At 39.4% G+C, this 113,527-nt stretch overlaps 4 protein-coding genes, 2 long non-coding RNA genes and 1 pseudogene across 6 annotated transcripts; 2 read left to right on the top strand and 5 right to left on the bottom strand.

Annotated features, from left to right (window-relative positions):
* Nucleotides 1–12,134: 12,134 nt before the first annotated feature.
* Nucleotides 12,135–23,697, bottom strand: LOC113076617 (myosin heavy chain, fast skeletal muscle-like). Its single transcript, XM_026249308.1, has 39 exons — nt 23,485–23,697; nt 23,205–23,348; nt 22,974–23,130; nt 22,800–22,827; nt 22,168–22,279; nt 21,987–22,079; nt 21,828–21,891; nt 21,630–21,728; nt 21,443–21,546; nt 21,126–21,264; nt 20,925–21,043; nt 20,010–20,159; nt 19,730–19,900; nt 19,348–19,654; nt 19,124–19,197; nt 18,956–19,043; nt 18,760–18,877; nt 18,518–18,641; nt 18,281–18,417; nt 17,932–18,187; nt 17,403–17,645; nt 17,144–17,320; nt 16,897–17,042; nt 16,715–16,805; nt 16,213–16,602; nt 15,470–15,596; nt 15,236–15,354; nt 14,936–15,132; nt 14,662–14,845; nt 14,415–14,580; nt 14,204–14,328; nt 13,792–14,100; nt 13,477–13,680; nt 13,260–13,385; nt 12,949–13,119; nt 12,761–12,865; nt 12,579–12,674; nt 12,325–12,456; nt 12,135–12,246 (listed from the first exon to the last, which is right to left on the bottom strand). The coding sequence occupies exons 1-39, from the start codon at nt 23,683–23,685 to the stop codon at nt 12,229–12,231; spliced, it is 5,811 nt and encodes a 1,936-aa protein (XP_026105093.1). The 5' UTR covers nt 23,686–23,697; the 3' UTR covers nt 12,135–12,228.
* Nucleotides 23,524–49,627, top strand: LOC113076620 (uncharacterized). The gene is made up of 5 exons (XR_003281212.1): nt 23,524–23,640; nt 23,877–23,904; nt 26,600–26,712; nt 41,112–41,163; nt 49,518–49,627. It is a non-coding gene; the product is annotated as an uncharacterized LOC113076620 (long non-coding RNA).
* LOC113076615 (myosin heavy chain, fast skeletal muscle-like) lies at nt 42,034–53,996 on the bottom strand. Its single transcript, XM_026249306.1, has 40 exons — nt 53,939–53,996; nt 53,470–53,683; nt 53,199–53,342; nt 52,967–53,123; nt 51,283–51,310; nt 51,065–51,179; nt 50,881–50,973; nt 50,716–50,779; nt 50,524–50,622; nt 50,337–50,440; nt 50,020–50,158; nt 49,811–49,929; nt 49,541–49,690; nt 49,282–49,452; nt 48,897–49,203; nt 48,591–48,661; nt 48,422–48,509; nt 48,226–48,343; nt 47,983–48,106; nt 47,469–47,605; nt 47,110–47,365; nt 46,782–47,024; nt 46,523–46,699; nt 46,288–46,433; nt 46,114–46,204; nt 45,581–45,970; nt 45,379–45,505; nt 45,162–45,280; nt 44,853–45,049; nt 44,584–44,767; nt 44,336–44,501; nt 44,122–44,246; nt 43,701–44,009; nt 43,386–43,589; nt 43,169–43,294; nt 42,869–43,039; nt 42,681–42,785; nt 42,499–42,594; nt 42,245–42,376; nt 42,034–42,150 (listed from the first exon to the last, which is right to left on the bottom strand). Exons 2-40 carry the CDS (start codon nt 53,668–53,670, stop codon nt 42,133–42,135), a joined length of 5,811 nt encoding a protein of 1,936 aa, XP_026105091.1. The 5' UTR covers nt 53,671–53,683; nt 53,939–53,996; the 3' UTR covers nt 42,034–42,132.
* A 978-nt stretch (nt 53,997–54,974) lies between these two features.
* LOC113076621 (uncharacterized) lies at nt 54,975–79,417 on the top strand. Its single transcript, XR_003281213.1, has 3 exons — nt 54,975–55,394; nt 55,521–55,578; nt 79,308–79,417. It is a non-coding gene; the product is annotated as an uncharacterized LOC113076621 (long non-coding RNA).
* LOC113076616 (myosin heavy chain, fast skeletal muscle-like) lies at nt 70,872–82,115 on the bottom strand. Its single transcript, XM_026249307.1, has 39 exons — nt 81,882–82,115; nt 81,606–81,749; nt 81,374–81,530; nt 81,065–81,092; nt 80,852–80,966; nt 80,668–80,760; nt 80,503–80,566; nt 80,310–80,408; nt 80,123–80,226; nt 79,809–79,947; nt 79,608–79,726; nt 79,331–79,480; nt 79,072–79,242; nt 78,690–78,996; nt 78,373–78,443; nt 78,209–78,296; nt 78,013–78,130; nt 77,786–77,909; nt 76,248–76,384; nt 75,904–76,159; nt 75,576–75,818; nt 75,316–75,492; nt 75,064–75,209; nt 74,882–74,972; nt 74,379–74,768; nt 74,177–74,303; nt 73,958–74,076; nt 73,650–73,846; nt 73,375–73,558; nt 73,127–73,292; nt 72,909–73,033; nt 72,481–72,789; nt 72,166–72,369; nt 71,949–72,074; nt 71,649–71,819; nt 71,461–71,565; nt 71,279–71,374; nt 71,025–71,156; nt 70,872–70,895 (listed from the first exon to the last, which is right to left on the bottom strand). Exons 1-39 carry the CDS (start codon nt 82,080–82,082, stop codon nt 70,878–70,880), a joined length of 5,811 nt encoding a protein of 1,936 aa, XP_026105092.1. The 5' UTR covers nt 82,083–82,115; the 3' UTR covers nt 70,872–70,877.
* A 2,233-nt stretch (nt 82,116–84,348) lies between these two features.
* On the bottom strand, nt 84,349–95,315 carry LOC113076613 (myosin heavy chain, fast skeletal muscle-like; annotated as a pseudogene).
* A 1,377-nt stretch (nt 95,316–96,692) lies between these two features.
* LOC113076612 (myosin heavy chain, fast skeletal muscle-like) lies at nt 96,693–107,599 on the bottom strand. Its single transcript, XM_026249304.1, has 38 exons — nt 107,399–107,599; nt 107,131–107,274; nt 106,900–107,056; nt 106,079–106,106; nt 105,862–105,976; nt 105,647–105,739; nt 105,484–105,547; nt 105,288–105,386; nt 105,101–105,204; nt 104,809–104,947; nt 104,608–104,726; nt 104,256–104,405; nt 103,997–104,167; nt 103,615–103,921; nt 103,397–103,470; nt 103,229–103,316; nt 103,032–103,149; nt 102,779–102,902; nt 101,885–102,021; nt 101,540–101,795; nt 101,212–101,454; nt 100,943–101,119; nt 100,722–100,867; nt 100,547–100,637; nt 100,053–100,442; nt 99,851–99,977; nt 99,622–99,740; nt 99,321–99,517; nt 99,052–99,235; nt 98,808–98,973; nt 98,595–98,719; nt 98,183–98,491; nt 97,863–98,066; nt 97,646–97,771; nt 97,335–97,505; nt 97,147–97,251; nt 96,965–97,060; nt 96,693–96,842 (listed from the first exon to the last, which is right to left on the bottom strand). Exons 1-38 carry the CDS (start codon nt 107,597–107,599, stop codon nt 96,693–96,695), a joined length of 5,814 nt encoding a protein of 1,937 aa, XP_026105089.1.
* Between the last annotated feature and the right edge of the window lie 5,928 nt (nt 107,600–113,527).

The following is a 113,527-nucleotide window of genomic DNA, read 5'->3' as shown; positions in this document are numbered from 1 at the left end:
CAGATGTCTGCTGGCGAGGTGCCATGCCAAGCCTGATAAGCCAGGACAATAGCATCCACTATCCAGTGGGATAACCTCTGCTTGGAGACAGCCTTTCCCTTCTGCTGGCCTCCGTAACAGACAAAGAGCTGGTCTGAGGTCCTAAGGCACCGAGTTCTGTCCATGTAGGTGCGGAGCGCATGTACTGGACAGAGCAGCGCCAGGGCTGGGTCTGCCTCCTCTAGGAGCAGCACTTGCAAGTTCACCACCTGATCCCTAAAAGGAGTGGTGGGAACTTTGGGCACGTACCCAGGTCGGGGTCTCAAGATAACGTGAGAGTTAGCTGGCCCGAATTCCAGGCATGCTTGGTCAACTGAAAATGCCTGCAGGTCCCCGACCCTCTTTACTGAAGCAAAAGCCATCAGGAGCCCAGTTTTCAAAGATAAAAACTTTAGCTCTACTGAGAGCAAGGGTTCGAAGGGAGCTCTCTGCAGTGCTGATAGAACCACTGCGAGGTCCCAAGAGGAGACTTGCTCAGGGCGAGGCGGATTGAGCCTCCTTGCTCCTCTCAGGAACCTGATGATCAGATCATGCCTCCCAAGAGACTTACCTTCAACAGGGTCATGGTGTGCCGAAACGGCGGCCAACTTCGTTCCAACCCCTCCTGAAGAAAGGAAAGCATTGACCCAATCGGACATTTCCAGGGGTCCTCACGCCGTGAAGAACACCAAGTGACGAAGAGGTTCCACTTCAAAGAATTGGCATGTCTGGTGGACATAAACACACAAAATTCAGAAATGCACACACAAAATTTAAAAAGCACAGAAGATTCACAAATGCATACAAAATTCAGATATTCACACACAATTCAGAAATGCAAACAACATTTACAAATGCACTCAAGATTCACAAATGCACAGGACAAGATTCAGAAATGTATTTCTGATGCACAGACACATATATCTTGATTTACAAACTGCTTGCAGTCTGTGAACTTCACTGCATTTGTGTGGCAATTTTGAGACTCCTCTGACTTGGCTCGACACACAAATGCCTTTTTTTAAACAGGGAATGATCTGCAACCAATCAGATATCTCCCTTGTTTGAGCCAATCACAAGAATGCACCCCACGTGGGGGATTGTTTACCTATAAGCCAATCAGCGAACGACTGACTTTCCTCAGCGAACGACTTCCTTTCCTTAGCGAACGATTCTCGTTACTCCGCGAACGACTCACTTACCTCACGCAGCCGGCTACCCACTTTGCGCAGCAGGAGACTCACTTTCCGCAGCCGGAGAGTCACTTTCCTCTCACAGCGAACGACTCACTTTCCTCAGCGAACATTTCACTTTCCTCACGAGTCACGCAGCGAACGACTCACTTTCCTCAGCTAATGACTCCCATTCCTCACGCAGCCGGCGACTCACTTTCCTCAGCGAACGACTCACTTTCCTCATGCAGCCGGCGACTCACTTTGCGCAGCCGGAGAGTCACTTTCCTCTCGCAGCGGATCACTGACTCTCTCTTCATGTAGGGACCGAATATTATAATTAAAGTGACTTCTATATTGCATCCAAAATAATATTTAAATATATTTAAATATTCAAAAAGGTGTACTTTTTTTTTTTTACTTTCATTAAAATATTTCAATAAAATTAAATAATTGCCTATTGCAAATTTATGAATCCATGGTTAACTTTTTTTCTGCAGTCACAGTCTGGGCTATATGTACATTTTTAAATTTATATTTTGTAAAAAATAATAAAAAATGAACCTGAATTGTAATCTAAACATGTGTATTTTCATACAGTTTCATAAATAAGTAGGCTATAATATGCCGCACCACAGGCATATCGCGCTGTGTGAACGCGTTCATGTGATTGGCTTATAAGTAAACAATCCCCCACGTGAAGTGCGTTCTTGTGATTGGCTAAAAGAAGGGAGATATCTGATTGGTTGCTGATCATTCCATGCATTTGTGTGTCGAGCCAAGTCAGAGGAGTCTCAAAATTCACACACAAATGCAGTGAAGTTCACAGACCGCAAGCAGTTTGTAAATCAAGATATATGTGTGTGTGCATCAGAAATATATTTCTGAATCTTGTCCTGTGCATTTGTGAATCTTGAGTGCATTTGTAAATGTTGTTTGCATTTCTGAATTTTGTGTGCATTTCTGAATTTTGTATGCATTTGTGAATCTTCTGTGCTTTTTAAATTTTGTGTGTGCATTTTTAAATTTTGTGCACATTTGTGTATCCTGTGTGTGTATTTATGAATTATGTGTGTGCATGTTTGAATCCTGTGTGTGCATATGTGAATGTAGTGTGTGCATTTATCTTTATTGAGACTCTTTTGGCTCCATACAAGAGGAGATGGCGAGCGAGTTGCGACATGCGGCATGAGCGTAGACCACCCTGACGGTTGATGTACGCTACGGTCGCAGTGTTGTCCGTATGGACCAGAACGTGCTTGTCCTTCAGCAGGGCCCTAAAGCGGTGCAGAGCAAGACGTACTGCTAGCAACTCGAGGCAATTGACATGCCACTGAAGTCGGGGTCCTGTCCAGGAGCCCGACGCAGCATGAACGTTGCACATGGCACCCGTGGCAGAGGCATCTGTTGACACAACAACATGTCTGGACACCGGTTCTAGGGGCACACCGGCCCATAGAAATGAGGGGTCCAACCACTGGGTGAAGTAACGATGGCAGGCCGGAGTGATGGTCACTCGGAGCATGCCCTGTTGCAATGCCCATCTCGGGACTCAGTCGTGAAGCCAGTGCTGAAGCGGTCTCATATGGAGTAGCCCGAGCGGTATGAGTGCCACTGTGGATGCCATATGCCCCAGGAGCCTCTGAAACCGTTTCAGTGGAACCGCTCTCTTGCCCTCGAATTGTCTCCAGGCAATTCAGCAGTGACTGTGCGCGCTCATTTATAAGCTGCGCGAACATGGCGACCGAGTCTATGGTCCATACCGTGAAAAGAGATCCTCTGCACAAGGGAGAGCTTGCTCTTTTCCCAGTTGACCTGAAGACCCAGTTGGGTGAGGTGTCTGAGCAACAGATCCCTGTGCTCACACAACCACTCTCGAGAGTGAGCTAGGATCAGCCAGTCATCGAGGTAGTTGAGGATACGGACACCTTGTTCCCTGAGAGGAGCCAGGGCTCCCTCCGCGACCTTCGTAAAGAAGCGGGGAGACCGGGCCAACCCGAATGGGAGAACCTTGTACTGATATGCCTGCCCCTCGAAAGCAAACTGAAGAAACTGTCTGTGTCGAGGAAGAATGGAGACATGAAAGTTTGCATCCTTCAGGTTGATCGCTGCAAACCAATCCATCAGATGAATGCATTCGAAAATGCGCTTGGGCGTTAGCATCTTGAATGGGAGTCTGTGCAGAGCTCGGTTCAAGGCATGCAAGTCTAGGATTGGCCGTAACCCACCTGTCTTCTTGGGTACTATGAAGTAAGGGCTGTAAAAGCCGGCCTTCATGTTGGCTGAAGGAACGGCTCTATCGCGCCCTTTGCCAGCAGGGTCGCGACCTCAGGAACGCCGCTTGGCCTGGCGTTTGACAGGCTTAGGGGCAGAGACGGGTTGCGCCGCCCTTCTGCAGCCAGGGGGGTGCCCTCGGCGACGAGCTGGCTGAGGCGGCTGCGCGGGCGGTGGGGTGGAAGCAGCAGTGGGCTGACGGGGCAGGATGTGTCTGATGGCCTCAGACTGCTTCTGAGCAGAGAACTGCTGGGCAAAGCTCTCTACCGCATCGCCGAAGAGGCCATCCTGGGAAACCGGGGAGTTGAGGAGCTGAGCCCGATCAGACTCCCTCATGTCTGCCAGGTTGAAGCGCTCAGGGGAACGCGGAAGCTGTTGCAGGAAACCCAGACGAACTGCTGAAACGCGCCGTCACACACACACCAGCTCTTGCTTGTAACACTCCGGTGATTGCAGCAAGTGATGTGCTTGGCTCCGAAGCGAAAGCAACTCGCATTACTCCTTTATATACCCGCTATGCAGGGCGGAGCTCGCGATGCAAATCCCACAGACCAAGGTACTTTGTGTACCATTTATTCATTTTGTACCACTTGAAGGTGATTGGTAATGTGACCGACTGAAAGGGAAGTGTATTTATGCACCTGCTGCCTTTGGATGGTGGTGATAAGTATAGACTAAACAAAAGTATGTGGATTTAAACACGTGCATGCCATCGTGCTGGTCACTTAATGGTCAGAAGAGCAGCAAGCAACATGAGAAAGGGCTTGACTTGTACTGAAGTTTTAGAAATTATTATGCAGCTTAACCCCCCCCCCCCAGCGAGCTGCAGCTTATTTGAATTTATTTGCATTTTGGTTCATAATACATTGTTCATAAATTTGATGCAAAGTAGATTTTTTTTTACAGGATTTTAAGGTTTTAAACTGGCTTTACCATCAAGAAAAGACGAGCATATCACACATAGACCATCCGTACTTTTCACCATCAAAAGGCAACAGGTGCATAAACACACTTCTTTTTTTTGTTTACTCCATGTAGTTCTGAGAGCATGAGGTGCATATTTGTATTTTTTCAGATACATCAAGGTAAGTGCACAAAGGTCTCACACACCCTCTCTTTCTCTCTCTCTCTCTCTCTCTCTCTCTCATTTACTCACACACACACACACACACACACAGACACACACACACACACACACTATAATTTGCTGTCATACTCCATTTATCTCCATATACAAGCCAGAAACTAAGCCTTTTGCACAGACCTATTTAAAGGGTTAAAGGGTTAAACTACATATTTACAGACTGTGAACAGCATCATACAGCCTGCTGTACAGGCTACAGTATCACATCAGACAGTGCACTATAGACCCCATGAGGAACAGTTCCACTCATTCTCTACCATAGGAGAGGAAGAATTGTATAAACTTGTTAAATAATCTAAACCAACAACATGTATGTTAGATCCTATATCATCTAAGCTCTTAAAAGAGGTGCTTCCAGAAGTCATAGATCCTCTTCTGACTATTATTAATTCCTCATTGTCATTAGGATATGTCCCCAAAACCTTCAAACTGGCTGTTATTAAGCCTCTCATCAAAAAACCACAACTTGACCCCAAAGAACTAGTTAATTATAGACCAATCTCGATTCTCCCTTTTCTGTCCAAGATACTAGAAACGGTGGTATCCTCACAATTATATTCCTTCTTAGAGAAAAAATTTATATGTGAGGATTTCCAGTCAGGATTTAGACCATATCATAGTACTGAGACTGCTCTCCTTAGAGTTACAAATGACCTGCTCTTATCATCTGATCGTGGGTGTATCTCTCTATTAGTTTTATTGGATCTTAGTGCTGCGTTTGACACAATTGACCACAACATTCTTTTGCATAGACTTGAACACTTTGTTGGCATCAATGGAAGTGCATTAGCATGGTTTAAATCATACTTATATGACCGCCATCAGTTCGTAGCAGTGAATGAAGGTGTATCATATCGATCACAAGTGCAGTATGGAGTACCTCAAGGCTCAGTACTAAGGCCGCTACTCTTCACGCTTTATATGTTACCCTTGGAAGATATCATCAGAAAACATGGTGTTAGCTTTCACTGTTATGCTGATGATACTCAGCTCTATATTTCTTCACGGCCCGGTGAAACACACCAATTTGAACAACTAATGGAATGCATAGTCGATATAAAAAACTGGATGACGCGGTTGCATACGCACTGCAGACGGATTATATGTGAAACAGGCGTAAGATGGGAAAGAGAGTTACCGGAGTGTGGCTGTTGCTGCTGCTGCCAATTACAGCCACCTATTGTACCCGCTTACGAAATGATGTCACCATACCCACCGAAGGAAATGAGCGGACGTTTCGGGAGTACGGCAGGGACTGGCTGTTGTCCTTGAGGAAGAAAGTAACACCAGAACCTGGCTTGTTAGATCATGTTCTGGAGGAGCTGTTATGACAGCGCGGAGGTAACCGGCCGCGGAAGCGAGGGAGAAGGGGTGGCATTAAACTGCGCCTTCACCGGAGGGCCACAAGGCCGTCGCTGCAGTCTATACTCTTTGGCAATGTTTGCTCCTTAAGGAATAAGATGGTGGAGTTGAGGCTTAATACAAAGGCCTGTAACGAATATAGCGAATCATGCTTAATGATTTACACAGAGACCTGGTTACAAGAGGATTGTCCAGACTCATTGGTGCAGGTACGAGGCTTTTCATGTGTGCACTCCTGAGCTTGAACTTATTTGTATTAGTTTGAGACCTTTTTATTTACCTAGAGACTATGGGAACATCTTTTTATGCTCGATATATGTCCTGCCCAATGGGAATGCATTTAAAGCAGCTTCATGTGTGGTGGACTGTGCTCATCAGCAGCTAAGGGATAAGCCAGATTCCCCTATATTTGTTCTCGGAGACTTCAACCATTGTAGATTGGAGATGTCTCTTCCTGGATTCCAGCAATATGCTAAAAACAGTAAGAATAGGATGCTAGATAAATGCTATGGCAACATTAAAGATATGCTGCCAAAATTAAACCTCCCCTCCCCTCAAACTCAGATCATAACATTATCCACCTGATCCCCACTTTTAAGTGTGCCATTAAAAAAAGCAAACCCGTCACAAAAATTGTCAGTGTGTTCCAGGATGAGAGTAAGGAGAAGCTGAGTGGATGCTTTCTGGCCACAGATTGGGATGTCTTTTATCGCAATATAAATTTTATCGCAACGATATCGACAATATTGCGGAAACAATAACGTGGTACATCCATTTTTGTGTTGATACTGTTGTGCCGAAAAAGATGATTATTATATATCCTAATAACAAAGACTACATAACACCTGAAATTAAACATCTCATCAAGAGGAAAAAGCAAGCATTTTGGAATAATGATTTGATGGAACTGAGATCAATACAAAAAGTCCTGAGGAGTGAACTGAAGAGGGCACGAGAGGAACACAGTAAACGAGTAAGGGAAGCCTTTTTAACGAATAACCCCAAAAAATTGTCTAATATGAAATCTAGTATGAGGGAATTAAATATGGAGAATGACTTGAATAAGGCTAATGATCTTAACATATTTTATAAACGTTTTGACTTGAATTGTGAAACAAATGTGACCTGCTGCAAAGAGCTATCTATGTCAATACCATGTGACCCAACAAAGGATAGAATAATAATTAACCCGAAAGATGTCACTGCAGTTTTTAAAAAGCTGAATTGTTATAAGTCTAGTGGACATGATGGAATTTCATCTTTTATTTTGAAAACATTCTCGGATGAACTAACTCTGGCTTGGTGCCCCTTAGTTCAATTTTCTGTGGATACATGTAATATTCCAACTATAAGGAAGACATCAATTGTCATTCCGTTGCCCAAAAAATCATGCCCACACAAAATGCGTTGACATCTATAGTGATGAAGTCATTAGAGCGAATAATGGTTAGTAAATTAAGGAGTGAGGTACAGCATCTTTTGGACCTGTACCAATTTGCCTATAATAATGGCAGGGGTACTGATGATGCTTTAATTACAACTGTACATTCCATCTTAAAGCACTTGGAAAATCCATCAGGTTATGTTCGTTTATTATTTATAGGTTTTAGTTCTGCATTTAAATGTATTCTTCCGCAGATAATGTTAAATAGACTACAGCAGATGGAAGTGAACCCCTTTATTGGTATGGTTCTTTCTTGATAGAAAGGAAGCAGCAGGTGAGAGTTAACTCCACTCTTTCTGATATGATTAGTGTAAGTACAGGTGCAAGTTCGCCCTTACTTTTTATATTATATACAAATGAATGCAGAACTATCGGTAGGAATAATTTTATTATTACATTTTCAGATGATACGGCCATACTTAGCTTACTCTACAACAAATCAGACATTGGTGTTTACATACAGGAGATAGAGGAGATGGTTAAGTGGTGCAATAAGCATAACTTGCTCCTTAATGTTAATAAAACCAAAGAAATTATTTTTGACCCTAGGTCTATAGGCGATCAAAGCCCTATTATAATTGAAGGAGTACCGATTGAACAAGTAACAACATATACATATTTAGGAATTCAATTAGACAAACAGTTACAGTGGTCAAATCAAGTGGAGTATGTATTTTTTTAAGGAAACTAAGAGTTCATGGTGTTGACAATGATATTATGTTACTATTTTATAAGGCAGCAATTGAGTCTATTGTCCGATATGGTATGGTAGCTTGGTTTGGAACCTGTCAGTTAAACTAAAATCACAGCTCCAAACATTGATTAAAAGGGTGGGAAAAATAATTGGACGAGTGCCACCGACTACTCTTAATGAGCTTTTTGAGGAGGCGGTGAGGAAACAAAATTTAAAAATTACTAACGATCCAAATCATGTCCTTTACAGTGAGTATGAGATGATGCCCTCAGGTAGAAGGTACAGGTTACCAAACTGTAGACTGAATAGGTTAAAATTTTCATTTGTACCACTTTCTATTAAAATATTGAATAAGAATAAATAAGGGGTGTGGGTTAGTGGTAAATTATGTGTAGGGGATGTATGTTGTGTTATATGTAATTTGTGTGTATCTGTTATCCCGAATGCCCAAGACAAATTTCTCCGTCAGGAGACAATAAAGGCAAATCAAATAAAATTATACATTTTGTATCTTAAAGGGTAATTATTCAGTATTTTATGGTTTATTAATATAAATGTGTGATTACTTGACTAATCACTTAGAATGAATGACTATTAGTCTATCAAAAATCTTTAGTTAACTAAACTATATATAGTCACAATCATTATTCATATGCCGCAGGTTTTTGTTGCATCAGCAGCCAATGAGCTTGCTGCTCAACAGTAATATACTCGGCCAATGTCAGAAACCAGTGTCAGAAACCCTCCACCCTTGAATAAAAAGTAGCCAATTATATTTAGAAATTTTATTTTCACACAATGTTAACTGCATTTGGTTAATTGAAATGCTGTTCCCTTTCTGTTACTTACTATGATGTTGTGCCGAAGGACTCCTAGTGGGCACTTGGAAGTAAAAGTTGTAAGCACACTCTTCTAAAGTAAGTGAATGAGTAATTTTAACCCACCTTTATATACCTATACGTACGAGTTGCTGGAATGCAAATTTCCTTTTCTGAAACATCATAAGTGTTTGGGGCTCCCAGTTGTGACCCTTAGATGCCTGGTTAGATGTTACAATAGTAACAAAGGCAATGCCATCCTATTTTAGCCATTGAACTTTCATTGGCATAATCATGGACTCCATAAAGACGGCATTTTCAACACCTTTCACCTTTATTTATATACTGCTTTAAACAAAATACATTGCTTCAAAGCACTGAACAACATTCATTTGGAAAACAGTGTCTCAATAATGCAAAATGATAGTTAAAGGCAGTTCATCATTGAATTCAGTTATGTCATCTCTGTTCAGTTTAAACAGTGTCTGTGCATTTATTTGCAATCAAGTCAATGATATCGCTGTAGATGAAGTGACCCCAACTAAGCAAGCCAGAAGCGACAGCGGCAAGGAACCGAAACTCCATCGGTGACAGAATGGAGAAAAAAACCTTGGGAAAAAACAGGCTCAGTTGGGGTCAGTTCTCCTCTGACCAGACGAAACCAGTAGTTCAATTCCAGGCTGCAGCAAAGTCAGATTGTGCAGAAGAATCATATGTTTCCTGTGGTCTTGTCCTGGTGGTCCTCTGAGACAAGGTCTTTACAGGGGATCTGTATCTGGGGCTCTAGTTGTCCTGGTCTCCGCTGTCTTTCAGGGCAGTAGAGGTCCTTTCTAGGTGCTGATCCACCATCTGGTCTGGATACGTACTGGATCCGGGTGACTGCAGTGACCCTCTGATCTGGATACAGACTGGATCTGGTGGCCACGGTGACCTCGGAACAAGAGAGAAACAGACAAATATTAGCGTAGATGCCATTCTTCTAATGATGTAGAAAGTACGGTGTTATGTGAAGTGTTTCCGGTTCCGGTTTACCTAATTAATGCAGCCTAAAAATCCTTTAACGGATTTGGATATTAAAAGCATATTAGTATGTTATGTGTATGCTAGGTTAAAGAGATGGGTCTTTAATCTAGATTTAAAATGCAAAAGTGTGTCTGCCTCCCGAACAATGTTAGGTAGGTTATTCCAAAGTTTAGGCGCCAAATAGGAAAAGGATCTGCCGCCCGCAGTTGATTTTGATATTCTAGGTATTATCAAATTGCCTGAGTTTTGAGAACGTAGCGGATGTAGAGGAGTATAATGTAAAAGGAGCTCATTCAAATACTGAGGTGCTAAACCATTCAGGGCTTTATAAGTAATAAGCAATATTTTAAAATCTATACAATGTTTGATAGGGAGCCAGTGCAGTGTGGACAGGACCGGGCTAATATGGTCATACTTCCTGGTTCTAGTAAGAACTCTTGCTGCTGCATTTTGGACTAGCTGTAGTTTGTTTACCAAGCGTGCAGAACAACCACCCAATAAAGCATTACAATAGTCTAACCTTGAAGTCATAAATTCATGGATGAACATTTCTGCATTTGACATTGAGAGCATAGGCCGTAATTTAGATATATTTTTGAGATGGAAAAATGCAGTTTTACAAATGCTAGAAACGTGGCTTTCTAAGGAAAGATTGCGATCAAGTAGCACACCTAGGTTCCTAACTGATGACGAAGAATTGACAGAGCAACCATCAAGTCGTAGACAGTGTTCTAGGTTATTACAAGCAGAGTTTTTAGGCCCTATGATTAACACCTCTGTTTTTTCTGAATTTAGCAGTAAGAAATTACTCGTCATCCAATTTTTTATATCGACTGCATTCCATTAGTTTTTCAAATTGGTGTGTTTCACCGGGCTGCGAGGAAATATAGAGCTGAGTATCATCAGCATAACAGTGAAAGCTAACACCATGTTTCCTGATGATATCTCCCAAGGGTAACATATAAAGAGTGAAGAGTAGCGGCCCTAGTACTGAGCCTTGATGTACTCCATACTGCACTTGTGATCGATATGATACATCTTCATTCACTGCTACGAACTGATGGCGGTCATATAAGTACGATTTAAACCATGCTAATGCACTTCCACTGATGCCAACAAAGTGTTCAAGTCTATGCAAAAGAATGTTGTGGTCAATTGTGTCAAACGCAGCACTAAGATCCAATAAAACTAATAGAGAGATACACCCACGATCAGATGATAAGAGCAGATCATTTGTAACTCTAAGGAGAGCAGTCTCAGTACTATGATACGGTCTAAATCCTGACTGGAAATCCTCACATATACCATTTTTCTCTAAGAAGGAATATAATTGTGAGGATACCACCTTTTCTAGTATCTTGGACAGAAAAGGGAGATTCGAGATTGGTCTATAATTATCAAGTTCTCTGGGGTCAAGTTGTGGTTTTGAGAGGCTTAATAACAGCCAGTTTGAAGGTTTTGGGGACATATCCTAATGACAATGAGGAATTAATAATAGTCAGAAGAGGACCTATGACTTCTGGAAGCACCTCTTTTAGGAGCTTTGATGGTATAGGGTCTAACATACATGTTGTTGGTTTAGATGATTTAACAAGTTTATACAATTCTTCCTCTCCTATAGTAGAGAATGAGTGGAACTGTTCCTCAGGGGGTCTATAGTGCACTGTCTGATGTGATACTGTAGCTGACGGCTGAATGGTTGCAATTTTATCTCTAATAGTATCGATTTTAGAAGTAAAGTAGTTCATAAAGTCATTACTGTTGTGGTGTTGGGAAATGTCAACACTTGTTGAGGCTTTATTTTTCGTTAATTTAGCCACTGTATTGAATAAATACCTGGGGTTATGTTTGTTTTCTTCTAAAAGAGAAGAAAAGTAATCAGATCTAGCTGTTTTTAATGCTTTTCTATATGCAACACAATAACTTTCACTGGTTACTGAAAATGATAAGCTGGAATTGTAATACTATTCTGTATTATGTGTAGCAGATTAATTTATAATGGCTATTTTTTATTTACGTTTTTTATTTAAAATTGTAACTTTTTTAAAGTATTAGTGTGAAAGTATGTTTACATCTGTACAATTTAAAGTTTATTTTTTTTCTTTTAGTTTAAGCATCACCTGATGGTTTTAGCATTGTTGGCTCTGTGATCTACCAGTTTGGCAAAAATTACATAAACAGGGAGTGCCTTGAGAAAATATATTTAATGAACATTTAAGACACAGCACAAGTAAGTCATATTATATGCTTGCTTGTAGATTTGGTGTGATGTGTCATCTTCATTCTTCATCCTTGCTCTTTAGTAACAGAAAAGAAAAATTAAGTTAAATGCAATGTATATGATGACCCCCCCCACCTCAACAGCTTTACAATACCTTCCCAGCATCACGGCTCTTGGCTCTCAGCTTGTTGACCTGGGACTCAGCGATGTCAGCGCGCTCCTGAGCCTCCTCCAGCTCATGCTGCACCTTCCTGTACCTGGACAGGTGAGTGTTGGCCTGCTCCTCCTGTAAGGATGACACCAGATAACCAACCCCTTTCAGAGCATTGCACTCATGGCACTGAATGTATTGTCTATTGAATATAGAATATCAAAACCTCACACTTAAGACATGTGACATAGACTTACAGCTTCTTCAGCCTGGCGCTTGTAGGCCTTCACTTTCAGCTGCAGCTTGTCTACCAGATCCTGGAGTCGGATCACGTTCTTCTTGTCTTCCTCAGTCTTTGGGTAAAAGTATTGTTGATGGTCTTAGTTTACCTATGTAAATTATAATGAAATGTAAGTTTCTAAATCCTGTGTAGTTTTACCTGGTAGGTGAGCTCCTTCACTCTCCTTTCATATTTGCGCACTCCTTTCACAGCATCTGCACCACGTCTCTGTTCAGCTTCAACTTCAGCCTCCAACTCACGCACCTTCAGTAGAGAGAGATTGATGTCACCTGTCAAATCTCTACCATAGCCAGTTCATCTAAGACTGTGTTCAGCTTGTAATTTACCCTGGACTCCAGTTTCTGGAGCTGTTTCTTTCCACCCTTCATGGCCAGACTCTCAGCTTCATCCAGACGGTGCTGCAGGTCTTTGACAGTCACCTCCATGTTCTTCTTCATCCTCTCCAGGTGAGCACTGGTGTCCTGCTCCTTCTTCAGCTCCTCAGCCATCATGGCAGCCTGAAATAAAAAACAATTCAAAAGAACTAGCCAATATAGACTGAAATGCCATCCATGAAGTTTCCCATGGCATCATATGTAGCTAAATCATAAAAAAAACTTTTTAATTTAAAGCAGAGCAACAGAATGTAAGCGCTCACATCAGTGATGGCCTTCTTGGCTTTCTCTTCTGCATTTCTGGCCTCCTGGACTGTATCATCCACCTCACCTTGAACCTGGACCAGATCAGCCTCAAGCTTCTTCTTGGTGTTAATAAGACTTGTATTCTGTGGGATTAAAGGAGGTAGTTAGTGTACATTTAACTAAAACTCTGTTATCATGTAACCTGAATGTGCTTCAAGTATAGTTTTTCTGTACTTGTGAATGCAGCAGTCCCACACGCTCGCTGGCATCCACCAGCTCCTGCTCTGCCACTTTGCGGCCTCTCTCTGTTTGCTCCAGGCCAGCTCTCAGCTCCTCAATCTCTGCTTGCATCAGGTTATTCCTGCGCTCCACCATGGCCACCTGCTCCTTCATGTCCTCCTGTCCTCTGACAGCTTCATCAAGGTGCAGTTGGGCATCCTGTGGAAATTTTCTTTCTTTGTTAGTTGCATGTCATGTTTAGTTTAATTTGTGTATCATATTATTAAACATGTTATATATGTTGCAGTTCCTCATTCTACAGAACTATACCTTGAGTTGTCCTTGGACATTCCTGAGCTGTTTCTGGGCCTCAGCAGCCTGGCGGTTGGCATGACTCAGCTGGACCTCCATCTCATTCAGATCTCCCTCCATCTTCTTTTTGACTCTCAGGGCATCATTTCTGCTCCTGATCTCAGAGTCCAGAGTGCTCTGCATGGAATCAATCACTCTTTGGCTGTTCCTCTTGATCTGTTCCATCTCCTCATCCTTCTCAGCAAGCTTCCTGTCAATCTCACTCTTCACCTGGTTCAGCTCCAGCTGTACACGAAGTATCTTGGACTCTTCATGCTCCAGGGTGCCCTGATGGATAGAAGTTAAAATAAGAATTGTATCAAGCTCACAGGAAAATGATGAAATGCCTTGTTAAGAAATTAATTGATATGACAATTTTAAGCAACAGTACTTCAGCCTCTTCAAGCGCAGCCTGGATCTCTGTTTTCTCAGACTCCACTGTCTTCTTGGCTTTCTCCAACTCATGAATGCTCTTTCCAGTCTCTCCAAGCTGCTCAGTGAGGTCAGAAATCTCCTCTAAAGGGTTTTTAAAAGTGTAAATGTCAAACTTGCTACTTTAATGCAACGTTTAAAAATTATTTTTGAACAAAAATGTTATTTACGTTGCAGATTCTTGTTCTCCCTCTTCAGGGTCTCGAGGTGGTCAAGAGCTTCCTCATAGGAGTTCTTCATTTTGAAAAGCTCAGTGCTGAGGGAGCGAGCTTCTTTCTGAGCACCTTCTAGTTCAGCCTGGCTTTCCTCATACTTCTGCTTCCACTCTGCTAGGACCTGGAAAAAATGAAATCATTGTAAATTATCCAAGTCCATGGCGCAAGCTTTGGATTTGAAGATCATTTACATCCTTCTCACTTTGTCAAAGTTTCTCTGTTTCTTGTCAAGGTTGGCAGCCAATGCATTTGCTCTCTCAACATCAATCATGAGGTCCTCTACTTCACCCTGCAGTCTCTGTTTGGTCTTTTCCAAAGAGGCACACTTGGAGTTCACCGCTTCAATGGATTCTTCAGCATCCTGCAGACGCTGGGCAAGCTTTTTCCTGAAGAAAGTTGTATGAAGTTATAAAATCTTATTCATGTTTTTGATATAAAATATAGGTTGCCAAAAAAAAATTTTCTTTGCTATTTACTTGGATTCCTCAAGCTCCTCAGTCCGCTGGATGGCATCAGTCTCATATTTGGTTCTCCATTGAGCCACCTCACTGTTGGCCTTAGACATTCCCCGCTGGAGTTCAGCTTTGGCCTCTTGCTCCTCCTCATACTGCTCTCTGAGCAAGTCGCAGTCATGACGGGCAGACTGAACCGCATGGGCCAGAGCATTCTTGGCCTTCAATTCAGATAAACAGTAAAAGAAAAATATTTTCATTCCTGTTGTATACATCTATATTATTAGCTCTATATAGTACTTGATAAGGCAATCCTTAACACACCTTAACTTCTTCCTCAATATGTCTTTTGAGTTCCTCAATCTGCTGAGTGTAAGCCTGTTTGCCTCTTGTCAGTTGAGAAACAAGAGCTTCTTTCTCTTCCAGTTGACGGCCAAATTCACCTAGTATGAGACAATTTATAATTTATTAAAGAGTAACTGAAGAGTTGTACGATGTCATTACTGGGTTTTTCATTCCCTTTTTTGCACAGCTTGTGTATATTTAGTATTTACATACCATTTTCAGTTTGGAGCCTTGCCTTCTGGGCATTTATGTCATTAAGTTGGCGGACAAGCTCATCATTCTTCGTTTTTAGCTCACTTCCTTGGTCTTCTAATGTACGGCATATCTTTTCAAGGTTTGCCTATATCATTTAAGAAATATCAACATTCTTGAACTCATTGCGATTCTACTATTAATTATTCATATTACATGCTTCTAAGTAAGAAGTAGTGCTAAAGTTAAAATATGAATGAATGAGGCATTTTATATTGCTTTGTGTATTGTTGTACACCCATAGTGCTTTATAATTATATGGGGGATCTCTCCTCAACCACCACCAGTGTGCAGCATCCACCTGGATGAGGCGATGACAACCACAGTACAACGGCGCTAGTGCGCTAACTACCAAACACCAGCTACATTTATCCAGGACACCGGGCATAAAACCCTACTCATAATGAAAAGTGCCATGGTATTTTTAATGACCAGAGAGTCAGGAATTCAGTTTAACCTCTCATTTGAAGGCTGGTGCTTTTTACAGTATAGTGTCTCCGTTACTATACTGGGGCATTAGGACCCACACAGACCATAGGTTGAGCACCCCCTGCTGGCTTCACTAACACCTCTTCCAACAGCAACTATACCATCCAGGTACTAACCAAGCTAAACCCTGCTTGGGGTTGATATGGCTATGGCACTAGTAGTTTTTTGAAACTACAATTGAACATTCTGTTTAAGATTTTTTTTCAAGATTGTACCTTTGCTTTAGCCACAGCCTCCATGTTGCTTGTCAAGTCATCAATCTCCATCTTGTATTCACTCTTCTCCTTCTCCAGCTTCTGCTTGACCCGCTGGAGGTTGTCGATCTGTTCTCCGAGTTCAGCTACACTGTCTGCCTGTTTCTTTCGGAGAGCTGCAGCTGTAGCTTCATGCTGCAAGGTGGACTCCTCCAGATCACGACGCAACTTCTGGAATTCAGCTTCACGCTTCTTGTTCATCTCAATCTGGGCAGCAGTAGCACCACCAGCTTCCTCAAGCCTCTCGCTGATCTCTTCAAGTTCCCTGGAGAGATCAGCTCTCTGCTTCTCCACTTTAGCACGAGCAGCTCGCTCTGCCTCTATTTCTTCTTCCAGCTCCTCGATACGGGCCTAAATAATAATGCAAAATCATTGATCCAGTGATTTTGGTCATGCGGGTTTTCACAGCTATGCATCTACGTACATCACAATTTTACATAGAAAATGTTAGGTTTAGCATTACCTGAAGCTCTTTGATCTTCTTCTGAAGCTGTGCTCCCAAAGACTGTTCATCCTCAATCTTGCTGAGAAGCTGACTTATCTCAAAGTCTTTCCTGTTTTTAATGCAGTATTGTTGTTTTTTTAATGTTCAGGATAGTTATTTTGTACAGTTTTGTAAACTTCTAACATCTGATGTCCACTCACTTTTTGATCTTCTCATCTGATTGCTGTTTGTCATTCTCCAGGTCCATTATGGACTCCTGGGCCAGTTTCAGATCACCCTCAAGCTTTCTCTTGGCTCTCTCAAGGTCCATACGGAGCTTCTTTTCTTGTTCCAGTGAGCCCTCAAGCTATTGTTACAGAAACCAGAGCAATAAAATATTAACAACAGTATTAATTTCTCAATGATTCCCATTGATTGATGGTCTCATTCTCATGCCAAACATCTTACATCGTCTACTTGCTGCTCAAGCTTTGTCTTAGCTTTAGTCAGAGTGTTGACTTTGTCTTCCTCTGCCTGAAGGTCATCAAGAGTCTGCTGGTGTGCCTCTTGGAGGGCTTTCTTCTCTTTGGTCAGCTTGGCAATGCTCTCATCCTGAGAGGCCATCTCCTCTGTCAGGTTTTTCACCTAGATGGAATCATTGGTTATTGGTTTCATTCTCAGGAGCCTGAACACAGATGTGTAAACAAAATTTGACAAGAATATTGACCTTATTTTCTGTAGCATGTTTCTCCTTCTCCACTTTTGCCAAGGTGAGCTCCAGGTCATCTATGTCTTTCTTTAGTTCTGAGCATTCATCCTCCAGTTTCCTCTTCTTGGCAGTCAGTTCAGCATTGATTTCCTCCTCATCCTCCAGTCTCTCGGTTGTCTCTTTGAGTTTGGCCTCAAGCTGGATCTTGCTTTTGATGAGACCTTCACATCTCTCCTCAGCATCAGAGAGGTTTTCAGATTCCTGTTCATTGACATGGATGAAGTTAATGACTTATGTTCATATCTGTAGGATTCATATTAGAATCAGTAAGAGCGGAAATGGTGGTGTTAGCACAGTGGATAAGACACACGTCTGTGGTGTGGGAGACCTGGGTTCGAATCCACTGTGAGACACCAATGTGTCCCTGAGCAAGACACTTAACCCCTAGTTGCTCCAGAGGCGTGCGACCTCTAACATATATAGGAATTGTAAGTCGCTTTGGATAAAAGCGTCAGCTAAATGAATAAATGTAAATGTAAATACTCACAGATGCTACTTGGAGTTGAAGGTCATTTTTCTCTTGAAGAAGTGACACCATTTTCTCCTCAAGCTCCTTCTTCTTAGCTAATGCTTTTGTTAAATCTTCTTTCATCTTCTCAAAGTTCTCCTTCATGGCTGCCATTTCTTTCTCAGTCTCTGCACTCTTCAGAAGAGGCTTGATCTTGAAGTAGAGCTTCATCCATGGCCAATGTTTGACATTCATGAATGAGCGGATGTTGTATTGGATTGCAAAAATAGACTCTCTGTGTGAAGGAAATTAGTTTTTTTTTTTTTTTTACCAAAACCCATAATTGTATTGTTTTCCTTGCAAATCAAATAATGCCAATTTCACTCACCTCCTCTCCATCATTTTTACAAACTCTCTCCTCATGAGGAAGCCACGACAAACAGCTTGAGTCATGGTAACCAGCGTTGCTAGTTTGTCATCTCTCATCTCCTCAAGAGTTCCCAACAGACCAGCTTTAAAAAACACCTGTATAGATATAATAATTTACAAATATATGATATTTATTGATATGTTATAGAAGCCATTCTATGTAAAGTTAAGCTTAGTCACTTGTTGAGTAACTCACTTTTGTGTGTCCAAACTTGTATTGGGTGTGGTCAACATCAATAGAGCCCAAGAGTTTCTCTGAAGCCTTTTTGTTGTCAATGAACTGTCCCTCAGGGATGACACTAGCATTTAATACTTTGTATCTACAGGACATTCAGGCAAGTGTCATGTTCTCGTAAAGCCACAAAAACGTATTTATAAGATAATAAAAAATTAGATGGTACATCATCTCCAGTTAGGAAGTTGCAAAAAGTCTTTTACCTCTGCTTGAAGTCACCATATAGAATTCTGCTGGGGAAACCCTTCCTGCAGATTCTGATACCCTCCAGCACACCATTACACCTGAGCTGGTGGATAACCAGGAAGTTCTCCATCAGACCTGCAATGCAATTTTTTTAAGGTTCCAGACATATTTTCAAAATTGTGATGGATTTCAGTTTTTGGGGATCAAGCTTACCTGGAGTCTTTGACTCATTTGGAATCAAGCAGCGCACAAAGTGAGGGTGAGTACTCCTCAGGTTAGTCATCAGCTTACCCAAGTTCTCCTGTGGAAATTTTTATGAGGCTAGTACAGTTTTTAATGGTGATGTTTACATCTTTCATTAAAAGAGAGAATCATGTTTACCCTGAAAAGTGCAGACACAGTTTGGAAGGAACCACCCTTCTTCTTGCCTTTCTTTCCACCTCCGCCTCCTTCAGCTGTTTTATTTTAATACGTTTTAATAAGTAATGATTTGTTATTATTGATGTCATGTTGCTTTCCATTAACCTCTTCAGTAAATCACTATGTCGTTATGTCTTGCACATAATTAAAGCACAAAGAATTTCAGAAAATGCAGATGTTCATACCTTCAGCACCTGCATGCGCAGCATACAGGAAGGCCAGCAGTTTCATCGATGACTTTTGGTAAAGTTGCACGACAGAGTCGTTCAGTGGATCCTTGTTCTTGTCCAGCCAGCCAACAATGTTGTAGTCCACAGTGCCGGCGTAGTGCACCAGAGAGAAGTGGGCCTCGGCCTTACCTTTGGCAGGCTTGGGCTTCTGGAAGGCTGAACTTTTGCCCAGATGTTGATCATGCAGCTTGTTTTTGAAGCTTGTGTCTGTTGCCTTGGGGAACATGCACTCCTCTTCAAGGATGGAGAAGATGCCCATTGGCTGTTGAAGAAACGTTCACTCTCATGTACAGTCACGGTGTGAATAGTAAATTTAATTTACATAATATCCTCTTACCTTTTCAATAAGCTCAATGCAGGCAGCCAAGTCCATTCCAAAGTCAATGAACTCCCATTCAATGCCTTCTTTCTTGTACTCCTCTTGCTCCAGAACAAACATGTGGTGGTTAAAGAACTGTTGCAGTTTTTCATTTGTGAAGTTGATGCAAAGCTGCTCCAAGCTGTTGAACTGATAATCATACAGAAGCAAGTTCTTACTGCTGACTGATCTTTCATATCTTGATTCCTATTCTTGATATCTTATAATAATTTATCATTAATTAAAAACTGATGCTCACATCAAAGATCTCAAATCCAGCGATGTCCAGCACACCAATGAAAAACTGTCTGGGCTGCTTTGTATCCAGCATCTCATTGATACGGACGACCATCCACAGGAACATTTTCTCATAGACAGACTTGCAAAGAGCTGAGACTGCATTGTTCACCTGAGAAATTCAGAGGTCCGCATAAGTGATGTTAGACTTTTACTTTCTGAAGGATGAATTTCTCTTCTGAATGTTTACTGGATGTAGACTGGACAGCAGCCTATATCTTGGGACTACTTTTGTTGGCAAATGTGAAAAGGTGGCCACTAGCTCATTTGAGAATGGTGCTCTGCACTACTGCAGAGATGCAGCAGATCTTTCCTGATCGGCCATTAAAAACGTGCTGGGAGCATTAATGTTTCATGTTGGCAGTGACTGCGGAGAAGAGGCCGGAGAGTAGGTGAATGACAATGGCTACAGAAAAGAGGAAATTGACCGCCACTGCTACCCATGATCCTGAGTAATGTATGGTCACTCAGGAATAAGATTCAAACTCCAACAACGAGATGCTTTCAGTATGGCGAGTCTGTGATGTTAACCAGAAAGTGTTGTCTTCTCTTCTTTCTCTTAACAAAACAATCCTCAGACAGGCCCAAAAATTACCTCAAACCCCAATTATGTCCTTAACCTGTCCATGTATTTATTTCACATTTTTAAAGGTGTGTTGTATGATGGACAAGGTGTAATTGGTTGGTTGATGGGGCAGTAGTCTGTGTTTGTATGTATGTACTGTAGGTTATGTGTGTGCATGTGTGTATGTGACAGCCTGTCTATGTACTATATGTATGTATAGATTACTTGTATTTAAACAGCAGATAATGTACTGTATGGGTCCAAGAAAATTTTACTTCAGGACAATAAAGTCTTAAAATCTTATCTTATCACCTGTGGCACTGTCTGGCCTTTGGTCACCATCTCATTCCCGACCTTCACTCTGGGGTAGCACAGAGCTTTCAGCATATCAGCGGAGTTGAGCCCCATAAGGTAAGCGATTTTATCAGCCACTAAGGAAGAACGTTTTTTGGAAATTATTGTCACTAACAAAGGGAATGTTTAAATATAAATATGTGCTGATAGAACATTTACCCTCAGTGCCGTCAGGTTCAGCTTGCTCCTCTCTCTGCTTCTGTTTGAACTTCATGTTCCCATGATGCATCACAGCACCTGTCAGCTTGTAGATGCTGATTTTCTCATCAGCACTGAAGCCCAGAATGTCAATGGCAGTCTTTTTTTTACACAGACCAAATAAAACATAATGCATTAATATGCAGTTTATATTTCATGCATGCAGTATTTACACCAGTTCATGCTATTGTTCTTCTTTTTGATTTCATACCAGATACATTGCTTGTAATCTGAAAATACCTCTACTACTACTAATAGAAACAGAGCTGTCCACATACATCTGTAGCAATGAACTCCTCCACATCATTGATGCTCTTGACAGTGATTTCCCCCTGGCTGATCATTGGATAGTCATAAGGGTTGGTGGTGATGAGCAAGGCCTCTATAAAGAGTTGATGTGCAGCATGTTAACAGTGATCTCAAACTAGGAAATAACTGAAACACACAATCCTGTAGATTTCTCACCGAGCAGCTCTGGCTTGTGTCCAGTCATGAGCTGGTAGAAGATGTGATAACTCCTCTCAGCTGACAGCTGGAATGTCACTCTCGACTTTTCCAGCAGATCTGTAAAAAAAAAAAAGAATAAAAAAAAACTCATTTTTGAGTTCAACTGATGAATCCACCTTTCATCTAAATATTTGGCTTAAAACAATGATGTCTCACAAGTTTCAATATCAGCTGAGGCCAGTTTTCCAGTGGTCGCAAAGTGAATCCTGATGAATTTACCCTTCAAAGATGGAAATAATTAGAACAGTTTAAAATTTCCCAGATTTGTAATGCTAACTGAATTTGTATAATGCACTTCTGACCTCAGCAACTTACAAAACGAGAAGAGTTGTCATTCCTTACAGTCTTGGCATTACCATAAGCTTCCAGCAGAGGGTTGGCTGCAATGATTTGGTCCTCTAGTGACCCCTGGTGAGTATTTAAGTAATTTCATCATGTAGAATATTTCTGTTACTGTACTTAGGGTTAGGGATATTTGATTGTTTTGTTTAGTTACCTGCATTTTGCCAGGGACAGGTTCTACCTTCTTTGCTCCAGACACAGCGATTGTTGCAAAGTACTGGATTACACGTTTGGTGTTGACAGTCTTTCCTGCACCAGATTCTCCACTGAGTGTATGTGTTAAAGATGGAAAAGAACATTTTTCAGTATATTCAAAATTACTTCTTGGGAAATTAGTTTTTGTGTACGTGCTTCTTTAAAAACCATAATTGTCAGGTACTACATTCACATGCACACATTCTTCTGCTGAAAACATGAAACCTGCATTCACATCTACATGCATTGTTTTAGTGCTGTTGTCTTACCCTAGTAAACATGCAACACCACCAGTAATCCGCTCCCTCCCCACCTCTCTGTTACCTTGGTTTTCATTTTTTTGTAGTACATGCCAATTAGAACAATGCTTATGTATTTAGATGTCCATGTAACCCACGCTTTACAGTAGAAAAGCAAGGTGTTAAACCGCTTTCTCTCAGTTGATTAAACAGCCTTCACTTTTACATTTCAGAGTTTTGCTTTCTACAAAAACCCTAGAACAAGCAGTGTAATGATATTCTTAATTGCATGCAATGATATTCACTCATTAATCTTATTGTTCAAAATTTTTAGTTATCATATTCTACTTACGTAATCAGGATAGACTGATTCTCCCTGTCTGAAACAAGATAATTTTTTTCATTTTAAATGTCAGGCGAAATTAAGGCAGACTGAGGTTTGCACAAAATAAGCATTCTTCTAAAATAATCTTATTTTTTCCTTATTGTTTTGCAAATTGGAATGAAAATGTATATCCCCACTTACCAGTGAGCATGAACTGGTAGGCGTTGTCAGAGATGGAGAAGATGTGAGGTGGGGCTTCAATCCTCTTTTTGCCTCTGTATCCAGACACAACAACTGAGTCGTACACCGGCAGCCACTTGTAGGGATTGACAGTGACGCAAAACAAGCCAGAGTAGGTCTAAAACAGAGATGGATAATTTTACAATGCTTCCATTCTATCCTAGGAATAAAACAAGATTTACTTAGACTTACATAGATCATCCATGCTGCGTAACGCTCTTTGAGGTTATACAGCACAGCAGGCTCATTGAGGTGGGTCATCATGGCCATGTCCTCAATTTTGTCAAACTTGGGAGGATTCATGGGGAAGATTTCAGCTTCTTTTACCGTGAGTGTCTAAAAAGGTTTCAGCATGGGCAAGGCAATTACTAAATATGACATTGTTTGATTCATGTGACATCTAGTTTTAAAGTCTGTAGCATTATCTAAAATTGATTTGCATAAGATTGATACATTTTCTAATTGTACTTACTTTCCCACACAGAGTTTTGACGGTAGCTTTGCCACCCTCTTTACTAACAAGAGTACCCTTCAGGTACATCTCATCTGGCTCTACCACAAAAAATGCTGTTTTGGCATCAAAGGGGGTGTTCTGAGCCTCGATTCTCTCTCTTTCTGGCTTCCGGAGGTAAATGGCCGCCGGGCCGAAACACTCCATTTCACCATCTCCCATGATTGCAGTTTACTGTAACAAATGAAAAGCAGGGAATGTACTGAGGGTCGTACACTCTTGTTCTATAGAGTAATTTCACATTCATTGTAGTGAAGAAATTTAAGTAAAATAGTTTGTCGATAATGCAAAAGACATTTCATGAGTTGTAATTTTATTCCAAATATATAATTTCAGTTGTGTTTCTCTTACAGTTATGATTGAAGATTGGAAAGCTAATTGGTAAGTCTTGAGAATTTATTCAGCTTGCTTTTATATTCAATAGTTTTCTAGCATGCTTCTAAACCCAGTGAGATTTTCTTTAAATAATAAACAAGTGTGTAAAGATGCTGCTCCACATGATTGTTTCTAGCTTCACTCATTAACCATCAAATATATACAGTAGTCAACTTTTGAAGTGGATCAAAGAAGTTCATCAAAGTTGTCCTAAGACAAGAAGACATTTTGGGTTTGAGGACAACTTTGATGGAAACTTTTGATCGACTTGATATGTTGATATGCATTTTAATACAATTTCGTACTATATTCAACCAAATGTTTGCTTGGTTACACTTTATTTTAAGGTCCAGTTCTCACTATTAACAAACAGTTAACTATGACTTTTGCCTCAGTAAACTCCTAATTTGCTGCCGATTACTAGTTAGTAAAGTAGGTATTAAATTTAAGTATTTGGTAGGATAAATAAACATAAGTACTAATAAACAGCTAATGAGCAACTAGTTAATAATGAGAATATCTGTGTAATCACAATGTAATAACTGCTGTCGTTTCCAGAGAGAATGTGTCTGATGTATCTTGAGGTAGGAGATGCTAAGAGAAGGGCAAAACAATTTGTCAATCTCATGCAGCAAATATGTGCTTACTCCCAGTAATTCAGTCAGATAAGTTTCAAAATCATGTTTAATATACAGTCCATAATGTAAAATCTTAAATATGCTAACTAACTGCCATGTGTCAGGGTTAGCTATGTTAAAATGATTATATTAGGTTAATAGTAGAAGGAGATGAGCAACTCACCCACCTTTGAGTTCCAGTCAGTCCTTAAAGTAGCCTGAAGCATCGTCTTATATAGGCAGAATAATGTTCACTCAGCAGAATGCACTCACTGTATTTGGTCATGTATTCTGAGCTCCATCTTATGTTCATCAATATCATGACACTGACCACAGATATCTTATATATAATATTGTAATTAACTGCCCAGTCTTAATTAGGTTTAGTTTAGTATAGTTTAGTTTATGGTAAATACTGTTAGAGAACATCTTGTAGAAGAGATAATGGGTTGAGATAATGACAGTGAAAGCTTCGGTAAGATGAGGTGAACTGACACCTTGATGAATTAAATTAATATTTTGAAAATAAACCACCAATGCTGTAATTAAAAATTATACTTGATGTATTTATGGGCATGATCAAGCGCCTTAACCTTGAGAAAGGGTTGTTATGTGACGGTATCAGTTACTGGAGTTCAGACATTGTTTGGGTCTTATGTTGAGCACAATCTTCTTCAAGTGCCTTGGCACTAGATTAGAGCCCAGTTTAGCTGTGGAGAAGCTCTCAAATGTCACTGGGATACTGTTCCTAGAGGCCTTGGAAGCTTTTCGTGTGACAAAGCAGCAAATCTGGGCACAGCAGTTGTCATTCATGTCTTTGACACTTATGCTGAAGGCCAGCCACGATCCGGCAGAATAATGTTGCATTGCTGTAAAGACAAAACTATGAAAATATTATATTATAACATGAGATATGTTTCCTGAAATTAGCACATTGTCAGGTCATATTCCAAATTAATACCATAACACAGTTACATGTAATGCTTTACAAAGATTTTAATATTCCTTAAGTGATCTTTGTAATGTTGCTTGCATCCTAATACACTATAAGACATGTAGAAATTAAACACATTAAAGCGTTTGATTTCGTCTGGCTCTTGTTTGGACTTAATGCCAAATAAAAGCTTTGCTTTTAGACATGCATTTCATTTTTCTTCTCCTGACTTGGCTCATTTGCAGGTTTTTCTTTTTTGTGTGCGTGTGTTGTGTACTGTTTTAATGGTTGTGCTAGTTTGTTGGGCTTCAGCTGTCTGTTAATTTGTCAATTTTGTTGATCTCAGAATCAGAGACATATTACAGTCAATCAGAGTTTATTGCGCTTTCACAATACGCATGGTTTCAAAGTAGCTTTACAGAGAGTCATACTTCTAGGTCTATAATGCCAGGACAGTATGACAATATATAACAATGCTACAAGTCATCCTCCATGTTTTGATCTAGCGATACTGCATTTATAGCGTAGTTTACCACATATATCAGTGCCGCAGTTAAATGCATTTATGATTATTGGATGACTAAATGCATGATCAGTGAGTCTTGTGTGATGTTTTTGAGCAGTAATGCATGAACGTTCCCCTGATTACTAAATGGGTCTTTAGGATTGTGTGTCATGTGCCTGACTTTGGACCATGCCCTTGTCCTTTCTCTTTGCCTTTCAAGGACAATGCAATGTGTCCAACCATCTTTCCTAGACCATTTGAGAAGATGGCATGAGGCTGTGGAATAAATTCTAAGGTGTTGACACCTTATAAGATGGGAACATGTGGACAATAAAATTCTAAGGCATCTCTTTCCTAAGGGAGGACATATTAGGACTTTACACAAATATAGCTGGTCGGTCAGCTATGCCATCAGGGCTTTTCCATTTGTCAGCATAGGTCACACAAGTTATTGTGGTGTCAGGTTGTAAGCTTTGATATCAGATGGTCATTCGCTTTAATCCACCCTGTCTCTGAACCTTATTTAAAAGAATATTGTAGGAAGCTATTGATTCAATTTGTCTTTAATTATTGGTCATTCATTTATTTGGTAACTATAAAGGAAAATTTTACATTAGCATTTATCATTATTTTTTCATTTATCAGGTGCTTTTATTCAGCAACTTCAGCAACGGGTACACAGGCATGCTGTTCATGCATTGATTGTTCAACTTTCCTGTTGCTGACATTCAATAGTGGAATTCAACTGAACTTGCCAGGTAACGTTTCTTTAAAAATTTATGATTTTTAGCATGTGTAATTATTTTTGCAGACATTGTCTGGCCATTTGGATGCTTTGTTGTTAAATGCTTTACGTAGGACAATTCACAAGCAAGAGTTAAATCTTTAGACACAAGCGGTGTGGTTGAAGCCTGAATATAGTGTTGCTAATTCATGTCATGAGAATGCATCTTTTTTTTTAAATTCAGGATTATTTGTCCATCTTTGAGGGATAGATAGGGTCTTGTGATTTAAGCATTTGTTACTGGCAGCAGGTACAGACTATATTCTGCCCAGTTCAGTCTAAATTTATATTTACTATTTAGTTTTTTATGGAATTTGAGAATTAGGTATTTATCTTTTTTTTTTTGATTGAATTTGAGAATTAGGTATTTGTTATTTATAAAAAATTTTGGGAGGACTCACTGGAAAATGATAATGCATTTGAGTGCTTTTGGGAGGGCTGGTAGCCAACCAGATTGGCAGTTTATTTCTTTGGTAACAACCTGATATTGTGAAATGAAATGAAATTTTAGCTAAAATTTGAATATTGAGTAATGATTTAATCATTTATGTTTTGTGGGAAACGCTTTCCAATTTTTTTAAAGGTTGGTTATCTATGTTATTTAACAAAAACTAACACTGAACACTTATTAATCAAAAATTTTAAATAGCATTTTTTTTAAATGCACTAGTTAAAAAGAGCTTTAGTTAATGCAGGGGGTTTCAACCTGTGGGGCATGCCACAAACATCTGTCAATTCAGAGGCATAACCTCCAGTAGCCTATTTATGAATACAATTCATCTACAGCGATATCGTTGACTTGATTGCAAATTATTGCACAGACACTATTTAACTGAACAGAGATGACATCACTGAATTCAATGATGAACTGCCTTTAACTATCATTTTGCATTATTGACACACTGTTTTCCTAATGAATGTTGTTCAGTTGCTTTGACGCAATGTATTTTGTTTAAAGCGCTATATAAATAAAGGTGACTTTGACTTTACAAGCCAGCACATCTTTAGCCATCCACTAGGGGGCAATCTGAGTAGTCTATTAGTCTGTTAATCATTTGACAGTTAGAGCAGAGTTGGCTTTGAGTATCTTTGAGTGTTATCAGAAACAGGCTCAGCCATCAAATTGAATCAGGTAATATATTTATTATCAGGTTATATATTTGTTTCATTACAGTTACACACACTGCACCAGGGGCAGTCTGAAACCCTTTTTAGACTTCAGCCTCATTATGTGTCATCTTAGCCCCCAAAACTGTCTGAACAATCGGGCCAGTGCTGCTTCCTCAAGAATGTTTTATCATTCTCACATGTTTTAAGTCTTATCAGTTTAAACACTAAAGTAATTTTAAGCCATTTAAGGGTAAGACATCTCAATGAGGCACTCACATGCTGTAATAACATTACATAGTTTCTGTGCTCACTGTGCACACAACTGAAGCCCACAAACAAAGCAGTCTCAGTTCCCTGAGATCCGTGCATTTCTTATGTTGATAATGTTAATCAAAAAGAACAAAAGAAAGAAATCATTCAAAGCTCTCACATAAATAAGGTCTGTAGTTTTAATGGATATTTTGGGTTTATGTTAATGTTAAAGAAATTCGGTCTGAATACAGTAATAGGGGTGGGTGCTTGGGGTGGAGGACGTGAGTGAAATTAGACCAACTTGTCTGGAGCGCACGTGCCTGAAATGATTGAAAAGCCCTGAGTTAATGTAATGTGAACTAACATGAAAACAATGACAATGAAAACATTATGTAGTAACTAATATTAAGTATTCTGTACAAATGAACTGTGAGTGTCTTCAATCTAACAGCTGCAGTTACTGATGTCACTTATAGATTTTTTTTTTCCATCAACGATCCATCATGATGATTAATGTAACAGTCAATTTACCAAACATGCAGATAGCTCTGTCAAAGTTCAATTTAAGTGCATGGATTAAATGGATATAATCAGGAATGAATATGACATTTGTGCAACATGTCCTCCAACCAATATGCCTGTATAGGTCGTTTGGCCAAATCCCTGAAATATGACCCATCAGAGCATATACTACAATTTGCCTATCGGCAACAGGACTCTTTTGTCTGTACTATAATTTGGGTTTTGTATACCTCCATTCTTAGAGCATCTCGTTATGCGATAATATGCAATCATGTGATCATCGGTTCAATCCCAGAGAACCCACATACTCATAAAATGTATATGCACTGTAAATCGTGATTTTGCATGATTTAGGGTAGGTTTAGTGGAGGGTTTAGGTGTGGTCATTCGTATGAATTCTAATGAAATAGCAATCTAGTAAAATATGTCCAAACTGCCATGAGATTGGGTTGAACCATGTTAAAAGTCCACAAATTGCATTTAAATTAGTGGTTGGCATTTTTTTATCTAGATTAATCTCACTGTATTCTTGGAATTAATCTAGATTAAAATGGCTTATTTGAATTCTGCCGAAGGCATTCAGAATATGTGTGCTACCCAAATAAAATAATGACTAAAAGTAACATTAAGTTTTTGAAAACGGGTTTCTCAAGCCAGGTGGTGCATTAGACCAGGGGCTCATCTCCTGTTTCCAAAATGCATCACAAACTGCTTGGGAAAGCTGTAAACTAGTTCCACATTGCACAAGGTGCAAACAACCTTAGCCTATTTCACACATACTCCGTCTGCAGTGCGTATGCGTTTTGTATTCTTTTATGCACCCATGTAAACGGATTCCAGCGTTCATGCGGTTGCGGTTCGTCAGTGTATTCCAGGAGCGGTGCGTTGTAACGACTGTGTAAGGAGTGGCAGGAAACAAGTGCGATGTTAATGATATTTAATGAGAATAATGAGACAATACAAAACTGAGACACAAATAACGCTGGGAGGAATGCACAGTCCAAGATGGTGAGGAATGATGAATCCGGAAGGCGGAGGTGAGTTGGCAGCAGGAGAGGGTGACACAGTAACTGCGGGGAAGAGAGCCGAAGGTAAGTGGTGTTGCTTGATGGTTGTTGCGTAGAGTGCACGGACACGGACATCCAACGCAGAAACGCACAAGAAAGCAAGCCACGGGTTACAAACATGAAACGAACACAAGACGCTAGACAAGCCATTATATAGGGATGAGAAATGAGTGACAGCTGTTGCTGATGACAATTAACGGAGACGCCCACAAACTAATCAGTGCTGATGCGTAACACACAGATTTCACCCAAAAAGTGCAAAACCCAGAGATCACAGTAGTGCACAGTAGTGCAGCGATCATTCGTACCGAGTAGCGGACTGCAAACATGTCCTGTGTGAAAGCACAATGAGTACGAGTCCATGCTGCTTCTGAACCGCATACGTAATGCACAAGGACTGCATACGCACTGCAGACAGAGTATGTGTGAAACAGGCGTGAGTCTTGTCGAGGTTTCCATTGGGAAGCTTCTTTAAAAAAAAAACCCGGCCGCATCTTCACTGCATCCATGTTAGCACGTCACCTTTGATATGGTAATTTTACAGTAGGCATACACACCATAGACCGTAAAAGAAATGGACACAGCGACCCCATTGAATTCAATGTGTGAAGTCAATTAGAAGCATGCACTTCCTGTGGGTCGAGCGTACTGCGCAGATTCAAACTGAACTTGATGACGTAAATGTCACATGAGCAGCCTATAAGTCTTCTAACTGCTGTGAGAAGAGAAATCTGAATCACCCACCGCATCTTCCAGACGTTGTTGAATAATTTTGTCCCATTGCTTTTATGGACTCTCTATGGGCTTCTCCCTTGACTTTATGCCTCCACGTCCCCCTGATTGCCTCATAGACAGTAAAAGATTGCCTGCGAGCTTCTCCTCCTGTCCATATGGTAATTTCTCTACTGTGCGACAGGTTATGACGCAATCGTTAGCCTTTTTTTTTACAAATACAAAAACTGCTTCTACGGGGCCACAATGTAAGATACAAGGTAATTGGGGCCTTTTATACATTTTCGTGTATCTTTAGAAATGATTAAAGGACAAATGGAGTCTTTAAACGCCTCAGATGTAAAGTTATTTGCTTTCGAAGTGACGCCAAAATGAATGGGAGTCAATGGAATGCTAACAGCAGGTGGGGGTCCGCTAGCCAATGGCGGTTCCCAGGGTTGCTTCAATAAAATATGAAACCCTGCCCCCTGATACACACAGGTTTAAAGACTTGTTCTCGCCCCCTAAAGATACGTCTAGGTATACATCCGCGCTAAAATATCAAATGTGAAAGTCATCATAGCTCGTGTAGTATAGACCCAGCTCCCAATCCAATTTTGAGAATAGATTAACAAAAATATATTTTTTAATCGCCCAATAAGAGTCTCATGTTAACGCAGCACATTAATGCCAATAACGGCCCACCACTAATTTAAATAAACACAAATTTTGATTGGTAATTACAGACATGCGTCATTTCATGACGGCGGACACAACATGACACTGTCATTATTTTACTAAACTTTTAAACGTAAATATAGGTCATAATAAGGTGCTTGCACAAATGTCCTATAGGGTTGTTTTTTATTGGAGGACAGTCTGCGTTTGTTACATGCTCTGTCAATGCCTTGGACATTTTCGAATTCCAAAAATGTATATATTTTTTATCACTTTTTAAATTATGCCATTTTATCACAAAATGTAAATAATACAAGTCACTTTTATTTATATAGCGCTTTAAACAAAATACATTGTGTCAAAGCAACTGAACAACATTCATTAGGAAAACAGTGTGTCAATAATGCAAATGACATTTAAAGGCAGTTCATCACTGAATTCAGTGATGTCATCTCTGTCCAGTTTAAATAGTGTCTGTGCATTTATTTGCCATCAAGTCAATGATATCGCTGTAGATGAAGTGACCCCACCTAAGCAAGCCAGAGGCGACAGCGGCAAGGAACCGAAACTCCATCGGTGACAGAACGGAGAAAAAAACCTTGGGAGAAACCAGGCTCAGTTGGGGGTCAGTTCTCCTCTGACCAGACGAAACCAGTAGTTCAATTCCAGACTGCAGCAAAGTCAGATTGTGCAGAAGAATCATCTGTTTCCTGTGGTCTTGTCCTGTTGGTCCTCTGAGACCAGGTCTTTACAGGGGATCTGTATATAGATGTCCTGGTCTCCGCTGTTTTTCAGGGATGGTCTTTTCTAGATCCTTTTTCTAGGTTTTTTAGGTCCTTTCTAGGTGCCGATCCACCATTTGGTCTGGATACGTACTGGATCCGGGGTGACTGTAGTGACCCTCTGATCTGGACACAGACTGGATCTGGTGGCTACGGTGACCTCGGAATAAGAGAGAAACAGACTAATATTAGCGTAGATGCCATTCTTCTAATGATGTAGAAGGTACATAGGGTGTTATGGGAAGTGTTCCTGGTTCCGGTTTACCTAGTTAATGCAGCCTAAAATTCCTTTAACTGATTTGGATATTAAAAGCATATTAGTATGTTATGTGTAAACCAGGTTAAAGAGATGGGTCTTTAATCTAGATTTAAACTGCAAGAGTGTGTCTGCCTCCCGAACAATGTTAGATAGGTTATTCCAGAGTTTAGGCGCCAAATAGGAAAAGGATCTGCCGCCTGCAGTTGATTTTGATATTCTAGGTACTATCAAATTGCCTGAGTTTTGAGAACGTAGCGGATGTAGAGGATTATGCTAAACCATTCAGGGCTTTAAAAGTAATAAGCAATATTTTAAAGGTCCCCTTCTAGACCTCCGGTTATGGTGTGGAGATAAGCGGTAACGTTATCTTGCGTCGCTTCCACTTTCATCTAATTTCATCAATAATCGCTCTTGCATTACTAATAGAAAGTATTTACTGATATTTCATATATTCTTAACAAATATGGCACCTAAACTGTCGAAAAATAAAGGAGGAAAAACGTCTAAATCAGATGAAGGGCTTTCCGCCTCCGAAGACCACGAGGAGGTGAAGTTAGCGGGTGTTACACAAAGTTCGGAGGCCGAGTCTGCAGACGCAGTAATCCCGAAAGTAATCCCGCTAACTTGGATAATATTTTTCAAGCAATCATCTCATTAAAATCTGAGTTTTCTGCTAAATTTGAATCGGTGTTAACCATCTTGACGGACGTTAAGAATCAAATAGGTGACTGCTCCGCTAGACTGATAGAAGCAGAGGAGAGAATATCTCAGACCGAGGACAACGTTAACAAGCTACAATCTACAGCTAAAACGTTGGAAGACAAAATAAAGTCGCTGTCTGCTAAAACAGAAGATCTGGAAAATCGCGTTCCAACTTACGGTTGGTGGGGCTGCTGGAGAAAGCTGAAGGCAGGGACGCGTGTGGCTTTCTGGAAAATTGGCTTCCTGACGCACTGGGGATGGAACCTCTTCGCTCTCCGCTGATCATTGAACGAGCTCACAGAATCGCAAGTGTCAGATCAGACGACAAAGCACCGCCGAGGGCATTAATAATGAAGTTCCTCAATTACAAAGACAAAGTCCGGGTATTGAATGCGGCCAGAGAAAAAAAAGAGGCTCTGTACAAAGGCAAGCGAGTGATGCTCTTTCCTGATTTTTCAGCCGAGGTCAGCAAGAAACGCCAACGCTACAACGAGGTCAAGAAAAAGCTTAGAGCAAAAGGTTTGGATTACAGATTCCTCTTCCCCTCACGGCTACAGGTGTCTTTCAATGGAACATTATATACTTTTGAGAACCCTGGAGAAGTTGAAACCTTTTTGGACAATCCACCAGAGTAGAGTTCAATAAAAATAGGGTGAGTCACTGATGTAATAAACTGGATTAAAAATATAATGCCAGAGACTTTAGACTTTGATAATGCCCACTTTATACACTTGTTTTGATCATTTTTATTATTACTATTAGTCGACCATTCATTTATTTATTTAATTTTTGCATGGGCGTGGGTTTGAGACTGAAAGAGTGCAAACGTAATTGGACAATGTTCACCGACCTGTGTGGGGAAATTTGTATTTTGCCCCCCATCCTGTAATTTAATGTATTTATTTGTGTATTTTATTTTATTTTTTACTGACTTTTTACGGAAGTGATGGCGCAATTTGACATAAGGAATACGGTTCCTCGGGAAGAGAGAGTCGGTGGACTCGTGTTGTTTCTAGTGAAGTTACATTTAGGGAATAAGGGTGGTCGAAAAGACCTGGGAAATGTGTTCATTTAGTTTAATTCGTATTTTTTTTCTTCTTTTTTATGTCTAATTGTTCAACTAGGGGCTGCTTTTTATTTTTGGTCTATAATTTTACGAATCTGTTCATTTTGGTGTATTTTGGAGACATTCAAGTGTTAAATAGAAGAAAAGGGTGCATTGCATACATAATTAATAACAATGTCTAGAGAAGTAAAGCTTAAAATTACATCCTGGAACTGTAGGGGACTTAACAGTATTACAAAACTCAAGCAGGTCATGCTCCGACTCAAACAATTGCAGTGCAAAATTGTGTTCCTTCAAGAAACACATCTAAGATCTGAAGATATAATAAGGGTTAGAAGGAGATGGCCTGGACAAGTTTTTTCTGGATCTTATAGTAGCCAAGCACGAGGGGTAATTATCCTGATTCATAAATCTATACCATTTCAGGTGTCTGAGGTAAAACACAATACTATGGGGAGGTATGTCATTATAAAGGGAACCCTTTTGTCAGAAACACTAAACTTAATTAGCGTATACGGTCCCAATATAGATAATGCAGCATTCTTTACTAACCTATTCTTAACTATTTCCTCACTTCAGGGTCATTATATAATGGGAGGTGACTTTAATTGCACCCTAGATCCGGGTAAAGATCGATCTTCTGGAGTCGATCAGTCACACAATCAAACAAGAAAAGTACTAAAATCTTTTATAAATGACTTAAATTTAATTGATATATGGAGAAACCAAAAGCCCACAGATATCCAATTTTCATGTTACTCAAGTACGCACAAGACTCACTCAAGAATTGACTATTTTCTTATATCAGCACCTCTCCTGTCGAAGATTCAGGACTGTTGGTATGATAGTATGGTACTATCAGATCATGCTTCCATATCTCTGATATACATGGATGCCAATTTAAGAAGTGACCCACCAAATTGGAGATTACATCCAAAGTGGCTAGGAAATTCAAAGTTTATTGAATATATGGAACAACAGATTGACCTATATACATCAATAACACACTGCATATCCCTATATGCAGATGATGTTTTATTATTTCTTACTGAGCTCAGCCAATCTATTCCAGCTTTACTCAATCTCATAAAAAGATTCGGGAAATTTTCTGGCTATAAGACAAAACAGTCTAAATCCTCTATTTTATTTCTCAATCAAGAGGAAAAGTCAAAATTATCATACTTAACTTCCAATCTTAATGTTACAGATTCATTTACATACTTGGGACTCCAGATTGTGGCAGATATAGAAAAAATAACCTACTTGAACTACAATGCACTAACAAATTCAATTACTAAGTCTGTAGATAGATGGTCAGGTTTACCAATCTCATTAATCGGTCGCATTAATATATTAAAAATGAATACACTACCCAAAATAATTTACTATTTCAAAAATATCCCTTTGCCCCCAACTACCTCATTTTTCACCATTCTATGAAGAATGTTTATCCAGTTTATTTGGAATAATAAACACCAAAGAGTCCGGACATCTTTGCTTTACCTACCATATGATAGGGGAGGATTGAAACTCCCAAATATTCAAGCATACTATTGGGCATCCCAGTTAAGAGCGATAATGTTTCATTTTTCGGCAAGTGCTCCTCCTAAATGGCTAGAAATAGAAAATTTATTTGTGAAATCGAAGATTCCTTTTAACCTTTATCTTTATTCAGCCAATATAAAAATTCTACAGAAAAATTTGAGTGCAATATCATTTAATCCAATAGTACTGAACATGATTAATGTCTGGGGGACAGTACGAATTCATCTAAAGGAAAAAGAGTCTCTATCTGTTTTTAGCCCAATATGGGGGAATGATAATTTTATACCTGGTCGAAAGGATTTAGGCTTTCGACTCTGGGCTCAGAATGGTGTGTGCAAAGTTAAAGATCTATACAAAGATGGCGTTCTAATGTCATTTACTGATATTACTGATAAGTTCAAAATCCCTAAAAAACATTATTATAAATATTTGCAAATTAGGAATTTTATACGTACTGCCCGGGGACAAGGACTTGCTGAGCCAGAGCTAACTAATCTAGAAAAATGTGTATCTAAACCAAGCCTTGGAGGAGGACACATATCTTGTTTATACAACATGTTATTGTTAGCCTCTCAGGAGTCATCTACTTCCAGATTAGCCATGTGGGAACAAGACCTTGGATTAAAGATAGATAAGAAAAAATGGTAGCAAACATGTACAAAAGCTCAAACTCAGACAGTAAACAGCAGACTAAAACTGTTACAGTACAATTGGCTTATGCATACTTATATAACTCCTGTAAAACTAAATAAAATTTATAGCAACATACCAGATACTTGTTTTAAATGTAACAGTGCAAAAGGCACGTTGATTCATTGTATGTGGGAATGTGATCAAGTAAAAGAGTTTTGGAAAGAAATTAATAATATGATATGGCATATAGTCTCAGTGAGATTGCCACTGGATCCTGAGCTTTTCATTATTGGTATTCATCCAGATAACTGGAAAAATAAAAAGGACACTCAAATATCGATAGATATGTGTATTCTACATGCTAAACGGTTAATTGCCATTTATTGGAAAAAGATAGAAAGGCCTACTATAAATCAACGGTTAAGAGAAATATCTTCATGCATTGCAGTGGAAAAGATAACATATATTCTTAAGGATAAAGAAGACCAATTTAAGAGGATTTGGAGTCCCTTTTCATTATTTATTGAGCAAGGGGATATAAACAATATAATAGAGGAGGAACAAAATGCTTGATTAGGTATTATATTCATTTGAAAATACATTTTAATTTGCACTAGTCCTATTTTATTTTATTTATCTTATCTGTGGCTATTATTGATTGCAGTGTACTGTTAACTCTGTCTTCCAAAGTACATACTTTATCCAATGTTGGTTTGTGCTATTGCATTTTTCAAGTATTATGAGCCCCGGTGTTTATTTGTTTGTCTTTTTTTTGTTATGTTTTTGTACATTATATGTGATGTTACAGACATGTACATTGTTGTGTAAGTGTTTAAGAAAATGCAATAAAAACAGTATTACGCAAAAAAAAAAAGGTCCCCTTCTTTGTGATTCCATGTTTTAAACTTTAGTTAGTGTGTAATGTTGTTGTTATAGTATAAATAATATCTGTAAAATTCTAAAGCTCAAAGTTCAATGCCAAACGAAATATTTTATTTAACAGAATTCACCTACAAAAAACGACCCGTTTGGACTACAGCCCTCTAGTTCCTGCAGTAATAACGTCACTAAAACAGTTTTTTTGACTAACCACCGCCCACATGAATTCACAAACAGGGGGCGTGGCCTTGTTGCGCTCCGACTGAGAAGAAGGAAGAGCTGTTTGTGTTTGTCGCCATGTTGTTGAAACGCTGTTTTTTTCATCTCTGAGTCCAATCATCTTTGTTTGGGCTTCCCAGGAACGCTGTACTTTGAGATTAATGGTTACAATTTATGTTTAACTCGGTTCCCGAAAATTATAATGCACAAAGTGTATTTGTAAGTGTAAGTGTATTTTATTATTTAAGTTGGTGCGTTTAACAGTTTCTGTAACTTATTACACAAAGGGCAACGCTGTTTAGCTTTGTTAACTAGATGTTAGGGCTGTGCAAAAAAACGAATGCGGTTTTCATGCGCATCTCGTCAGTAAAAACGCTCCTGTGACTATAAATACATCTCCAGCACGTGTGTTCTAGCCCAATCGCGTTTCCAGGAGGGCAGCCTGCTCTCAACTGCTGACGAATCACAACACAGGTACCACTGGCCCAATCAGAACTCGTCACGTATTTCTGAAGGAGAGGCTTCATAGAACAAGGAAGTCATCAGCCTGTTTTTGTGACAGTGAAAACAGCAGTATACAGATAAGTGAATAGTGTGAAAAATACTGTGTTTTTTTACACGCGAAACATGAACACATGTTATATTGCACATTGTAAACACAATCAAAGCTTCAAAAAAGCGCGTAAAACGGGACCTTTAAAATCTATACGATGTTTGATAAGGAGCCAGTGCAGTGTTGACAGGACCGGGCTAATATGGTCATACTTCCTGGTTTTAGTAAGAACTCTTGCTGCTGCATTTTGGACTAGCTGGAGTTTGTTTTCTAAGCATGCAGAAAAACCACCCAATAAAGCATTACAATAATCTAACCTTGAGGTCATGAATGCATGGATTAACATTTCTGCATTTGACATTGAGAGCATAGGCCATAATTTAGATATATTTTTGAGATGGAAGAATGCAGTTTTATAAATGCTAGAAACATGGCTTTCTAAGGAAAGATTGCGATCAAGTAGCACACCTAGGTTCCTAACTGATGACGAAGAATTGACAGAGCAGCCATCAAGTCTTAGACAGTGTTCTAGGTTATTACAAGCAGAGTTTTTAGGCCCTATGATTAACACCTCTGTTTTTTCTGAATTTAGCAGTAAGAAATTACTCGTCATCCAGTTTTTTATATCGACTATGCATTCCATTAGTTTTTCAAATTGGTCTGTGTCACCAGGCCGCAAAGAAATATAGAGCTGAGTATCGGAGAGCAGTCCCAGTACTATGATACGGTCTAAATCCCGAAAGAAAAGGCAGATTCGAAAATTGGTCTATAATTAACTAGTTCTTTGGGGTCAAGTTGTGTTTTTTTTTGATGAGAGGCTTAATAACAGCCAGTTTGAAGGTTTTGGGGACATATCCTAATGACAATGAGGAATTATTAATAGTCAGAAGAGGATCTATGACTTCTTGAAGCACCTCTTTTAGGAGCTTAGATGGTATAGGGTCTAACATACATGTTGTTGGTTTAGATGATTTAACAAGTTTATAAAATTTTTCTTCTCCTATAGTAGAGAATGAGTGGAATTGTTCCTCAGGGGGTCTATAGTGCACTGTCTGATGTGATACTGTAGCTGACGGCTGAATGGTTGCAATTTTATCTCTAATAGTATTGATTTTAGAAGTAAAATAGTTCATAAAGTCATTACTGCTGTGATGTTGGGAAATGTCAACACTTGTTGAGGCTTTTTTCCCCCGTTAATTTAGCCACTGTATTGAATAAATACCTGGGGTTATGTTCGTTTTCTTCTAAAAGAGAAGAAAAGTAATCGGATATAGCAGTTTTTAATGATTTTCTGTAGGATAGGTTACTTTCCCGCCAAGCAATAGGAAATACCTCTAGTTTGGTTTTCGTCCAGCTGCGCTCCATTTTTCGGCTGCTCTCTTTAGGGTGCGAGTAATGCTCATTATACCATGGTGTCATACTGGTTTCCTTAACCTTCCTTAAGTGTAAAGGAGCAACTGTATTTAAAATGCTAGAAAAGAGAGAGTCCATAGTTTCTGTTACATCATCAAGTTGTTCTGAGGTTTTGGATATACTAAGGAATTTGGATACATCAGGAAGATAACTTAAAAAGCAGTCTTTTGTGGTAGAAGTGATGGTTCTACCATACTTGTAACAAAACGTAGAATTTACAATTTTGGCTATATAAAGCTTGCACAAAACTAAATAACGATCTGAGATATCATCACTTGGCTGCATAATTTTCAACCCTATCAAAATCAATTCCATGTGTCAGTATTAAATCTAGAGTATGATTTTGACAATGAGTTGGTCCTGAAACGTGTTGTCTAACCCCAATAGAGTTCAGAGTGTCTATAAATGCTGATCCCAATGCATCTTTTTCATTATCAACATGGATGGTAAAATCACCAACTATTAAAACTTGATCTGCAGCCAGAACTAACTCGGAGGTAAAATAACCGAACTCTTTAAAGGGGGGGTGAAATGCTATTTCATGCATACTGAGTTTTTTACACTGTTAAAGAGTTGGATTCCCATGCTAAACATGGACAAAGTTTCAAAAATTAAGTTGTACGTTTGAAGGAATATTTTTGTTCCCAAAATACTCCTTCCGGTTTGTCACAAGTTTTGGAAAGTTTTTTTCGAGTATGGCTCTGTGTGACGTTAGATGGAAGGGAATTTCCTTATATGGGTCCTAAGGGCACTTCTGCCGGAAGAGCGCGCGCTCCCGTATAGCGAGGCTGAGCACAGACATTTCACTGATCAGAGCGATTCACTGATCAGAGCGAGAGCGTCGCGAAAAGTCACAAAAGAAGTGTGTTTTTGGTTGCCAGGGCAAGACAACCCTGCACAGATTACAAAAAAAAAAAAACAGCATTAAGGGACCAGTGGATGGAGTTTATTTTTACAGAGCATCAACGGAGTTGTGCAAGTGTTTTTGTTTGTTCCCTGCATTTCGAAGATGCTTGTTTTACAAACAATTTGACGACGGATTTGCGTATCGTTTATTTCTTAAGGATGATGCAATCCCAACGAAAAAGGGTCACGATCGTGTGTTGGAACCTCAGGCGGTGAGTAAAATGCTTAAAATATCTCTGCCTCCTTGTTAGTGCGTCCCCTCCCATGCCGGAGACCCGGGTCCGAGCCCCGCTCGGAGCGAGTCGTTGCTGCTGCTGCTCTCATTCAGTTTCAGCCTCGGGATCTGATTCTGGATCATAAATAAACGGCTGAATCTGACTGTAAGCCATGGTTTGTTTTGGATGTTTTTTCCTCATGGTAATGTCACAGACGCTCTCAACGCAAAAGCCTACTGGCGCTCGTGATTCTTTAGCTCCGCCCACACGTCACGCCTCCAGCCGGTCGTGTTTTTCCGGGAAAAATCGGTACAGACTATCTTTCTCTTATGAATATAATAAAACTAAAGACTTTTTGGAGTTATGAAGGATGCAGTACTACTCTATAGGTACTCAAGATTAACAGGATATTGAGTGAAAACGAGGATTTCACCCCCCCTTTAATAAAGTCTTTATGGTGCCCTGGTGGCCTGTATACAGTAGCCAATACAAACATCACAGGGGATTTATCATTAACATTTGTTTCTCTGGATAATGTTATATGAAGCACCATCAGTGATCATATTATTTACAAAAAGTGTTTCGTAGAAAGGGAACTGATATTCAATAAGCCAAGCTTTCTCATTTGTTTATCCGTATTGCATCTATTTTTTTTGTTGAACCTCAATTAAATTGTTACTCTTAACAGACAGTCTCTATAGTGAGATATCTAGGATTAAAGAGTCTCTATGTGCTGAGAATTAACTGACCTCTGTGACGGAAGGCAGCTAGCAGATGGTCGGTTAAGACAGTCTGTCTGCTTCCTGACCTGGGCCCCAGTTAGTCAAGTATAAACACTAAGACTATGTGCCATATTTCTAGAGAGAAGAGTGGCGCCACCCCAGGAGGGATGAAGACCATCTCTTTTCAACAGGTCAGTTCTGCCCCAAAAGCTCGTCCAATTGTCTATGAAATGTCTATGAAATGTTATACAGACCTAAAGATTGTCTAAATGGATTGGAAAATGGTAAAACTCAACTGTTTAACTCTAAGGGAGTTGGAAAATGAGCCTATTTTATTATTTTTTTTAAAGTGAAGTGTTCCTTTTAAGGTAAAAATAAATTGTAACTGTTTACACACACCACACGTCAAAGTAAGAATTTGTGAATTGTGAACCAACATTAAAACAAACAAAAAAAATATTTACGGTAATATGGTTTGATTTAGGGTGTTAGAATGGAGAAAATATACATCTTTTTTACAGATCATTTCAAAATTCATAAAGTTCTTCCCGATTTGTTGAAAGACAGATATTGCTAGTGTGTACTATGCAATGAGCCATGGCTTTTACCATTGCAAGATTTGTAACTTTATCATACACAGTTCATATTCTTGGTTGATGCAAGGGGAGAAAGATGAATGAAAGCAGCCAATGAAATTATAATTCATGCCTTTCACACAAAATTATGTGTGTTAGGTAGTTTAAATACTGATAATGTCCTGTACATATAATTTCTGAATGTTGTTATTTGTCAATAAAGTGAAAAGATATGAATGTGTATGTTGTATTACAGCATGTATAACAGAATTACTTTTAATGTCTGTTTTGTATTTTAACAGAATTGTTATATTGAGGTATTTGTTTGAAAATATATTAACACCTGTACATTGATTACAAACTTAGACCTACTTTACATGAATGGAATTTATTATTAGTTCATGCATTCACTGATAATTAAACCTGTGATCATGGCATTATTGGCTCCATGATCTGCCAGTTGAACTACAATAACAAAAACAGAGAGCGACTTGAATACATATATTTAATGGACATTTAAGACACCGCACAAGTAAGTCATATTATATGCTTGCTTGTAGTGTGATGTGGTGTGATACTTCATTTTCATTCTTCATCCTTGGTCTTCAGTAACAGAAAAGAAAAATGAAATGTGCTGTTTTACTTTTAATCCAAAACATTAATTATAGATGTATACATATATTAAGCTTTATAATACCTTCCCAGCGTCGCGGCTCTTGGCTCTCAGCTTGTTGACCTGGGACTCAGAGATATCAGCCCGCTCCTGAGCCTCCTCAAGCTCATGCTGCACCTTCCTGTACCTGGACAGGTGAGTGTTGGCCTGCTCCTCCTGTTAGGATGACACCAGATAACCAACCCCTTTCAGAGCATTGCACTCATGACACTGAATGTATTGTCTATTGAATATAGAATATCAAAACCTCACACTTAAGACATGTGACATAGACTTACAGCTTCTTCAGCCTGGCGCTTGTAGGCCTTCACTTTCAGCTGCAGTTTGTCTACCAGATCCTGGAGTCGGATCACGTTCTTCTTGTCTTCCTCAGTCTTTGGGTAAAAGTATTGTTGATGGTCTTAGTTTACCTATGTAAATTATAATGAAATGTAAGTTTCTAAATCCTGTGTAATTTTACCTGGTAGGTGAGCTCCTTTACTCTCCTTTCATATTTGCGCACTCCTTTCACAGCATCTGCACCACGTCTCTGTTCAGCTTCAACTTCAGCCTCCAACTCACGCACCTTCAGTAGAGAGAGATTGATGTCACCTGTCAAATCTCTACCATAGCCAGTTCATCTAAGACTGTGTTCAGCTTGTAATTTACCCTGGACTCCAGTTTCTGGAGCTGTTTCTTTCCACCCTTCATGGCCAGACTCTCAGCTTCATCCAGACGGTGCTGCAGGTCTTTGACAGTCACCTCCAGGTTCTTCTTCATCCTCTCCAGGTGAGCACTGGTGTCCTGCTCCTTCTTCAGCTCCTCAGCCATCATGGCAGCCTGAAATATAAGCCAATTGAAATTAACTAGCCAATATAGACAGAAATGAAGGTTCCCTTTGTGACCACATGCAGACAAAGTTAAATAACTGTTTAATTTAGTACAGAGCAACAGAATGCAAGCACTCACATCAGTGATGGCCTTCTTGGCTTTCTCCTCTGCATTTCTGGCCTCCTGAACTGCATCGTCCACCTCACCTTGAACCTGGACCAGATCAGCCTCAAGCTTCTTCTTGGTGTTAATAAGACTTGTATTCTGTGGGATTAAAGGAGGTAGTTAGTGTACACTTAACTAAAACTCTGTTATCATGTAACCTGAATGTGCTTCAAGTATAGTTTTTCTGTACTTGTGAGTGCAGCAGTCCCACACGCTCGCTGGCATCCACCAGCTCCTGCTCTGCCACTTTGCGGCCTCTCTCTGTTTGCTCCAGGCCAGCTCTCAGCTCCTCAATCTCTGCTTGCATCAGGTTATTCCTGCGCTCCACCATGGCCACCTGCTCCTTCATGTCCTCCTGTCCTCTGACAGCTTCATCAAGGTGCAGTTGGGCATCCTGTGGAAATTGTCTTTCTTTGTTAGTTGCATGTCATGTTTAGTTTAATTTGTGTATCATATTATTAAACATGTTATATATGTTGCAGTTCCTCATTCTACAGAACTATACCTTGAGTTGTCCTTGGACATTCCTGAGCTGTTTCTGGGCCTCAGCAGCCTGGCGGTTGGCATGACTCAGCTGGACCTCCATTTCATTCAGATCTCCCTCCATCTTCTTTTTGACTCTCAGGGCATCATTTCTGCTCCTGACCTCAGAGTCCAGAGTGCTCTGCATGGAGTCGATCACTCTTTGGCTGTTCCTCTTGATCTGTTCCATCTCCTCATCCTTCTCAGCAAGCTTCCTGTCAATCTCACTCTTCACCTGGTTCAGCTCCAGCTGTACACGAAGAATCTTGGACTCTTCATGCTCCAGCGTGCCCTATAAGGAAAAAGGACAACATTTATTAGGGATGGACCATTACATGTTCAATATCTAATGTTATTCAAAGCAATAGTATAACAATTTGAATATTGTAGAGAAGGAATAGCACCTCGGCTTCTTCTAGTGCAGTCTGGATCTCTGATTTCTCAGACTCCACTGTCTTCTTGGCTTTCTCCAACTCATGAATGCTCTTTCCAGTCTCTCCAAGCTGCTCAGTGAGGTCAGAAATCTCCTCTAAAGGGTTTAAAAAAGGGGAATAGTAAAACTTTCTATTTAAACACATGTTTTATGAATGCTTTGTGAACTATAAAATTGGCATTTACGTTGTAGATTCTTGTTCTCCCTCTTCAGGGTCTCAAGATGGTCAAGAGCTTCCTCATAGGAGTTCTTCATTTTGAAAAGCTCAGTGCTGAGGGAACGAGCTTCTTTTTGAGCTCCTTCAAGTTCAGCCTGACTTTCCTCATACTTCTGCTTCCACTCTGCTAGGACCTGAAGAAAAAGTAAGTCATTGTTAATTAGCCAAGTCCATGGCGCAAGCTTTAGATATAAAGTTTATTCACATCCTTCTCACCTTGTCAAAGTTTCTCTGTTTCTTGTCAAGGTTGGCAGCCAATGAATTTGCCCTTTCAACATCAATCATGAGGTCCTCTACTTCACCCTGCAGTCTCTGTTTGGTCTTTTCCAGAGAGGCACACTTGGAGTTCACTGCTTCAATGGATTCTTCAGCATCCTGCAGACGCTGAGCAAGCTTTTTCCTGAAAAAAGTGGTATAAAACGATGAAATCTTACCAACATTTGTGACAAATGTAGGGTCCTGAAGACATTGTTAATTGTATTTACTTGGATTCCTCAAGCTCCTCAGTCCGCTGGATGGCATCAGTCTCATATTTGGTTCTCCACTGAGCCACCTCACTGTTGGCCTTAGACATTCCCCGTTGGAGTTCAGCTTTGGCCTCTTGCTCCTCCTCATACTGCTCTCTGAGCAAGTCGCAGTCATGACGGGCAGACTGAACCGCATGGGCCAGAGCATTCTTGGCCTGTAAAGCAGCATATTTTTGGATTTCCAATAGTTCAGTCTTAACAATTATTTAGATTGTTGAAACTTAATTTTTCAAATTTATCAACTCATTAATTTTTGTATTACTCTACCTTGACTTCTTCCTCAATATGCCTTTTGAGTTCCTCAATTTGCTGTGTATAAGCCTGTTTTCCTCTAGTTAGCTGTGAAACAAGTGCTTCTTTCTCTTCCAGTTGGCGGCTAAATTCACCTTGAAATCACGTTAGAAATATTACTATGAAATTTAATAACAGATAAATTTTTTAAAGCATTAAGGTTTTGATGTGTACCTTATTTGCCATGCCTTACCATTTTCAGTCTGAAGTCTTGCACGTTGTGCATTCATGTCATTCAGCTGACGAACATTTTCATCACTCTTGGTCTTGATTTCACTCAGCTGGTCTTCCAGAGTACGGCACATCTTCTCTAAATTCGCCTTAAAAGGTACAGGATTTAAAAACAGATGTTTGTAAAGATGCTTTAATATTTAATGATTCTCTAATGACATTACCTTTGCTTTAGCCACAGCCTCCATGTTGCTTGTCAAGTCATCAATCTCCATCTTGTATTCACTCTTCTCCTTCTCCAGCTTCTGCTTGACCCGCTGGAGGTTGTCGATCTGTTCTCCGAGTTCAGCTACACTGTCTGCCTGTTTCTTTCGGAGAGCTGCAGCTGTAGCTTCATGCTGCAAGGTGGACTCCTCCAGATCACGACGCAACTTCTGGAATTCAGCTTCACGCTTCTTGTTCATCTCAATCTGGGCAGCAGTAGCACCACCAGCTTCCTCAAGCCTCTCGCTGATCTCTTCAAGTTCCCTGGAGAGATCAGCTCTCTGCTTCTCCACTTTAGCATGAGCAGCTCGCTCTGCCTCTATTTCCTCTTCCAGCTCCTCGATACGGGCCTAGTTGAGGGAAAGAAATCCACTTTGCGAAATTTATAATTGTACTGTAATGTAATTTAATGAAATGTATAATGCCCAGCTATCCAACAACTTACAGTTGGAAACCTACAGTTTCACATATAAAAGATTATGGTCAGCATTACCTGAAGTTCTTTGATCTTCTTCTGAAGCTGTGCTCCCAAAGACTGTTCATTCTCAATCTTGCTGAGAAGTTGACTTATCTCAAAGTCCTTCCTGTTTTGAAAGTAATGTTTTGCAGAACTTGCCAAATATTATTTTGTATAATTTTGTAAAGTTCAAATATTTTGTCTGCTCACTTTTTGATCTTCTCATCTGATTGCTGTTTTTCATTCTCCAGGTCCATTATGGACTCCTGGGCCAGTTTCAGATCACCCTCAAGCTTCCTCTTGGCTCTCTCAAGGTCCATACGGAGCTTCTTCTCTTGTTCCAGTGAGCCCTCAAGCTATTGTGACCAGAACAATACAATCTGGTATATAATAACAATTAATTCTGCTTTGATTGATGGCCTTATTCCTATGCCAAACATCTTACATCGTCTACTTGCTGCTCAAGCTTTGTCTTAGCTTTAGTCAGAGTGTTGACTTTGTCTTCCTCTGCCTGAAGGTCATCAAGAGTCTGCTGGTGTGCCTCTTGAAGGGCTTTCTTCTCTTTGGTCAGCTTGGCGATGCTCTCATCCTGAGAGGCCATCTCCTCTGTCAGGTTTTTCACCTAGATGGATGCATTGTTTATTGGCTTCTTTTTCTGCAGTCTTAACTCAGAAGTGTGAACAAAATTTGACAAGAGTATTGACCTTATTTTCTGTAGCATGTTTCTCCTTCTCCACTTTTGCCAAGGTGAGCTCCAGGTCATCGATGTCTTTCTTCAGCTCGGAGCATTCATCCTCCAGTTTCCTCTTCTTGGCAGTCAGTTCAGCATTGATTTCTTCCTCATCCTCCAGTCTCTCATTTGTATCTTTGAGTTTGGCCTCAAGCTGGATCTTGCTTTTGATGAGACCTTCACATCTCTCCTCAGCATCAGAGAGGTTTTCAGATTCCTGTTCATTGACATGGATGTAGTTAATGATTTATGTTCATTGCCATAGGATCCATATTAGGATGAGTAAGAGCTGAAATACTCACAGCTGTTACTTGCAGTTGAAGGTCGTTTTTCTCTTGAATAAGTGACACCATTTTCTCCTCAAGCTCCTTCTTTTTAGCTAACGCCTTTGCCAGATCCTCCTTCATTTTTTCATAGTTCTCCTTCATTGCTGCCATTTCTTTCTCAGTCTCTGCACTCTTCAGAAGAGGCTTGATCTTGAAGTAGAGCTTCATCCATGGCCAATGTTTGACATTCATGAATGAGCGGATGTTGTATTGGATGGAATAAATTGATTCTCTGTGTAAATTATAATACGTAAATCAGTCATTATCATTGTTGTGTTTTAATCGTTGTATTACAAACAGTTTTGTAAGTTCATCTTCCTCCCCTCTCCTCCTACCTTCTCTGCATCATTTTGACAAACTCCTTCCTCATGACATATCCACGGCACAAAGCTTGAGTCATGGTAACCAGCTCTGCTAGTTTCTCATCTCTCATCTCCTCAAGAGTGCCCAACAGACCAGCTTTGAAGAACACCTACAAGAATAATAAAAAGATATTAGTGGTACAGTGACAGAGATCTCGGTTACATTATATCACCCATTATAATAAAGTTTGAATTAAATTGTATAGAACAGACAGTTAAGGGAATTCTTTGCTTTCAGTTTGAGGAGGCATAATAATTTCCCAAGGGGTTCCATATAGAATTGTTTTGCTGACTGGTGTGGAATAACATGACCTGAACCCCTACTGAATAGCTTCAGGAAGATTTGTCTACACCAGATTGTTTATATATGATGTGTAGTACAGCATTAAGATTTAATTTAAATGGAATTATGGAAATTTTCATGCCTTTAATTATGATTAGAGTCCTCTTGGTTTTGGCCATGTAATAAATTAACTGAGGAGCTCACCTTGGTGTGTCCAAACTTGTATTGGGTGTGGTCAACATCAATAGAGCCCAAGAGTTTCTCTGAAGCCTTTTTGTTGTCAATGAACTGTCCCTCAGGGATGACACTAGCATTTAATACTTTGTACCTAGAGGACATTAAGGTAAGATTAATTTTTTTTTGGTGAGGCCAAAAATGTTTATATATGGTTAAGATTAGGTGGTGTAATATCTCTAATTAATAGATTCAAAAAGGTGTGATTAAAACCTCTGCTTGAAGTCACCATATAGAATTCTGCTGGGGAAACCCTTCCTGCAGATTCTGATACCCTCCAGCACACCATTACATCTGAGCTGGTGGATAACCAGGAAGTTCTCCATCAGACCTGCAATGCAAATGTTCTTAATGTTTTAGAAGTATTTTAAAACTGGGATGCATTTGATTCTTTGGGGATCAAGTTTACCTGGAGTCTTTGACTCATTTGGAATCAAGCAGCGCACAAAGTGAGGGTGAGTGCTCCTTAGGTTAGTCATCAGCTTACCCAAGTTCTCCTGTGGAAATGTTTGAGAATAATTCAGTCTTTAATGGAGAAGATGTTAACGTCATTCATTAAAAGAGAGAATTATGTTTACCCTAAAAAGTGCAGACACAGTTTGGAAGGAACCACCCTTCTTCTTGCCTTTCTTTCCACCACCGCCCTCAGCTGTTTTATGTCAAATAAATAAATTATTAATGTTTTAATGTATTCAAATTAATATTTATGTTGCTTTATATTGACCTGTTCAATAGATTGATATCTGATATTGAAAGATATTAACTACTCTGCCATCATCTTGCATAGATATACTTAATGTTTTTATAAAGTTAAGAATATTTTCTCTGTTTTGCATGTTATTAAAATTTATATGGAATAATTCAAGAAATACAGATGTTCATACCTTCAGCAGCTCCATGAGCAACATACAGGAAGGCCAGTACTTTGAGCGATGACTTTTGGTAAAGTTGCACGACAGAGTCGTTCAGTGGATCCTTGTTCTTGTCCAGCCAGCCAGCAATGTTGTAGTCCACAGTGCCGGCGTAGTGCACCAGAGAGAAGTGGGCCTCGGCCTTACCTTTGGCAGGCTTGGGCTTCTGGAAGGCTGCAGTTTTGCCCAGATGCTGATCATGGAGCTTGTTCTTGAAGCTTGTGTCTGTTGCCTTGGGGAACATGCACTCCTCTTCAAGGATGGAGAAGATGCCCATTGGCTGTTGAATAAATGTTTACACTGAAGTACAGTCCCAATTGGAGTAAAAAAAAAAAATATTTACCGAATATCCTCTTACCTTCTCAATGAGCTCAATGCAGGCAGCCAAGTCCATACCAAAGTCAATGAACTCCCAATCAATACCTTCTTTCTTGTACTCCTCTTGCTCCAGAACAAACATGTGGTGGTTAAAGAACTGTTGCAGTTTTTCATTTGTGAAGTTGATGCAAAGCTGCTCCAAGCTGTTGAACTGATAATCATACAGAAGGAAGTTCTTACTGCTGACTGCTATCTTTTGTATTGTGATTCTTACAGAGACATTAATAACTGATGCTCACATCAAAGATCTCAAATCCAGCAATGTCCAGCACACCAATGAAGAACTGTCTAGGCTGCTTTGTGTCCAGCATCTCATTGATACGGACGACCATCCACAAGAACATTTTCTCATAGATAGACTTGCAAAGAGCCGAGACTGCGTTGTTCACCTGAGAAATTCGAAGGTCAGTGTAATTAATATTAGACTTTTTTTTTTTGGAATAAATGTATTCTGAATGTCTATGGGACATTTCTATGTTTTTTCATCTATTGAGAAGATAAGTGATCACCTGTGGTACTGTCTGGCCTTTGGTCACCATCTCATTCCCAACCTTTACTCTGGGGAAGCACAGAGCTTTCAGCATGTCAGCGGAGTTGATGCCCAAGAGGTAAGCAATTTTATCGGCCACTAAGGTAGAACAGTTTTATGAATTACTTTCACTAATGAAGTCACTGATTATGTCATTGTTTGCATGCTTGTATTATTGATACCCCCTACCCTCAGTGCCGTCAGGTTCAGCTTGCTCCTCTCTCTGCTTCTGTTTGAACTTCATGTTCCCATGATGCATCACAGCACCTGTCAGCTTGTAGATGCTGATTTTCTCATCAGCACTGAAGCCCAGAATGTCAATGGCAGTCTTTTTTTTACACAGACCAAATAAAACATAATGCATTAATATGCAGTTTATATTTCATGCATGCAGTATTTACACCAGTTCATGCTATTGTTCTTCTTTTTGATTTCATACCAGATACATTGCTTGTAATCTGAAAATACCTCTACTACTACTAATAGAAACAGAGCTGTCCACATACATCTGTAGCAATGAACTCCTCCACATCATTGATGCTCTTGACAGTGATTTCCCCCTGGCTGATCATTGGATAGTCGTAAGGGTTGGTGGTGATGAGCAAGGCCTCTATAAAGAGTTGATGTGCAGCATGTTAACAGTGCTCTCAAACTAGGAAATAACTGAAACACACAATCCTGTAGATTTCTCACCGAGCAGCTCTGGCTTGTGTCCAGTCATGAGCTGGTAGAAGATGTGATAACTCCTCTCAGCTGACAGCTGGAATGTCACTCTCGACTTTTCCAGCAGATCTGTAAAAAGTGAGGAAAAAAGACACAGAGTTCAATTGATTAATCCACTTGTCTCCAAATGAAAATATTTGTCTTAAAACAGTGTTGACTCACAAGTTTCTATATCAGCTGAAGCCAGTTTGCCAGTGGTGCCAAAGTGAATCCTGATGAATTTACCCTAAAGAGATTGGAATCATTTACAAAATCTCAACTCTATGGCAGTTTTGAAAGTTTGACTGATGTTTGAAAATGCTGAAATGATTCATAAGTGCAACTTACAAAACGAGAGGAGTTGTCATTCCTCACAGTCTTGGCATTACCATAAGCCTCCAGCAGAGGGTTGGCTGCCACAATCTGGTCCTCCAGTGATCCCTAATGTAATTGTAGGGCAGCAGATAGTAGATGTGAGATGAAGCTCAAATACTGTGATCAATAACTCTGTCTAGAATATGTATTTACTAACCTGCATTTTTCCAGGGACTGGCTCTGGCTTCTTCGGTCCAGACATTGCACCAACAGTTGCAAAGTACTGAATGACACGTTTTGTGTTCACAGTCTTTCCTGCACCAGATTCTCCACTGGAGATTGAAACAAGATCTTCTTTTAGTCATACATTTTCAATTAATTTATGCAAATAATTAAAAAGCTTTAGCTTATTTCATCAGAGCAAAATTCACTCACGTAATCAGGACAGACTGGTTTTCACGATCTGAAATTAGACCGTGGGATGTTAACAGGGTTTGCAGAACAAGCTGCACTCTATTTTAACTTGAAAGTAAGTGTTTGTAAAGTTTTTTTTTTTTTGTCCTGGACTAAATTTTAGGTTTTAGATTTTCCTGGTCAACTAGTAGTCATTCATTTTTAAGCACTAGTTGATTAATCACACATTTATTAATAAACCATTTAAATCATAATAACAAGCCTTTAATTTCTTAAATTGCCTAATAAGCACTCAAGCACACACACAAAGCTTAGCACAGCACACCAGCAGAAGTAATGATCAAGAATGTTCCAGAGAAAAACAGTAAGGAAGCTGCATTAACATTTTAATAATTTACTGATAAACAATTGCTTTCTTTCCTTTCAGTTTAAGGGATGAATTTGGCAACAATGACTTGTCATCTCTGCAGTAGTGGAGGCATGTTTAATATGGATTACATTATCTGGGAATACTTGTTTTCCATTTTAATTATATACAGTTTAATTATATTTAAGTATACACAAAGTTTCTGTTAAAAAAAATAATAATTCTGATGTGCTCAGGTGCACAGAGACCAAGACGGTAGAAAGCGCATCCTGTTTGCTTTCGTTATTTTAGGAAAGTCCAATGTTTTGTTATTTTGAGTGCACACAAATCAGGGTAGAGTCTTTTATCTGTATGACCAAAAATGAAGGAGTATTTTAAGAGCAAATTAATGCACCGGCACCTCCATCTGTCCTGCAGTGAGCACTTTAAAAACGCTAATTTCAATAGTTTAATGTTAGATTGATCGGCCATGTAAAGTTGCTGCGACTAACATATTTCAGATGACAAGCCATATTGGAGGTCAATGAATGATAGGTGAGCATTTGGATGTCCTGCCCAATGTACTAGATTGCCAAATAGACCAGCTGTTAATGAACGGACTGTGTGACCTCACCACCTCCTGTAAATTTTCTTTCTGCAACTAATAAAATATTGGTCAAACAAGCCTCTTCTCATTGACTAACAGTTAATAGACTATTAGGGTGCAGCCCTAATTGTTACTTAACTCATTTATTATTTTAGTTTTCCTTGAATTTGTCTATACATCTATAGGCTATATGCTTAACCTTTTACTTTTTATTTATTCTTGTAAGTTAATATAGAAAAAGTTTGTTACAACTTTTATGCAGTAAGAGCTGTTTTACAGCAGAATTGTAATTGTCTTGATATATTAGCTTGATTAAAATTGATTCTGCATTATTCCTGGTTAACTCTGTCAAGCTACTTTTAAACAATCTGTAATGCATAAAGCACTATAAAAATAAAGGCGTATTTACTCAATAATGCAAAATAATGGTTCCTATAAAGAAATAACTAAATTAATATATTCTGGAAATTTAAGAAAGGATTTGCATCAGTTGAAAACCTGGTTTACTAGCAAAAAATGATGCAGTCCTCTTTTATACAAGCTCAGCTAACATTTTTTGCTCAGTAAATTAAACAAAATGGCATACATACTGTTTGCATTCAACTTACCTGTATGTTAACATTGTCACAATTTATAGACAATGAATTATTCACTACTATTTCATAGTATTTATTTTGAAGTGCATTTTTCTTTTAGTCTAAGGTTTGTCTTTTTAACCCTCATGTATTAACAGACTTTCAGAGTCCACTTACCAGTGAGCATGAACTGGTAGGCGTTGTCGGAGATGGAGAAGATGTGAGGTGGGGCTTCAATCCTCTTTTTACCTCTGTATCCACCCACAACAACTGTGTCGTACACTGGGAGCCACTTGTAGGGATTGACAGTGACGCAGAACAAGCCAGAGTAGGTCTGAAACAGAGATGGTCCAGTTTTACAATGCTGCCGCCCCATACCAGGAATAAAACATGATTGACTTAGACCTACATAAATCATCCATGCTGCGTAACGCTCTTTGAGGTTAAAAAGCACAGCAGGCTCATTGAGGTGGGTCATCATGGCCATGTCCTCAATTTTGTCAAACTTGGGAGGATTCATGGGGAAGATTTCATCTTCTTTTACTGTGACAGTCTGTAATGAACATTGATCAGTAATCATAAGAAGGATGAGACGTTTTTGTACACCTATTTGTACAATATTTTACTGGAGACTAAAACACAGTAACATATAAAAAACATTTTTTATCCATGATGCTTACTTTCCCACTGTGAGTTTTGACAGTAGCTTTGCCACCCTCTTTACTAACAAGAGTACCCTTCAGGTACATCTCATCTGCATCTACCACAAAGAATGCCGTTTTGGCATCAAAGGGGGTGTTCTGAGCCTCAATTCTCTCTCTTTCTGGCTTCCGGAGGTAAATGGCCGCCGGGCCGAAACACTCCATTTCACCATCTCCCATGATGGCACTTCAACTGTGGAGCAGAACTGACATCGCAATGCTGATAGACTTAATTTGATTCACTCGTTAACTTTAATTGAAAGTTTCATTTTATTTTTTGGCCTAACTTTTTACTACCTTTAGCTATGAGTCTAAATTAATTTATTGGGCATGAAAATGTTTATTCATGTATTAATTCCAATTATTAAACTTCCCAAAAGATTACATGCATTTTCATCATCATTTTTTGCAAGTGAAAAACTTTGAATCTTTTGTTAACCTTTTGTACCTGGTACAGTGCTCAGAGAGAAATAACAGCTGTCACGTTCAGGATTCTGAAAATAACAATAGTAAACAAATAAACGACAACAACAAAAAGAGTATTGCATGATGTTTTTCTCTACATGGGTTATACTACGTATGTTAATATATAATTTCAGAAATAGACACAATTTTAGTTTTCTGAAACTACAAACAAGTATCTTACCTACCTTCGATGGGCCACTGTGCTTCAATCAGAGGGTGCCATTTATATAGTGTTGTTACTGAACAGTCAGCAGAACTGTGCAGCTTGATTTGGTCATGTAATTCTGCTTGGTTTATGGTAATGTAACTCTGTCCAAGAGGAAAATAGAAAGACAGCAAGTTGCCATTAATTTTTTTGGCTTGCTATAAGATGCAATGTTTTTGTTGTTATTATTTTTAACTTAATCTAAAAACAATTTTCTACACAATTGTTTTATAATATTGAGCTGTTTTCATGTTAAAGAAATAGCATACTCATAGACTTTTGGATTTTGTACTTACATTGTTTAAACAGTTTTACAATCCATGCTTTATGTAGGCTGTACTGTTGTTTAAATGTAGGTTTTCTTATGTGAACTTGCTTATTTGCAGGTTTTAATTTGATGTCAAGCCTTATTTCAATGTAACATCTTTGAAATTAATGGAACTTGGCACATAGGAGTAACTTGGGTTGGATTTGGAGAAGAAGTCAGCTGTCACTGGTTTTCAGTTTCAGGAGTGACAGCAAGACCAACAAAATCTGAGAACTAAAAGCTTTTACTTTAAAAGAAAGTCATATACAACTTGGGAAACCACTTGATCACCTTATGTCATACACAATAATGACCTTTCCTGTGTTTAGCATGTTTCAGCATTTGTTTTTGGACATACCATTTTCTCTTCAAAGTCAAATAAAGTCATGTACTGTAACAGTGTTATAATGTTATATAACATATTAGTTTAAACCTTTTATAGAATAACAAAAAGCTTACTGTATGTAATATTTTGTTCAAACTCAAGCATGTGAGAAGAGCTTTTCTTAACTAATTTGAGAAATTTGGATATCAGGACCATTAAAACCTAGATTTATTACCAGAGATTTTCCAAATGGAAAATAATATCTCTGGCAGATTTTTTATTGGACAATTAAAGCTCAGTGGTCACTGCAATACTTATCTTGTTTCATAGTGATATTATGACTCTCAAAGTTATAAACAGCATGTTCTTAAATGGAGAAAACATTAAATATAGCACAGTGAGCTCTTCTGTTTGTATTGGGGGGCAGTTGTGATCTTATGGTTAGAGAGTCAGACTTCTAACCCAAAGGTTGCGGGTTTAAGTCTCGGTACTGGCAGGGATTGTAGGTGGGTGGAATGAATGACCAGTGCTCTCTTCCACCCTCAATCTCACGACTGAGTTGAGACCCTTGAGCAAGAACCAAACCTACATAGACTCCCCAGGTGTGCGTTTGTTCACTATTCACTGCTGTATGTGCACATTTGTGTTGGTGAAATTCAGAGCACAAATTCCAAGAATGGGATACCATACTTGGCCATGACTTTCCTTTTCTTTTTTATGAGGTTTAGATCAATCATTTAGGCCACGTTGAAGACTTACCTGACCTATCCTCACTACAAAATCTCTGTAAGTACATTGATTTTCAATATACTGTGTGTCTTTAAAATCAAGTAATTAAGAGTATTTGATTTGCACCAGATTCTTGTTTAGATGTTAAGATTTTAGTGAATAAAGCTACAAATGCATTTCTATGTGAATATGGTATGGTTTGCAATAATACCACATCTGTTCTAATAGCATAAACTCAGTTGACATGTCCAGTCAACTTTGCATTGTTGATCCAGTAAGCAGTGAAGATTTTTCAGAATAAAATACAACTTTCGCACAAGTAAAATAGTCAAGTCAGAATGCAAGAGACTAAAACAAGCTGCATTGGCATCTGAGATCTGAGATGCATGGAAATTCTGCTTTAAGGAGAGAGGAAAGTGGCCAACTGATTGTGTCTGTCTCCAGAACAATGCTAGGTAGGTTGTTCCAAAGTTTGGGCACTAAATAAAAAAAAAAATTATTTGCCACCCGCAGTTGATAAAAATGGTGAGTTTGTGGGTATATTTAGCATAGGGATCTTTTAGGTATTCATTTCCATATTCTTTGAGAGTTGGTAGTATTTCACTTGACATTCTGGGAATATAGTTCATATGACACCCTCTTGGTATAGTCTTTCATGAAACCTTTTTTATTCAACTTGTAAAACGGGACTCCACCTTTGTTTGATTGCTATGACTGTGTCTTTAAGACATGTCTGTTATAGCTAAAGTGTTTTAGGGGGAAGTTGTGGCCTAGTGGTTATAGAGTTTGACTCCTATCCCTAATGTTGTGGGTTTGAGTCTTGGGCTTGCAATACCACTACTGAGGTGCCCTTGAGCAAGACGCTGAACTCTCAACTGATCCCCAGGCACTGCAGCATAAATGGCTGCCCACTGCTCTGGGTGTGTGTGCACAGTTGGCTGGGTTAAATGCAGAGCACAAATTCTGAGTATGGGTCACCATATTTGGCTGTATGTCACATCAATCTTTCACTTTCATTAAACCTTTTCACTTTCATTAAACATCGAGTATTACTTCCAATTGGTTTTTCATAGATACAACCATGTCTTAAAAGGAACTTCCACTCAATGACTGATCTTATTTTTAAGGCAGTGCTCGATGTTGAGTTCTTGGAGCCAGATCTAAAACTTATTTCTCTGATAGATGGGAAATGTAATCATTGGTAAAACATATGTCCAGATTATAGCCACGTTTCCATCTTAATAAGCATAACATAGGTAACCTTCCTTACTTCATGCCATAAATAATTCAGGCTGTTACGGAGACAAGTGTACTGGGAAAGGGGTCATATGATTGGTTTCAAGACACACCTCTTCTGCAAGCAATAATCCACAACACCGCAAAAATCTTGCTTCCCTTTTGAAATGGAACTCAACGCTAAGTCATCTAGAGGGCATTATGGGAACGCTGTCAGCATGACTGGTGTCTGAAGCATGAATGAAATAACGCCAATGAACTTTACTTTAGCAGGTGATAAAAGTTCATTATTTTCCATAATGTAATGATAAAAATTAAACTTCATATATTTTAGATTCATTGCACACCAACTGAAATATTTCAGGTCTTTTATTGTTTTAATACTGATGATTTTGGCATAAAGCTCATGAAAACCCAAAATTCCTATCTCAAAAAATTAACATATTTCATCCGACCAATAAAAGAGAAGTGTTTTTAATACATAAAAAGTCAACTTTCAAATAATTATGTTCAGTTATGCACTCAATACTTGGTCGGGAATCCTTTTGCAGAAATGACTGCTTCAATGCGGCGTGGCATAGAGGCAATCAGCCTGTGGCACTGCTGAGGTGTAAGGGAGGCCCAGGATGCTTCGATAGCGGCCTTAAGCTCATCCAGAGTGTTGGGTCTTGCGTCTCTCAACTTTCGCTTGGTCAGTAAAACAATTACCATTTACCAACCATTTACCAGTGGTTTTGGCACTGTGAGCAGGTGCCAGGTCGTGCTGAAAAACAAAATCTTCATCTCCATAAAGCTTTTCAGCAGATGGAAGCATGAAGTGCTCCAAAATCTCCTGATAGCTAGCTGCATTGACCCTGCCTTTGATTAAACACAGGGGACCAACACCAGCAGCTGACATGGCACCCCAGACCATCACTGACTGTGGGTGCTTGAGACTGGACTTCAGGTATTTTGGCATTTCCTTCTCCCCAGTCTTCCTCCAGACTCTGGCACCTTGATTTTCGAATGACATGCAAAATTTGCTTTCATCCGAAAAAAGTACTTTGGACCACTGAGCAACAGTCCAGTGCTGCTTCTCTGTAGCCCACTTCCTGCACACACCTGTGCACGGTGGCTCTGGATGTTTCTACTCCAGACTCAGTCCACTGCTTCCGCAGGTCCCTCAAGGTCTGGAATCGGTCCTTCTCCACAATCTTCCTTAGGGTCCAGTCACCTCTTCTCGTTGTGCAGCGTTTTTTGCCACGCTTTTTCCTTCCCACTGAGGTACCTTGATACAGCACTCTGGGAACAGCCTATTCGTTCAGAAATTTCTTTTTGTGTCTTAACCTCTCGCTTGAGGGTGTCAATGATGGCCTTCTGGACAGCAGTCAGGTCTGCAGTCTTACCCATGATTGCGGTTTAGAGTAATGAAAACCTTTGAGCGGTTGGTGTTGGACTTTGTTAGAGATCAAATCCCTATGTCTGTGGACCCACTACAATTTGCATATAGGAAAAACAGAAGTGTTGAGGACGCCATTTCCTTTGCTTTGAACTCTGTCTATAAGCATCTTGATGCACATAAATCATATGCTAGAATGCTATTTATAGACTATAGTTCAGCTTTTAACTCAATGGTCCTGTAATGATCCAGAACACGACATGGGATCCATAATGCAGGCTTTATTGTGAAGACTCGTGGTCGTGAAGGCAATGGTCGGAACCAGCAATCTCAACAGCGTAGGAAGAACAGAGAATCAATAATCCAGTAACAAGCAAGGGGTCGGTAGGCAGGCAGCAAAAGTACGTAGAAATAACAGGCAGAATCGGTAACAGGAAATCACGGGTAATAACGCTCAGAAATGACAGACACAGCAAATCAAGACTTCGCGTTTGAACTGTGGTGGAAGTCCAGCTTAAATACACAGTCTTGATGACGATCACCTGTGCAGGTGATCAGAGTCCAAGGACGGGCTTATGGGAAGTGTAGTGTTATCAGTGTAAGTGAATGAATGGATGCGTGTGTGTCAGTATTCAGGTGAGGGTGCCCTCCGCTGGCCAGCAGAGGGACTCACGGGGTTCATCTTCGTGACAGGTCCCAACAAAGCTCTTTCAAAAATTGAAATTTCTTGGACTCGATGATGCCATTTGTAAATGGATTTTAAATTTCCTCACTTGTCGACCACAAAGGGTCAAAATTAATGGCTGTATTTCAGATGAGTTGTATGTTAGCACTGGTTCACCACAGGGGTGTATCTTGAGCCCCCTATTGTTCACATTGTATACTCATGACCTTATAGCATCCTATGATAATAATGTGATAATCAAATATGCCGATGATACAACTATCATTGGGCTGATTAGTTCAAACGATGAATCTCAATATCGCGAGGAGGTGGAGAATGTTGTTCAATGGAGTGAAAAAACAACTTGCTTTTGAACACTTCAAAAACATGTGAACTTGTTATTGATTTTTGTCACAATAGGAATCAGTTACCTATTACTATCCATGATTCTGATGTGCAGATTATTGAGAAATCTAAATTTTTGGGTGTGACTCTTTCTCATGACTTGAACTGGAGTTCTAATACGACTAGCATTGCTAAGAAAGCGAGACAGCGCCTCTTCTTTTTACGTAAGCTTCGAGAGTTTACTCGAAATACTAAGATTCTTTTAAATTTTTATTACTGTGTAATTGAGAGTGTTCTAACTAGTTGTATTACTGTGTGGTTTGGTAATCTCACCTTGAAAGAGAAGAAGGCTTTGAACAAAGTGGTTTGCTCAGCCAGCAGGATCATTGGCTGCACTTTACCGCTCCTGGAGGTTACATATAAAGCTAGACTCTTGAATCGAGCTTTAAAACTTGTTAACGATGCCTCAGGCCATCCTGCAGGGACCTTCTTTGAGATGCTTCCCTCAGGGAGAAGGTATCGCTCGGTCAAATGTTCTACTGATCGCCATTTAAACAGTTTTAACACTTTAAACAAAGCACTTTAAATTAGGCACTTTAAATTTATGTGTGGTTTTTATTGTACAGCATTTTACTTTTGTGCTTTTATGTGGCATCTTCTTGTCTGTTTTATGTTATGTCTTTTATGTGTCTGACATTGTACTTTGAGCTTCTTGCACATTTTTTCATATGTGGTTTCATACTGCAAATGGCTAATAAAGGGAACTGTGAACTGTGAACCAGGCTGAGTTTTTAAAAGCCTCAGGAATCTTTTGCAGGTGTTTAGAGTTACTTAGTTGATTCAGATGATTAGGTTCATAGCTCGTTTAGAGAACCTTTTCATGATATGCTAATTTTTTTAGATAGGAATTTTGGGTTTTCATGAGCTGTATGCCAAAATCATCAGTATTAAAACAATAAAAGCACACTTGAAATATTTCAGTTGGTGTGCATTGAATCTAAAATATATGAAAGTTTAATTTTATGGAAAATAATGAACTTTTATCACAATATGCTAATTTTTTTAGAAGGACTTTTATTTGTAATCAAGTCAACGATATCGTTATAGATGAAGTGACCCCAACTAAGCAGGCCAGAGGCGACAGCGGCAAGGAACCGAAACTCCATAGGTGACAGAATGGAGAAAAAAAAACTTTTTTAGAAACCAGGCTCAGTTGGGGGGCCAGTTCTCCTATGACCAGACGAAACCAGTAGTTCAATTCCAGGCTGCAGCAAAGTCAGATTGTGCAGAAGAATCATCTGTTTCCTATGGTCTTGTCCTGGTGGTCATCTGAGACCAGGTCTTTACAGGGGATCTGTATCTGGGTCTCCGCTGTCTTTCAGGGATGAAGAGGTCCCTTCTAGGTGCTGATCCACCATCTGGTCTGGATACGTACTGGATCCGGGCGACTGCAGTGACCCTCTGATCTGGATACAGACTGGATCTGGTGGCTACAGTGACCTCAGAATAAGAGAGAAACAGACAAATATTAGCGTAGATGCCATTCTTCCAATGATGTAGCAAGTACATCGGGTGGTATGGGAAGTGTTCCCGGTTCCGGTTTACCTAATTAATGCAGCCTGAAAATCCTTTAACGGATTTGGATATTAAAAGCATATTAGTATGTTATGTGTAAGCCAGGTTAAAGAGATGGGTCTTTAATCTAGATTTAAACAGCAAGAGTGTGTCTGCCTCCCGAACAATGTTAGGTAGGTTATCTTTTATATTTAAAATCTATACAATGTTTGATAGGGAGCCAGTGCAGCGCTGACAGGACCAGGCTAATATGGTCATACTTGGTTCTAGTAAGAACTATTGCTGCTGCATTTTGGACTAGCTGTAGTTTGTTTACTAAGCGTGCAGAACAACCACCCAATAAAGCATTATGATAATCTATTCTAGAGGTCATAAATGCATGGATTAACATTCCTGCATTTGACATTGAGAGCAAAGGCCGTAATTTAGATATATTTTTGAGATGGACAAATGCAGTTTTACAAATGCTAGAAATGTGGCTTTCTAAAGAAATATTACAATCAAATAACACACCTAGGTTCCTAACTGATGACGAAGAATTGACAGAGCAGCCATCAAGTCTTAGACAGTGTTCTAGGTTATTACATGCAGAGTTGTTAGGTCCTATAATTAACACCCCTATTTTTTCGGAATTTAGCAGTAAGAAATTACTCGTCATCCAGTTTTTTATATTGACTATGCATTCCATTAGTTTTTCAAATTGGTGTGTTTCACCGGGCCGCGAATAAATGCTGAGTATCATCGGCATAACAGTGAAAGCTAACACCATGTTTCCTGATGATATCTCCCAAGTGTAACATATAAAGCTTGAAGAGTAGCGGCCCTATTACTGAGCCTTGAGGTACTCCATACTGCACTTGTGATCAATATGATACATCTTCATTCACTGCTACGAACTGATGGCAGTCATATAAGTATGATTTAAACCATGCTAATGCACTTCCATTAATGCCCAACAAAGTGTTCAAGTCTATGCAAAAGAATGTTGTGGTCAGTTGTGTCAAACGTAGCACTAAGATCCAATAAAACCAATAGAGAGATACAACCATGATCAGATGATAAGAGCAGGTCATTTGTAACTCTAAGGAGAGCAGTCTCAGTACTGATACGGTCAAAATCCTTACTGGAAATCCTCACATATACCATTTTTTTCTAAGAAGGAATATAATTGTGAGGATACCACCTTTTCTAGTAACTTGGACAGAAAAGGGAGATTCGAGATTGGTCTATAATTAACTAGTTCTTTGGGGTCAAGTTGTGGTTTTTTGATGAGAGGCTTAATGACAGCCAGTTTGAAGGTTTTGGGGACATATCCTAATGACAATGATGAATTAATAATAGTCAGAAGACGATCTATGACTTCTGGAAGCACCTCTTTTAGGAGCTTAGATGGTATAGGGTCTAACATACATGTTGTTGGTTTAGATGATTTAACAAGTTTTTACAATTCTTCCTCTCCTATAGTAGAGAATAAGTGGAACTGTTCCTCAGGGTGTCTATAGTGCACTAATGCAATGCTGTAGCTGACGGCTGAATGCTTACAATTTAATCTCTAATAGTATCGATTTTAGAAGTAAAGTAGTTCATAAAGTCATTACTGCTGTGATGTTGGGAAATGTCTACACTGGTTAAGGCTTTATTTTTCGTTAATTTAGCCACAGTATTGAATAAATACTTGGGGTTATGTTTGTTTTCTTCTAAAAGAGAAGTAATCGGATCTAGCAGTTTTTAATGCTTTTCTGTAGGGTAGGTGTAACAAATCGTCAAATGAGTGAGAGGAAGCAAGTGTGAGCTTATGAATTTTTGATAAATGAATACAAACAATGAACATGAAAACAGGTGATACTGGTAATCTTGACGGGAACGCAAAGTCCAGGAAGAGGCAGAGCTCATGGATGATCTGGGGTGTGATGCTGAGTTGGCAGCAGGAGAGTGTGAGACAGGAACAGTGGGGGGAAGAGCCGTGAAGGTAAGTGGTGCAATCCAGTGATGAGGTGGAGTGGATGGGGTTCCCGGGAAGACCGGACAATCCAACGACGAGAAACAAACACAAGGAAGGCAGAACATGAGACACGGAATGACTAACAACGCTCTGACAAACACAAGACGCTAGACAGGGCAATATATATGGAAGGGTAATGAGTGGCAGCTGGTGCTGATGAACAATTAGCGGAGAAGCCCACATGAAACAATCAGTGCTGACACAAACACACATATTCCACCCACTGTACAAAACCCAAGATTGCGGTTTACCAACCGTGACAGTACCCTCCCCTCTAGGATCGCCTCCTGGAGTTCCCAGACGTGCCTACCTGATGATTGTAATCATCAATCAGGGAGTGATCCAGTATGTCCCTAGCAGGTACCCAACTCCTCTCCTCCGTACCATAACCTTCCCAGTCCACCAAGTACTGGAATCCTCATCCCCTCCGTCTTGAGTCCAGAATCTGATTAACCGAATAAGTTGGCTCCCCATCTACGAGTCGCGGTGGTGGGGGAACCGGGGTAGGTGGATTAATGCGTGAATAAAACAAGGGCTTAATTTTGGACACATGGAGGGCGGGATGAATCCTCCTGTATGCCGGAGGTAGTTTGAGGCGGACTGTCACCAGACTAATGATCTTGGTGACAGGAATTGGGCCAATCAATTTGGGAGCTAATTTATTAGAAACGGAACTGAGTGGAATGTTGTTAGTAGAAAGTCACACTTTTTGACCCACGTCGTATACGGGAGGCTTCGACCGGTGGCGATCCGACTTGGTCTTAGTGTGCTCCCTCACTTGGAGAAGAGTCTCGCGGGCTCTGGTCCAGAGAAAGGCTGGTGGCTGACACTGGTAACGAGTTATGAGCGTACTTGTGGCGAGTGGGGCAGGGCCGAGAGGCGTGGGAACGAGTGAGGCCAGGTGTAGTGATTGGAGATGAGCTACACCTGCGCCCCACCACCGGTATCGAGTCCCACGTAGGAGATGGAAGGATATAAAACTGGAGCGACTATAGTGAAGGACGAGAGAGGACCAGGCCTGGGACATATTTTATGTTTTGGTTTTTATTTGCGCGCACCAGTTGTCCGCGAGGGGCTGGTACGCTGTTTTGTGTTTATTTTGAATATTAAAATGATGTTTTGATTGTGCGCCGGTTCCCGCCTCCTCCTTCCCGATGATATGGAGTTTTAATATTATTACAGTACTCAACCATAGAAAGTTGTTGACTCCAGGAAGAAGGATTCTAGGAGACTAAACATTGCAATGTTCTTTTTAAATCCTGGTTGGCTCGCTCAAACTGACCATTAATCCGAGGGTGATAACCCAAAGACAGACTAACCGTCGCTCCTAACAATTTACAAAAAAAAACATGTCTACCGGGAGGCCATGTAACCGAAAAATGGGATCAATAATAGTGACCGCTGTCTCCTTGGCTGTAGGTAATTTGGGCAAGGAAATGAAATGTGCCGCCTTCGAGAACCGGTCCACTACGGTCAAAACGACCTTCATGCCATTAGAGGGCGGTAACAAAATCTAGAGCAATATGAGACCAGGGTCTTGAAGGGACAGACAGCGGTTGAAGAAGCCCATCGGGAGGTCGGTTAGATGACTTACCACTGGCGCAAACTGAGCAAGTCAAAACAAAATCATGACCATTGCGAGGCACAAGTGGCCACCAGAATCCTTGCTTTACTAAACCCGGTGTGGTTTATCCCTGGATGAAAAGGTACATTAGAGCAGTGACCCCACTGAATAACGTCGGACCGTAACTCCTCCGGCACAAATAAACGATTCGGTACTGGTTTCCTTAACCTTCCTTAAGCGTAAAGGAGCAACTGTATTTAAAATGCTAGAAAAGAGAGAGTCCATAGTTTCTGTTACACCATCAAGTTGTTCTGAGGTTTTGGATATGCTAAGGAATTTGGATAAATCAGAAAGATAACTTAAAAAGCAGTCTTTTGTGGTAGATGTGATGGTTCTACCATACTTTTAACAAGAAGTAGAATTTACAATTTTGGCTATATGAAGTTTGCACAAAACTAAATAATGATCTGAGATATCATCACTTGGCTGCACAATTTTAACACTATCAACATCAATTCCATGTGACAGTATGAAATCTAGAGTATGATTTTGACAATGAGTAGGTCCTGAAATGTGTTGTCTAAACCCAATAGAGTTCAGAATGTCTGTAAATGCTGATCCTAATGCATCTTTTTCATTATCAACATGGATATTAAAATCACGAACTATTAAAACTTTATCTGCAGCTAGAACTAACTTGGATGTAAAATCACTAAACTCTTTAATAAAGTCTGTATGGTGCCTTGGTGGCCTGTATACCGTAGCCAGTACAAACATAACTTTTGGGATTTATCATAAACATTTGTTTCTCTGGATAATGTTATATGGAGCACCATTACTTCAAACGAGTTATACTTGAAGCCTGCCCTCTGAGAAATCCTGAAAACGTTGTTATAAATTGAAGCAACACCTCCCCCTTTGCCTTTTAGACGTGGCTCATGTTTATAACAGTAATCTTGGGGGGTGGAATCATTTAAAATAATGTAATCATCAGGTTAAGTCTGTCCAACAGAGCACATCTAGATTATGATCAGTGATCATATTATTTACAAAAAAATGTTTTCCTAGAAAGGTATCTGATATTCAATAAGCCAAGCTTTATCATTTGTTTATCCGTAAGTGTAGTTCGTTCTAAAGAGTCAGTATGCTGAGGCCTCCAGTCTTATGAGCTTAAACTAGGATTGAGTGTGTAAGCTTCCTCTCATTTAAGAGAGTCATTCTGCTGAAGCCTCTGCTCTCCAGAGATCTGCTAGACCAATATTAAACAATGTAGGCTCCTTTTTTATGAGTCTCGCTGACTGTCTTTAGCACTGAGTGTAGTCAGGTCTCCTCTCCTGCTAGAAAGTCATCATGCTGAGGCCTCCACTCTTAAGAGCTTTTTTAAGAGGGTTGAGTACTAGGCTTCCTCTCATTTGAGACAGTCATCCTGCTGAAGCCCTCGCTCCCCAAAGCTCCATCATGGGGCGTTGATATGAGTTTGTAGCCTCTTTCTGTGACGCTCGCTAACTATAATATTGCCTCTGGCGCTGAGTCTAGCCAGGTCTCCTCTCGCTTTGAGTAGTTATGCTGAGACCTCCACTCTTAAGAGCTGCCCTACCAGGATTGAGCGTGTTAGGTTTCCACTTGTTTTAGAGAATCATTCTGCTGAAGACTCTGCTCCCCAGAGCTCTGTCTAAGCAGTAGAGGAGTTTAGGCTCTTCTATTCTGAGCCTCTCTAACTATCTTTGATGCTGAGTGGGGCTAGGTCTCCTCTCACTTTAGAGAGTCATTATGCTGAGGCCTCCACTCTCAAGAGCTCAAACTAGAATTGAGTGTGCAGGTTTCCTCTCATATTCAGAATATAATATTTCCTCAGAAATAAAGAATGAAGCACTTTATTCAGCAGAGATCATAAACATGAGTAAGTCTCTTTTTATTTATTAATATACTTGTACTAGTTTTCACATAACGTGTAAACATTTTACTAGTTAGACTTTTTCCAAAGACTTTTTCCCAACTATAATTCCTGACTAAATTTATATTGTTATTGAAACTTCATAATATTTAATTTGATTATACAATACTATACCATTCAAAAGCTTGATGTAATATAAATGTAACAAATAAAGATAGCTGTAACAAATGTAACAAAAAATGCTGTTCTTTCAATTCATCCCTCCTAAAAGACCTGAAAAATATTCTCTGCTCTTTTCAACATTAATAATAATAATAATAATAATAATAATACATGTTTTTTTGTAGAAAATAAGATTGTTAAAAGGATTTCTGAAGGATTGTGTGACTAGAGTAATGATACAAAAACTTACTTTTGAAAGTCAGCTTTGATTGTTCTAATAAACTGTTTAATTGCTCCCCCAAGTGGATATTAAATAATGTTGTGGGATAATTAAGTGTATTCTAAATAAACTACAAGCAAAAAATTATATAAATTTTTTTTGTCCTTACATTCTTTCTTGTAACTCTTCCCTCTCAGTGACACAAGCTGATTGAAAGGCTTATTATGCATCTCATTATAATTGATTGATTGATTGATTGATTGATAGCACTTTATTGTCTGTGTACACGGAAATTTGTCTTGCAATACAAGCTCCAACAACTACATTGCAACAACCTACAAAAACAAACTAAAAACATATAAGCATCAGTAACAACATAAATAGATAGTTAATATGAAGGTGGGCCCTGCCCCATCTGCTTCAATATCCATAAAAATATAAATAAACATAAAAATAAAAGTGGGTAGGAATTAACACTTCTTTACTCTGCCCTATTTATTCAGCAGAGATATGGACAGAAGAACAAATGAGTGTTTATATTTGTTCTTTCTGCAGTCTGGAACCCTATAACGCCTGCCGGAGGGCAGGAGTTGATACTCCCGCTGCAACACATGGGAAGAGTCCTGGGAAATTTTGTCTGCCAGTCTGATGGTGTGCAGTAAATGGCTTTCCATGAATGCATTCTCCACTGAGTGTCCCACCAATTTGGAGCAGATTCCCAGGAGCCGTAGAATCCTGGCCTTCAGATGAGCAGAGAGACCCCTAAACCACACTGCGCCTCCATACTGCAGAATGCTTTGTATTGATGACACAAAGAAAAGATACAGGATTTCACTGCTCGCTCCGAAAGACCTAAGTCTCCTTAAAAAATAAATTCTCTGCTGTACTTTGCTGCAGATATAGTCTACATGATAAGTCCAGGAAAAGTCACTATCCACGTACACTCCAAGATATTTGAACGGTGATTTTTGTTTTATGGTTTGATTGTGAATGATTAATGGTGTAATGTTGCACTCCTGAGAGGTGCCAAAGACAATCTCCTCAGTTTTCTGTGTATTGAGGATGAGGGCATTTAGATCACACCACTTTACCAACTTATTCACCGTTTCCACATAGAGATCGGCCCCCTCTCCCTCCTTCATCAGAGCTACAAGTGCAGTATCATCGGAAAATTTGATGATATGATGGTTAGATGCAGAGGTAACACAATCGTTGGCATAAAGCGTGAAGAGCAAAGGAGAGCTAACACAACCTTGTGGGGCACCGCAGCTGGTTGCAACCATGGGGGAATAGGTGTTATTGACCCTGACCAGCTGTTGCCTGTTAGTGAGGAAAGAACAGTACCAGTAAACAAGATATGGGTTTATACCCATGTGAGCCATTTTAGATAACAATATGTCATTTTTTATTGAATTAAATGCAGATGAGAAGTCGATGAACAGCACCCTGGCATATGGCTTTATTTTTGGAGCATCCAGGTGTTTTGAGACCAAATGTATGAGTGTGCCAACAGCATCCTCCGTGCTGCGCTGTTGCCTGTATGCAAACTGGAATGGATCCAATATGTCCAGAGTGAGTACAGAAGATATGATTTTTTCCAATGACTTCATTAATACTGATGTTAATGCTACCGGTCTGAAATCATTACACTCCTTGGGGCATGATTTCTTTGGTAGAGGGATGATGTGCGATGTCTTCCAGGCCATGGGGACAGTATGTGTAAGTTTTCAGGATAGAGGCACTGATGTTATCCGGGCCGGTGGCCTTATGTGAATTCAGCTGACGAAAGACGTTTTCCACCTGACCCACTGTAATTGTCACTCTATCCCCAGAGCCCACCGTGACTGACTCCAACACCTCCCTGCATCTTTCTATACTCCCAGAGGTTTCAAACCTAGTAAAGAAGGTGTTCAATTCCATAGCAGAGGTTAACTCATCATTTGTCACAATAGGTCTCCTATTTTTACTTTGCATACCTGTCATACTCTTCATTGTATCCCACATTTTACGTGAGTTGCCAGCCTTAAAGGCTTCCTCCAGATGTTTCTTGTGTGCCTCCTTCGCCTTCCTCAATTTTTCTCTGAGTTCTTGTCTGTTTTTTGTAGCTCCCTTCTATCTTTATTTTTAAAAGCCAATTTCCTCAAATTCATTACTTGTTTAATGTCTTTGGTTAAATACATTTTATTATTGGGATACACCTTAACCATTTTTGTAGGTATAATAGACTGTACGCAAAAGTTAATATAGTCTGTTGTTACAGTGCAAGTTCTTCCAGTGTTTCCCCCCTCAGCACTTGCCAATCTGTGCAGTCAAACAAGCTCCCAGTTCCTCTCTACTGTCATCAGTCCACTGTCGAACAACCTTGTTCTCTGGTTTACAACTTTTTAATTTTGATGTGTACGTCGGGATAAGAAAATATGGTCGGAGTTAGAAATTGGTGGTTTGCTCCTGGATTGATAGGCATTGGGGAGGTTAATGTAGCATTTATCCAGTATGTTATCCTTTCTTGTTTCACATTTCACAAACTGTTGAAATCCTGGCAAAGTTTTCTCTAGATTGCAGTTGTTAAAATCACCCAGAACGATAGCAGGAGAATCTGGAAATTGCTGTTGTTGATTATGTACGCAGTCAGCTACTGATGCAGCGGCACAGTGTATTTTGCTGCTTGGGGGAACATAAACAACAAATAGTAAAATGCAGCCAAACTCCCGGGGAAGATAAAATGGTCTCAATACAATGCCCAGCAATTCAAAATCTCTGTTACATATCATATGCTTGATTGTGTACTGAGGACACCATCGTTCGTTTACGTAAACACAAATCCCTCCTCCTCGACTCTTCCCCGAGTTTTTATTTCTATCCGCCCTTATGAGTGAAAAACCACTGATGTCATAAAGTGAGTCTGGAGCGTCTGAGTGCAGCCAAGATTCAGTGAAACAGAGAAGAGCAGCCTCGCGAAATTCAAAAGAATACCTTGCAAGTGCCCGTTTGTGGTCAATTTTATGGTTGATGGAGCGCAGGTTGGCCAAGATCACAGCAGGTAGAGCCGGTCTGGACTTTCGCTGCCGCAATATCCTCCTTATTCCACCCCGTCTCCCTCGCTTCCTCCTCTGTCCTTTCAGCCACTCCAGATCCCCCTCCCTTGCAACCAGACGTAATCGCGTTCCTCTCCACCGGCGTGCAGATCGTATTATTTACAGATCGTATACTAGCCAGCAGCCCGGGTGTAGCTTGTTCTTCAAATCCCACTTTGTTGAGTTTAAGGAGTACGATACGAGCGTATATACGCGTTGGTCGGCTGTCACTCTGCCATTCCTCCATCCTCCCCACACGTGAATACACAAGCAGACCAGATATAATTAAAAGTCCAAAAAAAGTCTGATCAAAAAAAGTATGAAAAAAAAGTCCAATAAACCAAGGGATATCCACCACTCTTTGCCCAGACTTTAACACCCACATATCAAGAAGGTACTGTTACTTAGTTCGATGACAGACGAGCACAAACAATAAACACAACTAGTTGTTTGGAACAAGCTGCGTGTCGCCAGCTGAGCAGTGCCATTATGGAGCTTATTAAATAATAGGCTTATTATGATGCTCATTATGCAGGCCTTTGTCTTCTCAGGTGTAAATCACAATGATATTCATGATAGTTGACGCCTACTCGTATATGAATTTTACCAACAAAAAGTGTCTTAGAAAATTTTAATCAATATATTGTTTTCTGTGAGTGAGTAAACCAGTTCTCAAAAGTCCCGGGAACCAATGTTCTGTATGTTTTTTGTGGCCTTATTCAAGTGATTTAACATTTTTAGCATTTCACTAACCAGGCATGACATTTTTATTTCTCAAAAACACAATCATATACATGCATGCTGCTCACATATTATTATAGCCTAGTATGTGCTGATTACAGTGAGATTAAACTTTACCCATTTAGCTATTTATAAGAAACTGAAAAAAACACAAATGTCAGGGCAGGACAAAACTTCTCCAGGCCCCAAAAATACCCTTAGACTCCAGAGGGTTAATGCCTAAAAATAAGATAATGTACTTGTAATTTAATGTAATGTACAACTTTACTTTTGAAACTTCTCATTTTGTATTAGAAATATTGTTGAATTTAATGATAAATAGCTAAAGCTCTTTAAGTAAAGTGTCAGTTGAATATAAACATGTAAGTGTTTGAAAGAAGTTTCATATGGTGGACATAAATAAAAGAGAACAGCATGAGATTGTATTTCATTTTATTGGACACCTATGAAAACCCAGCACAGTCATATTATATGCTTGCTTGAAGGTGTTGTTTCTTCTCTTTATTCTTCATCCTTACTCTTGAAAATGCAGAAAATAACAATTTTGTTGAAAAATATTTGAACATGTTACATATAAAGTGCAGATCACAGCTTGACAACATCAATCATTAAATGTCTAACTTTACAGCTACTATGTGTCTTTGTTACCTTTCCAGCGTCGCGGCTCTTGGCTCTCAGCTTGTTGACCTGGGACTCAGAGATATCAGCGCGCTCCTGAGCCTCCTCCAGCTCATGCTGCACCTTCCTGTACCTGGACAGGTGAGTGTTGGCCTGCTCCTCCTGTAAGGATGACACCAGATAACCAACCCCTTTCAGAGCATTGCACTGATGGCACTGAATGTATTGTCTATTGAATATAGAATATCAAAACCTCACACTTAAGACATGTGACATAGACTTACAGCTTCTTCAGCCTGGCGCTTGTAGGCCTTCACTTTCAGCTGCAGCTTGTCTACCAGATCCTGGAGTCGGATCACGTTTTTCTTGTCTTCCTCAGTCTTTGGGTAAAAGTATTGTTGAAGGTCTTAGTTTACCTATGTAAATTATAATGAAATGTAAGTTTCTAAATCCTGTGTAATTTTACCTGGTAGGTGAGCTCCTTCACTCTCCTTTCATATTTGCGCACTCCTTTCACAGCATCTGCACCACGTCTCTGTTCAGCTTCAACTTCAGCCTCCAACTCGCGCACCTTCAGTAGAGAGAGATTGATGTCACCTGTCAAATCTCTACCATCGCCAGTTCATCTAAGACTGTGTTCAGCTTGTAATTTACCCTGGACTCCAGTTTCTGGAGCTGTTTCTTTCCACCCTTCATGGCCAGACTCTCAGCTTCATCCAGACGGTGCTGTAGGTCTTTGACAGTCACCTCCAGGTTCTTCTTCATCCTCTCCAGGTGAGCACTGGTGTCCTGCTCCTTCTTCAGCTCCTCAGCCATCATGGCAGCCTGAAATATAAGCCAATTCAAATTAACTAGCCAATATAGACGGAAATGAAGGATCCCTTTGTGACCACATGCAGACAAAGTTAAATAACTGTTTAATTTAGAACAGAGCAACAGAATGCAAGCACTCACATCAGTGATGGCCTTCTTGGCTTTCTCCTCTGCATTTCTGGCCTCCTGAACTGCATCGTCCACCTCACCTTGAACCTGGACCAGATCAGCCTCAAGCTTCTTCTTGGTGTTAATAAGACTTGTATTCTGTGGGATTAAAGGAGGTAGTTAGTGTACACTTAACTAAAACTCTGTTATCATGTAACCTGAATGTGCTTCAAGTATAGTTTTTCTGTACTTGTGAGTGCAGCAGTCCCACACGCTCGCTGGCATCCACCAGCTCCTGCTCTGCCACTTTGCGGCCTCTCTCTGTTTGCTCCAGGCCAGCTCTCAGCTCCTCAATCTCTGCTTGCATCAGGTTATTCCTGCGCTCCACCATGGCCACCTGCTCCTTCATGTCCTCCTGTCCTCTGACAGCTTCATCAAGGTGCAGTTGGGCATCCTGTGGAAATTGTCTTTCTTTGTTAGTTGCATGTCATGTTTAGTTTAATTTGTGTATCATATTATTAAACATGTTATATATGTTGCAGTTCCTAATTCTACAGAACTATACCTTGAGTTGTCCTTGGACATTCCTGAGCTGTTTCTGGGCCTCAGCAGCCTGGCGGTTGGCATGACTCAGCTGGACCTCCATTTCATTCAGATCTCCCTCCATCTTCTTTTTGACTCTCAGGGCATCATTTCTGCTCCTGACCTCAGAGTCCAGAGTGCTCTGCATGGAATCAATCACTCTTTGGCTGTTCCTCTTGATCTGTTCCATCTCCTCATCCTTCTCAGCAAGCTTCCTGTCAATCTCACTCTTCACCTGGTTCAGCTCCAGCTGTACACGAAGAATCTTGGACTCTTCATGCTCCAGGGTGCCCTACAAGACAAAAATCATTATTTTTAACTACAGAATTTCATTCCACTCCATATTCAATGTTTTAATATTATTAAAAACAATGTTGTCATAATGCTCATATTTAAGCAAAGGAATGGCACCTCAGCTTCTTCTAGTGCAGTCTGGATCTCTGATTTCTCAGACTCCACTGTCTTCTTGGCTTTCTCTAACTCATGAATGCTCTTTCCAGTCTCTCCAAGCTGCTCAGTTAGGTCAGAAATCTCCTCTAAAAAGTTTAAAAAGAAGAATTCTTAAATGTTCTATGTTCTATGTTTTAATTTTCTTACATCCTTGGTGTACAAATAAAAGTGTAATTTACGTTGCAGATTCTTGTTCTCCCTCTTCAGGGTCTCGAGGTGGTCAAGAGCTTCCTCATAGGAGTTCTTCATTTTGAAAAGCTCAGTGCTGAGGGAACGAGCTTCTTTCTGAGCTCCTTCAAGTTCAGCCTGGCTTTCCTCATACTTCTGCTTCCACTCTGCTAGGACCTGAAGAAAAAGTAAGTCATTGTTAATTATCCAAGTCCACAATGCAAGGTTTAGATTTAAAGATTATTCATATCCTTCTCACCTTGTCAAAGTTTCTCTGTTTCTTGTCAAGGTTGGCAGCCAATGAATTTGCCCTTTCAACATCAATCATGAGGTCCTCTACTTCACCCTGCAGTCTCTGTTTGGTCTTTTCCAAAGAGGCACACTTGGAGTTCACTGCTTCAATGGATTCTTCAGCATCCTGCAGACGCTGTGCCAGCTTTTTCCTGAAGAAAGTGGTATAAAACGATGAAACCTTACCAACATTTGAGATATTAAATGTAGGGTGCCGAAAACATTGTTCTTTGTTGTATTTACTTGGATTCCTCAAGCTCCTCAGTCCGCTGGATGGCATCAGTCTCATATTTGGTTCTCCATTGAGCCACCTCACTGTTGGCCTTAGACATTCCCCGCTGGAGTTCAGCTTTGGCCTCTTGCTCCTCCTCATACTGCTCTCTGAGCAAGTCGCAGTCATGACGGGCAGACTGAACCGCATGGGCCAGAGCATTCTTGGCCTGTAAAGCAGCATATTTTGGCCTTTTCAATATTCCAGTCTTTACAATTATTTAGATTGTTGAAACTTAATTTTTAAAATTAATTAACTCATTAATTTTGTATTACTCTACCTTGACTTCTTCCTCAATATGCCTTTTGAGTTCCTCAATTTGCTGTGTATAAGCCTGTTTTCCTCTAGTTAGCTGTGAAACAAGTGCTTCTTTCTCTTCCAGTTGGCGGCTAAATTCACCTTGAAATCACGTTAGAAATATTAATATGAAATATAATAACACAGACATTTTTTATATATTTTCAAGGTTTTGATGTGTACCTTATTTGCCATGCCTTACCATTTTCAGTCTGAAGTCTTGCACGTTGTGCATTCATGTCATTCAGCTGACGAACATTTTCATCACTCTTGGTCTTGATTTCACTCAGCTGGTCTTCCAGGGTACGACACATCTTCTCTAAATTCGCCTTAAAAGGTACAGGATTTAAAAACAGATGTTTGTAAAGATTCTTTTATATTTAATGATTCTCTAATGACATTACCTTTGCTTTAGCCACAGCCTCCATGTTGCTTGTCAAGTCATCAATCTCCATCTTGTATTCACTCTTCTCCTTCTCCAGCTTCTGCTTGACCCGCTGAAGGTTGTCGATCTGTTCTCCGAGTTCAGCTACACTGTCTGCCTGCTTCTTTCGGAGAGCTGCAGCTGTAGCTTCATGCTGCAAGGTGGACTCCTCCAGATCACGACGCAACTTCTGGAATTCAGCTTCACGCTTCTTGTTCATCTCAATCTGGGCAGCAGTAGCACCACCAGCTTCCTCAAGCCTCTCGCTGATCTCTTCAAGTTCCCTGGAGAGATCAGCTCTCTGCTTCTCCACTTTAGCACGAGCAGCTCGCTCTGCCTCCATTTCCTCTTCCAGCTCCTCGATACGGGCCTAAATAAACAATGAAAAATCATTGATACAGTGATTTTGGTAATGTGGGTTTTCACAGCTATGCATCTATGTACATCACAATTTTACATAGAAAATGTTAGGTTTAGCATTACCTGAAGCTCTTTGATCTTCTTCTGAAGCTGTGCTCCCAAAGACTGTTCATCCTCAATCTTGCTGAGAAGCTGACTTGTCTCAAAGTCTTTCCTGTTTTTAATGCAGTATTGTTGTTTTCTAAATGTTCAGGATAGTTATTTTGTACAGTTTTGTAAACTTCTAACATCTGATGTCCACTCACTTTTTGATCTTTTCATCGGATTGCTGTTTGTCATTCTCCAGGTCCATTATGGACTCCTGGGCCAGTTTCAGATCACCCTCAAGCTTCCTCTTGGCTCTCTCAAGGTCCATACGGAGCTTCTTCTCTTGCTCCAGTGAGCCCTCAAGCTATTGTGATAGAAACCAGAGCATTAAAATCTATTAAATAACAACAAAATTCATTTGTTGTTATTAATGAATATTAATAAAAATTTATGAATGCCAAATGTCTTACATCATCCACTTGCTGCTCAAGCTTTGTCTTAGCTTTAGTCAGAGTGTTGACTTTGTCTTCCTCTGCCTGAAGGTCATCAAGAGTCTGCTGGTGTGCCTCTTGGAGGGCTTTCTTCTCTTTGGTCAGCTTGGCGATGCTCTCATCCTGAGAGGCCATCTCCTCTGTCAGGTTTTTCACCTAAAGGGAAGCATAGATTATTGGTTTCACTCTCAAGAGTTTAAATCACAATCAGCAGTATGACGATGTAAAAAAATACTTACTTTATTTTCTGTAGCATGTTTCTCCTTCTCCACTTTTGCCAAAGTGAGCTCCAGGTCATCGATGTCTTTCTTCAGCTCGGAGCATTCATCCTCCAGTTTCCTCTTCTTGGCAGTCAGTTCAGCATTGATTTCTTCCTCATCCTCCAATCTCTCATTTGTCTCTTTGAGTTTGGCCTCAAGCTGGATCTTGCTTTTGATGAGACCTTCACATCTCTCCTCAGCATCAGAGAGGTTTTCAGATTCCTGTTCATTGACATGGATGAAGTTAATGACTTACATGCACAGCTTTAGGATCCATATTAGGATGAGTAAGAGCTCAAATACTCACAGCTGTTACTTGCAGTTGAAGGTCGTTTTTCTCTTGAATAAGTGACACCATTTTCTCTTCAAGTTCCTTCTTTTTAGCTAACGCCTTTGCCAGATCCTCCTTCATTTTTTCATAATTCTCCTTCATTGCTGCCATCTCTTTCTCAGTCTCTGCACTCTTCAGAAGAGGCTTGATCTTGAAGTAGAGCTTCATCCATGGCCAATGTTTGACATTCATGAATGAACGGATGTTGTATTGGATGGAATAAATTGATTCTCTGTGTAAATTGTAATAAGTAAATCAGTCATTATCAATCTGTGGTACTAAACAGTTGTGTTCCAGGCAGTTTTGTAAGTTGATTGTACCTCCTCTCCATCATTTTGACAAACTCCTTTCTCATGACATATCCACGGCACAAAGCCTGAGTCATGGTAACCAGCGATGCTAGTTTCTCATCTCTCATCTCCTCAAGAGTACCCAACAGACCAGCTTTGAAGAACACCTACAAGAATGTTTAGAACATTTTAAGTGGTACAATGTTGTAGAAGCCAAGTAATCCTCCTCAATATAAATGTAACCTTTTTTCCTGCATATAGAGAACTATCAGGGGGCTGCTCCATCCAATTTTGTGCTGGCTCAACAAAACTCAAACAGGCAGTCATAGGCAAGCTTCACTGAATATCATCAGTTAAGGATTCGATTCAAAAGTGTGCATATTTGAAGAAATATTTATGTCAAAACACAAATTTACTTTATATTTCTTGGAATTGTTATCTCTATTCATCTGCTAAATTATTTGATCTGATGGATATTAGCTGCTTTCAGTGCTATCTGCCTGTGTTTGTCTCATGATTATGATGAGTGGATGAAATGTAATCAATAATATAATCCAGATGGTGCCACAAATGGCTGACTTGATGTGCACCTATCCCCTTCTTTTGCTGTTTTTGTTTGTTTTTTTGGTGTTTAGTAATTCTTTTTTAGAAAAGTTGGTCAAATTTATCTCAATGTCCAGTTCTCGCTACTGACAAACCATTAACTATGACTTTTGCCTCAAACTCCTAATTTGCCACTTATGAATTGTTGGGTAGAATTCAGAGTGGATCACATTGTGGAGTTAACAGGGTAAACAAAAGGCGGTGGAATACATTTCTACATAAATGAAAGTTGGTGTTGTTTTCTGAAGATGTGCTCTACTACGTTAAAAGCACTCTTCATAAACCTTGTTCATTATTGTGAATTTTTACGTCAATCTGACATGCATAAGTGCAGCATTGCCACAGCTGGCTGAACAAATAACTGAAACGTTACCCAGACCCTTTTTTATCATTCTTGGACATATAAATAAAGCATATCTATCCCATGAACTGCGAAAATACAGACAGCATTTTACATGTCTTAGCAGACCACTGGTACACCAAAATAAATAATTCATATCACTCTGTCCCACATGCAGCTTTGAGGCTCTCTGAACACTGTTTGGTTAATCTTATACTGACATATACTTACAAGCCTGCTTCAGCTGCACGGATTGTATTGTTTTAGAAGCTTAAACCACCGATCAGGTTGATCTCAGAGACTGTAACACCATACTCCAGTTTCTGTGAGGATATGTGCATTCCTACCAGGACATTCTTATGATTCAAAAATGATAAACCATGGTTTACTGGGATGCTCAAACAGCTTTGTTACACCAAATAGTTTGCTTGGGGATAAAATCTTATATGCAATCCCTGTCGGTATCAAGGCTTGAACCCGCAACTTTTGGAAATTAGAAATGTTATGATTTGTAGTGTAGCATTAAGATTTGTTTTTACTCAAATTACATAAATGATCAAGTCATTAATTATAATGAAAAAACTTTAAGTTTCACTATGTGTAATAAAATAACTGAGGAGCTCACCTTGGTGTGTCCAAACTTGTATTGGGTGTGGTCCACATCAATAGAGCCCAAGAGTTTTTCTGAAGCCTTTTTGTTGTCAATGAACTGTCCCTCAGGGATGACACTAGCATTTAATACTTTGTATCTAGAGGACATTTGCAGGAAAGTAATGTTCTTGTGAAACCACAGAAATATATTCTTAACATGATGAAGATCATCTGCAATTAGTATGTTGTGAAAGTCTTTACCTCTGCTTGAAGTCACCATATAGAATTCTGCTGGGGAAACCCTTCCTGCAGATTCTGATACCCTCCAGCACACCATTACACCTGAGCTGGTGGATAACCAGGAAGTTCTCCATCAGTCCTGTAATGCAAATATTCTTAATGTTTCAGAAGTATTTTAAAACTGGGATGCATTTGATTCTTTGGGGATCAAGTTTACCTGGAGTCTTTGACTCATTTGGAATCAAACAGCGCACAAAGTGAGGGTGAGTGCTCCTTAGGTTAGTCATCAGCTTACCCAAGTTCTCCTGTGGAAATATTTGTCATTTGTCTAGTTTTTTATAGAGGTGGTTCACATCCTTCATTAAAAGAGAATCAGTTTACCCTAAACAGTGCAGAGACAGTCTGGAAAGAGCCACCCTTCTTCTTGCCTTTTTTTCCACCGCCACCCTCAGCTGTTTTATGTCAAAGAACGTAATATTTATTTTATGTTGCTGTATACAGAGCTGTTCAATAGATTGATATCTGATAGTGACCGATATTAACTGCTCTGTCAACATCTTTCATAGATATACTTAAGATATACCTAATGTTATTCTGAAGTGCAGAATATGTGATCACATAATGTACTACATTAAGTTCTATGTTTTGCACGTCATTAAAATCAATATAGAATAATTTAAAAATGCAGATGTTCATACCCTCAGCAGCTCCATGAGTGGCATACAGGAACGCCAGTACTTTGAGTGATGACTTTTGGTAAAGTTGCACGACAGAGTCATTCAATGGATCCTTGTTCTTGTCCAGCCAGCCAACAATGTTGTAGTCCACAGTGCCGGCGTAGTGCACCAGAGAGAAGTGGGCCTCGGCCTTACCTTTGGCAGGCTTGGGCTTCTGGAAGGCTGCACATTTGCCCAGATGCTGGTCATGCAGCTTGTTTTTGAAGCTTGTGTCTGTTGCCTTGGGGAACATGCACTCCTCTTCAAGGATGGAGAAGATACCCATTGGCTGTTGAAGAAATATTCACACTCAAGTACAGTCACAGTGTGAATAGTAATATTTATTTACTGAATATCCTCTTACCTTCTCAATGAGCTCAATGCAGGCAGCCAAGTCCATACCAAAGTCAATGAACTCCCAATCAATGCCTTCTTTCTTGTACTCCTCTTGCTCCAGAACAAACATGTGGTGGTTAAAGAACTGTTGCAGTTTTTCATTTGTGAAGTTGATGCAAAGCTGCTCCAAGCTGTTGAACTGATAATCATACAGAAGCAAGTTCTTACTGCTGACTGCTATCTTTTGTATTGTGATTCTTACAGAGACATTAATAACTGATGCTCACATCAAAGATCTCAAATCCAGCAATGTCCAGCACACCAATGAAGAACTGTCTAGGCTGCTTTGTGTCCAGCATCTCATTGATACGGACGACCATCCACAAGAACATTTTCTCATAGACAGACTTGCAAAGAGCCGAGACTGCGTTGTTCACCTGAAAAATTCAAAGATCAGTGTAATTGATATTACTTAGACTTTTTTTTTTCAAGAATAATTGTGTTTTCTGAATGTATATGGGACATTTCTAGGTTTTTTCATCTATTGATAAGGAAAGTAATCACCTGTGGTACTGTCTGGCCTTTGGTCACCATCTCATTTCCAACCTTCACTCTGGGGTAGCACAGGGCTTTCAGCATGTCAGCGGAATTGATGCCCATGAGGTAAGCAATTTTATCAGCCACTGAGGAAGAACAGTTTTATGCATTATTTTCGCCAATGAAGTCAATGTTTGCATGCTAAATTGTTTAAATAATACACCCTACCCTCAGTGCCGTCAGGTTCAGCTTGCTCCTCTCTCTGCTTCTGTTTGAACTTCATGTTTCCATGATGCATCACAGCACCTGTTAGCTTGTAGATGCTGATTTTCTCATCAGCACTGAAGCCCAGGATGTCAATGGCAGTCTGTTTTTACACAGATCAAATAAAACACATAATGCATTAATATGCAGTTTATATTGCATGTCATGCAGTATTAGCACCTGTTCATGCTATTGTTTTTCTTTTTAATTCCAGATACATTGCATGTAATCTGAAAATACTTCTACTACTACCAATAGAAACAGAGCTGTCCACATACATCTGTAGCAATGAACTCCTCCACATCATTGATGCTCTTGACTGTGATTTCCCCCTGGCTGATCATTGGATAGTCGTAAGGGTTGGTGGTGATGAGCAAGGCCTCTATAAAGAGTTGATGTGCAGCATGTTAACAGTGCTCTCAAACTAGGAAATAACTGAAACACACAATTCTATAGATTTCTCACCGAGCAGCTCTGGCTTGTGTCCAGTCATGAGCTGGTAGAAGATGTGATAACTCCTCTCTGCTGACAGCTGGAATGTCACTCTCGACTTTTCCAGCAGATCTGTAAAAATTGAGGCAACAAGTTAAATTGATTAATCCACTTTTTAGTCTCCAAATAAAAATATTTTTTAATATTAATTTTTTCGTTGACTCACAAGTTTCAATATCAGCTGAGGCCAGTTTGCCAGTGGTGCCAAAGTGAATCCTGATGAATTTACCCTAAAGAGATTGAAATCATATACAAAAGCTCAGCTCTTTGGCAGTTTTGAAAGTGTGAATGACATTATTCAATGCTGTAATAATTCATAAGTGCAACTTACAAAACGAGAGGAGTTGTCATTCCTCACAGTCTTGGCATTACCATAAGCCTCCAGCAGAGGGTTGGCTGCCACAATCTGGTCCTCCAGTGATCCCTAATGTAATTGTAGGGCAGCAGATAGTAGATGCGAGATGAAGCTCAAATACTGTGATCAATAACTCTGTCTAGAGTATGTATTTACTAACCTGCATTTTTCCAGGGACTGGCTCTGGCTTCTTCGTTCCAGACATTGCACCAACAGTTGCAAAGTACTGAATGACACGTTTTGTGTTCACAGTCTTTCCTGCACCAGATTCTCCACTGGAGATTGAAACAAGATCTTCTTTTAGTCATACATTTTCAATTTATGCATACAATTTAAAACTTTAATTTATTCAACCAGAGCAATATTAACTCACGTAATCAGGACAGACTGGTTCTCGCGATCTGAAAATAAAGCAGGGAATGAATTGAATTGTTTGTGAAGAATTTTTTTTTACATTTATTTTTTGTTGTTCTTGCATTTATACATTAATAGCGTGTATGGTAACCTTTATGTTGTATTTACATTGATTCATGTAAGTTCGTATAGAAGAGGTTTGGTCCCATTGAAGTGTTTTTGTGTGTGTGTGTGTTTGATGTAAACCAAAGTAGTACTTCTTATAAAGCACTTGCCAAATGAATTTGTTCTTTAACCTTAGAGACACACACTTCCATAATCCACTCACCAGTGAGCATGAACTGGTAGGCGTTGTCAGAGATGGAGAAGATGTGAGGTGGGGCTTCAATCCTCTTTTTACCTCTGTATCCAGCAACAACAACTGCGTCATACACCGGCAGCCACTTGTAGGGATTGACAGTGACGCAGAACAAGCCAGAGTAGGTCTGAAACAGAGATAGTCCAGTTTTACAATGCTGCCGCCCCATACCAGGAATAAAACATGATTGACTTAGACCTACATAGATCATCCATGCTGCGTAACGCTCTTTGAGATTATACAGCACACAGGGCTCATTGAGGTGGGTCATCATGGCCATGTCCTCAATTTTGTCAAACTTGGGAGGATTCATGGGGAAGATTTCATCTTCTTTTACCGTGACAGTCTGTAATGAAAATTGATCAGTAATCAAAAGAAAGATGAAACTTTTTGTACACGTTTTGTAGAATATTTCACTGTACTTGTTTAACTCTTGCAGACTCAGCTGCAGTAGTATATGAAATAGTATTATACTTACTTTCCCACTGTGAGTTTTGACAGTAGCTTTGCCACCCTCTTTACTAACAAGAGTACCCTTCAGGTACATCTCATCTGCATCTACCACAAAGAATGCTGTTTTGGCATCAAAGGGGGTGTTCTGAGCCTCAATTCTCTCTCTTTCTGTTTTGCGGAGGAAAATGGCCGCCGGGCCGAAACACTCCATTTCACCATCTCCCATGATTGCACTTCAACTGTGGAGCAGAACAGACATTACAATGCTGATAGACTTAATTTGGTTTACTTTTTAACTTTAGTTGAACAAATTTTTCAAACTTCTCTGGTTTTTAACTTTAATGTTATAATTTAATGTAGTGTTGTGCATTAAAATACTTGTTCATTTACAAAAACCAAATAGAGAACCATCTAGGAAAATATCACTGTATTGTTAGCATCATTTGCCAAGTGAAGAACTTTTTATCTTACTTTATTATCATTTTACCTTGTATGATGTTCAGAGAGAAATATCAGCTGTCAAGTTCAGGATTCTGAAAATCAAAACAAAAAATAAAACACTGAACAAAAAATGCAAAAAGACAGTAAAACAGCATTGCATGGTGTTTTTTTTCATATGTTAGAGTATATATGCTAATATGTTATTTCAAATATAGACACTTATAAACCATATTCTGAAATTGCAAATGAGTGGCATAGCTTACCAACCTTCTATAGGCCACTGTGCTACAATCAGAGGGTGCCATTTATATAGTGTTGTTACTGAACAGTCAGCAGAACTGTGCAGCTTGATTTGGTCATGTAAATCTGCTTGGTATATGGTAATGTAACTCTGTCCTAGAGGAAAATAGAATTCAAGCTACTTTTCTTTTTCTGTTTTCTTTTTTGATTTGCTATAGATTAGCTTTTTTACCTAATCTTTTACCTCATCTTAAAACATTTTCAATGCATAAATTTGCATAATGTTGAGATGTTTTCATCTTAAAAAAATAGCATACTTCTAGATTTTTAGATTATGTACTTATATTCTTTAAAATGTTTTACAATCCATCCTTTATGTATATTGTACTGTTCTTGTTCATGTAGGTTGTCATATGTGGACTTGTTTGTTTGTAATTTGTTTAATTTGATATAACAGCTCTTATTTCAAAGCAGCATCCATAAAATTAATATAACTTGGCACAGAGGAGTAGCTTGGTTTGGATGTGGAGAAGTAGTCAGCTGTCACTGGTATTGAGTTTCAGGGGAGACAGCAAAAGCTGATGCCTAAAAGCTATTATTTTTAGTAAAGGTAATAAAGAATGTATTTTTCTGAAACTATTTATCTTTTAAATATCAATTAAAATTGGTTAATCACTTAATGTCATGCACCACACTGACCTATGTTCCAGTGTTTGTTCTTGGAAATTTAATATTCATATTACTTCCTCTTCAAAGTCAAGATAAAGCCATGTGTGCATATAATGTCAACTTTTCACACAAATTATTTAAATATTTTTTTTCTTTAATTGTATGTAATAGATTTTCTTAAATCTCAGGCATGTGAGCAGAGATTTTCCTCTTGACCAGTCTGAGCAGTTTGCCAAGCAGGACCTTTAAAGTCTTTAAGATTTATTACAAGAGATGGACTGTAGCAGTCCTTCCAAAAGGAAAATAATATCTCTAGCAGATGTTTTATTGGGCAATAAACCACAGTGGTCTCTGCAATCTTGTTTCATAGTAATATTATGACTCTCAAAGTTATGAACAGCATGATCTTATATGGAGAAAACATTAAATATAGCACAGTGAGTTCTTCTGTTTGTATTATGAGGTTTAGGTCACTCATCCAGGCCACAGTGAAGACTTATCTGACCTATCATAACACCACTAAGAGCTCTCTGTAAGTGCACTGATTTTTCAATTCAATGTACCTTTAAAAAAAGCAATGAAGAGTTAACTGTTTGTTCTCGATTGTCTGGATTTATGTGTGTAATGTTAACATTTATCAGTTGCTGCATTTTACTATTGTTGTACATCGTTACCTGCTATTAACTGACTTTGAGTTACATGCCTGAGAATTATATTTACAGTACGCATGCCAATTGATTAAATATTTTTAATTGGACAATTTTTTGTATGCTTAACCGTGATTAATCCCGCACTCATTGTGAAATTAAACGTACCATTTATCTTGTTTAACACATTATTTTGTCATTATTTTCCATATCCAGCAAAGTAGACTAAAGATTAAAGGGTAATTCTTATAAAACTGTATTTTTTGCTAATTTATTTCAAGATATGTTCAGATATCTTTTCAAAAAGGACACTTAGAGTCTCTAAAAGGATAATGAAGTTTTGTTGCCAAATCTTCCTGACTTTTTGACATGCATTAAATAATTCAGACTGTCATGGAGACAGGTGTGTATGTGGGGTGTTGACAATAAATAGCCAACCCTTTTTGGACACACATGAAAAACCAGCACAAGTCATATTGTATGCTTGCTTGTAGGTGTGGTGTCTTCTCTTCACTCTTCATCCTTACCCTTGAAAATGCAGAAAATAAATATTTAAAAAATATCTCAACATGAGAATACAGCTCTAAATCTTCAAGCACTTTGGGTGTACTTTGGATTTTGAAAGTTTTGATTCCTTTCCAAAAGTGCCAACAGAGAACAGCATATGTGTCTATTTGTCCATTTATAATGCACACATCCAAAAGAATGTTGGAGTCTATTTCTGCGAGTGGAAATGAGATATACATTTTCTATGCTGCAATGTGTCTGCCATACTTTTCACTAAAGCAAGTGGGTTAATGCATAAATACACAGTTTGATCAATTCATATGTCATTAATAGCGGTTCACTTTGGTTATTTAGTGTGATTGCTTTCACATCAGAGTTTGCGTGAACCTTACCCCAGACCACACTTTTTAGGTGGACTCTGCTATAGTTCACAGGTGCACACCCGAGTTGAGGAAACATTGTCTTATTTTATCCAAATGAACCAAAATCTGATGTCAAACAAACCTGGGTGTACACTAAAGTGCTAAAAGTGTCTCATTTTACAGCTACTCTATGCCTTTCTTACCTTCCCAGCGTCGCGGCTCTTGGCTCTCAGCTTGTTGACCTTGGACTGAGAGATATCAGCGCGCTCCTGAGCCTCCTCAAGCTCATGCTGCACCTTCCTGTACCTGGACAGGTGAGTGTTGGCCTGCTCCTCCTGTAAGGATGACACCAGATAACCAACCCCTTTCAGAGCATTGAACTCTAGGCACTGAATGTATTGTCTAGAAAATATCAAAACATCACACTTAAGACATTTGACATTAGACTTACAGCTTCTTCAGCCTGGCGCTTGTAGGCCTTCACTTTCAGCTGCAGCTTGTCTACCAGATCCTGGAGTCGGATCACGTTCTTCTTGTCTTCCTCAGTCTTTGGGTAAAAGTATTGTTGATGGTCTTAGTTTACCTATGTAAATTATAATGAAATGTAAGTTTCTAAATCCTGTGTAGTTTTACCTGGTAGGTGAGCTCCTTCACTCTCCTTTCATATTTGCGCACTCCTTTCACAGCATCTGCACCACGTCTCTGTTCAGCTTCAACTTCAGCCTCCAACTCACGCACCTTCAGTAGAGAGAGATTGATTTCACCTGTCAAATCTCTACCATAGCCAGTTCATCTAAGACAGTGTTCAGCTTGTAATTTACCCTGGACTCCAGTTTCTGGAGCTGTTTCTTTCCACCCTTCATGGCCAGACTCTCAGCTTCATCCAGACGGTGCTGCAGGTCTTTGACAGTCACCTCCAGGTTCTTCTTCATCCTCTCCAGGTGAGCACTGGTGTCCTGCTCCTTCTTCAGCTCCTCAGCCGTCATGGCAGCCTGAAATATGAGCCAATTCAAATTAACTAGCCAATATAGACAGAACTAGCCAATATATACAGAAAGTTTCCCTTTGCGACCACATGCAGACAAAGTTAAATAACTGTTTAATTTAAAACAGAGCAACAGAATGCAAGCGCTCACATCAGTGATGGCCTTCTTGGCTTTCTCCTCTGCATTTCTGGCCTCCTGAACTGCATCGCCCACCTCACCTTGAACCTGGACCAGATCAGCCTCAAGCTTCTTCTTGGTGTTAATAAGACTTGTATTCTGTGGGATTAAAGGAGGTAGTTAGTGTACACTTAACTAAAACTCTGTTATCATGTAACCTGAATTTGCTTCAAGTATAGTTTTTCTGTACTTGTGAGTGCAGCAGTCCCACACGCTCGCTGGCATCCACCAGCTCCTGCTCTGCCACTTTGCGGCCTCTCTCTGTTTGCTCCAGGCCAGCTCTCAGCTCCTCAATCTCTGCTTGCATCAGGTTATTCCTGCGCTCCACCATGGCCACCTGCTCCTTCATGTCCTCCTGTCCCCTGACAGTTTCATCAAGGTGCAGTTGGGCATCCTGTGGAAATGTTCTTTCTTTATTAGTTACATGGCATGTTTAGTTTCATTTGTGTATCATATTATTAAACATGTTATATATGTTCCAGTTCCTCTACAGAAACATACCTTGAGTTGTCCTTGGACATTCCTGAGCTGTTTCTGGGCCTCAGCAGCCTGGCGGTTGGCATGACTCAGCTGGACCTCCATCTCATTCAGATCTCCTTCCATCTTCTTTTTGACTCTCAGGGCATCATTTCTGCTCCTGACCTCAGAGTCCAGAGTGCTCTGCATGGAATCCAACACTCTTTGGCTGTTCCTCTTGATCTGTTCCATCTCCTCATCCTTCTCAGCAAGCTTCCTGTCAATCTCACTCTTCACCTGGTTCAGCTCCAGCTGTACACGAAGAATCTTGGACTCTTCATGCTCCAGGGTGCCCTAAAATGGAAAAGGGCAAATATTTCTATCATACATCATTATCAAAACATGATATAGCCTCTGTAATTCATGAAAGCAAATTTATGAGTGATTTAGAAGAAAATATTTAGCAGAATTTGATCAAATACAGTTTTGAATCACTCCATATTCAGTGTTTTAAATTATTCAAGAAACAGTGTCATTAATATTTTAGTATAATAATATTTGAGTTTAATATTTTATTTAGTGTCATGTTAATATTTGGGTGAAGTCATGGCCTCGTGGTTAGAGAGTTTGACTCCTAACCCTAGGGTTGTGGGTTCGAATCTCGGTCTGGCAATACCACGACTTAAGTGCACTTGAGCAAGGCATCGAACCCCCAACTGCTCCCTGGGTGCCACAGCATAAATGGCTTCGGATGGGTTAAATGCAGAGCATGAATTCTGAGTATGGGTCACCACACTTAGCTGAATGTCATGTCACTTTAGTAAAGGAATGGCACCTCGGCTTCTTCTAGTGCAGTCTGGATCTCTGATTTCTCAGACTCCACTGTCTTCTTGGCTTTCTCTAACTCATGAATGCTCTTTCCAGTCTCTCCAAGCTGCTCAGTTAGGTCAGAAATCTCCTCTAAATGGTTTAAAAAGCAAAATTGTTATCAGAATTGAAATCGTACTGTTATAATGCTTTTCTCTTTTTATTAATTGTTTTTAAAAAGTGCCATTTACGTTGCAGATTCTTGTTCTCCCTCTTCAGGGTCTCGAGGTGGTCAAGAGCTTCCTCATAGGAGTTCTTCATTTTGAAAAGCTCAGTGCTGAGGGAACGAGCTTCTTTCTGAGCTCCTTCAAGTTCAGCCTGACTTTCCTCATACTTCTGTTTCCACTCTGCTTGGACCTGGAGAAAAAGTTAGTCATTGTTAATTAGCCAAGTCCATGGCGCAAGGTTTAGATTAAAAGATTATCTACATCTTTCTCACTTTGTCAAAGTTTCTCTGTTTCTTGTCAAGGTTGGCATCCAATGAATTTGCCCTCTCAACATCAATCATGAGGTCCTCTACTTCACCCTGCAGTCTCTGTTTGGTCTTTTCCAGAGAGGCACACTTGGAGTTCACTGCTTCAATGGATTCTTCAGCATCCTGCAGACGCTGTGCCAGCTTTTTCCTGAAGAAAGTGGTATAAAACGATGAAACCTTACCAACATTTGAAATATTGAATGTAGGGTGCCGAAAACATTGTTCTTTGTTGTATTTACTTGGATTCCTCAAGCTCCTCAGTCCGCTGGATGGCATCAGTCTCATATTTGGTTCTCCATTGAGCCACCTCACTGTTGGCCTTAGACATTCCCCGCTGGAGTTCAGCTTTGGCCTCTTGCTCCTCCTCATACTGCTCTCTGAGCAAGTCGCAGTCATGACGGGCAGACTGAACCGCATGGGCCAGAGCATTCTTGGCCTGTAAAGCAGCATATTTTGAGTTTTACAAAATTCCAATCTTTAGACTTTAGATTATCAAAGCTTAATTTTCAAAACTAACTCATCAATTTTGTATAACTCTACCTTGATTTCTTTCTCAATATGCCTTTTGAGTTCCTCAATTTGCTGTGTATAAGCCTGTTTTCCTCTAGTTAGCTGTGAAACAAGTGCTTCTTTCTCTTCCAGTTGGCGGCTAAATTCACCTTGAAATCACGTTAGAAATATTACTATGAAATATAATAACATAGACACTTTTTAATATTTTTTGACAAGGCTTTGACGTGTACCTTATTTGCCATGCCCTACCTACCATTTTCAGTCTGAAGTCTTGCACGCTGTGCATTCATGTCATTCAGCTGACGAACATTTTCATCACTCTTGGTCTTGATTTCACTCAGCTGGTCTTCCAGAGTACGGCACATCTTCTCTAAATTCGCCTTAAAATGTACAGGATTTTAAAAACAGATGTTTGTAAAGATGCTTTTATATTTAATGATTCTCTAATGACATTACCTTTGCTTTAGCCACAGCCTCCATGTTGCTTGTCAAGTCATCAATCTCCATCTTGTATTCACTCTTCTCCTTCTCCAGCTTCTGCTTGACCCGCTGGAGGTTGTCGATCTGTTCTCCGAGTTCAGCTACACTGTCTGCCTGCTTCTTTCGGAGAGCTGCAGCTGTAGCTTCATGCTGCAAGGTGGACTCCTCCAGATCACGACGCAACTTCTGGAATTCAGCTTCACGCTTCTTGTTCATCTCAATCTGGGCAGCAGTAGCACCACCAGCTTCCTCAAGCCTCTCGCTGATCTCTTCAAGTTCCCTGGAGAGATCAGCTCTCTGCTTCTCCACTTTAGCACGAACAGCTCGCTCTGCCTCAATTTCCTCTTCCAGCTCCTCAATACGGGCCTAATTGAAGTGGAAAATTTGATATTTGTAATGTGGATTTGCCCAGCAACTTCTTCACATAAAAAAGATTATGGTCAGCTTTACCTGAAGCTCTTTGATCTTCTTCTGAAGCTGAGCTCCCAAAGACTGTTCATCCTCAATCTTGCTGAGAAGTTGACTTATCTCAAAATCCTTCCTGTTTTGAAAATAGTGTTTTGTAAAATGTGCAAAATACTTTTTTGTCAAATGTGTAATCGTGGGAAGGTTGACATCCACTCACTTTTTGATCTTTTCATCTGATTGCTGTTTGTCATTCTCCAGGTCCATTATGGACTCCTGTCCATATTTTGACAGAAACCATAGCTTTAAAATCTGTTAGATATCAACAAAAGAATTCACTTTGATTTGTGACATTATTTTCATGCCAAACATCTTACATCGTCTACTTGCTGCTCAAGTCTTAGCTTTAGTCAGAGTGTTGACTTTGTCTTCCTCTGCCTGAAGGTCATCAAGAGTCTGCTGGTGTGCCTCTTGGAGGGCTTTCTTCTCTTTGGTCAGCTTTGCGATGCTCTCATCCTAAGAGGCCATCTCCTCTGACATATCCACGACACAAAGCCTGAGTCATGGTAACCAGCGATGCTAGTTTCTCATCTCTCATCTCCATATATTAGTGGTACAGTGTTGAAGAAGCTAAATATTCTTAAATGTAAATGTCACCTGCATTATGGTATTTTGCCCATTATAATGATGTTATAAAATATTCTGAAGTAGCTTAAATACCGGCATTCAAAGGATTTCTGTGGTTTTATCACTGATGCAACAATTTGCTCCCAATGGCAATGTCACAAGCACAAAGGGGTCCATATAGAAATGTTATGATTGTGTGGTGTGGCATAAATATTTGTTTTCAGTAGAATTATGCAAGCCGATAATTAAAATTAGAGTACTTTTGGTTTTGGTGGTGCAGAATATTTACTGGGTGACTCACCTTCGTGTGTCCAAACTTGTATTGGGTGTGGTCAACATCAATAGAGCCCAAGAGTTTCTCTGAAGCTTTTTTGTTGTCAATGAACTGTCCCTCAGGGATGACACTAGCATTTAATACTTTGTACCTAGAGGACATTAAGGTACAATTTGTTTTTGTGAAGCCACAAAAGGGATGAAAGCATGAATCTGAAATGTGGATAAGATTAGGTGGTGTACTATCTCTAATTAATAGGTTGAAACAGGTGTAGTGTCTTTACCTCTGCTTGAAGTCACCATATAGAATTCTGCTGGGGAAACCCTTCCTGCAGATTCTGATACCCTCCAGCACACCATTACACCTGAGCTGGTGGATAACCAGGAAGTTCTCCATCAGTCCTGCAATGCAAATATTCTTAATGTTTCAGAAGTATATTAAAACTATAATCCATTTTTGGGGATCAAGTTTACCTGGAGTCTTGGACTCATTTGGAATCAAACAGCGCACAAAGTGAGGGTGAGTGCTCCTTAGGTTAGTCATCAGCTTACCCAAGTTCTCCTGTGGAGATATTTGTCATTAGTCTAGTTTTTAATATAGAATAAGTTAAAAACCTTAATTTAAAGAGAGAATTATGTTTACCCTAAAAGGTGCAGACACAGTCTGGAAGGAACCACCCTTCTTCTTGCCTCCTTTCTTTCCACCACCACCCTCAGCTGTTTTATGTCAAAGAAAAAAGTAATTATTGATATTGTGTTGCTTTGTATTCATAAAACCAATCGATAAATTGGTATTTGATAATGACAGTTTATTAAAGGGTCATTGGATGCAAAATTCACTTTTACATGTTGTGTGATGGCATTGTGTGTACATATCTATCCTATATTGATACAAATCCAAATCCACCAAGTGCTTTTTTTTTTTAAATCCCCAGTAATAATAATCACTTTCTCAGATCAGGCTGTTTTGAGATTCTTGGTAGAGTGGCATAGTTCTACACAGGCCCCTCCCATGAATATTGACTGACTTGGTCATTTTAGCACAAACCCTCCCTGAGTGAGCTGTCATCCGTCTGCAATTGTTTCGAGGCTGGAGCAGGTATAGACCAGAATGTCTCCTAAGTGAATGAGGTGTTTTGTTGTTGGATAAAATAATAAATAGCAGCTATCATTTACTCCCGACATCTGAGTGGCTGAAGACGCAGAGGATTATTTTTGTTTTTGAAGGGAATGGGCACCCCCATCTACCTATATGTGTCTTTGTTCGCGCAAATAATTCAAGATCCAGACTAACCTAACCCAGGTTTAGACCTTTAGAATGATTTCTATTTTTGCAAGATTAACTATTTCCCTTTTCATTTAATCTATTTGACAGTGTAAAAGGGTATTATTTTTCTCTACCATTGAGAATTTTTAATGAAAGAATGTTACTGACTCATGATTAAAACCATAAAGAATCATATCAACTTGTGGAAAATAGGCATCCAATGACCCCTTTAAAGTAACTTCACTCTCAATGCTAGCTGGCATTGATATATTTTATTTTTTAATTGACTGTAGACTCGTGGATCATATAATATGTCTTGCTTACATAATCCTATCTTTTTGTCTACCTTTTAATAAACGGGCTTCTTGCATGTAATTACAACATGAAATTTAGATGAAAAATTTAAGAATTTAAGGAATGCAGATGTTCATACCTTCAGCAGCTCCATGAGCGGCATACAGGAAGGCCAGCACTTTTAGTGATGATTTTTGGTAAAGTTGCACGACAGAGTCGTTCAGTGGATCCTTGTTCTTGTCCAACCAGCCAACAATGTTGTAGTCCACAGTGCCGGCGTAGTGCACCAGAGAGAAGTGGGCCTCTGCCTTACCTTTGGCAGGCTTGGGCTTCTGGAAGGCTGCACATTTGCCCAGATGCTGGTCATGCAGCTTGTTTTTGAAGCTTGTGTCTGTTGCCTTGGGGAACATGCACTCCTCTTCAAGGATGGAGAAGATGCCCATTGGCTGTTAAAGAAATGTTCACACTCAACAACATGCACAATGTGAATAGTCAATTTAATGTACTGAATGCCCTCTTACCTTCTCAATAAGCTCAATGCAGGCAGCCAAGTCCATACCAAAGTCAATGAACTCCCAATCAATGCCTTCTTTCTTGTACTCCTCTTGCTCCAGAACAAACATGTGGTGGTTAAAGAACTGTTGCAGTTTTTCATTTGTGAAGTTGATGCAAAGCTGCTCCAAGCTGTTGAACTGATAATCATACAGAAGCAAGTTCTTACTGCTGACTGCTATCTTTTGTATTGTGATTCTTACAGAGACATTAATAACTGATGCTCACATCAAAGATCTCAAATCCAGCAATGTCCAGCACACCAATGAAGAACTGTCTAGGCTGCTTTGTGTCCAGCATCTCATTGATACGGACGACCATCCACAAGAACATTTTCTCATAGACAGACTTGCAAAGAGCCGAGACTGCGTTGTTCACCTGAGAAATTTAAAGGTCAGTGCAACTGATATCAGACTTCTTTTCCAAGAATAAATGTATTTTCTGAATATCTATGGCACATTTCTAGGTTTTTTCATCTATTGAGAAGATAAGTGATCACCTGTGGTACTGTCTGGCCTTTGGTCACCATCTCATTCCCAACCTTCACTCTGGGGTAGCACAGAGCTTTCAGCATGTCAGCGGAGTTGATGCCCATGAGGTAAGCGATTTTATCAGCCACTAAGGTAGAACAGTTTTATGAATTACTTTCACTAATGAAGTCATTGATTACGTCATTGTTTGCATGCTTGTGTTATTGATACCCCCTACCCTCAGTGCCGTCAGGTTCAGCTTGCTCCTCTCTCTGCTTCTGTTTGAACTTCATGTTCCCATGATGCATCACAGCACCTGTTAGCTTGTAGATGCTGATTTTCACATCAGCATTGAACCCCAGAATGTCAATGGCAGTCTGTTTTTTTACACAGACCAAATAAAACAAATAATGCGTTAATATGCAGTTTATACTGCATGTCATGCAGTATTAGCACCTGTTCATGCTATTGTTTTTCTTTTTAATTCCAGATACATTGCTTGTAATCTGAAAATACCTCTACTACTACTAATAAAAACAGACTTGTCCACATACATCGTAGCAATGAACTCCTCCACATCATTGATGCTCTTGACAGTGATTTCCCCCTGGCTGATCATTGGATAGTCATAAGGGTTGGTGGTGATGAGCAAGGCCTCTATAAAGAGTTGATGTGCAGCATGTTAACAGTGCTCTCAAACTAGGAAATAACTGAAACACACAATCCTGTAGATTTCTCACCTAGCAGCTCTGGCTTGTGTCCAGTCATGAGCTGGTAGAAGATGTGATAACTCCTCTCAGCTGACAGCTGGAATGTCACTCTCGACTTTTCCAGCAGATCTGTAAAAAGTGAGGAAAAAAGATTTTGAGTTTAAATGATTAATCCACTTTTTAGTCTTCAAATAAAAATATTTGTCTTTAAACAGTGTTGACTCACAAGTTTCAATATCAGCTGAGGCCAGTTTTCCAGTGGTGCCAAAGTGAATCCTGATGAATTTACCCTACAGAGATTGAAAACATTTACAAAAGCTCAGCTCTTTGGCAGTTTTGAAAGTGTGACTGATGTTTGACAATGTGGAAATGATTAATAAGTGCAACTTACAAAACGAGAGGAGTTGTCATTCCTCACAGTCTTGGCATTACCATAAGCCTCCAGCAGAGGGTTGGCTGCCACAATCTGGTCCTCCAGTGATCCCTAATGTAATTGTAGGGCAGCAGATAGTAGATGTGAGATGAAGCTCAAATACTGTGATCAATAACACTGTCTTGAATATGTATTTACTAACCTGCATTTTTCCAGGGACTGGCTCTGGCTTCTTCGGTCCAGACATTGCACCAACAGTTGCAAAGTACTGAATGACACGTTTTGTGTTCACAGTCTTTCCTGCACCAGATTCTCCACTGGAGATTGAAACAAGATCTTCTTTTAGTCATACATGTTCAATTAATTTATATAGACAATTAAAACTATTTTAATTAATCCATTAAAAGAATATTTACTCACGTAATCAGGACAGACTGGTTCTCACGATCTGAAATGAAACCATGCAATGTTAACAGAGTTTGCGAAATAGGTTGCACTCAATATTAAATTGAAAGTGGGTTTGTGAAGTATTCTTAGTTAACTCCGCTATTCATCATTTTTATTCATATAGAATAAGTCTTTTACCACTTTTATGCAGTAATACTAAATAATGACACTATAGTCTTTTAGAGCTGTATATATATATATATATATATATATATATATATATATATACAGTACAGACCAAAAGTTTGGACACACCTCCTCATTCAAAGAGTTGTCTTTATTTTCATGACTATGAAAAGTGTAGAGTCACACTAAAGGCATCAAGGGCTATTTGACCAAGAAGCTACAAACAGTGGCTGTCATTTATGTAGTCTTGTTACTGAACAGTCAACAGAACTGTCCAGCTTGATTTGGTCATGTAAATCTGCTTGGTGTATGGTAATGTAACTCTGTCCTATTGAAAATGGAAAGCCATTCTTTTTTTTCCCTTTTTTTTGGGGGGGGGGGGGGGGGTGTTCTCCACAGTTAATTCCATATTTAAAACATTGCAACATAATGACATTATTTTTAAAGTAATGACATACTAATAATAGATGTTTGGAAACTACACTTTTATGTTTTTAATTATTATTATTTTTATTTATGAGCTATACTTCATGTAGGTTGTACTGTTGTTTTAAATGTAGGTTTTCTTGTGTGAACATGCTTGTTTGTGGTGTTTAATTTTATATCTCAGGTCTTATTGCAAAGTGGAACTTGGCACAGAGGAGTAACTTGGTTTGGATGTAGAGAAGCAGTCAGCTGTCACTGGGATAAAGTTTCAGAGGTGACAACAAGACTGGCGTTTTAATAAACAAACCAATCAGACCCTTTAGACAGGTAACAAATATACTAAACATTGTTACATTTTTAATATGTAGATTAGTTTTCAGGCAACCATCTTTTCAGTAATGATTGATCCTGACAAACATGTCCTGTACCATACTGATCCCTTTGTGTTACCAGATAAATTAATGTGTTCAGCAAGTTTATGCATTTGTTTTTGTACACCGTTTGTATTAATGTTATTTCCTCTTTAAATGTAGATACTTGAAATATCAGACTTTTCAAATAGGTTAGTTGTAAGCATTTTACACACCATAAAGACATTATGTCTCAGAGTTAAAATAGTCCATTTTTTAAAAGCATATATATAATACAGTGAGAGCTTCTGTCACTCATCGTTGGTCATTCATCCAGGCTGCAGTGAAGACTTATCTGACCTATTCTGAGACCATTAAGACTAATAAAACCATGACGATTTAAAAAAACAACAACTTCTTATTAGCTAGTTAACAGAAAAAGTACTTATTACTTTTTAAATTCATGAATAAAAAAGTGCCAGCTGAATGATTACATGTGAATGTTTGAACGTAGTTTGATATGTTTGACAGCATAAAAGGAAGACAAAATAGAAACTGTACTTATTTTTATTAAATAAACATGAAAATCCAGCACAAGTCATATTATATGCTTGCTTTTAGGACAGTGTCTTCTCTTCATTCTTCATCTTTACCCTTGAAAATGCACAAAATAATAAAATTAGTTAGGTAAATAAATCATTATGTATAAACTATAGCTTTACAGAATGTCACAGACGCTAGATCATCATTTAGTTCAGAGTAGAGCATTGACCATATCCCAAATATCAAAACACAATTTCCATCCAAGTAACGGTTATGCATATTGATCATATACACATCTTGAAGTCTTCCTACCAGTGGCCCTTCTTCACAAAACTTAACATCCAGCACAATTTTATCATAGGTAGAACACAATTTTATAGAAAAAAAAAAGTCAACAAAATTATTTCAATAAAATTTAATTTATGAAATTTCAAACCTTTAACCCATGAGAAAAAACCAACCACGGCAACAGTTTAAAAGTACAACCCTGCATCAAACACAAGCAGCAGGATTGAGATTCCAGCGATCACGGCTGGAAAGTAATGAGAGATGACTGACAGACCATGCTGGAGGATTTGCTGTTCAACATACCCTGAACTCATTGACAAATATCTTGTGATGCATACAGAGATCACAAAATCGAAAGTGAAAATTAAACACTAATTTAAAAACGGTTTCAGTGCCGCACATTTTGATACCATATTAGCAGGTTTGCAGGTGCAGGTGGCAGTAGACACACACATTGTGGGAGATAAGAGAAAAAGAAAAACATATGCATCTCAATTGAATACCACACCAATTTTGTCATTGGCTGTTATGTAGAATGGGGCCAGGGGGTGGTCAACCTTTTGATTGGGTGGGCAAGGCCCAAACTGGCCCCTCTGTGGATCCAGGCCTGATAACCAGGCCGACAGTAATATCATTTAAGCATGGCTTTCAACGTTAAGAACTGGAGGATGAAGAAGTGCCTGGACTTTGGCATAAGTCCACCCATTACTTTTTTTCTATATTCGTGGAGTAAGTACATGTAACCTTAATGGTAAAAAATGGCTATAACTAAAATTATTTCCAGTTACTGCATTGTGTACTGATTTCCGCTGAAAGCTACAGGAACTACTGTATGAAAACCTTCCTTCAGCGCAAAAGTCCCAAATCATACTGTGTTTGTTACCTTCCCAGCTTCGCGGCTCTTGGCTCTCAGCTTGTTGACCTGGGACTCAGCGATGTCAGCGCGCTCCTGAGCCTCCTCCAGCTCATGCTGCACCTTCCTGTACCTGGACAGGTGAGTGTTGGCCTGCTCCTCCTGTAAGGATGACACCAGATAACCAACCCCTTTCAGAGCATTGCACTCCTGGCACTGAATGTATTGTCTATTGAATATAGAATATCAAATCCTCACACTTAAGACATGTGACATAGACTTACAGCTTCTTCAGCCTGGCGCTTGTAGGCCTTCACTTTCAGCTGCAGCTTGTCTACCAGATCCTGGAGTCGGATCACGTTCTTCTTGTCTTCCTCAGTCTTTGGGTAAAAGTATTGTTGATGGTCTTAGTTTACCTATGTAAATTATAATGAAATGTAAGTTTCTAAATCCTGTGTAATTTTACCTGGTAGGTGAGCTCCTTTACTCTCCTTTCATATTTGCGCACTCCTTTCACAGCATCTGCACCACGTCTCTGTTCAGCTTCAACTTCAGCCTCCAACTCACGCACCTTCAGTAGAGAGAGATTGATGTCACCTGTCAAATCTCTACCATAGCCAGTTCATCTAAGACTGTGTTCAGCTTGTAATTTACCCTGGACTCCAGTTTCTGGAGCTGTTTCTTTCCACCCTTCATGGCCAGACTCTCCGCTTCATCCAGACGGTGCTGCAGGTCTTTGACAGTCACCTCCAGGTTCTTCTTCATCCTCTCCAGGTGAGCACTGGTGTCCTGCTCCTTCTTCAGCTCCTCAGCCATCATGGCAGCCTGAAATATAAGCCAATTCAAAAGAACTAGCCAATATAGACTGAAATTCCATCCATGAAATTTCCCATGGCATCACATGTAGCTAAATCGTTAAAAAATCTTTTTAATTTAAAACAGAGCAACAGAATGTAAGCGCTCACATCAGTGATGGCCTTCTTGGCTTTCTCTTCTGCATTTCTGGCCTCCTGGACTGTATCATCCACCTCACCTTGAACCTGGACCAGATCAGCCTCAAGCTTCTTCTTGGTGTTAATAAGACTTGTATTCTGTGTGATTAAAGGAGGTAGTTAGTGTACATTTAACTAAAACTCTGTTATCATGTAAACTGAATGTGCTTCAAGTATAGTTTTTCTGTACTTGTGAGTGCAGCAGTCCCACACGCTCGCTGGCATCCACCAGCTCCTGTTCTGCCACTTTGCGGCCTCTCTCTGTTTGCTCCAGGCCAGCTCTCAGCTCCTCAATTTCTGCTTGCATCAGGTTATTCCTGCGCTCCACCATGGCCACCTGCTCCTTCATGTCCTCCTGTCCTCTGACAGCTTCATCAAGGTGCAGTTGGGCATCCTGTGGAAATTTTCTTTCTTTGTTAGTTACATGTTATGATTCATTTAATTAATGTATCATGTTCATATGATCATAATTTTATGTGTATTGTAGTTTTACATTTTACAGAACTATACCTTGAGTTGTCCTTGGACATTCCTGAGCTGTTTCTGGGCCTCAGCAGCCTGGCGGTTGGCATGACTCAGCTGGACCTCCATCTCATTCAGATCTCCCTCCATCTTCTTTTTGACTCTCAGGGCATCATTTCTGCTCCTGATCTCAGAGTCCAGAGTGCTCTGCATGGAATCCAACACTCTTTGGCTGTTCCTCTTGATCTGTTCCATCTCCTCATCCTTCTCAGCAAGCTTCCTGTCAATCTCACTCTTAACCTGGTTCAGCTCCAGCTGTACACGAAGAATCTTGGACTCTTCATGCTCCAGGGTGCCCTGATGTATAGTAGTATTAATAAGAGTCGTATCAAGCTCACAGGAAAATTATATAATGCTCTATTAATAAATTAATTGACTTGACAGTTTTAAGTAACAGTACTTCAGCTTCTTCAAGTGCAGTCTGGATCTCTGATTTCTCAGACTCCACTGTCTTCTTGGCTTTCTCTAACTCATGAATGCTCTTTCCAGTCTCTCCAAGCTGCTCAGTGAGGTCAGAAATCTCCTCTAAAGGGTTTTAAAAAGTGGAATTGTAAAACTTTCTATTTTAATGCATTTTATTATTATTATTTTTGAAGGTTTTTTTTTTATTTACGTTGCAGATTCTTGTTCTCCCTCTTCAGGGTCTCGAGGTGGTCAAGAGCTTCCTCATAGGAGTTCTTCATTTTGAAAAGCTCAGTGCTGAGGGAACGAGCTTCTTTCTGAGCTCCTTCTAGTTCAGCCTGACTTTCCTCATACTTCTGCTTCCACTCTGCTAGGACCTGAAGAAAAATACATTGTTATTTAGCCAAGTCCATGACTCAAGATTTAGATTTAAAGATTATCCACATCCGTCTCACCTTGTCAAAGTTTCTTTGTTTCTTGTCAAGGTTGGCAGCCAATGCATTTGCCCTCTCAACATCAATCATGAGGTCCTCTACTTCACCCTGCAGTCTCTGTTTGGTCTTTTCCAAAGAGGCACACTTGGAGTTCACTGCTTCAATGGATTCTTCAGCATCCTGCAGACGCTGTGCCAGCTTTTTCCTGAAGAAAGTGGTATAAAACGATGAAATCTTACCAACATTTGTGACAAATGTAGGGTCCTGAAGACATTGTTTATTGTATTTACTTGGATTCCTCAAGCTCCTCAGTCCGCTGGATGGCATCAGTCTCATATTTGGTTCTCCATTGAGCCACCTCACTGTTGGCCTTAGACATTCCCCGCTGGAGTTCAGCTTTGGCCTCTTGCTCCTCCTCATACTGCTCTCTGAGCAAATCGCAGTCATGACGGGCAGACTGAACCGCATGGGCCAGAGCATTCTTGGCCTGTAAAGCAGCATATTTTGAGTTTTACAAAATTCCAATCTTTACACTTTAGATTATCAAAGCTTAATTTTCAAAACTAACTCATTAATTTTGTATTACTCTACCTTGACTTCTTCCTCAATATGCCTTTTGAGTTCCTCAATTTGCTGTGTATAAGCCTGTTTTCCTCTAGTTAGCTGTGAAACAAGTGCTTCTTTCTCTTCCAGTTGGCGGCTAAATTCACCTTAGAATCATGTTAGAAATATTACTAAGAAATTTTATAAAAGAGAAACTTATTAATAAATTTGTAAGGTTTTGACAAGGTTTGTACCTCATTTGCCATGCCCTACCTACCATTTTCAGTCTGAAGTCTTGCACGTTGTGCATTCATGTCATTCAGCTGACGAACATTTTCATCATTCTTTGTCTTTATTTCACTCAGCTGGTCTTCCAGGGTACGGCACATCTTCTCTAAATTCGCCTTAAAAGGTACAGGATTTAAAAACAGATGTTTGTAAAGATGCTTTTATATTTAATGATTCTCTAATGACATTACCTTTGCTTTAGCCACAGCCTCCATGTTGCTTGTCAGGTCATCAATCTCCATCTTGTATTCACTCTTCTCCTTCTCCAGCTTCTGCTTGACCCGCTGGAGGTTGTCGATCTGTTCTCCGAGTTCAGCTACACTGTCTGCCTGCTTCTTTCGGAGAGCTGCAGCTGTAGCTTCATGCTGCAAGGTGGACTCCTCCAGATCACGACGCAACTTCTGGAATTCAGCTTCACGCTTCTTGTTCATCTCAATCTGGGCAGCAGTAGCACCACCAGCTTCCTCAAGCCTCTCGCTGATCTCTTCAAGTTCCCTGGAGAGATCAGCTCTCTGCTTCTCCACTTTAGCACGAGCAGCTCGCTCTGCCTCAATTTCCTCTTCCAGCTCCTCTATTCTAGCCTAATTGAGAAAAAAACAAAGATAAATCACCTTTGGGATATTTGCAATGTGGGTTTGCCATCAACTTCACAGTTTCATATAGAAAAGATTATGGTCAACTTTACCTGAAGCTCTTTGATCTTCTTCTGAAGCTGAGCTCCCAAAGACTGTTCATCCTCAATCTTGCTGAGAAGTTGACTTATCTCAAAGTCCTTCCTGTTTTGAAAGTAGTGTTTTGTAAAATGTGCAAAGTACTTTTTTGTCAAATGTGTAATATTGGGAAGGTTGGCATCCACTCACTTTTTGATCTTCTCATCTGATTGCTGTTTGTCATTCTCCAGGTCCATTATGGACTCCTGAGCCAGTTTCAGATCACCCTCAAGCTTCCTCTTGGCTCTCTCAAGGTCCATACGGAGCTTCTTCTCTTGCTCCAATGAGCCCTCAAGCTATTGTGATATAAACCATAGCATTAAATCTGGAATATAACAACAGTGGTTTCATTGTCATGCCAAACATCTTACATCGTCTACTTGCTGCTCAAGCTTTGTCTTAGCTTTAGTCAGAGTGTTGACTTTGTCTTCCTCTGCCTGAAGGTCATCAAGAGTCTGCTGGTGTGCCTCTTGGAGGGCTTTCTTCTCTTTGGTCAGCTTTGCGATGCTCTCATCCTGAGAGGCCATCTCCTCTGTCAGGTTTTTCACCTAAATGGAAGCATTGGTTATTGCTTTTGGTGTCATTCTCAGGAGCCTGAATCACAATCAGCAGTTTCATGTAAAAATACATAAATACTGACTTTATTTTCTGTTGCATGTTTCTCCTTTTCCACTTTTGCCAAAGTGAGTTCCAGGTCATCGATGTCTTTCTTTAGTTCTGAGCATTCATCCTCCAGTTTCCTCTTCTTGGCAGTCAGTTCAGCATTAATTTCCTCCTCATCCTCCAGTCTCTCATTTGTTTCTTTGAGTTTGGCCTCGAGTTGGATCTTGCTTTTGATGAGACCTTCACATCTCTCCTCAGCATCAGAGAGGTTTTCAGATTCCTGTTCATTGACATGGATGTAGATAAAGGTTTATGCTCATAGCTATAGGATCCATATTATGATCAGTAAGAGCTGAAATACTCACAGATGTCACTTGCAGTTGAAGGTCATTTTTCTCCTGAAGAAGTGACACCATTTTCTCCTCAAGCTCCTTCTTTTTAGCTAATGCCTTTGTTAAATCTTCTTTCATTTTCTCAAAGTTCTCCTTCATTGCTGCCATTTCTTTCTCAGTCTCTGCACTCTTCAGAAGAGGCTTGATCTTGAAGTAGAGCTTCATCCATGGCCAGTGTTTGACATTCATGAATGAGCGGATGTTGTATTGGATGGAATAAATTGCTTCTCTGTGTAAAATTTAATCAGTAAATCACTTATTATCACTTTGTGATAGTAGACAGTTGTGATTCAAACAGTTTTTTTTGTTAGTTCATACCTTCTCTCCATCATTTTTACAAACTCCTTCCTCATTACGTATCCACGGCACAAAGCCTGAGTCATGGTAACCAGTGTTGCTAGTTTCTCATCTCTCATCTCCTCAAGAGTACCCAACAGACCAGCTTTAAAGAACACCTAAAAGAACATTTATAAGATATTAATGGTATAGTTTTGAAGGCAAGTCCACTTCAACTTCAGTATGTCCTGGGGTAAACTACATGTCCTCTTTTAACTAGTGAGTTTTATTTTCTGTCAATTGTAGTGAAGAGAAATCTTAATTTTACACCATGCAATGACAATGTAAAATTAGCTTAAATTGTTTTGGGAGGATCATTTTCTTTCTTCAACATGAACATATTTACTGTGAAATAAGTTTTAATGGAATTAAAACTGAACCTCTATTTAACACTTTTGGGATGAACTGGAATTAGGATCGCTAGCCAGATGCCATTTATACACCAATGCAACCTCACTTATGTTTGAATGGCAGCAAATCCTTGAAGGCCTCCCTTCATCAAGAGTTGCATAGAATTGTTTAAAGTCCCATTGTATGGTGTAATTAAGAGATCACTTTTCACTGAACTTCTGGTATAATTGAGCCTGCAAAAGTTGTATAAGACGCAAAAATAAATATATAGTAATTTATTCATGCTTTTCTTTTTGGACCCTACTTTCTTTGATTAGAGGAAAATCAACTTAACCCTTCTTAGAATGTCACCTAAATATTCAAATAACTTAGTTGTTGTTCCATTGTAGTAGAAAAACCATCAAGTTTGGAATGGCATAACAGCAAAGTATGACAAAGATTGTATTTTTGGTTAACTGTTTCTTTAATTACAAGAGAGTAACCACATATTTTTTTGTCATATGGTGTATTTACTGAGTAGCTCACCTTGGTGTGTCCAAACTTGTATTGGGTGTGGTCAACATCAATAGAGCCCAAGAGTTTCTCTGAAGCTTTTTTGTTGTCAATGAACTGTCCCTCAGGGATGACGCTAGCGTTCAATACTTTGTACCTAGAGGAAATTTAGAAAACAGTTTTGGTAAAGCCACAAAAGTGATGAAAACATGAATTTTAAATGTGGTTAAGATTAGGTGGTGTACTATCACTAATTAATAGGTTGAAACAGGTGTAGTGTCTTTACCTCTGCTTGAAGTCACCATATAGAATTCTGCTGGGGAAACCCTTCCTGCAGATTCTGATACCCTCCAGCACACCATTACACCTGAGCTGGTGGATAACCAGGAAGTTCTCCATCAGTCCTGCAATGCAAATATTGATAAGGTTCCAGAGATATTTTCAAAACTGTGATGCATTTGATTATTTGGGGATCAAATTTACCTGGAGTCTTAGACTCATTAGGAATCAAGCAGCGCACAAAGTGAGGGTGAGTGCTCCTCAGATTAGTCATCAGCTTACCCAAGTTCTCCTATGGTAACATTTCTCATTAGTCTAGTTTTTCATATAGAAGAAGTTAAAAACCTTTATTAAAAGATAGAATCCATTTACCCTAAAAAGTGCAGAGACAGTCTGGAAAGAACCACCCTTCTTCTTGCCTCCTTTCTTTCCACCGCCGCCCTCAGCTGTTTTATGCCAAAGAAAGATGTTATCCCAGAACCAACTCCTAATTTGTTGGTTATTAGTAGTAAGGTGGTACAGTAGTTGTGTAGTTTACATTGTAATTAAAACTTAAAATCAAAGTATTTAGGAAATGCAGATGTTCATACCTTCAGCACCTGCATGCGCAGCATACAGGAAGGCCAGCACTTTGACTGATGATTTTTGGTAAAGTTGCACGACAGAGTCGTTCAGTGGATCCTTGTTCTTGTCCAGCCAGCCGACAATGTTGTAGTCCACAGTGCCGGCATAGTGCACCAGAGAGAAGTGGGCCTCGGCCTTACCTTTGGCAGGCTTGGGCTTCTGGAAGGCTGCACATTTGCCCAGATGCTGATCATGCAGCTTGTTTTTGAAGCTTGTGTCTGTTGCCTTGGGGAACATGCACTCCTCTTCAAGGATGGAGAAGATCCCCATTGGCTGTTGAAGAAATGTTCACACTCAAGTACTGTCACAATGTGAATAGTACATTTAATTTACAGAATATCCTCTTACCTTCTCAATGAGCTCAATGCAGGCAGCCAAGTCCATTCCAAAGTCAATGAACTCCCATTCAATACCTTCTTTCTTGTACTCCTCTTGCTCCAGAACAAACATGTGGTGATTGAAGAACTGTTGCAGTTTCTCATTTGTGAAGTTGATGCAAAGCTGCTCCAAGCTGTTGAACTGATTATCATACAGAAGCAAGTTCTTACTGCTGACTGTTATCTTTTATATTTTTATTCTTACAGAGATATTAATGACTGATGCTCACATCAAAGATCTCAAATCCAGCAATGTCCAGCACACCAATGAAGAACTGTCTAGGCTGCTTTGTGTCCAGCATCTCATTGATACGGACGACCATCCACAAGAACATTTTCTCATAGACAGACTTGCAAAGAGCAGAGACTGCGTTGTTCACCTGAGAAATTCAAAGGTCAGTGAAATTGATATTAGACCACAGCCCTGAATGTCAGCGGAGATCAGGACAACTAGTTGAGCCCCAGAGACAGATCCCCCGTGAAAACCTTGTCTCCTAGATGACTAACGGAACAAGACCACAAGAACCAGATAAGTCCTCTGCACAATTTCTAGGTTCATCTACTGATAAGGTAAGCAATGACCTGTGGTACTGTCTGGCCTTTGGTCACCATCTCATTTCCGACCTTCACTCTGGGGTAGCATAGAGCTTTCAGCATGTCAGCGGAGTTGAGCCCCATGAGATAAGCGATTTTATCAGCCACTGAGGAAGAACAGTTTTATGCATCACTTTCACTAATTAAATAAATGTTTACATGATAATTTGCGTGACTAATTAATTTTACCCTCAGTGCCATCAGGTTCGGCTTGCTCCTCTCTCTGCTTCTGTTTGAACTTCATGCTTCCATGATGCATCACAGCACCTGTTAGCTTGTAGATGCTGATTTTCTCATCAGCACTGAAGCCCAGAATATCAATGGCTGTCTGTTTTTACACCAAATTAATCACATTATTTATCACATAGTAAACTGAGAAGGTTATTTTATTGTGGCATGCAGTGGTCTTCCTTTATATTTTATGTATAATTGAAAAAGAGTACTGCTACTTCTAAAAATAAAAATGGAGTTGTCCACATACATCTGTAGCAATGAACTCCTCCACATCATTGATGCTCTTGACAGTGATTTCCCCCTGGCTGATCATTGGATAGTCATAAGGGTTGGTGGTGATGAGCAAGGCCTCTATAAAGAGTTGATGTGCAGCATGTTAACAGTGCTCTCAAACTAGGAAATAACTGAAACACACAATTCTATAGATTTCTCACCGAGCAGCTCTGGCTTGTGTCCAGTCATGAGCTGGTAGAAGATGTGATAACTCCTTTCAGCCGACAGCTGGAATGTCACTCTCGACTTTTCCAGCAGATCTGTAAAAAGTGAGGAAAAAAGACACAGAGTTCAATTGATTAATCCACTTATTAGTCTCTGAATAAAAATATCTGGCTAAAAACAGTGTTGACTCACAAGTTTCAATATCAGCTGAGGCCAGTTTTCCAGAGGTCCCAAAGTGAATCCTGATGAATTTCCCCTTAAGAGATTGAAATTATTTACAAAAGCTCAACTCTTTGGCAGTTTTGAAAGTGTGACTGATGTTACAATGCTGAAATGATTCTTTAGTGTAACTTACAAAACGAGAAGAATTGTCATTCCTCACAGTCTTGGCATTACCATAAGCCTCCAGCAGAGGATTGGCTGCAATGATTTGGTCCTCCAATGATCCCTAGATGTGTTTGTATTTAACAATTCATGTAATTGTAATTGATAGTGTAGTTACGCAGTGAAGTTGTTACTGATCATAGATAATAACGATCACCTCACTTTCAAGAATATGTATTTACTAACCTGCATTTTTCCAGAGACTGGTTCTGCCTTCTTCGTTCCAGACATTGCACCAACAGTTGCAAAGTACTGAATGACACGTTTTGTGTTCACAGTCTTTCCTGCACCAGATTCTCCACTGGAGATTGAAACAAGATCATTATTTAGTCAAAATCGTGAATTAATTTATGTATATAATTGAAAAGCTTTAGATTTTTCCATAAGAACAATATTTACTCACGTAATCAGGACAGACTGGTTCTCACGATCTGGAAACGAAACACACACACACATATATAATTAATAATATATTATTAACCCTTCCAGCTTGTTTATATCTATTCAAATATATGTTGAAAGATAAAAAGAGACTTGACTTGGTGACAAAAGCTTCCAATGCAGAAGAAAGTACAAACCTGACAGTGCAGACATACATAGGAATTACATAGAAATACACTAAATACATTTTGACTAGAACAGAACCAGGAATTAAATCAAATTTGATAGTTCCAAACAAAATAAAACATTTGAAATCGCCCTTAACCGATTAATAGCATTTCTTTATCATTCTATTTCATATTTGACATTTTCTGCCAAGCAATCAGGAATTCAGATATGCAAATGTGATGCTGTAAATTCATCATAGGTAACTGCAAAAAATAATTAGTAAATTAATTTGTTTTTGGACTGACGTTGTTTCATATCTTATAAATCTAATAATTGTGTTTATTATAGATAGCCTATGTATATACATAGCCTATATATGTATGTATATACATAATATATATATATATGTATGGTGTTTACAATGTTTGTAAACCTTTTGCTTTTCCAGCATTTTAGCACAACATTTCTGAATGTAGCTAAATGAATCACTAAATGTACTTTGTGCATTCATTTATAAGCCTCATGAACAGTTTTCTAAATAGTTGGTAAGTAAGGATAAAAAATAACCCTTATGGGATGATTATTCTTCAATTAATTATTGTTTAAAGTGTTTCCACATTGTGTCAAAGTTTATCTTGAGTCTTGTATATAGACACACTTCCAGAGTCCACTTACCAGTGAGCATGAACTGGTAGGCGTTGTCAGAGATGGAGAAGATGTGAGGTGGGGCTTCAATCCTCTTTTTGCCTCTGTATCCATTCACAACAACTGCGTCATACACTGGGAGCCACTTGTAGGGATTGACAGTGACGCAAAACAAGCCAGAGTAGGTCTAAAACAGAGATAATTAGTTTTACGATGCTTCCATTCCATCCTAGGAATAAAACACAATTTACTTAGACTTACATAGATCATCCATGCTGCGTAACGCTCTTTGAGGTTATACAGCACAGCAGGCTCATTGAGGTGGGTCATCATGGCCATGTCCTCAATTTTGTCAAACTTGGGAGGATTCATGGGGTGGATATCATCTTCTTTAACTGTGACAGTCTGTAATGAACATTTATTTGTAATCAAGAAGGATAAGACTTTGTTGTACACATATCTGTACAATATTTTACTGGAGACTAAAGCACAGTAACATATAAAGTAATTTTCTATCCATGATACTTACTTTACCACTGTGAGTTTTGACAGTAGCTTTGCCACCCTCTCTGCTAACAAGGGTACCCTTCAGGTACATCTCATCTGCATCTACCACAAAGAATGCCGTTTTGGCATCAAAGGGGGTGTTCTGAGCCTCAATTCTCTCTTTTTCTGGCTTCCGGAGGTAAATGGCCGCCGGCCCGAAACACTCCATTTCACCATCTCCCATGATTGTACTTTACTGTGAAAACATGTTAAGAGGTATACATTTTTTCTGAAAAACAGTGTGTTCCAGTATGAATTATTCTTTTGCATTAACATAGTACTTTAATGAGTGATGCAGTATATCATTACATGTGTATCCAAGTTGTTCACCTTTTTCTTTCCAAGGCCAGAAAGGTTTCTGCTAGGTTCTGTTAAATACATGGACTAGATTATTTAAACAAATTTATTTTCTGGTAATATATAATCTCATGTATTCCCATTTTATTTTAACAAAAGCAAACATCCCTATAAATGTCAACCAAAAGTAACAATAAATTAATAATTTTGGCACGGTAGAATCATGACTCACCTTCCCAGTGGTTGGCTGTCCTTGAGGTCTAAGATGTCTCCTTTTATAAAGACTCAAGATGTTGTCCTAGCAGCACAGCCCCACTGTATTTGGTTATAATGGGTTGGGTTTTACTGTCTATATATGATTGTGTTAAACTCTTCTGTTATTTTTATCCTAGGATACAGTTACACACCATATAGACTGATTGATAAGAGTCATTGTAATGTCTTTGCATTTAAATCATTTTATTTGCACCTTCAAGCACTTGGTCTTAAAGAAAGTGTAAAAGCAATAATTCTTTCCTTTGTGAAGGCCATATACAATATAACTGGATTCATCCCATATAACTAGATTTGAATGTTTTTTTTTTTCCTGTGAGAGATCCTCCACTGGGGATTCCCACAAGTAGAAAGGGATTGTATGTACTGTAAACCTTCCTTTTACTTTAACAGACAAATATTTTCTAACGTAAACGGAGTTTAAGACAGCGTTTTCACCAAGTTAAACCATAGCGCAATCAAAAGCTGGAAAGACAAGGTTAAAAATAGGCTCAATAAAGGATAGTGACAATAAAGATTCAACAAAAATATGTGAGTCTTCTACTCTCATATTTTTGTTGTTTTGTTAAACTGAAAATTGTTGGGAATTATTTTCACTGTTCCCAAAATGTCTCTTTCTGGACCTACTGTATGAACTGAAGCAAGCTAAAGTCTTTGAAAATTATGCTATATAATTTGAGAATTGGAGAATCAGTTAATGATTTGTAAATGTTTTTAATGTCTTGTATAGTTTTGTGTACAAGTTACACTGTGTTGCCCATTTTGACCGGGACACTCACGTAAACTAGATTTTTAATCTCAAAAATGTATTTCTTAGTCAAGTAAATATAAGATTAGGCAAATATAATGAAGTTGATTGCCATTCTCTAAAGGGCAGTAACTAATGAATTCAAGGCAAGCATAGTGCAGCAGCCACAATAAATGTTTCCACTCTATCCACTAAAACTCTATCCACTCTATCCACTAAAAAGTTGTGTGATGATTAACAGAGTGAATATCCCAGACATTTGGCTGAGGGGGAATGGGAATCAGACGCTGCTCCTCAACTAATCCAGCTGGCACTCCACCAATGCAGGCACGGCCGTGGAGGAGCTGTCAGATGGCTCAGGAGTACAGTTTCAAGACATCTGCAAGCTGGGTGCATTTATAAATAGGCCTAAGTCATATTAATGAAGATGGTTTGTGGTGCCAGAAGGAATGCAATCTAAATATACAGCATTAATGTTCTCTGTAATGGTTTATTCAAATATCATAAGAAGCCAAAGGAGTAAAGTGTTCAACATCCTGATGAATATCAAGATACAAGGATAAATTTGCCATTGATATTGGAATGTGGTAAACTGCTTAAAGAAAGAGCATGGTGTAGATTTGTATAGGATCATTCGTTCCTTATATGGTCTGTTGGGACAGGGTGTTAAAAGTGAAGGCTGTTGTCTGGCTCTGGTTCAGCTGTGGGGGAGCGTCTGCATGTTTCTGGTGTACAGTTGCAGGGCTTTTGCAGCTCAAGCACTTTTATTAATAAGCCATATCAAAGAAGGCACTGATACTTTTTTCACCGCATGTGTCTGTTGACAGAAACGGCCTCTTTAACCAAATACGAATGGATGGGTATGATATGATTCCCCGAGGGAAAGAAATCCTGCTGTGGTGACATCTGATGGGTTTGTCTGAAATGTTTGGTTTGACCAAAGTTCATTCCCTGTTTGTTTTTTGCATGTCTCTTTAATTATTTTTTCTCTTCACAGAAAATCAACATGCAAATTCCTATCAGACTGCACTTTTACAAGACAAAAGAGTGGTGCAGGTCTCTGAGTACCACAAAAGTGTCAGAAAAGGTGAACGCAATATGAGGGGTTAAATTAAGATGTGTTCAAATATAGCAGCAACAGGGAGCAACATTTCTTCCATTTCCTTCAGGACCCTGAATCTTCTCTTGGCAGAAGAGAGACTATTCACAGAATAACAGAGTGTTTACTCAAGAGACCCAAAGGACAGCAGACCATATAAGCTCTGGAAAATGTGTCACCCCTTTACAGCTGTTTGCTTGATCCTTCTTAAGGTTAATAAAAATAGATCAAGGTTGGGGCCAATTCTCTTCTGCCGCATCTGAAGGAGTGATGGCGAAGAGAACATGTGAGATCCTCAGAATTTCTCTGAGGAGCTCTAGTGTGATTTTCCCATCCATCCTAGTGAGACTTTACAGTCTCATCCATACAAACTCTGTACAGGACGGATCTTCTGCATGTACTTCTGAAAGTGCCTCAGAGTAGAGCAGTTTTTGAAGTCTGATGCAAATGTGCCAATATTTGTAAGTATATTCTGGTAGAACTGCCTTCTCACCACTTGAGGTCAGTGACCTTTATTGGAAGCATTTTTCATTCCTAAATGCTAATTTTCATTCTTAAATTTGAATCCAATTCAGCATTATGATTCAACAATAATGATTAAATTGTGGTTCTGAATAAACAATACTTTATAAATTATACTTTTAGAAAACGTTATAAGCTGCAGATAAAAAGATATTTATCAAATGCATAATAATAGGTAATAGAAAATCATTTAAATATTAATTTGTTGTTAATTTTATGTAGAAATTGGCATGCAAATGAACTCTGTACATGTCACATCGATACAGATATACATGCAGCACCCCTGTATGATGTGATTCTCAGTGTGATTTCATGAAGTGCTGAAAAAAAATCAACAATTTTGAAACTACAACTATAAAAAAATAAATGAACAAATACATTGACAAAGAAACAAAACTCATGTTTTCATTTATTTTAGCATAATAATTGTGCTGTAGTAATGGCGCTGACTGACCATCTGGATGTTTGGACAAAACCAAAGCCTTTATAAGTGATGATCTAGTCTATGGTGAGAGTTACCTATTTTTTTCTCAAGGACAATGGAAAACATGCTCTAAACTTAAAACACACTTTTCCTTGCTCTGAACAAATGTGACTGTGTAATGTCGTGTCAGTTTGTTTAATTTCCACACAGGACTTCAAGCAACGTGAAATACCAGCAGCTGATACCTTGATATGTCATCAGTTCCTAATTCAGGATAATGGAGAAACTTAATTCTGTGTAATAAATATACAACTGGTTACAATTCTAAAACCACTTGTCAGTGTCACTCATCGATTATTTGATCATCCTTATCCAGTAATACTAGTCAGATGAAACGCATACAAAGAGTGTAAATAATAACAATGATAATAATAACGTGAGCTCCAACCTTTCAGTCTGCTAAATCAAAACATAATTTAGGAATTCTTGAGCAGATTTCTGATTTGGAGGACAGAATAAGTAATAAGGATCTACACAGACAGAGTTACACAGGATCTCGTTTGACCATCAATTGGCAAATCACAGAAAGGAGGCATCCTAAATAATTAAGACATTAAAACTTATGTGTCAACTTTACATACCCCTAAGCGTCTAGGGATGAGGAGGGGAAGTAACAGAACCTTAATATCACATGTTAAGTCTGTTTATAGTTTGTTTGTAGATATGGGGATGGATTCCAGGTAATTATATTACTTTAATTCATCTTTATTTGTTTTACTCCGTTTCAATTGAGAAGGGTTTCAAGACCAGTGACTGATCTGCTCTGTGAAAAGGTTGGGGATTTTTTTTTTTTTACACACGCTCTCAATACATTCTGCACTTTCACAAACAGAGCACCAGGTGTCACTGTTTTCAAGGAAGGTAAGTCCCAAAACAGATGATTAAAATCATTGGATGATTCTTCTTTAAAACTCAAATCATTCTGTGTACAAATAATTATTTCATCCTGGTATCACAGACTTAATACTTATTTAAGGACATAGATGAGTGTCTCCAAATCACATTTCATTCACAAGGTGTTTTCATCTGGGAAACACACACACACACACATATATATATATATATATATATATATATATATATAATAAACCCAGAGTGAATGTCCTAATGATATTTGTCATAAAAAAAAGGAGAAGGAGAAGACTGGCTGGCAGAGAGAGAGAGAGAGAGAGAGAGAGTGAGAGGGTTCCTCTCCTTCCACTTTATAGCCTAGTTTCCCCAGCTCAACTAATTAGAAACTAGAGAACACAAAAAATTAAAAAAATAAGGAGCACTAATATTTTTTGAGGACTCTTGACTGGTGCTTATAAGAGACTTGCGTAACAGCTACTTATGACTGCTTTAGTAACCCACGATTAACTCTACGGTCCCTTCTGCCCTCCAGGCTGATCTCTCTCACACACACATGCTCTGCCGGCTGAAGGAAGACTCCACACATTGCCAGGAAAAGCCTCACGGTTTCCTCAGAACTTTGGAAGATGACAGGACTCAGTCTGATCTCTCAGCAAATGTGAACATCTGCACAGCTTAATATAAAGACTTATCTAACAACTGATTCAACTCATCAGCTCATTAGTAAGAGGCTGCAAGAACTAAATTGGGTGTGTCTGATTAGTGAGACATACAAAATGTGCCGGGCATCGGGTCCTCCAAGACAGGTTTGGGAAGCACCTCTTTAGACAAAATGCCAATATGTTCACACAAAGATACATTATAAACTCATCTGTGTGTGCAGTGTTGGGGTATTTCATTACTAGTAATACGAGTTACATAACCAGATTAGAGTTAAGACTTTAAACTAGTCAAGTAGCGCATTACTTTTAAATGCACAAGAAAATATCAGATACTTTTTCAAATAAATAACTTCAGTTAGTTTTTTTCCATGTATTGACTGACAGCTCTGGTGTTGCCATGGTGAGAGAAATAAGGAGTAAGTGTGTGAACATGATCTCGCTGTAGTTATGGACTAAATATGAACATGTTTACTCGTCTCACCTGCACCAAAAAATATATAGTGTTTGTCTACATTATTAAACAAAAGTGACATGCAAAATCAGAATATTTCACAAACCTGCAATAATTAAATGCTGAGTAACACAAATTTCCTTTGTACTTAATACCATTTTATTAACCAATGTCTTTGCTGCGGACCTTCAATGATCCAGAGCCATACCCTAAGTAGTTTCTTTTTATTTTTATTATTATTTCAGAGGAGTATTGGACTATATTCTGTCTTCATGTGATACACAATGGAAGAATTGCTGAAAGGTTTGTTTGAGCAGTGCCCTCTACTGTACAGATGGGAATTTACATTTGCCTTATATTTACAAAGGCTTTTATACATTTGCCAAAAACTTTATATATTAGAAACAAAACAAGCAATCCCAGCCCATATGAGAAAAAAATGTATGAAGATATGTAACATTATTTCCCTTAAAAATAATGTAATGCAATAAAATTCTAAAATATAATTCTAGAAATAATATTTTGTATTAAAACCAGAGCACACATTTTCTATCCTGAGACACCAAAGAAGAGCCCAGAGAAAGTTAATTGCACATAAACCCACTGTTACAGTTTGACATCACCCACAGATCCTTTTAATATCTAATATATCACATGGAATTGATGTTGATAGTGTTGAAATTATTCAGCCAAGTGATGATATCTCAGATCATTATTTAGTTCT

The sequence above is a fragment of the Carassius auratus genome, unplaced genomic scaffold (assembly GCF_003368295.1).
Source record: "Carassius auratus strain Wakin unplaced genomic scaffold, ASM336829v1 scaf_tig00020840, whole genome shotgun sequence".
NCBI lineage: Eukaryota > Metazoa > Chordata > Actinopteri > Cypriniformes > Cyprinidae > Carassius > Carassius auratus.
This window is presented reverse-complemented; position numbering and strand designations above follow the sequence as displayed.

Bases quoted from the DNA above. Each gene is read 5' to 3' on its own strand.
- LOC113076617 (XM_026249308.1), bottom strand. From the start codon at position 23,685: ATGGGAGATGGTGAAATGGAGTGTTTCGGCCCGGCGGCCATTTACCTC. The intron at 16,806-16,896 runs GTGAGTGGACAT...CATTAAAAACAG, and splicing joins TCAGATGAGAAGATCAAAAA to GAAAGACTTTGAGATAAGTC. The intron at 15,597-16,212 runs GTACAATCTTGA...TAAATGATATAG, and splicing joins AGGCTGTGGCTAAAGCAAAG to GCAAACCTTGAAAAGATATG.
- LOC113076615 (XM_026249306.1), bottom strand. From the start codon at position 53,670: ATGGGAGATGGTGAAATGGAGTGTTTCGGCCCGGCGGCCATTTACCTC. The intron at 44,010-44,121 runs GTGCTATTCCTT...TTTTCCTTATAG, and splicing joins CTGCACTAGAAGAAGCCGAG to GGCACGCTGGAGCATGAAGA. The intron at 43,295-43,385 runs GTACAGAAAAAC...TTAATCCCACAG, and splicing joins TGGGACTGCTGCACTCACAA to AATACAAGTCTTATTAACAC.
- LOC113076616 (XM_026249307.1), bottom strand. From the start codon at position 82,082: ATGGGAGATGGTGAAATGGAGTGTTTCGGCCCGGCGGCCATTTTCCTC. The intron at 80,567-80,667 runs GTAAGTTGCACT...CAATCTCTTTAG, and splicing joins ATGACAACTCCTCTCGTTTT to GGTAAATTCATCAGGATTCA. The intron at 71,566-71,648 runs GTAAATTACAAG...TCTCTACTGAAG, and splicing joins TCCAGAAACTGGAGTCCAGG to GTGCGCGAGTTGGAGGCTGA.
- LOC113076612 (XM_026249304.1), bottom strand. From the start codon at position 107,599: ATGGGAGATGGTGAAATGGAGTGTTTCGGGCCGGCGGCCATTTACCTC. The intron at 101,796-101,884 runs GTATGAACTAAC...AATTTTACACAG, and splicing joins GTAAAAATGATGGAGAGAAG to AGAAGCAATTTATTCCATCC. The intron at 96,843-96,964 runs GTAAGTCTATGT...TCATCCTTACAG, and splicing joins AGCGCCAGGCTGAAGAAGCT to GAGGAGCAGGCCAACACTCA.